General features: G+C 49.8%; 4 protein-coding genes and 1 pseudogene across 4 annotated transcripts; 2 read left to right on the top strand and 3 right to left on the bottom strand.

Annotated features, from left to right (window-relative positions):
• The first annotated feature begins 4,591 nt into the window (after nt 1-4,591).
• Nucleotides 4,592-10,728, top strand: LOC109744076 (eukaryotic translation initiation factor). Its single transcript, XM_020303172.4, has 9 exons — nt 4,592-4,944; nt 5,541-5,612; nt 6,534-6,629; nt 6,812-7,036; nt 7,636-7,733; nt 7,866-7,953; nt 8,040-8,390; nt 8,469-8,711; nt 9,272-10,728. The coding sequence occupies exons 1-9, from the start codon at nt 4,789-4,791 to the stop codon at nt 10,307-10,309; spliced, it is 2,367 nt and encodes a 788-aa protein (XP_020158761.1). The 5' UTR covers nt 4,592-4,788; the 3' UTR covers nt 10,310-10,728.
• A 3,070-nt stretch (nt 10,729-13,798) lies between these two features.
• LOC109744074 (enhancer of rudimentary homolog) lies at nt 13,799-21,005 on the top strand. Its single transcript, XM_020303171.4, has 5 exons — nt 13,799-13,942; nt 14,046-14,138; nt 15,290-15,383; nt 20,552-20,672; nt 20,756-21,005. Exons 2-5 carry the CDS (start codon nt 14,136-14,138, stop codon nt 20,847-20,849), a joined length of 312 nt encoding a protein of 103 aa, XP_020158760.1. The 5' UTR covers nt 13,799-13,942; nt 14,046-14,135; the 3' UTR covers nt 20,850-21,005.
• A 735-nt stretch (nt 21,006-21,740) lies between these two features.
• Nucleotides 21,741-24,773, bottom strand: LOC109744082 (probable folate-biopterin transporter 2). Its single transcript, XM_020303176.4, has 5 exons — nt 24,108-24,773; nt 23,754-24,013; nt 23,540-23,635; nt 23,284-23,454; nt 21,741-22,705 (listed from the first exon to the last, which is right to left on the bottom strand). The coding sequence occupies exons 1-5, from the start codon at nt 24,487-24,489 to the stop codon at nt 21,995-21,997; spliced, it is 1,620 nt and encodes a 539-aa protein (XP_020158765.1). The 5' UTR covers nt 24,490-24,773; the 3' UTR covers nt 21,741-21,994.
• A 24,212-nt stretch (nt 24,774-48,985) lies between these two features.
• LOC141041115 (uncharacterized) lies at nt 48,986-50,233 on the bottom strand. Its single transcript, XM_073507226.1, has 2 exons — nt 50,018-50,233; nt 48,986-49,615 (listed from the first exon to the last, which is right to left on the bottom strand). Exons 1-2 carry the CDS (start codon nt 50,231-50,233, stop codon nt 48,986-48,988), a joined length of 846 nt encoding a protein of 281 aa, XP_073363327.1.
• A 3,070-nt stretch (nt 50,234-53,303) lies between these two features.
• Nucleotides 53,304-58,401, bottom strand: LOC109744075 (probable folate-biopterin transporter 2; annotated as a pseudogene).
• Nucleotides 58,402-121,896: the final 63,495 nt, after the last annotated feature.

The raw sequence follows: 121,896 nt of genomic DNA, 5'->3' as shown, positions 1-121,896 counted from the left end.
GAGCACTTTGGAAAAAATGACCTTTTCCAGCCTTCGAAATGGCTAAGTCTGACCCGTGGCTGACTCCGTATTGAACCCATCCTTGCTCCTTTCATCGTGATTGGTCCTAGGTTGCTCCAATACACCTATAGACACAAGAAAAGAAGGAAACTAACAAAAAAATACACGAATGTGCAATGCTCACAATGAAAAGTGCAAAGCGGGTAATCATGCATAATGGACAATATTTGGTTCAATGGGACATAATATATGAAGAACACATGCAACATATGAGCTCTAAAATTGCGTAAAATACAGAGCCATCGGGATCTACTGACAAGACATCATATGGATCATGATAAGTGGGTATAAATATTTTGTAAACAATCTGAACACAAGAATCTTTCACCAATAAATCTCCTTTGCATCAACTAGAAGGTGTAATCAACACATACAAGTACTCCTAGTTACGAATATGAGGTTTGATACAGAGATTGAACAAAAGGGATAAACTAGGGTTTGGAGATGAGATGGTGTTGGTGAAGATGATGATCTCAACGATGAACAAAGTGTTGGTGATGATGGTGACTTTGATTTTCCCCTCCCGAAAGGAAGTTTTCCTAGCAGAATCACTCCACGGAGAGCAAAAGTGCTCCGCCTAGGTTCAGCCTCGCAGATGACGCCAAAAATTCCAGAGGATCTATTTTTCTAGGGCAAATGGGAATTTATGAACAAAGGGCATCAGAGGCGAGCCACTAGGGGCCCAAGCGTCCATGCACACGGCCTAAGGCACACCAGCGTGGGTTGCCCGCGCGGCGTCCTGGCCCTCTGGCCCATCTTTTGGCATGTGGCTTCATAGTTTTTATAAACAACTCGGTAAAATCCCCGCTGCTTTTGGATCTCCGAAAAATTGCTTTTTCTTATGTTGAATTTTGGTCCGAATTTCCAAATGTCCAGCAATCCCCTCTCTGTGTATACCTTGCATTTTAAGAGATGAAAGACATTAGAATTGCATTACAATGTAAAATATATCATGGAAATAAGATAAATTATAGTAGGGAATAGTGATACAGAATGGACTATCAAAGGTTCATCGTCTTCGGGTCGACTATGACTTACAAGTTTTGCTGGTGTTGACAGTGTTGGTCTTAGTGGATGTCTTACTCTGTTTTGGTGTGACCAGTTGAGCGTCAATGTCCAAGATTTGAATGAAAGATTAATGCACTCGTGCGTGTGTCTCCTTCTGTTCCCATGTGGCGTCTGACTTGTGTGTATGGCGAACCGCGTAGAGAGAATATGCATCTAATGTGGTCAAAGCTGCAAAACTTTAAAGTAGAATCAGATTTGCCTTGGTGTGTTATGGGAGATTGTAATGAAGCTCTTTGGTCTTTTGAGCATCTATCAGGCACTCCAATAAATGAAAATCAAATGATGGCTTTTCATGATGTTCTTGAAACTTGTTAGTTGGTGGATTTGGGATTTCAGGGGTGTCCATTTACATTTGATAATAAACAACGCGGTTGTCGAAATGTCAAAGTCCAGTTAGACCGGGCTATTGCGGATAACAGACGGAGGGATATTTTCACAATAGCAAAGTTGATACATGAAGTCTCGCCATGTTCTGACAATCTCCCCTTTGTGTTGACATGTGAAGTAGATGGGGAGAAGATATTCAAACCGAAAATAAGATGTTGTGAAATCCTATGGGAGCGGGATGCTAGTCTCCCTGAATGGATTGCCATGGAATGGGAAAAGGCAGGAGACCATTTCAGCTTGGGGGATATAAGAGCAGGACTACGCAACTTACTATGTGACCTGCACACATGGGAATGTAAGAGATTTGGCAACGTGAGTAGGGAACTTGAGAAGTCTAGAAGCCGCCTTGAGGAATTACTGAATATGAATGCAGGCCGAGGGATGAAGTGAAGTGCGTTACAGACCACACGAATGAATCGATTGGCTTAAGGAAGGAGACCGTAACACCAACATTTTCGCTAGTAAAGCTATTTGGTAGGCAAGGAAAAATAGAGTCAAATATTTGTTGGATGCATATGGGTTGGAATAGAGGAAACATGTAGCGATGGGTCAACTTGTGTAGATCTACTTCCAGGGAATTTTTACTGGTGACAATGGCATTGCTCGAACACTGTGGTAATTGTTTGAACCGTTTATTACTGATGATATAAACATGAAATTGTGTGCATTTTTCAGAGAAAGAAATACGGGATGCATTGTTTCAAATAGCCCCCCTAAAGGCACCTGGTACTAATGATGGATACCGACACGTTTCTTTTAGTGGAATTGGAGCATTTTTTAAGGAGAAAATTGTGAGGGTAGTAAGAATTTTTGTCCAAACCGGGGTAATGCATGAGGGAGTAAATGAGGCGATCATTGTTCTAATCCCAAAAGCGACGACCATAAGTTTATGCAATGTCATCTATAAGATTGTGGCAAAGTGTCTCGTTAACCGGCTTCGAAGAATCTTAGACGAGATTATATCACCTTTTTAGATTGCTTTTGTTCCAGGCCGCTTGATTACAGATAATGCTTTAGTGGCCTTTGAGTGAATACATGCCATGCATCACGAGAAGAAATAAGAAGATAGCTATTGTGACTATAAGCCGGACCTGTCCAAAGCATTTGATCGAGTCGATTGAGGATTCTTGAAGCAAGTGATAGAAAATTTGGGTTTCACTCACCGGTGGGTGCACTGGATTATGATGTGTGTCATCGCGGTGAGATATCCAGTCAAATTCAACAAGACCCTCTTGGATCTGTTCGCACCGTAGTGTGACCTCCGGCAAGGTGATCCCTTGTCTCCCTTTTTGTTTCTCTTTGTTGCCGATTGTCTTTCTATGCTACTTAAGCATGGTGTGAAATCACATGCTATTGAACCTCTGAAAATTTGTCGCAGTGCGCCGTGTATCTCAAACCTTTTTGTGGATGATGCACTTTTCTTCTTCCACGCAGATCAATAACAAGTAAAGACGGATAAGGAAATTATGAAGGTTCCATTGGGCAGTTAATAAATCCTACCGGGTGGTCGATTCTCTTTGTCCAAGCATGCCTCGTGCCCACCCCAAGACCAAGTCAGATCTGAACTTGGCCTGTAACGAGGAAAATTTGAGGATAAACACTTGGGTTTCCCACTCCGACTGGTCGCATGCACCAGGGAAAAATTTAAATTTTACAAGGAAGACTGATGAAGCACATATGTGTGTGGGGAGATGGTCATCTAGTGCAAAAGTGGAAAGAAAGTATTGATAAAGGCAATAGCGCAAGCCATCCTAACCTATGTTATGGGAGTCTTCAAGTTATTATGCTTGGTGTGCGAGGACCTGGCAAGGGTGGCTAAGAGTTGTTGGTGGGTTCACGGAAAGCACACCGGAAAGACGGGACCGAATTGTTCGGCCAAGGGCGAGAGGTGCCCTTGGATTCTGGGATTACCGCTTGTTTAACCAAGCCTTAACTCGCATGACAGGCATGGAGGCTGCTGCTTGCTTTCTCATAAGAGTGGTTGGGTGACCCCAAGTATAAGGGTGAAATAACCTAGCAATAAATATTTCCCTTGATTTGAGAACCAAGGTTTATCGATCAAGAAAGAGTTCTCACAGCAAACAAAGTCACAAGGTACACAATGCACACAAAAACAACACACTCTTCCCCCAACGTTTCAAGAAGGTTATCAAGCTTCCTGTCCAACTAGTTACAAATGTAAATTGCACGGTACGATAGGAATTGATAGATAAATAAAATAAAATAAATGATACAACAGAAAAAGTAGTTTTGTTGAAGTTTTCAATAATGGAAACAACTACTTACCATATGTATACCACAAATCTGCCAATTATACCGCAAAATGGACCTAATCAAGTAGTTGCAAGCTGTGCGGTTCCTCGGAGGCTAGAATGATTAGAAAACGCGAAAATTCCCGCAATGTTTAGAAATCAAAGTGAATCTCAAGGCAAACTAAGTTGCAAAAGTAGCTACTTCTCTATTTATTCAACGAAATTTGCATGGCTCACAACAACCTATTGGTGAATAAGGAACAAAACCAAAGTGAATCTTGTTGGTGTAAAACAAAAACATAAATATAGACATATGTACACATGCTAACGAGACACATATGTTCATTTTTCTTCATACCTGATTCGTGTATGATCTAATACCATGGTGTATTAACTTGACATGTCATCATACATAATGAGGTATATACACCATTGATCGTTGCATCCGATTTTGTAATGCGTTGCATCCAATTTTGTAACGACCATATTATACACATACTCTTACGTATTAAATATTAGAAGTATGTTCTATATATTGGAAAATACAAATGAAATACCCGTCCAAAGTCACATGTCCTGGGGGTCCATTACAGCCTGCGAGTGGCGAGATAGCATCGCGCTCCAGCAGGACCCCGGGCACCGCATCCGTAAATCCTCCAGCCTCTCCTGCCCAAAATCGTAACTATCCACCACCGTCACGCTGCAGGGCGTACCGACATGCGGGCCCCGAGCCCCGGACACCACGCACCTGCCCTTGTGAAAGTACGAGACTGCCCCGCGGTGGCAGCAGAAACAACGAGGATTTGCCCCACAGCCCTAATGCTCCCGGGATAAAACCCCACCTCCTCCCGTCACCGCGCCTCCACTAGGAGAGAGGTCGCAGACGGAACCCAACCCTCCCCTCCCCCCCAAAGAAGAAGAAAAAAGCTCGGATTCCTCCGCGATTTCCTCCTCGGCCGCCCGCCGATTCCCTGTCGATCGAGCTGTCGCGGTGCCTTGGTCGGATTCGGGACCCTCAGCCATGACGACAGACCAGCCAGTGATCAGCCTGCGCCCCGGCGGCGGCGGCGGCGGGCCCCGCGGCGGCCGCCTCTTCGCCCCCGCCTTCGCGGTCGCCGCCTCCGGCTCCGGCGACTTCCTCCGCCCGCACGGCGGCGGCGCCTCCGGCGTCTCCAGGGTGAGAGCTCCCGCCGCCCGATCTGGGGGGAGGTGTTACTGTTCGATGCGGGTTCGATTGGTTCGCGGATGGGCGGGAGGGGGGAGATCCAGAGGGGAAATATCGGATCTTGGCTCTAGGCCCTGCGCTAGTCTGGATGGAGCGTTTATTGGTTGAGGACGCTGTCTAATTAATCGATACGCCGGGATTTATTAGTCAGTACGCTGCTTAACGAGGTTTTAGACCGCGATAATGCGCAAGAAGGATGTGTTTAGCTGCGTGCGGATTGACGTTGGCTGCTTCTGTAGGCTACAATTTAGATTTCAGAGTATTCACTTCTGGGGTGACGGTGTGAGGGCTGTGCTCTCGACCGGGTTTCAGCTCTCATGGCTGAGCTTTTGTGTAGGATGAGGTGGGCTGTTGGCAGAACCAGTGACTTCAAGCAGATTCCTGGGTTTATCGCTACTTGTGCATATACCATGTTCGATACTCAACACAATACTTACATGCCTAGGCAGACCAAATAAGCTGTTATACATTGGCAGATTTTGGGTATATTCTGATTTAATTTATAGACCTATTTTCGCTATGCTGACATGGATGCTACTGTGGTGCAGATTGGTGACTTGCATTCTGAGTCACGTGAGCGTGTTCGTTATTCAAGAGATCAACTTCTTGACCTGCGCAAGGTACATCTCTGACACTTCCCACAAAGTCGGTTTCTTCATAGAATTTTTGTTGTAAATATCTTCCTTCAATATGCTATGGTTAGTATACCTTGTTATCTGATTTTGCTGAAAGATGCCAGTAGTGTGTGGTTCAACAGGTTTGAGATGTATCGGAGAAGAACTATCAAGTTTGAGTAACCCTGGATACTTTCGGCCAAGCCATGAATAGCGCATAGGCTGTGAAGTACCTTCCCCCACCCACCTGCCCACCCACTTAGTTCACTGATGTATGCTGTTGCCGTGTATACAGCCAAACTTAACCAATAATGAATTGTGTAGATTGTCAGTAGAAGACTCCTGTTTTGTATGTTTGAATGTGTGTGCTGGTATATTGGAAATAGTCTGTCACTGTGAAAGTTATATCTAGAAAGGCAGTGCTATTTTGTAAGTAGCATCATGAACTGGGGGAGTATGGCTCAAGGATGGAAGTAAATACCAGAGGCATTCCCATGAAACAGAGGTGGAAGTGCACCTGTCGTTGTCAATTTGAGGAGGCAGAATACTCTGTAGCGTGCTTAACTTATCCCTGAGCAGTAGCAGTTTGATTAGTCATGTTTTATTTTGAGCCTGCGGGAAAAAGGCTGAATTGGAAGCCAAGTTTCTAACCTATTAGGATGTTTCTCCTTTATAAGGGTGGAAACTGATAAGCAACATGCCAGCTATGATGTGGTAAAAATAGTTCTAGACAGGGATGGGCTATCTTTCTTTGTGGACATAATTGTGCTTTCATCTTTGGTCCAGCGAACTTAAGTAAATATGTGTTATAGTTCTATCTGCACAACCTAACCACCCCATGGGACATATGTTGAATGAAATATCTAATAAGTTGTTCCTGGCAATGCAGACGCATTATTTGCATGCACTGATATAATATCCTTGCAGATTACTGATGTAACCGAGCAAATCTTGAGGCTTCAGCAAGAAATTGAAGCAGAGCTTAATGGTGACGATCAGAGCTGGGTTCGCAACGATTCAAATGTGAGTTCTTCATTTCCATGTGCATTGTATGTAGTTTACCTATTTTTACAATCTGTACTATAATGTTTTGCATTCTTATTAAATGACCTTCATGCTACCATATCACTAAATTTATTACAGTTCTATGCTAATTTGCACATGTGGAAGATGGAACCCTTATTGTTGTCCTTTTTGTTATTTAGGTGCAATTGCAGACACAGGCACAGCCACAAGTACAAGCTCAAAACAGGTTTACTGAGACAGATAACCGTGACTGGCGTGCACGCACAGAGAAACCTCCAGCATCAGCAGTTCAGGAAGAGAAGTCTTGGGACAACATTCGTGAGGTTAAAGAACAGTACAATGCAAGTGGCAGGCAGCAAGAGCAGTTTAACAGGCAAGATCAATCGAGCTCCCAGAAAGCTCAGGTACCTTCAAGATGAGCATCAGTCGTTTACTCTTTTGCTCCCTTTGACCTTTTTGTAGTAAATTTTGAATAAGCTCGTGTTACCAATCATCTGTTTTGTTTGCTGGTTGCTTCCTTTTTGGATTGAATGCCGATTTGCATCGACTAATCAATGTTGATGTGACACGACTCCATTCATCAAATCTCAGTACAGTTGCTTGGTTCTACTGATCTGTCATACAGTCAATGTTGGGGTTGTTGATATAACTCAACAGTGTAGTCTGATCATGGTTCTGTTGAGCTATTATATAATTTGCTTAATTAAATATCATTCTATGCAACTATGAACATACCTTTCTAGCAACCTATAGGAAACTACATGAAGAAGTTGTGTGTTTGAATAGAAGTAAACAAGTAGTACTCCCTCCGTCCCAAAATAAGTGTCTCAACCTTAGTACAAAGTTGAGACACTTATTTTGGGACGGAGGGAGTAATATATTCGGCGGTGATTGATTTCATGTGTTGTTATGCTTTGTTCTATTTTTCATTACTTATTTTTCCCTACCAAGGTAGTGTTTGGCCGTATGTATATCCCTCCTTATTTTGTTCTCCAAATGTCAGGTTGGCCCCCCTCCTGCTCTTATCAAGGCTGATGTACCTTGGTCAGCCCGAAGAGGCAATCTCTCGGAGAAAGACAGAGTCCTGAAAACAGTGAAAGGGTAATATTATGTTTTTCTTCCTTCTTGTTTGTTCCTGTTGAAGTGGCAATTTTCATTCCTTGTTTACTAAGCATATATTACCTAGTTTGTATTTGTCGTCTGCATGCTGTTTATCTGCTCTTGCTTGTGCAGTATACTGAACAAACTGACGCCAGAGAAATTTGATCTACTCAAGGGCCAACTGCTAGATTCTGGAATTACCACTGCTGATATTTTGAAGGTTTGATTTGTTTCTAGCTGTGTATTATAATCCCATGTCATCTTGACTGTTCCTGGTGATTTATCTATCTTCTGCTTTTCATTCAGGATGTTATCTCTCTCATATTTGAGAAGGCTGTTTTTGAACCGACATTCTGTCCGATGTATGCCCAACTTTGTTCTGAACTCAATGACAACCTTCCGACATTCCCTTCTGAAGAACCAGGCGGTAAAGAGATTACCTTCAAACGTGTGCTGTTGAACAATTGTCAGGAAGCTTTTGAAGGTGCTGACAGCCTGAGGGTTGAGATTGCAAGTTTGACTGGCCCTGACCAAGAGATGGAGAAAAGAGACAAAGAAAGGATCTTCAAACTTAGAACACTTGGAAATATTCGTCTAATTGGTGAGCTACTCAAGCAAAAGATGGTTCCTGAGAAGATAGTTCATCACATTGTCAAGGTACACCTTGGGAAATCGACGGTACAATTATTATTCCATGAAAACGTGCCTAATCCGTTTGTTGTATGCACTATGTAGGAGCTACTGGGGTCTGATAAAAAGGCTTGCCCTGACGAGGAACACGTCGAAGCAATTTGCCAGTTCTTCAATACGATTGGTAAACAGCTTGATGAGAACCCAAAGTCTCGCCGAATCAATGATACCTACTTCGTTCAGATTAGGGAGCTAGTAGCGAACCCTCAGTTGACCCCACGTTCCAAGTTCATGGTCCGGGATTTGATTGATCTCCGTTCTAACAACTGGGTGCCTCGACGTGCTGAGGTAAATAAAATCAACCAAGTGCATGGACTGTTTACTCTACATGCAGTTGCTCATAGCGATTTAATGGATCGATATTACTGTTTTGCTGCTATTATGTTGAACTATATTACCTTTTTATGTATAACCAGTTAATGACTGTTGCTGGGTACTGGCTCATCTCATTTTAGTAGTTTGTTGCATATTGCCAGAAGAGGCATATCAACTTCATAGGAAAACTGTTAGTTCTAAGATCCTAAAGGTTAACGTATTAGAAGAACACACATGCATTGTGTGTACTGGCGAACCAAAAATGATTAGCATATTGAATCGCACATTTCTTGGAAATCAGTCAGACGTGCACTTTGCTTTGTACACTCAACATGCACATGCTTATAGTCAGTCAGTTAAAACCACCACATTACCTGATTATACTGAAGTGCGTATAGTCTGTTCTCAAAACTAGAATGACACTTAAGCCTTCAAACAGTTTTTCCCACTTCTTTGACTGTTCTTATAGCAACTGAGTCCAGCTGGATTTGTGAATCCATCCATTGTAAACTTTTTGTGCTTGTAACTTTCAGATCAAGGCGAAGACAATCAGCGAGATCCACACAGAGGCTGAAAAGAACCTTGGATTACGTCCAGGGGCCACAGCGAACATGAGGAATGGCCGTAATGCACCAGGTGGGCCTCTTTCGCCTGGAGGTTTTTCAGTGAACCGGCCAGGAACAGGAGGTATGATGCCTGGGATGCCTGGATCTAGAAAAATGCCTGGGATGCCTGGGTTAGATAATGATAACTGGGAAGTTCAGCGTTCTAGATCAATGCCAAGAGGCGATCCGCTTCGCAACCAGGGTCCGTTGATCAATAAGGTTCCAGCTATTAACAAGCCATCACCCATCAACCCCAGGCTTCTTCCTCAAGGCACTGGAGCACTGATTGGCAAGAGTGCACTCTTGGGCACCGGTGGTCCACCATCCCGCCCTTCCAGCCTTACGGCTAGCCCCACTCCTTTACCAGCTCAAACTACAGCATCACCAAAACCATCAAGTGCAACTCCAGCTTCTGTACCTATTCCTGACAAAGCAGCCAGTTCTGCCAAGGTGATCCCTGCAGGGCTTCAGAAGAAGACAGCATCTCTTCTTGAGGAGTATTTTGGTATTCGTATTTTGGATGAAGCACAACAATGTATTGAGGAGCTGCAGAGTCCTGATTACCACCCTGAGATTGTTAAAGAAGCTATCAATCTTGCTCTGGATAAAGGTGCCAGTTTTGTTGACCCTCTTGTTAAGCTTCTGGAGCATCTGTACACCAAGAAAACTTTCAAGACCGAAGATCTGGAAAATGGTTGCTTGTTATATGGGTCGCTGTTGGAAGATATTGGTATTGACCTTCCTAAAGCTCCAACGCAATTTGGTGAAGTGGTTGCTCGTTTGATTCTGTCGTGTGGCCTGAGATTTGAAGCCGCAGAGGGGATTCTAAAGGCAATGGAGGATACCTTCTTCCGCAAAGCAATATTCACCTCCGTGACGAAAACCCTAGGAGCAGACCCAGCAGGCCAGGCCATATTGAGCTCACATGCTGCCGTAGTCGACGCGTGCAACAGCCTCTCGATATAACAGCTCTTGGCAGCTCAACTTCTCAGGTGCTGTGTCTAGTGAAAAACAGCGTATGGTGTATTCTCTATAGCTTAGGTGTTTCACCGCAGAGGAACTGGGATGTGAGCAACAGCCAGTTTTGAGCTGTATATTTTTGCGAGGTCACATGAGTGTTGATTATTGTTTCGAGGAAAGGAAGAAGCCATGGATTTTGGTCTCTCGGCGACGGCGGCCTAACTCTCGCTGGAGCCTGGGAATGAACAAGGCTTTTTTGTTTTCAAAATGGGATGTTTTTGTGTCTCCTCCAATGTTATTATTTCTTTTCAGTTCTTACACAATTTGTAACAATGTACTGTGGTTTTGGAGTATTCTGTCGGTTACAATATATCGTGTCAGCATTGTAGGAGTCGAAAACTGAATCTAAGATTATTTTTGGCTTATTACTGTCAGCCTCAGTTCTTGGTTCTGATCGTTTGATTTTTTTTTCGTGTTGCTTTGATCATTAGATGCTCTTCGAATAGATTTTTGAATGCCCTTCGATGAGGTTTTGAATCTATTTGAAAGTTCGATGTGTGTGTGAATAGATCGTTAGATTTTTGAATGCCCTTCGAAGAAATTGTAAGGTTAGTTTGCTTCATGTTTCTCTGTTTGTATTCCATTTCCAGTAGCCAAAAACATCAACCAGACGTAAATTAAACCTGTTTGCTTGCCAAGTGCACACGAAATGTTTTTTTTGTTGTTTTTGATAAAGACGAATTGAACGTTACACATGAAGTTTTGAATCCCTTGTGGCAAAAATAACGCAAATGTAACAATCTGGTACGAAAGTAGTACTACCTCCATACCAAAATACACAAGACGTTTTTTTATTAAATTTTCCTAAAAAAGTCTTATATTTGGACGTGGCTAGCAGGCGCGCGAGCGCCCTTTGGTGGGATCGAGCGCTCTTTCAAATATGGAAAGACCTACTGGTGCGCCTGACGTAGCCCACTAAAAAAGGAATCTTGTCTCACATGCATTTATTTGGAGGTCCAAAAAGTTTAAAAAGCTATAACTTTTGATTTAAGCATCGAAATCTAATTTCGCTTTCACAGCTGGATTTCTCACGACGATTTCTTCAAAACTAGATCTCATATAGATAGGTTTCGTCGAACTTTTTTTTGAGGCAATTTCGGGTACGATAGAGGCAACTTTAGTGCTACAGGAAAGCAACTTCATTTTTTTGCCTAGAGGACTGTTTATTAGGTTTGTTTGTGTAAAAATGCTAAAATTATCACAACTGGCCTACCATGGTTGTTCAGTTGCCTACCATGGATATTCAGTTGCCTATCAGTGATGCCCACTTGCCTACAATACTATAAAATTGACCTACCATTGATGTCCAGTTACCTGCTATTGATAATTAGTTACCTATCATTACTGCTTAATTGTCTAACTTGGCAAATTAGTTGCCTACAATTATCTGCTTATCATTGTGTTTTTCCTAAGTTGCCTAAAACACTATGAAGTTACCTATCGGTGATGCTCAGATGACTGGCATTTTAAGATCGTTATGAAACCCGAGTATCACACAAAAAAGTTAGCTACTTTTGGGGTGTTTTTGTGCAACTTCAGTGCATTCAACAAGCAACTCATGTGTGTTTTCCATCATTATATCTGGAGATTTCAATAATTTTCACGAGCAACTCATGCAAAAATTATGAACAACTTGTGTAGGCTTGTGGGCAACTGTCTGATCCGCCCCCTATGAAACTTCTCATCACCCCCTATGCAACTTATCATCTGTCCCTACTTATGCAACCAGTCAACACCCATGACATTGCTAGCTAACACCCACGTGCTCGGTAGCGTTGGCCGATAGACTCCCCCAGAAAAGGAAAGAATAATGCTATCACACCATCCATCTTCACATAGTTTCGAAATTTGAAATCATGATAGACAACTTATATCCCACAAAAACTTTTCAGCATTGTAGGCAAGTTAGGTCCCTTGATGGACAACTTTCATACTATTTTAGGCAATTGGGGTGTGTAGGCAACTTCGTAGCAATATAGGCAACCTGGTTTCTGAGGCAGGCAACTTAGAAGCCGTGTTAGACAACTTTCCACTCTACGGTAAGCAACTTTCACAGTATCGTAGGCAACTAAACTATCGACAACTTAGTTTTTGATGTATGCAACTCAACAACCATGATAACCATCCATTAGACTATTGCACACAACTATTCGTAGGCTAGTAGGTGAATCACTAACACACACAATGCACTTCATCTAGCATTAAAGTTGCTCCAGTTTAGCACTAGAGTTGCCTCATCTAGCATCAAAGTTGCTTTAAAAAAGCATCAACATATTCATATGGGATCTAGTTTTGAAGAGTTCATCACGAGGAACCCAATGATGAAAACGGGTCATAATTCCAACACGCAGTTTGAAAGTTATATTTTGAAATTTTCTTGTACTGAAATTAATGCATGTTATGTCATCGTTGGGTTCATATGGTTGGTCAGACGAGTTTATGAAAGATCAACATACTATAGTAGATGAATCTTTCCATATATGGGCAACTTAGGATGATGTCAAGCTACTCGTTAGTCATGACACGTAAATATTGTGCCCTTGCTTATTATTGTTTTCCTAAGTTGCCTACAAACACTCTGAAGTTGCCTAACAGTGGTGCTTAGTTGCCTGACATTACTTTTTCAGTTGCCTACAATACATTGAAAAGTTGTCTATAAGTGTTACTAAGTTGCATATCTATGAAACTAAGTTGCTTAGCATACCAAAAAGTATTTTATGCAACTAAGGATGATGTTAAACTATTCGCTAGTCATGGCAGGCAGCTGATAAATATTAGCCTAGCTCGAAAACTAAGTTGCCTACAATACTATCGACTTAGAGGCAAAACTAAACTAGTTATGGTAGGTAACTTAGAGGTGAAGCTAGCTAACTTCAAAGGAATTTTCGATGATACTAAGTCATCCTACGCAGACTGGTAGTAAGTTGCTTTCCTATAGCACTGAAGTTGCTTCCGTTTCATCCGAAGTTGCTCATAAAAAAAGTTAGTGAAACCTAGCCGTGAAAACAAATTTGAGTTTCGATGATCGGTTCAAAAGTTATAGCTTTTTGAAATTTTGAAAACGCAAATTAAATGCATGCAACGTGGGATCTTGTTGGGAAATCACGATATGAATGGGCGCACTGAGACACGGTGGACCAGCTCCTTTTTCTGTGCGTTAGTTCCTTTCTGTGGGCTGTGTATTGGAACCACGTGCGAGAAAGAGGCGGGAGACAGGAGCATAGAATTTCTTATCGTGTAGCGCGTGCGCCCGCCATGACGAACGAGCGCAGCTGCGCGTTTAAGATTTCAGGCTTATATTTTGATATGGATATGGAGGTAGTACCTGGTAAAAATGGATCTCCTCCTCCTGGGGTATTTTTTAAAACAATTTCTGGGGTATTTTGGAAGGACTTATTTCGATCGGGCTTTCCCTAGTCTAGTGTTCCGAAAGGATTCCATTTTCGTTCGGAAGGATCTCTCACTCTCAGGGTCGGGCTTCTCTTCACTGCAACTTTTTCTTGGCAAGCCTTCCTCCTCGCAGGCTCGCCCACACCACACCATCCACCGGCTCCGCCTCCGCCTTCACCCGCCATTCCGGTAACAATTTTTTTTCTGGTCTCCTCTTCACTTTCCCCCTACCGGCGAGCAGTATTTCTTCTCGGCTCCACCCACGCAGTTCGCTTTCTCTCGTTTCCCACAGGAAAGGCGCGGCTGCTGGTCTCTCTAGGGTTCGTCGGCCCGGCGCGGGGGTGCGGCGGGGGACCCGTGCTTCTGCTTCCGCACCGAGAGTATGGTACGGCGATCTAACCCTACAGCTACATTATTCCCGCTTCCTCTGTTGATGCTTTGCCTCGCGTCGCGGCTCGCTGGCTGTTGTGGGGAATTTTGTTCCCCATTTCCTCCTGCCTTTGGCGGGGTTAACTAATTTCCCTGGCTCGAAGGACCCGTGGTGGTTTTGCCATTGGGCAGAGTCCAATGGCTCGTTTCTCTCATTTTTTAGAAGCAATCGATGGTGCTTACTCTTTCCAATGTCGCTGCAAATCTTGATGTGAAATTGATTGATCCTGGAAGTGAAACTGCCTTTGGGGGACATGTCACTTGTGCATGGTGTTCAGTCTGTAGACCCCTGTTTAGGGCGCATCGATCCCGAAGTGTCTTCTGTATATATGCTCTGAGTAGCTTGGATTTGCATGTGAGATGCCAATCGCGGCTTGATTGCTTTCGTAGGAACTTCGATTCATCTCATCTATGTTTGGAGTGTATGATACCTTGCTGGATGGTTATCTAGTGTTCTGATGTCCTGTGACCTGGTTGAACCTGACTATCTGAGTGTGCTCGCTGTGGCGCTTGGCAAATTTTGTTCAATTCGATTAGGAAGACTCTGGGTGGCTTTGCTGGTCGCAAGGCCCAAAGGCGCTTATATGTTACTCCCTCCGTCCCAAAATTCTTGTCTTGGATTTGTCTAGATACGGATGTATATAACACTAAAATGTCACTAGATACATCCGTATCTAGACAAATCTAAGACAAGAATTTGGGACGGAGGGAGTACTTGGAAGCAATTAACAGTGCTCTTTAGGGCTCACTCTTTCTTTCAACTGGAAATAATTTCTATCTGAGAACTGGTGGAAAATAAACAATAAAGTGGTACCTGCCATGATATTTGGTCTGTAAACCCTTTGTTGAAGTACATTGGTTCACAGGTGTTCTGGGTGCCTGGACAATAATTATGCTTATGCCGTTTCAAAACCAACTTGCTTACCAGCATTTCTTTATGCAAAGTTTAGCACACCCCAGATCTTACTTATGGGCTGTGTGCACTTAGCTATGCAGAGGCCAGCTGTCAACTCTTTCTGCTTTTATTGCCTTGATGCGGCATTTTGAGTCAATACAATCTCCCTTTATACTAGAAAATAAAAGATCTTATTTGTGACATTATCACAGGCTGGAAGGCACACCATTGTTCTCGTGCAACCATCTCCAAACAAAGCGTCCAGAACTTTTATGGACTTCAGTTCACTCAACCAAGCACTGGATGGTCAGTGTTTTCTCTCATGCTCAGCTCTTGAATTATTAATGCAGTTATATGAATAAATTTTACTTTGCTGTCTGATTGTGCATGTGTTGTTTACTATGAGGTTATCATGGGATTCTAAAGATATGCTACTGTTTTGCATATGTCTCATTAGTTCATCTATTCCTTGCTTCAACTCTATAGAAGTAGTCATCAGCCATCATCGTTTAGTAGAACTTGGACTGAACGTTCAGGAATTCAATTTCTAATGTTGTTTACTGTCTTAATTTTTTGGTACCAGTAACCTTCGTGGTTGGCTTCTTACAGTGTGCACTGTGCCAAATGTTTCAGAAAACTGAAGTGATATCTGTGTAATGTTTAGGCGAGACAGATCATTAGTATGCTTAAATGTTTAATGAGACAAGATCTCAGTGTTCAAAATGTTCAACAACAGTTGAAATGACCACTGATGTATGTAAATTATCACATGGTTTGGGAGTCACATAACAGCAAATCACAGGATTTTGCTGGTCCTTTTAGATAATTGTGGGGTTGTGTACCTATTCGGCTATTCGTGCATGCAGTGACCTGGATGGCAGTTTTTTTTAGACAAAAGACATCTCAATTATGATGCCCGGTCTATAGAAGACCAAAGGTTCAAAATCTTACAATCCAACAGAAAGGTAAAGGGCTGGGGTTACCAGCTTACAGAGACAAACACACTAGCAGAAGCACTAGAACAGGGCCTGAAAACCCAAGAACCAACACATCAGGAAACAAAAACCACTTCAGATCACATCTATCATGCCGCTTGGGTCCTGGTGAGGTGTCGATTCCTGCTTCAGCTTGGTAATCTGTGCCTGAATACACAACCCTGTCTTCTTGATCTCCTCCTGTGTCCTCCCCTTCCACAGAGGCATCCACTTCTGCAGGTGAATTATCGAAACAAACAAGTAGTCAGAAGGATGAATAGTAGACTTCTTCTCAAAGATAATCTTATTTCTCATTTTCCAGAGCGCCCAAAATTGGACAGGAAGAACGATCCAGATAATCCTAAAACTATCCCCTCCCCCTCAGTGAAGCTAATAAGCTCTCCTCTATTACTAGGCCACCACCAGTTAAACATCTCTTTCAAACAACTCCAGACAAACCCGCAGTAATGCACTGTAAAAACATGTGGTCTGCGTCCGCAGGTGCTCCAAAAGCGCGCACATCCCATTTCCTGGGCATCTCCTTTTTTGCAATTGGATCCTTGAAGGAAGTTTATCCAACAAAGAGTTTACGCATGAGATTTTCGTAGGAAGTTTTAACTTCCCCAAAACTCCTTTTGAAATTAATGTACCCCTTTTCCTGCAGGACAAGCTTTTGTGCATAGAACTAGTTGAATAATTTTGTGCAAATTAATGTACCCCTTTTCATAGGAAGTTTAACTCCCCAAAACTCCTTTTTGTGTAAGACACCAGCTAACCTCATCCTCTCCTCTGAAATCAGTACCAGCAATCTCAGCTAACAAAGTAAGCCATAGATTTGAGTTCACCTCATCCAAGTTAGTCCTAAAGGGGGCAAACTATTCCCCTGAGGCTTGAGCTTTAGATACCTTGAGATCTGGGTCACATCATTTGCTGAAAAGAGCTGGAAAATGTTTGCAGTAGGGGTCATTTTCTAACCACAGATCATTCCAAAAGGAAGTTCTCTCCCCATTTCTCACATGATTGTAGTTCCCATGTTTGGAAATAAGTTGGGGTAGGCTAGAGGTGAAACCCATAAGATCTTGCGACCAACTCATGGCTCTGGCACATGGATAGCAAGCCTCCACGCACCCCTGTCCATAGCTAGTTCTTTGGTGATACTCCAATCCTTCAGGTCTCTCTTAACGGACTCCTTCCATGTCAAATTCGGTCTACCCCGACCTCTCTTGACATTCTCCGCACGCTTTAGCCGTCCGCTATGCACTGGAGCTTCTGGTGGCCTGTGCTGAATATGCCCAAACCATCTCAGACATGCCCAAACCATCTCAGACGATGTTGGACAAGCTTCTCTTCAATTGGTGCTACCCCAACTCTATCTCGTATATCATCCTTCCGGACATGATCCTTCCTCGTGTGGCCACACATCCATCTCAACATACGCATCTCTGCCACACCTAATTGTTGAACATGTCGCCTTTTATTCGGCCAACACTCAGCGCCATACAACATTGCGGGTCGAACCACCGTCCTGCAGAACTTGCCTTTTAGCCTTTGCGGCACTCTTGTCACAGAGAATGCCAGAAGCTTGGCGCCACTTCATCCATCTGGCTTTGATTCCATGGTTCACATCTTCATCAATTACTCCCATCCTCCTGCAGCATTGACCCTAAATATCGAAAGGTGTCCTTCTGAGGCACCATCTGCCCATCAAGGCTAACCTCCTCCTCCTCACACCTAGTAGTACTGGAACCGCACATCATGTTCTCGGTTTTAGTTCTACTAAGCCTAAACCCTTCTAATTCCAAGGTTTGTCTCCATAACTCTAACTTCCTATTTACCCCCGTCCGACTATCGTCAACTAGCACCACATCATCCGCAAAGAGCATACACCATGGGATATCTCCTTCTATATCCCTTGTGACCTCATCCATCACCAAGGCAAAAAGATAAGGGCTCAAAGCTGACCCCTGATGCGGTCCATCGCTTGTTCGAACACTTGTCACAACATTATCGTACATGTCCTTGATGAGGGTAATGTACTTTGCTGGGACTTTGTGTTTCTCCAAGGCCCACCACATGACATTCTGTGGTATCTTATCATAGGCCTTCTCCAAGTCAATGAACACCATATGCTAGTCCTTCTTTTGCTCCCTATATCTCTCCATAAGTTGTCGTACCAAGAAAGTGGCTTCCATGGTTGACCTCCCAGGCATGAAACCAAACTGATTGTTGGTCTCTCTTGTCATTCTTCTTAAGCGGTGCTCAATGACTCTCTCCCATAGCTTCATTGTATGGCTCATCAGCTTAATTCCACGGTAATTAGTACAACTCCGAACACCCCCCTTGTTCTTGAAGATTGGTACTAATATACCCCGTCTCCATTCTTCTGGCATCTTGTTTGCCCGAAAAATGAGGTTGAAAAGCTTGGTTAGCCATACTATCGCTATGCCCCCGAGGCCTTTCCACACCTCAATGGGGATACAATTAGGGCCCATCGCCTTGCCTCCTTTCATCCTTTTTAAAGCCTCTTTGACCTCAGACTCCTGGATTTGCCACACAAAACGCATACTGGTCTCATCAAAGGAGTTATCCAGTTCAATGGTAGAACTCTCATTCTCCCCATTGAACAACTTGTCGAAGTACTCCCGCCATCTATGCTTAATCTCCTCGTCCTTCACCAGGAGTTGGTCTGCTCCGTCCTTGATGCATTTGACTTGGCCAATATCGCTCGTTGTCCTCTCTCGGATCTTGGCCATCTTATAGACGTCCCTTTCGCCTTCCTTCGTGCCTAACTGTTGGTAGAGGTCCTCATATGCCCGACTCCCGTGCTTCACTGACAGCTCGCTTTGCGGCCTCCTTCACCATCTTTGTACTTCTCTATGTTGTCTACACTCCTATTCAGGTATAGGTGTCTGAAACAATCTTTCTTCTCTTTAATCGCCTTCTGGACATCATCATCATTTTGGGAAAGTGTGAGTCCGCCTATGTTGTCTCAACATAGCCGGTCCCAAGCCCCGTAAAGGAGGAGGGTTGTGATAGGCTTGGCGAGCCAACGTAAAAACTCAGCCACTCTCATATTTTCTCCCCATGCATCGGCAGCCAATGACATGCTGCCTCTAGGTTCAGCCCCAAACTGTCTCTTGTAGAAGTCAGATATGCTCAGAGAGCTCCTGTTTAGCACTAATCACCTTTTCCCCATCAATGAATTAAAGAAAAGATAGAACACTTTCTTCTCCTTTCGTTAGCCACCGCATGAAAGTAAGCTGTCTTACAGTCACCCTGAGTTGAACAATCCATTTCCCTCTCCCCCTCTGCTGCCAATAAGCTTCTTCTGCTTTATAAATACCGATCAACTCCTGTTGCAAGCTGCCATTCCCCAGCAGTGCCCAGAACTATCAAGAACACTATCTTTCCTAACTCTTACTTCTCTCCCAAAATTAGCTTCCAATCCGTCAGAACTTTTCTAAGCTCAATAGAACAGAAGTTCCAGTCACCCAACGCATTACACCTCCTATGTTGCCAGATTTAGGAATTCTCCCCATTTATAAATAACTCGATCTTTAAATCCCTCCTCTGGTAGCCATTGTTTTTCAAAGAACATTTTGTGACCATCTAACTCAGAGGATAGAGGTAAAGGGAACCAATTCTGGTCACAGCTTGCAAGTTACAAAGGGTAAACATGGCTCCTAATCACAAGATATCAGCACTCTATTCAACACACATCTAACATAATCTAATTGCTTGTTAGTCCAAGTAAATCTAGCTTCTCCCCTAGATAACTATCAGATTCAAATTAGCAATAGAAGAGTTAAACAGATCAATCAATATCTGATTGATATTATCCGAGTTTTTTCATGCGCCCCCCTAATAAGATTGAACCCCCTCCTCACCCCAATAACAATGAGCACATTGGAACCTCTGATTTATTTTCAAGCCCCTCTACAAACTGATCAGCAGGACCATACACCACAATTAGCTCCCATTTTCTTCAGGCCCTGTTTGGATTACCGTTTTTCTTTTAAATACACCTGTAAAAAATACACGTCTGCTCCCACCGGTTTTGTTTCCAGCCGGAAAACACTTGTGTCCGGTAAGATACACTTATAAATTTAGTACTTCCGTATTAAATTACACCAATACCAAGCGCGGCCTCAGGTCCCTTTGGAATAGTTACATGCTAAGGAAATATCTCCGCTTTGAAATGTTACCTACTTCAAAAAGATCATCATTACCTCCAGCTAGGATTCCTCCCCGGATCACCCATGAACTAAGCACCACACAAACTGGTGGGTTCCTGGAATGCAGTAGGTACAGCAAAACCGTATCTGCACTGCAACTGCACTTATTTACGTTCATTTCTTTAGCTACCGTCATTGTAGATCTCCATATGGACAACCAGATGCTTTTCTTTGATTGAAGCAAGTCCCGCGTATTTGTTCATTTCTTCAGCCACTGTCTTTGTAGATCTTAATATGGTTAACAGGGCTCTTTTGTAAACGACAGGTATCTGTGCCCGTTATGAAAAGAAAATCATGGATATCAACCCGATGGCCAGGAACTTCACTTATGACATCACCGACCTCTACAATTTCATCGATGGCCTAGCGGACATCAGCGCGCTAGTGTGAGTACAACTTCACGTTAAACTTTCAAAGCATTGAATCACAAAAGCAAAACGACTAACCATGATGTGGCCTGCCCCTGCAGGTATGATCATCAACTCCAAGCTTTTTTGCCGTATGACAGGCAGTGGATAAAACAGAAGATGTTCCAGCACCTCAAGAACCAGGCACGGCAGTAGCCAGCCGCTGGTTCTGATTAACAAAAGCAAGTGTACAAGGTGGTATGTCTGTTGTCTGTAGTTTCAGATGGTGTGAGAGACCTAGGGTTCATGTGCTAATTGTAAGAGAAGATGATCGATTTGCTTGGCTATCTGCCATTTCTGATGCGACACCGACACACCGTAGTACTCCCTCCGTTCCTAAATACTTGTCTTTCTAGGCATTTCAACAAGTGACTACATACGGAGTAAAATGAGTGAATCTAAACTCTAAAATATGTCTACATACATCCGTATGTGATATTCATTTGAAATGTCTAGAAAGACAAGTATTTAGGAACGGAGGGAGTATAAATGAAAGGCTTCTGCCTGTGTGTGTCTGACCATGAATGGATGAGCAATTACTATGATAATAAATCGATCACTTTGTCTTCAAATTTGGCAACACTCGGTCCTCATTCAAATTTCAGTTATTCAATGAGCTTGGGAAATGAACTTATGTGTCAAGATAGAAGCTCTTATGCAAAGTCAATTCTTCCACATAACATACGCTAGATCTGTACTTCGTTTTTTTACCGTCAACTCTGCCATCCAAAAATGAGGTAAAGAGGAGACGGTTTTCACCACCAAATTCTGCCAGTGCCTGTGATATACAGGGTTGGTAAATGCACAGGCACCACGTCTACCTGTAGAGCACCACGTGTACTGAAATACTAGCACTTCACACCTACAAAGAACAATATTCTCAAAACGCCAAACTTTCAACCACAACCTTGGTGAAAGTTACAGGAAAAGAATATGCTAACCAGGGATGGTTCTGTGATAGAGAAGGAGATGAAGTTACTGTTTTAACTCAACTGAAGAGAGCAGGAAAGAAACAATGGATAGGAAAAAAAAAACTGCTCAATACAATAATTGAATGGACTGATATTTGTATTATTCTATCTTGTTTTACATTAAGAAAAGAAAGAAGAAGAATCTCGCAAAAAAGAAAGAAAGAAGAAAATGTATGCTTCACTTGCTACTCAGCTGCTTTTACCTATACAAAATACAGATAAACAGGCGGTAAGAAATTGTGTACATTCCTAGCAACAGCTACCGAAGCGTATAATCAGATGGTCGGGGCGTAAATGAATCATGAATCAACCCTCTTACGAAAAAGATGATCACCCAACTGTTCTGTTCGTGTTCATCAGTGGGATCAACTCTACATCCCCTCCTACATCATCAGTCACTTTGATTCTCTCATCTTGAACATCCTCAACGGAAGGATGACAACCTGAACCATCCGCAACAAGGACGGAAAACTCAACACTGCCTGATCCATCCTTGACAGCTTCTGTAGATTCGTCATCATGGAGCATCTCCGCAGGAAGGAGCGTCGAGTTCTGGTCGCTTTGAGGAACAAGAAACAGTAGCATCAGCGGAAGTAGCCTCGAGACGTTTCTGATCAATACAACTGCCCAAAGGTTAGTGAACTCCGATCGAGTCACATTCAGCGTGTGCAGCAGCAGGCCACCCCACCAGGCAGACATAAGCAGCCCCACATTTTGTATCGACATGAGCAGGGCATAGAAGGTTCCTTCGATGCCCGGAGGACAAAGCTTGGAGCAAAGCACGAGAACCGGCATCCACTGAAGCTTGCCGACCATTACAGAAACGCCGCAGTCGATCACCGCGAAAACGTAGTCTGGTATGCCGACCTTCGTGTTTAGTCGGGTCACCAGCGCTAGATCAAGCATCCCTGTCAGGCTTGACAGCACCTGACCCCATAAAAGCATGCTGCGGAAATCATAGTCCTTTAGAGCACTTTGGTATAGGACAACCCCGAGTAGTGAACCCACTGCACCGACTGCATAGATCACACCAATAAATTCCTGTCACAATGAAAATGTTCCGTAAGTTTCTTCGGCAACAAATGAGTATCGTAAATCTCAATGTAACCAATATAGCACATCCATGCACATTTTTACCATATACTATTACTCCCTCCGTTCCACAATACATGCCTTCCATTTGTCAAAATATAGATGTATCTAGACATGTTTTAGTATATAGGTACATCCATTTTTGAACAAATGGAAGTCAAGTATTTTGGAACAGAGGGAGTACACGATAAAGGGTTAGGATCTGATTGAGACTGCTATTTTGGAACATTTGAGCAGATTGGCAGATCATCTTCAGAAGCTTATTAGTCGGATTTGAACGTACATTGCTTTAGCTATATTAAGATAGTACACAAATACCATGTTCATCTACTTATGGAAGCTACATAAATCAATTAGGTTGCATCAAAGTGGTATCTGGTTGTCTTCCAGCCAGAGAGTTCTGGCCAGATAACCAGATTGGCTTCTAACTGAAACACCACCTGCTTATAGAGATTTAACCATTAGTATCATGCTATTCTTTTTCAGACTCCTAGTCTGTGACGATGATATCTAGGGTATGTGCACACCTCAGAAAATCCTGGTCCATTTAATCGATCTGTGTACCAGTAGAACATCCCTCCTTGGATGTCCAGGCTTAGATTGAGCGAAACATATATGTACAAACACGGCCGCCAGACTTCAGGGCACTTCAGTGTTGTCCCCGTTGACCGAATTGCTTTGTAGAACTTCTTATGAACCTGATTCAGCAGAGGCCTTAGTGTGCAAAGACTGCATTCAGCAATTCAACCCAACAAAAAGTGGAGTGTGCTGTCTGAGGCTGACCTGCTTGTAATTGAAGTTTGTCACTCTGCTCTCCTTCAGGAGAATCCCAGCTGAGAACACCAGTGCTGAGGGGATGCTCAACAAGCCAAGAGCCCCCTTCAAACAACAAGCACAAGACATATCATCCGCCGAGAACATCGAATTCGCATGTCGCGGCATGTGAGAAACAAGAATTGATAGCATATATATTAGCTTAACAGGGGGCTCAACGGACCTGAGCGCCCATGGAGTGGACAAGAAGGCCGCTGATGGAGTACCCAATCAATGACCCAAATGAGGAGCAAAACCCGCACAGGCTCTGCATGTCGGCGGCGAGCGGCGGATGTGTTATGCTGTTCTGCGCAACCAGCGCGTCCAGCGTCACGTCGGCTATCGCCGCGCCTGCGCTCTGCGCCGTGAGGGCTAGGACCGCCGGTATGAGCCCCAGATTGCTTTGCAGGGAGATCATAAGCATGGATGTGGCGCCAATCACGCCTGCATTAGCCTCAGAACACGGAGCATCAGGATACCAACCGTGAAATGATGTTCAGTGTGGTGGAATCAAGAAGAGATCCCCAAATATTTTCACCTGCGAGAAGGAAGTAGGGGCGGCGGCGGTACCCGGCGACGGGCACGACGTCGGTGAGCAGGCCCCAGATGGGCTTGACGACCCACGGCGAGTCGACGATGCCCTGGTAGAACTGTGCCGCGGACGGCTGGAGGCGCAGCACGTCCTTGCTGTAGTACGAGGCGGCGACCACCCCGACGGCGTTGCCCACGCCCTGGCAGGCCCCGTAGACGGCGAAGACGGCGAGCACGAAGCTCCAGTGCAGCTCGCGGGAGAGCCGCCGCAGCCAGCGGAAGGGGGAGGCGACGCCGCATTCGGCGCTGCCGTCGCAGGGACCACTCTCGGCGCCGGCGCCGCCAGCTTCTTCGAGTGGCCCGCCCTCCTTGGCGTCGGGATCCATCATAGGAACAGCAGCCCTCGAGGAACAATTTCTTCCGAGGCTTCTTGGGGATCTGCGGCGAAGCCACCGGAAACCGCGCGGCAGGAATGCGAGCCGCGGCGACCGGGCGGTTGGCCGCCGGGAGAGGCCGACGAGCACGAGAAGCGTATATTTTCTTGGTGAGCTGACTGGCTAGCGGTAGCTGAGCACGAGGCGTAGTGTTCGATGGGTTTACCCGAGTTCGCGGTGTTTGGTTTGACTTCGGCTCGCAACTAGTTTCTACACTAGAGAAGAAACGCTCGTGTCGTCGAAAAATCAGGGCGTTCTGCAGACACAGTCGCCGGAGTTCATCAGAGATTGGGAATCAACGAGAGGGAGAGGAAGTGAAAGACCGTGGTGATTTTTCTGATTTGATTTGCCGGCGGTTAGCGACGGTGATATTGAAAGGCATTCACTCGCTATCAACAGATGATCCAGGAAATGGAATCACACGTGATGTCACATTCTTTGCTATTGCTTTTTTTTTTCTTTTGCTAGGAAAAGGGAGTTTTATTCCAAAATAATAGGGTTATAATTCAGAGGTAACAATTTCTCGATACATGGAGGACCTCTGTTCATCCAAATAGCCGTGCAAGATTCAATACGACTGTAAACGTCCAATTGATCTGCTACCCTATTTTGCTCTTTTCTAATTTTCTGTGGAACAAACTCCTTGTTCGGGGAACGAAGCATGAAAATCAAAAATTTCCTACGAACAATCAAGATCTATCTAGGAGAAGCATAACAATGAGCAGGGAGAGTGTGTCTACGTACCCTCGTAGACCGAAAGCGAAACCGTATATAACGCGGTTGATGTAGTCGCACTCTTCGCGATCCGATCACGGTCCAACCGATCTAGTGCCGAACGAATGACACATCCGAGTTCAGCACACGTGCGGCTCGATGACGTCTCCTCTTTCTTGATCCAGTCAGAGAAGGCAAATAAGTAGATGGGATCACAACCAGCATGACGGCGTGGTGGTGATGGTGGCGGTGGAGTCGAAATACCGGTAGGGCTTCGCTAAGAGAAAAACCGTGGACGAGAACTATGCCGAGAGGGAGCAACGGGGCAGCACCAAGGCCAATGTATTGGGGTGCCTTGCTGCGCCCCCTCCTCTATATTTATATGCGTGGGAGGGCTGAGAGTCTAGCCCTACTCCTAGTAGGAGTTGGCGCCAAAGGGGGTGAGGACTTGGACTCCCAAGTCCAATTCTATTCTTGCTAGGACTCCCCTTCCCCCCCCCCTTCCCTAACCGCATGGGCTTTTGAGGACTTGGTGCGCCTGGCCCAACAAGGTCAGGGCGCCTCCCCTCAACCCATGCCAGCCCTTGGGGCGTGGTGGACCCATTTGTGGACTTCCGGACCCCTCCGGAATCCTTCGGAACCTTCTGTAAGCTTCCCAGTACAATACCGAAAAAACCACACCTTTTTTCGGAACCCAAAATATGACTTCTCATATATAAATCTTTACCTCTACACCATTCCGAGACACCTCGTGATGTCTGGATCTCATCCGGGACTCCGAACAACATTCGGTTACCAATCATCAAATATCCCAATACTACTCTAGCGTTAACGAACGTTAAGCGTGCGACCCTGCGTGTTCGGGAATCATGTAGTCATGACCGGGAAACCTCTCCGGTCAATAACCAATAGCGGGATCTGGATGCCCATATTGGTTCTTAAATATTCCACGAAGATCTTTTATCGGTTGAACCACGATGCCAAGGATTCGGTAATCCCGTATGCAATTCCCTTTGTCCGGCGATATGTTACTTGCCCGAGATTCGATCGTTGGTATCTCCTTACCTAGTTCAATCTCGTTACCGGCAAGTCTCTTTACTCGTTCCGTAATACAAGATCTTGTGACTAACTCATTAGGCACATTGCTTGCAAGCTCTTTACGATGTTGTATTACTGAGAGGGCCCAGAGATATCTCTCCGTCACACGGAGTGACAAATCCCAGTCTCGATCCGTGCCAACTCAACAAACACCTTCGGTGATACCTGTAGAGTACCTTTATGATCACCCAGTTACGAAGTGATGTTTGGATACACATTAAGTATTCCTCTGGTGTCAGGGAGTTGCACGTTCTCATGGTCTTACGAATAGATACTTGACATGAAAAAAGTTATAACAATAAACTGATACGATCAACTGCCACACTTACGGTTGGGTCTTGCCCATCACACCATTCTCCTAATGATGTGATCCCGTTATCAAATGACAACTCATGTCTATGGTTAGGAAACCTTAGCCATCTTTGATCAACGAGCTAGTCTAGTAGAGGCTCACTAGGGACATAGTGTTTGTTTATGTATTCACACATGTATTTAAGTTACACATGTATTTAAGTTTCTGGTCAATACAATTCTAGTATAAATAATAAACCTTTATCATGAATAAAGAAATATGATAATAACCAATTTATTATTGCCTCTAGGGCATATTTCCAACAGTCTCCCACTTGCACTAGAGTCAATAATCTAGTTCACATCGCTATGTGATTAACCCCCAATGAGTTCTGGGATTTGATCATGTTTTGCTTGTGAGAGAGGTTTTAGTCAACGGGTCCGCAACATTCAGATCCGTGTGTACTTTGTAAATCTCAATGTCTCCATCCTTGATCCAATCATGGATGGAGTTGAAAAGGGCATTAAATATGCACTTCATATGTAAATCCCGCCTCAACACTCGGTTTGGAACTACTTCAGACGTTTGCTCCACTTGACGTATCCGGTTCGAGACTCAGGGTCATTCAGATCGGCGTCAAAACTTGCATCAACGTAAACCTTTACGACGAACTCTTTGTTACCACCATAAACGAGAAACACGTCCTTAGTTCTTTTCAGGTACTTTAGGATATTCTTGACCGCTGTCCAGTGATCTACTCCTGGATCACTTTGGTACCTCCTTACCGGACTTATGGCAGGGCACACATTAGGTTTGGTACACATCATGACCTACATTATGGAGCCTATGGCTGAGATAGGGAATGACTTTCATCCTTTCTCTTTCTTCTGCGGTGGTCGGGCTTTGAGTCTTACTCAACTTCTCACCTTGCACTATAGGCAAGAACCCTTTCTTTGACTAATCCATTTTGAACTTCTTCAAAACTTTGTCAAGGTATGTGCTTTGTGAAAGTCCTATTAAGCGTCTTGATCTATCTCTATAGATTTTGATGCCCAATATGTAAGCAGCTTCACCGAGGTCTTTCATTGAAAAACTCTTGTTCAAATATACTTTTATCCTTTCTAGAAATTCTATATCATTTCCAATCAACAATATGTCATCCACATATAATATTAGAAATGCTACAGAGCTCCCACTCACTTTCTTGTAAATATAAGCTTCTCCGTAAGTTTGTATAAAACCAAAAGCTTTGATCACCTCATCAAAGCATATATTCCAACTCCGAGATGCTTGCACCAGTCCATAGATGGATCGCTGGAGCTTGCATACTTTGTTAGCATCCTTAGGATCGACAAAACCTTCTGGTTGCATCATATACAACTCTTCCTTAAGAAACCCATTAAGGAATGCCGTTTTGACGTCCATTTGCCAGATCTCATTATCATGAAATGCGGCAGTTGCTAACATAATTCTAACAGACTTAAGCATCACTACGGGTGAGAAAGTATCATCATAGTCAACCCCTTGAACTTGTCGAAAACCCTTTGCGACAAGTCGAGTTTTATAGACGGTGACATTACCATCAGCGTCGGTCTTCTTCTTAAAGATCCATTTATTCTCAATGGCTTGCCGATCATCGGGCAAGTCCACCAAAGTCCATACTTTTGTTCTCATACATGGATCCTATCTCGGATTTCATGGCCAGAAGGCATTTGTCGAAATCCGGGCTCATTATAGCTTCTTCATAGTTCGTAGGTTCGCCGTTGTCTAACAACATGACTTCTAGGACAGGATTACCGTACCACTCTAGTGCGGAACGTACCCTGTCGACCTATGAAGTGATGGAAATATGCCCTAGAGACAATAATAAAATAGTTATTATTATATTTCCTTAATCATGATAAAGGTTTATTATTCATGCTAGAATTGTATTGATCGGAAACCTAAATACATGTGTGAATACATAAACAAATAGCATGTCCCTAGTAAGTCTCTACTAGAATAGCTCGTTGATCAAAGATGGTTAAGGTTTCCTAACCATAGACATGTGTTGTCATTTGATAACGTGATCACATCATTAGGAGAATGATGTGATGGACAAGACCCATCCGTTAGCTTAGCATAATGATCGTTCAGTTTATTGCTATTGCTTTCTTCATGTCAAATACATATTCCTTCGACTATGAGATTATGCAACTCCCGGATACCGGAGGAATACCTTGTGTGCTATCAAACGTCACAACATAACTGGGTAATCATAAAAATGCTCTACAGGTATCTCCGAACGTGTTTTTTGAGTTGGCATAGATCGAGGTTAGGATTTGTCACTCCGAGTATCGGAGAGGTATCTCTGGGCCCTCTCGGTAATACACATCATAAGCTTGCAAGCAAATGACTAAGGAGTTAGTCACAAGGTGATGTATTACGGAACGAGTAAAGAGACTTGCCGGTAACGAGATTGAACTGGGTATGAAGATACCGACGATCGAATCTCGGGCAAGTAACATACCGATGGACAAAGGGAATTACGTATGTTGTCATAACAGTTCGACCGATAAAGATCTTCGTAGAATATGTAGGAGCCAATATGGGCATCCAGGTTCCGCTGTTGGTTATTGACCGGAGAGGTGTCTCGGTCATGTCTACATAGTTCTCGAAACCGTAGGGTCCGCACGCTTAACGTTCGTTGACGATATAGTGTTATATGAGTTGTATGTTTTGGTGACCGAATGTTGTTCGGAGTCCCGGATGAGATCACGAACATGACGAGGAGTCTCGAAATGGTCGAGAGGTAAATATTGATATATATAGGACGATGGTATTTGGACACTGGAAGTGTTTCGGGACGTATCGGGAAGGAATTGGGTCACCGGAAGGGGTTTCAGGCACCCCCCGACAAGTTATGGGCCTTATGGGCCAAAGGAGGGGATAGACAAGCCCACAAGGGGGCTGGTGCGCCCCCTCCCTTGTTGGCCGGCCCTAGGGAAGGAAAAGGGGGAGGGCTAGCCCCTCCTACCTTTCCCTCTCATGAGAGAAAGGAAGGGGGGGCGTCCTCTCCTGCCTTTCCCTGCACTCCAAATAAGGAAAGGAGGGGGCGCGGCTTGGGAGGGACCCCAAGTAGGATTCCTCCTACTTTGGCGCCTCCCCTTGGCCGCTACTCCCTCCCTCCCACCTATATATATGTGGGAGGGGGGCGCCTAGCACACAATAGACAATTGCCTAGCCGTGTGCGGCGCCCCCTCCACCGTTTACACCCCCGGTCATATTTTCGTAGTGTTTAGGCGAAGCCCTGCGGAGACCACTTCGCCATCACCGTCACCATGCCGTCGTGCTGCCGGAACTCATCTACTACCTTGTCGTCTTGCTGGATCAAGAAGGCGGGGGACGTCATCGAGCTGACCGTGTGCAGAACGAGGAGGTGCCGTGCGTTCGGTACTAGATCGGTTGGAGCGCGAAGAAAGTTCAACTACATCAACCGCATTGTGAAACGCTTCCGCTTACGGCCTACAAGGGTACGTAGACACACTCTCCCCTCTCATTGCTATGCATCTCCATGGATAGATCATTGCGTGTGCGTAGATTTTTTTTGTTTTCCCTGCAACGATTCCTAATAGTGGCATCTGAGCCAGGTCTATGTGTAGATGATATGCACGAGTAGAACACAAAGAGTTGTGGGCGGTGATAGTCATACTGCTTACCACCAACATCTTATTTTGATTCGGCGGTATTGTGGGATGAAGCGGTCCGGACCAACCTTACATGTCCATGCACGTGAGACTGGTTCCACCGACTGACATGCAACTAGTTTTGCATAAAGGTGGCTGGCGCGTGTCTGTTTCTCCTACTTTAGTTGAATCGAATTTGACTACGTCCGGTCCTTGAAGAAGGTTAAAACAGCAAACATGATGAATCACCGTTGTGGTTTTTGCGTAGTTAAGAACGGTTCTTTCTAGATGCCCGTAGCAACCACGTAAAACTTGCAACAACAAAGTAGAGGACGTCCAACTTGATTTTGCAGGGCATGTTGTGATGTGATATGGTCAAGATATGATGTGATATATGTTGATGTATGAGATGATCATGTTTTGTAATATTGATAACCCGCAGGAGCCTTAGGGTTGTCTCTTTGTATGAAATGTAAACGCCATGTAATTGCTTTACTTTATCACTATGCGTTAGCAAGAGTTGTAGACGCAATAGTTGGCGAGACGACCCGGACGCTACGATGGAGATCAAGGTGCCGAGCCGGTTACGATGGAGATCATGATGATGCTTTGGAGATGGAGATCAAAAGCACAAGATGATGATGGCCATATCATGTCTTATTTTGCTTAGAACGGAAGTAGCATTATAAGATGATCCCTTCACTTAATTTCGAGATAAAAGTGTTCTCCCTGAGTATGCACCGTTGCTACAGTTCGTCGTTCCAAGACACCACGTGATGATCGGGTGTGATAGACTCTTTGTTCACATACAACGGGTGTAAGACACTTTTGCACATGCAGAATACTTAGGTTAAACTTGACGAGCCTAGCATGTACATACATGGTCTCGGAACACTAGAGACCGAAAGGTCGAACATGAGTCATATAGTAGATATGATCAACATAGAGATGTTCACCATTGATGACTACCCCATCTCACATGATGATCGGACATGGGTTAGTTCATTTGGGTCATGTATCACTTAGATAACTTGAGGGATGTTTATTTAAGTGAGAGTTCATTAGTAATTTGATTAATTGAACTTAATTTATCATGAACTTAGTCTTGATAGTTTTGCATATCTATGTTGTAGATCAATAGCTCACGATATATACCTCCTATATATTTTTTGATATGTTCCTAGAGAAAAGTAAGTTGAAAGATGATAGTAGCAATGATGCGGACTGGGTTCGTGATCTGAGGATTACCCTCACTGCTGCATAGAAGAATTATGTCCTTGATGCACCGCTAGGTGACAAACCTGTTGCAGGAGCAGATGCAGACATTATGAACGTTTTGCAAGCTCGATATTTTGACTACTTGATAGTTTAGTGCGCCATGCTTTACGTCTTAGAACCGGGACTTCAAAAACGTTTTGAACGCCACAGAGCATATGAGATGTTCCAAGAGCTGAAAATTGGTATTTTAGATTCATGCCCGTGTCGTGAGGTACGAGACCTCTAACAGGAACTTTGCCTACAAGATGGAGGAGAATAGCTCAACCAGTGAGCATGTGCTCAGAATGTCTGGGGTACTACAATCGCTTGAATCAAGTGGGAGTTAATCTTCCAGATAAGACGGTGATTGACAGAGTTCTCCAGTCACTATGACCAAGCTACTAGAACTTCGTGATGAACTATAATATGCAAGGGATGACGAAAACGATTCCCGAGCTCTTCGCGACGCTAAAATCGGCGAAGGTAGAACTCAAGAAAGAGCATCAAAAGTGTTGATGGTTAACAAAACCACTAGTTTCAAGGGCGAAGGAAAGAAAGGGAACTTCAAGAAGAATGGCAAGCAAGTTGTCGCTCCCATGAAGAAGCCCAAAGCTGGACCCAAGCCTGAAACTGGGTGCTCCTACTGCAAAGGAAATGGTCACTAGAAGCGGAACTGCCCCAAATACTTGGCGGAAAAAAAGGGATGGCAAAGTGAACAAAAGTATATTTGATATACATGTTATTGATGTGTACCTTACTAGTGTTCGTAGTAGCACCTGGGTATTCGATACTGGTTCAGTTGCTAAGATTGGTAACTCGAAATAGGAGTTGCAGAATAAACAGAGACTAGTTAAGTGCGAGGTGACGATGTGTGTTGGAAGTGATTCCAGGGTTGATACGATCACCATCGCACACTCCCTCTACCTTCGGGATTAGTGTTGAACCTAAATAAATGTTATTTGGTGTTTGCGTTGAGTATGAATATGATTAGATCATGTTTATTGCAACGATTATTCATTTAAGTCAGAGAATAATTGTTGTTCTACTTACATGAATAAAACCTTCTATGGTCATACACCCAGTGTGAATGGTTTATTGAATCTCGATCGTAGTGATACACATATTCATAATATTGATGCCAAAAGATGCAAAGTTGATAGTAATAGTGCAACATACTTGTGGCATTGCCGTTTAGGTCATATTGGTGTAAAGCGCATGAAGAAACTCCATGCAGATGGAGTTTTGGAATCACTTGATTATGAACCATTTGATAGTTGCGAACCGTGCCTCATGGGCAAGTTGACTAAAACTCCGTTCTCCACAACAATGGAGCGAGCTAATGACTTATTGGAAATAATACATACTGATGTATGCGGTCCTATGAGTGTTGAAGCACGCGGCGGGCATCGTTATTTTCTGACCTTCACAGATGATTTGGGTAGGTATGGCTATATCTACTTGATGAAATACAAGTCTAAAACATTTGAAAAGTTCAAAGAATTTCAGAGTGAAGTGGAGAATCATCGTAACAAGAAAATAAACTTTCTACGATCTGATCGCAGAGGCGAATATTTGAGTTACGAGTTTGGCCTTCATTTAAAACGATGTGGAATTGTTTCACAAATCACGCCACCTGGAACACCACAACATAATGGTGTGTCCGAACGTCGTAACCATACTTTATTGGATATGGTGCGTTCTATGATGTCTCTTACTGATTTACCACTATCCTTATGGGGTTATGCATTAGAGACAGCCGCATTCACGTTAAATAGGGCACCATCTAAATCCGTTGAGACGACACCGTATGAACTATGTGTTGGGGAACGTAGTAATTTCAAAAATTTTCCTACGCACACGCAAGATCATGGTGATGCATAGCAACGAGAGGGGAGAGTGTTGTCCACGTACCCTCGTAGACCGACAGCGGAAGCGTTATCACAACGCGGTTGATGTAGTCGTACGTCTTCACGATCCGACCGATCAAGTACCGAACGCACGGCACCTCCGAGTTCTACACACGTTCAGCTCGATGACGTCCCTCGAACTCCGATCCAGCCGAGTGTTGAGGGAGAGTTTCGTCAGCACGACGGCGTGGTGACGATGATGATGTTCCACCGACGCAGGGCTTCGCCTAAGCTCCGCAACGGTATTATCGAGGTGTAATATGGTGGAGGGGGGCACCGCACACGGCTAAGAGATCTCAAGGATCAATTGTTGTGTCTCTGGGGTGCCCCCCTGCCCCCGTATATAAAGGAGCAAGGGGGAGGCAGCCGGCCAAGGGGAGAGGCGCGCCATAGGGGGGAGTCCTACTCCCACCGGGAGTAGGACTCCTCCTTTCCTTGTGGGAGTAGGAGAAGGGAAGGGGGAAGGAGAAAGAAGGAAGGGTGCGCCCCCCTTCCCTAGTCCAATTCGGACCAGACCATGGGAAGGGGTGCGGCCACCTTTTGAGGCCTTTCTCTCCTTTCCCGTATGGCCCATTAAGGCCCAATACGAATTCCCGTAACTCTCCGGTACTCCGAAAAATACCCGAATCACTTGGAACCTTTCCGAAGTCCGAATATAGTCGTCCAATATATCGATTTTTACGTCTCGACCATTTCGAGACTCCTCGTCATATTCCCGATCTCATCCGGGACTCCGAACTCCTTCGGTACATCAAAACTCAATAAAACTGTCATCGTAACGTTAAGCGTGCGGACCCTACGGGTTCGAGAACTATGTAGACATGACCGAGACAGGTCTCCGGTCAATAACCAATAGCGGGACCTGGATGCCCATATTGGCTCCCACATATTCTACGAAGATCTTTATCGGTCAGACCGCATAACAACATACGTTGTTCCCTTTGTCATCGGTATGTTACTTGCCCGAGATTCGATCGTCGGTATCTCGATACCTAGTTCAATCTCGTTACCGGCAAGTCTCTTTACTCATTCCGTAATACATCATCCCGCAACTAACTCATTAGTCATAATGCTTGCAAGGCTTATAGTGATGTGTATTACCGAGTGGGCCCAGAGATACCTCTCCGACAATTGGAGTGACAAATCCTAATCTCGAAATACGCCAACCCAACAAGTACCTTTGGAGACACCTGTAGAGCACCTTTATAATCACCCATTTACGTTGTGACGTTTGGTAGCACACAAAGTGTAACTCCGGTAAACGGGAGTTGCATAATCTCATAGTCATAGGAACATGTATAAGTCATGAAGAAAGCAATAGCAACATACTAAACGATCGGGTGCTAAGCTAACGGAATGGGTCATGTCAATCACGTCATTCTCCTAATGAGGTGATCTCGTTAATCAAATGACAACTCATGTCTATGGCTACGAAACAGAACCATCTTTGATTAACGAGCTAGTCAAGTAGAGGCATACTAGTGACACTCTGTTTGTCTATGTATTCACACATGTATTATGTTTCCGGTTAATACAATTCTAGCATGAATAATAAACATTTATCATGATATAAGGAAATATATAATACTTTATTATTGCCTCTAGGGCATATTTCCTTCACTATGGTTTGGTAAGAAACCTAAGCTGTCGTTTCTTAAAGTTTGGGTTTGCGACACTTATGTCAAAAGGCTTCAACCTGATAAGCTCGAACCCAAATCGGAGAAGTTCTTCTTCATAGGATACCCTAAGGAAACAATTGGGTACACCTTCTACCACAGATCCGAAGGCAAGATCTTTGTTGCAAAGAATTGAACATTTCTAGAGGAGTTTCTCTCGAAAGAAGTGAGTGGGAGGAAAGTAGAACTTGATGAGGTAATTGTACCTTCTCTCAATTTGGAAAGTAGCACATCAGAGAAATCCGTTCCCGTGATGCCTACACCGACTAGAGAGGAAGCTAATAATGATGATCAAAACTTCAGATCAAGTTACTACTAGACCTCATAGGTCGAACAGAGCACGTTCCACACCAGAGTGGTACGGTAATCCTGTCCTAGAAGTCATGTTACTAGACCATGGTGAACCTACGAACTATGAAGAAGCTATGATGAGCCCAGATTCCGATAAATGGCTTGAGGCCATGAAATCTGAGAAAGGATCCATGTATGAGAACAAAGTGTGGACTTTGGTGGACTTGCCCGATGATCGGCAAGCCATTGAGAATAAATGGATCTTCAAGAAGAAGACATACGCTGATGGTAATATCACCATCTACAAAGCTTGACTTGTCACAAAAGGTTTTCGACAAGTTCAAGGGGTTGACTACGATGAGACCTTCTCACCCGTAGCGATGCTTAAGTCAGTACGAATCATGTTAGCAATTGCCGCATTTTATAATTATGAAATCTGGCAAATGGACGTCAAAACTGCATTCTTAATGAATTTCTTAAAGAAGAGTTGTATATGATGCAACCAGAAGTTTTGTCGATCATAAAGGTGCTAACAAAGTGTGTAAACTCTAGCGATCCATCTATGGACTGGTGCAAGCATCTCGGAGTTGGAAGATACGCTTTGATGAGGTGAGCAAAGCATATGGTTTTATACGGACTTACGGTGAAGCCTGTATTTACAAGAAAGTGAGTGGGAGCTCTGTAGCATTTCTAATATTATATGTGGATGACATATTGTTGATTGGAAATGATATATGTCGGATTTCGGGTTCTGGCAAAACCCTCGAGGTTCGAACACTGGGGTGCGCACGAAGATCTCTCCCTCCCCCTAGCTCGCTCTCGCAATGATCGTCAGGCCTAATGTGTCGAACCCAAAGAGTAAGGAGACACAAGAGTTATACTGGTTCGGGCCACCGATGTGGTGTAATACCCTACTCCAGTGTGGTGTGGTGGATTGCCTCTTTAGCTGAGGGTGAAAAGTTACAAGGGAAGAACAGCCTCCTAAGGAGGGGTGTTCTTGTGCTTGGTGGACTTGTGTGAGGCTATGGACAGAATGGCTCCGATCCAAGATGAGCTGCCTCCTATGGTGGTGGCTAGTCCTATTTATAGAGGCCCTGGTCCTCTTCCCAAATATTGAGCGGGAAGGGATCCCACAACGGCCAAATTCGAAGGAAGACAACTAGTACATGTTATCCTGACTAAAGGTGGTCTTCGCCTGCCAAAGGCTCTAGTGGTGACGCCGTCTTGGGCTCCACGGTGACCTCCGTCCTGCCGTCCTGCTGGTCTCGGTCTCGTTGCACCGATATGGAAACCTTTGCCTGATGCCTCGGGACTCCTCGCCTGCGCTTGCCTCTTTAGCACCAAAGAGGAAACGAGGACACTGCACACGCTGGCGCCCGCCTGGTCATGGTCGTCATGGCTTGCGTCACGGGAACCTCGCGAGGTGTCCCTTGCCTTGATCTCTCTGCCCGCCCCTGAGGAGGTCTTGCGTCGTCCGCCTCGCGAGGTTTGACCCCTCGCGAGGGTCTTGAGTGTTTGCTAGTGAAGATGGGCCATACGGGGCCACTGGTGGAGCCACGCCATGGGCCGCAGGCAGGCAAGTCTAGGGACCCCTGTTCCCAGAACACCGACAGTAGCCCCCGGGCCCAAGGCGCGCTCGAACTTGGCTTCGAGGCGAAGCCAAGGGGCAAGTGCGGAGCGCCGCGGGCCCCAACAGCCTGCGACCCTGCTTGACGCGTGGTGATTGATTGGACGTGGGCGTCTCCGCTTCCCCACGCTGCCTCGGCAACTGCCCGACTTGACGAGTCCTTGCTGCATGCAGAGAAAAGTCATTATTACCTGTGATCGTGGGGATCGCCGGTTGGTCTTCTCCCGCTATAAATGAGGAGGGGGCAGAGCCCCCGTTGCTCATCTCTTCCTGCTCCGCTTGCTCCTCCTCCCTTGCCCCATTGCTAGAAGCGACACCCATGGCGCCGATTCAGAGGTTCTCGAGTGCGGAGAAGGAAAAAAAAACCCCGCTACAAGCCCGGACCACTTTCGCCGAAGAAGAGGCCGGTCCACCGCCGCGATGTAGTCGTGAGGCCGGAGGTGTCGAGGCCTTGGTGCGAGCGGCCTCCTCCCGGGTACCCGCTGCCCCTGTACGCCCAAGTTGAGGGCTCTGGAGGCAGAGGCGGCGAGCGCCGCGTTCCGCGCCATGGCCGTGGTCGCCGCGCAGCGGTGACGCACGCCGTTGCTCCAGGAGCCCACGCCGCGGACTCCTTGCGCGAACTCGTGATGTGGGCGGCGATGCCTCCGCGCACTTGGATTCTCTTCCCGCAGTTCTTCTTCGTCGAGATGTTGCCGAGGGGCCCCCTCGAGCTTTGGCTGCAGCACGCTGACTGCGACGCCCCGGCGACTGGAGCGGAGGTTGAAGCCGTTTTCCCAGGCAAGGTCTTCATGACCCGCGGCTGGGGCGAGGTGGCTCGAGTTCGCCGCGTGGAAGGCGCCCTCGCCATCCACTTTGAGTACGACGACGCCTCCACCATGTTCTTCAAGGTATTCGATGAGGAAGGCTGCCGCCTGGAGTGCTGCCCTGGAGGGGGTCGTCGGGACGGCGCAGCTACCAACGCCGAGCTTGCGGTCGGCTTCGGCAGCGGCTCTCCCAGCAACAGCGGCGATGCTTGGGAGTCCAGCGACTCTCCCGAGCCCTACGAGACCCCGGAGACGAGCGACGACAGCTACGTACCCCGAGCTCTCGCCGGGCTCGGAGCAAGGCCGCAGCATCTGGCCGCCGCCGTCGCTGATCTGGATGGGGTTGGCGTCGGCCTCCCGTGACCCACTATTGATGATGGCATCAGCCGCACCAGCGCGTGTAGATAGAACTCCTAGGAACTCCCTTCTTTTTGTTCCTCACGAGGAATCGAAATGGTCCCCATGGGGGCATGTAAAGGGTCTGTAATGTCTTCTGTTCATTTTATCCCTATTATGAAAATTTGCGAACGCATGTCTTGTTTTGGCCCGGTCTCCCCTTTCCAACCCCACGGCAGCTTGGTGCTCTACGCCGACAGGTCCCGGTCCCCAGGCAGGCTGCAGCCGTCGCTGGTATGCCAGGTCGCGATGCCGTGGTCAAGGCCAGGAGGTGAGCGGCCCGTGGTCCAGTAAGAGCTCCTGAGGCGCGATGCTCAAGAGGTCCCCTTTAGCGCTCAAGCAACTACCGAGAGGCAGGAAAGGGTGGCGATGTTTCCGTAACAAGGCTGCCACATGTGAGGATCCTATGCTGTAGTGCTTGGTCGACCCGGGCGTGAAAACTTATCTTGGCAGTCCGGAGCTGGTTCCGTGTGTTGCGCCAGACTTGTGCGTCGACTGATGTAGTGCAGCTAGGTTGGGCCCATGCAAGTCTCCTCCTCCCCTCCACGCTCTTCGGTGTGCTCTGCGTCCTCAAGTCCCGGCCCTCAAGCGAGCTCAGCCGCCGCTGGTATGCCAGGTCGTGATGCCGTGTTCAAGGCTAGGGGGTGAGGGCTGGAGAGCCAGTAAGAGCTCCTGAGGCGCGATGCTCAGGAGCCCCCCTTTCAACGCGCAAGCGAATCGCATGGGAGAAGAAGGAGCGCGTGGTACCGCCCGCTGTCGTCCTCAGGAGGTCCCTGCAGGTTAGCACGAGGAGGGACATAGATCGCCACAATGATTGTCGGTCTACCGCAGGTCCCTCTGCAAGAAGATGAGGGCACTTAGGGCCTGGTGAGGTGGCGTGCGCGAGGCGTGCCGCGAGCCAGAGCTCGACCGCTCAGATTTGTCGACATTGCAGGGACGGACCCGAGCACAAGCGCCGTGCCAGCATGTGTTGCTCCCGTGGTGGGTGACAACCAAGCAGGTGATAACCATAGATAGATTATGCATGAAAAGCAAACTAGCTTAGGTAAATGCAAGAACAATTCATGCCACCGGGACGGACCCGAGCAGCCTGGGGATAATGCAGCCCGAGGGGCGCCCCCAACAGAGTAAGCTAAAGATGCAAAGGATACATGCCGCAGGGACGGGCCCACGTGGCCTGAGAATGATGCAGCCCGAGGGGCGCTCCCAGCTAAATAAATTTGGAAAATGTCACCTAGTTTCGTTGTCGAAGGGATGTTGGGGTAGCTGAAGATGCGTGGCGAAGGGGTTGCTCGTCATGAGCTACCGGAGCCCTGAGCCTCGGGAGGCTCTGGGGTCCGGGTGGTTCCTTGAGGACCGTCTCCATCTCCTCCAGAACTGAGTGATGCCTGGCCTCCTGAGCTGCCAGGACGCTCCGCAGGTTGCGCTGATAGGCGTCCACCATGCTCGGCAGGCCGAATGGCATGCGAACATAGCTGTGAGGTGGGCCCTCACAATGTCCCACGCGCGAAGGCCAGAAGAGCTCCTGAGATGCGGCCCTGTTGAGCCCTGGGATGTCGATGTAGACGCACAGCCGCCATCCTCGCCTGGATGGGGAGCTGCGCCAGGTGGGCGGCGGTCGCCGCGCATGGCTCTTGCTTCTTGAAACTCTTGGGTAGTCTGGGTGATGAACTCCTGAGCACCAGGCGCTCCTCGCCCGGTGCCCTCCTGAGGGAAACGTGCCGCCAAGCACGCCTCCATGTGGTGCCCGAGCGCCTCCCTCGTGATGTTGGCCAGGTCTGAGGCCCTCCAGAAGAGAGCCCTCGAGCCCTGCTCGAGGAGGGCGCCGGGCACGCCTTCCTATGTGAGGGAGGGAGGCGCCCCAGGCGCGGGCGCCGATCCGGATGTGGCATCGCTAGAGGCGCCGCTCCCCTGAGGCCCTGTACGGAGTAGCTTCTTCTTCTTCTTGGGGATGGCCTCAGGAGGGTACGGTGCTCCATTGTTGTCTGGGTCTTCGATTGCTGCGGCCTGGAAGGTGCGCTCCAGGGCACATCGCATCTCTTTCTTCGCAAGGGACTGTGATGATCCCACCGCTCCCTGGCATCTTGAGGATGTTGTAGCAGTGGTGGGTCACTGCCATGAACTTTGCCAGTGCTGGGTACCCGAGGATAACATTGTACGGCAGACGGATGTGGGCAACATCGAAGTCGATGAGCTTGGTGCGGTAGTTGTCGCGCTGTCCGAAGGTGACAGGGAGGCGGACTTGCCCTATCGGGGTGGTGGAGCCGTCGGTCACTCATGAGAAGGGCTTGGTGGGCTGAAGCTGATCGTATGGCACTTGGAGGCTGTCGAATGTCTCGACGGACAGGATGTTAAGCCCTGCTCCACCATCGATGAGGGTCTTGGTGACTTGTACGTTGCTGATGACGGGTGAACAAAGCATCGGGAGGGCGCTAGCGGTGGCCGCGCACTTGAGCTGGTCCGCCGAGCTGAAAGTGATGGCGCACTTGGACCACCTGAGCGAGCGTGCAACCTCAAGCCTGGGATGGGCTGCGTTCACCTCGCGAGCGAACTGCTTGAAGATACGCTGAGAGGCTGGGGCCTGAGCTCCGCCCAAGATGCAGGCGATGGCGCGCGGTTCCTGGAAGCCCCCAGCCCCCTCGTCCTGAAGGTGGTCGTCATTCCTTCTTGGTGGTGGCGGCAGCGGAGGAAGACCGGCGTTGCCCTGAGGGCGATCCTCGCGAGGCTGATCCCTCCAGGCGCCCTCACGAGGCTGGTCCTGCCAGCGGTCCTCGCGAGGCCGGTCGCGCCACTCCTGACAAGGGCCGCAATCGTCCCAGTAGCCCCGGTCGTTGCACTCGGGGTGTCGACCGAAGCGTCCATCTCGAATGGCCCTGATCTCTTGACAGTCGTTGGTGTTGTGGCGGTGTACGTTGTGGAAGGCGCAGAACGGCCGGCTGCTCTTGGACAACTCGGGATGGTCCCGGCCGCGCTTCGTATCTGGCTCCGCCGCGAGCACGGCCACTCCGTTGCGCTTCACGTCCTTGGCCTTGGCTTTCTTCTCCTCCCGGGTCGGTAGCTGGGAGCTCGAGGAGGGAGAGGCGCTCCTCCTCAGCTCTTGCACACTTGGTTGCTAGGTTGAACAGCTCCAAAGCCGTGCATAGCTCCTCGTGGATGGCGAGCTCCTCCTTCATCTTGACGTCGCGGACGCCATCAGAAAACACTGAAATGATGGCCTCGTCCGTGACCTTGGGGATCTTGAGGCGAACGTTGTTGAAGCGCCAGATGTACTTTTGTAGGGTCTCTCCTAGCTGCTGCCTGACGCGGCGTAGGTCGCCCACGGCTGGGGGGCGGTCGCGAGTGCCCTGGAAGTTGGCGATGAAGCGGCCGCGCATCTCGTCCTAGGAGGAGATCGAGCCCGGGGGCAGGTTTAGGAGCCACGAGCGAGCGCCATCCTTGAGAGCCATGGGGAACCAGTTCGCCATGACTTTTTCGTCACCGTTGGCCGCCTCGATGCTCAGCTCGTAGAGCTGCAGGAACTTCGCAGGGTCGGGGGTGCCGTCGTAGCGAGGAGGCAGGTCTGGCTTGAACTTGCCCGGCCAGGCGATGCTACGCAGCTCCGGAGTGAAGGCACGACAGCCTGCCGTGGCCACCGGGGCCCTTTGCAGAGGTGGGGCCTGCCCTTGGTGCCCGCGCACCGCCACAATAGGCGGAACGCGGTCTTGTCGTGGTGGCGCTGGGAGCGCGGGAGCATTCTCTTGCGGCCAGGGAACTTCTTGGCAGCTTCCTTCTTCTCGCGCGGGCGCCCGACGCGGTGGGTCACGCCTGGGGGCCGCGCGCCTTGGCGCCAGGGCGCCGTCTTGGTGTGGAGACGGTGGAGGCGCTCCATGAGCCACGTCGCCTGCGGCTGGCGGCGGGCGAGGCAGCGAGGGGGATGGCGCGGGGAAGCCCCCTGCGGCGCTGACGAGCTCGGCGGTGCGGTCCAACCAGTCCTCGTAGAGGTCGTCGACTGGGCGATAGCGCAAGAGCTCTCGTGCCATGAGCAGCGCGGCCTGCGCGTCTGTGGGAGCGCGACGAGCGTGAGACGATGAGCCGGCTGGGGTTAGCGACGAAGTTGTGGTGCGGCCGTCCCGCCGCACCGAGGGGTGCAACGAGGACGCTTACTGCTCATTTCCAGCCGGGCCGGTGGCGGCGTTGGCGGCGGGTGCGGAGAATTACGGGGAGGCCCGCCGATGGGGGCAGTCTGAGTGACACGGGCGGCGAGGGCGGCCCGGTGATCAGCGCGGGCTCGGCGCGCGTCTGACATGGTCGTGGTGGAACGGTGGAACACGGATTGGCGGAAGGAAAGCTTCGGCGTACCCCTACCTGGCGCGCCAAATGTCGGATTTCGGGTTCCGGCAAAACCCTTGAGGTTCGAACACTGGGGTGCGCACGAAGATCTCTCCCTCCCCCTAGCTCGCTCTCGCAACGATCGTCAGGCCTAACGCGTCGAACCCAAAGAGTAAGGAGACACAAGAGTTATACTGGTTCGGGCCACCGATGTGGTGTAATACCCTACTCCAGTGTGGTATGGTGGATTGCCTCTTGGGCTGAGGGTGAACAGTTACAAGGGAAGAACAGCCTCCTGAGGAGAGGTGTTCTTGTGCTTGGTGGACTTGTGTGAGGCTATAGATGGAATGGCTCCGATCCAAGATGAGCTGCCTCCTATGGTGGTGGCTAGTCCTATTTATAGAGGCCCTGGTCCTCTTCCCAAATATTGAGTGGGAAGGGATCCCACAACGGCCAAATTCGAAGGGAGAGAACTAGTACAAGTTATCCTGACTAAAGGTGGTCTTCGCCTGCCAAAGGCTCTGGTGGTGACGCCGTCTTGGGCTCCTCTGTGACCTCCGTCCTGCCGTCCTGCTGGTCTCGGTCTCGTTGCACCGATATGGAAACCTTTGCCTGATGCCTCGGGACTCCTCGCCTGCGCTTGCCTCTTTAGCACCAAAGAGGAAACGAGGACACTGCGCACGCTGGCGCCCGCCTGGTCATGGTCATCATGGCTTGCGTCATGGGAACCTCGCGAGGTGTCCCTTGCCTTGATCTCTCCGCCCCTCGCGAGCCAGCCTGGTGAGGCCGCCCCTGAGGAGGTCTTGCGTCGTCCGCCTCGCGAGGCTTGGCCCCTCGCGAGGGTCTTGAGTGTTTGCTGGTGAAGATGGGCCATATGGGGCCGCATGCAGGCAAGTCTGAGGACCCCCGTTCCCAGAACGCCGACAATATAAAATTTCTGTATAGCATAAATGGATACTTGAATAAGAATTTTTCAATAAAAGACGTCAGTGAAGCTACTTACATATTAGGCACCAAGATCTATAGAGATAGATCAAGATGCTAGATAAGATTTTCAATGAGTACATATCTTGACAAGATTTTGAAGGAGTTCAAAATGGATTAGTCAAAGAAGGAGTTCTAGCCTGTATTGTAAGGTGTGAAGTTTGAGTAAGACTCAAAACCTGACCACAGCAGAAGATAGAGAGAGAATGAAAGTCATTCCCTATGCCTCAGCCATAGGTTCTATAAAGTATGCCATGCTATGTACCAGACCTATTGTGTACCTTGCCATGAGTTTGGCAAGGGGGTACAATAGTGATCCTGGAGTAGATCACTTGACAGCGATCAAAATTATACTTAGAGGACTAAGAAAATATTTCTCGGTTATGGAGGTGATAATGAGTTTGTTGTAAAGAGTTACGTCGATGCAAGCTTTGACACCGATTCATATGACTATGAGTCTCAATTTGGATACATATTGAAAGTGGGAGCAATTAGCTAAAGTAGCTCCATGCATAGCATTGTAGACATAGAAATTTGCAAAATACATACAGATCTGAATGTGATAGACCCGTTGACCAAACCTCTCTCACAAGCAAAACATGATCACACCTTAGTACTCTTTGGGTGTTAATTACATGGCGATGTGAAATAGATTATTGACTCTAGTAAATTCTTTGGGTGTTGGTCACATAGCGATGTGAACTATGGGTTTTAATCACATGGCGATGTGAATTAGATTATTGACTCTAGTACAAGTGGGATACTGATGGAAATATGCCCTAGAGGCAACAATAAAATAGTTATTATTATATTTCCTTAATCATGATAAAGGATTATTATTCATGCTAGAATTATATTGATTGGAAACTTAAATACATGTGTGAATACATAAACAAATACCATGTCCCTAGTAAGCCTCTACTAGACTAGCTCGTTGATCAAAGATGGTTAAGGTTTCCTAACCATAGACATGTGTTATCATTTGATAACGGGATCACATCATTAGGAGAATGATGTGATGGACAAGACCCATCCGTTAGCTTAGCATAATGATCGTCAGTTTATTGCTATTGCTTTCTCCATGTCAAATACATATTCCTTCGACTATGAGATTATGCAACTCCCGGATACCGGAGGAATACCTTGTGTGCTATCAAACATCACAATGTAACTGGGTGATCATAAAAATGCTCTAAAGGTATCTCTGAAGGTGTTTGTTGAGTTGGCATAGATCGAGATTAGGATTTGTCACTCCGAGTATCGGAGAGGTATCCCTGGGCCCTCTCGATAATACACATCATAAGCTTGCAAGAAAATGACTAAGGAGTTAGTGACAAGGTGATGTATTATGGAACGAGTAAAGAGACTTGCCGGTAACGAGATTGAACTAGGTATGAAGATACCGATGATCGAATCTCGGCCAAGTAACATACCGATGGACAAAGGGAATTACGTATGTTGTCATAACGGTTCGACCAATAAAGATCTTCGTAGAATATGTAGGAGCCAATATGGGAATCTAGGTTCTGCTATTGGTTATTGACCGAAGAGGTGTCTCGGTCATGTCTACATAGTTCTCGAACCCGTAGGGTCCGCACGCTTAATGTTCGTTGACGATATAGTGTTATATGAGTTATATGTTTTGGTGACAGAATATTGTTCGGAGTCCCGAATGAGATCACAGACATGACGAGGAGTCTTGAAATGGTCGAGAGGTAAAGATTGATATATAGGACGACGGTATTTGGACACCAAAAGTGTTTCGGGACGTACCGGGAAGGAATCGGGTCACCGGATGGGGTTCCGGGCACCCCCCGGGAAGTTATGGGTCTTATGGGGCAAAGGAGGTGACAGACCAGCCCACGAGGGGGCTGGTGCGCCCCTCCCTTGTTTGGCCAGCCCTAGGGAAGAATAAGGGGGAGGGCTAGCCCCTCCTACCTTTCCCTCTCATGGGAGAAAGGAAGGGGGGGGGGCGCTACCCTCCCCTGCCTTTCCCCGCACTCCAAATAAGGAAAGGACGAGGCGCGGCTTGGGAGGGACCCCAAGTAGGATTCCTCCTACTTGGGCGCCTCCTTTGGCTGCTCCTCCCTCTCTCCCACGTATATATATGTGCGAGGGGGGCGCCTAGCACACAACAGACAATTGCCTAGCCGTGTGTGGCGCCCCCTCCACCCTTTACACCCCCGGTCATATTTTCGTAGTGCTTAGGCGAAGCCCTGCGGAGATCATTTCACCATCACTGTCACCACGCCGTCGTGCTGCCGGAACTCATCTACTACCTTGCTGTCTTGCTGGATCAAGAAGGCGGAGGACGTCACCGAGCTGAATGTGTGCAGAACACGGAGGTGCCATGCGTTCGGTACTAGATCGGTTGGAGCGCGAAGAAAGTTCAACTACATCAACCACGTTGTGAAACGCTTCCGCTTACGGTCTATGAGGGTACGTAGACGCACTCTCCCCTCTCGTTGCTATGCATCTCCAAGGATAGATCATTGCGTGTGCGTAGAATTTTTTTCCATGCAACGATTCCCAACATGAAGTTCAGTAGTAACTTGATCCGAAGTTTTACGATCATCATCATTAGCTTCCTCTTCGGTTGGTCTAGGCATCATGGGAACTGATTTCTATGATGTGCTACATTCCAATTCGAGAGAAGGCACAATTACCTCATCAAGTTCTACTTTCCTCCCACTCACTTCTTTCGAGAGAAACTTCTTCTCTAGAAAGGACCCATTCTTGGCAACAAAGATCTTGCCCTCGGATCTGTGTTAGAAGGTATACCCAATGGTCTGTTTAGGGTATCATATGAAGACACACTTCTCCGCTTTGGGTTCGAGCTTATTAGGCTGAAGCCTTTTGACCTAAGCGTCGCATCCCCAAACCTTAAGAAACGACAGCTTAGGTTTCTTGCCAAACCATAGCTCATACGGTGTCGTCTCAACGGATTTAGACGGTGCCCTATTTAAATTGAATGCGTCTGTCTCTAATGCATAACCCCAAAACGATAGTGGCAAATCGTAAGAGACATCATAGAACGCACCATATCTAATAGAGTACGATTACGACGTTCGGACACACCATTACGCTGTGGTGTCCCAGGTGGCGTGAGCTGTGAAACAATTCCACATTGTCTTAAATGCATACCAAACTCGTAACTCATATATTCACCTCCACGATCAGGTCGTAGAAACTTTATTTTCTTGTTACGATGATTCTCCACTTCACTCTGAAATTCCTTGAACTTTTCAATGTTTCAGACTTGTGTTTTATAAAATACATATACCCATATCTACTCAAATCATCTGTGAAAGTAAGAAAATAACGATATCCACCGCGTGCTTCAATACTCAATGGACCGCATAAATCGGTATGTATTATTTCCAGTAAGTCACTAGCTCACTCCAGTGTTCCGGAGAATGGAGTTTTAGTCATCTTGCCCATAAGGCATGGTTCACATGTCTCAAATGATTCATAATCAAGAGATTCCAAAAGTCCATTAGTATGGAGTTTCTTTATGCGCTTTATACCAATATGACCTAAGCGGTAGTGCCACAAAATATGTGGTATTACCTTTATTAACTTTGCATCTTTTGACAATAATATTATGAATATGTGTATCACTATGATCGAGATTTAATAAGAATAAACCATTCACAAGGGGTGCATGACCATAAAAGATATTACTTATATAAATAGAACAACCATTATTCTTTGACTTAAATGAATAACCGTCTCGCAATAAACAAGAACCGGATATAATATTCATGCTCAATGTAGGCACCAAATAACAATTATTTAGGTTTAAAACTAATCCTGAAGGTTGATGTATAGGTAGCATGCCGACGGCGATCACATCAACCTTGGAAACATTTCCGACGCGCATCGTCACCTTGTCCTTAGACAATCTTCGTTTATTCCGCAACTCCTGTTTTGAGTTACAAATATTAGCAACCGAACCAGTATCAAATACCCAGACGCTACTACGAGCACTAGTAAGGTACACATCAATAACATGTATATGAGTATATCACATATACCTTTGTTGACGTTGCCAGCCTTCTTATCTGCCAAGTACTTGGGGCAGTTCTGTTTCCAGTGACCATTCCCCTTGCAGTAGAAACACTCAGTCTCAGGTTTAGGTCCAGCCTTGGGTTTCTTCACGGGAGCGGCAACACTTTGTCCTGATTCAAATTTCAGTTATTCAATGAACTTGGAATGGAACTTATGTGTCAAGAGAGTGCAAAGTCAATTGTTCCACATATAACATACGCTAGATCTGTACTTCGTTTTTTCACTATCAACTTACCATCCAAAAACGAGTTAAACAAAAGACAGTTTTCACCACCAAATTCTTTTTTTCTCTCGAATACGCTACGGTTAGCGTATCATTGCATTGATAGAAAGGGAAGAAACGTACAGGTTAGGCATCAGGGGCACGTACACTACAAGGCGTGCCCGAGATGCACAATGAGCTTGGAGTGGGTTGCTCAGCCCAGATATTAGTCTATGTTACAGGGATGATACTACTCAGTCCTTTGGCTCCTGCGTAGGTCCAGGAGCGGGCGTCATCCTGGATCGCAGCCAGGAGGGAGGCGGGGGAGGGTATGATCTTGTCGAAGATGATCGCATTGCGGTGGCGCCAGACGGACCAAACCGTCAGGGCGGCAATGGTGGAGAGCCCTCGACGCTTTTCCTGGATCACTGTAGTAAGGGCTGCGCTGAGCCAGTCTAGGAAGCCAAGGGAGCCATCAGGTATGGTGATATCGGGGCAACACCAAGAGAGGATGCCATGCCAATCATGTGGGAGAATACACACTCCACCAGGAGATGGTGTAAGGTCTCGGCATGCTGAGAACACAACACACATGCAGGCTCATGCGGGAGGCCACGCCGCTCCAGTCGGTCGGCCGTCCAACACCGGTTGACGGAGGCGAGGTAGATGAAGAACTTGACTGAGAGGGGGGCACCCGATTTCCACACGAGGCGCCAGTGCTCGGACATTGTAGATCCGGTGAATAGGGCATTATAGCAGGAAGAGGCGGAGTAAACCCCGTTTTCAGTCCACTTCCATAGAATGGTATCGGGTTCCTGGGATAGAGTGATAGCCTGCAGCCGACACCAAAGGTCAAAATACTCAAGCGCAGCCGCCGGGCCAAGGTGGCCATGGATGTCACCGATCCACGCTCGATCCTGAAGGGCAGCAACGACTGTACGTGATTGGCGGGGCCGGCTTGGGACAAGAGCAATAACTCTCAGGGCGAAGTCACTGATAGAGCAGCCCTGGAGCCATTTGTCAGTCCAAAAGCGACAAGATGTGTGATTGCCAATGGACCAGGTCGTCGAGGCATGGAAGAACTGGAGAGCCTCGGGTTCAGAGGGCGGCTGGAGATGTGACCATGGGCGAGAGTCATTAGAAGCACGAAGCCAAAGCCATCAGACGCGAAGGGAGATGCCGGTGCGGTGGAGATCACGAATTCCGAGCCCGCCAAGCTCGATAGGATGGCAAACTATTGCCCAGCTAACAAGACAAGATCCAGCACGGGCATCTCTGCGGCCGTGCCATAGGAAGTCGCGGATGATCCGGTTCGCCTTCTTGAGGATGGGTGGGGATAGCAACATGGCCAGAAGGATGTGCATGGGCATAGCCATAAGAACTTGCCAGACCAAGGCGAGGCGTTCCCCTCGCGAGAGAAGCGCGGCCTTCCAGGTTGCCAACTTGCGGAGTAGCTTGTCGATGAGGGGAAGCAGGTGAGAGGCAGGCACCTTGCGGAGGGAGAGGGGGAGGCCTAGGTATTGGATGGGGAAGGCCACTACCGGACAGGTCAGAGAAGAGCCAACCGCGTCAGAGACCTCGGGGGTGCACTGGATTGGCGCCGCCGAGCACTTGGCGACATTGGTGCGTAGCCCTGACACAGCCCCAAAGTAGTCGAGGAGCCCGCTAACGACGGCGAGCTCGGAGGGATCGGGGTGGCAGAAAATGACCACGTCATCTGCAAAGAGGGAGATGCTGGAAGCAGCCAGGCGGTCGGTGAGTCGCCGGATGATGCCCTTGGTCACCGCAAACTGTAGGAGCGAGTTCAGCGCACCAATGACTAGGGTGAAGAGCATTGGTGAAACAGGGTCACCCTACCGAAGGCCTTGATGATGAGCAATGGGAGGGCCCGGAGTGCCATTGATCATCACCCGAGTAGATGCCGTGGATATGAGTATGGATACCCACTCGCGCTATCTAGGTACGAACCCTATATGCTTGAGGATCTGAAGGAGAAACGGCCAAGATACTGAGTCAAAGGCGCGGGCTATATCCAGCTTGAGCAGAACGCGAGGTAGTCAGAGCCGGTGAAGTTGCCATGTCGTTTGTTGGACAAGAATGAAGTTGTCGTGTACGCTCCTGCCCACAATGAAGGCACTTTGATTGGAGGAGACCAACTCGCCGAGTCTAGGCGCCAACCGCAAGGAGAGAACCTTGGCGAAGAGTTTAGCGACGATGTGAATGAGGCTGATGGGGCGGTAATCGAACAAGGTGGCGGCGTCCGGCCTCTTGGGGATTAGAGTGACCAGGGCCTCGTTGAGCCTCTGGAAAGCTTGCCCGTTGAGAGCGTATAACTTGTCGAAGCACAGCACAGAGGTCGTTCTTGATGACGTCCCAGCATGATCGAAGGAAATCGGCGGTGAACCCATCCGGGCCTGGTGCCTTGCCGGAAGGGAGCTTTTTGATAGCATCCCAAATCTCGTCTGAGGTGAATGGAACTTCAAGCTCAGAAAGGTCAAAGGATCGGTGCTCAATGGCCTGGAGATCCATCGTGATAGCGCGCCCATCTTGGGACCCAAGGATGGTGGTGAAGTGATTGAACGCAGCACGGGCAAGGTCGGCCTCTCGAGAAACTCGCTGGCCACTGACGGTGAGGTCAATGATCTTGTTCTTCTGCGCCCGGTGAGAAGCATGAATCTTAGAGAAGGCCGAGGAGGCCTCGCCCTCCTTGAGCCACCGAAGACGGAGGCGCCGGCGTGTAATGGAGTGCTGGAGGGACGTGAGGCCTAGATACTTTTGTTTAAGCTCTCGTCAGAGCCACGCTTCGGCAGTGGAAAGGGGTCTCATGTCTTGGGCAGCGTCAAATCACGCAATGAGCTCGCGGGCGACGCCGAGTTGGGTGCTGATGCTGTTGGTAACTCACGCGCTCCACCGCTGGAGACCCTTGGCTGTGGCTTTCAGGCGCGCAAAGAAGCGCCGAAAGGCGTCCGGATCAGGAGCCACAGAATTCCAGGCCTTCGCCACCGTATGTTGAAAACCATCAAGACTCGGCCAGTACTTTTGGAAGTGGAAACGTCGGCCTCCAGGAGAGTGGGCGGCGCAATCGATGAGCAATGGACAGTGATCAGAAGCCACAGAAGAAAGGCATCGCAAGAGGCACTCAGGGTGTGACGTCTCCTAGGAGGGGGTGCAGAGGACGCGGTCGTTCCGAACAAGGGTGGGGTTCGCTTGCTCGTTGGACCAAGTATAGCACCGGCCATGCATGTAAATGTCGTAAAGGCCATGATCGGAGATGAAGCGGCGAAAACGGTTCATCGTGTGACGAGAAACGCGATCATTATTCTTGTCGGCCAACGAGGTGATCATGTTAAAATCGCCTCCTAGAAGCCAGGGGCCCGAGACGCTGGATCGGAGGTCTTGGAGCTCATTTAGGAAAGCAAGCTTTGCGTCATCGCCCTGAGGGCCGTAGACGCCGGTGAGCCACCAGTGAGGTCCGCCCGTGGTGGGGCTCACAACCGCGGAGACATGATGATCGCCAATCATGGGATTAGATAGGGAGATCTGGCAGCTTTGCCATGCGAGGATGATGCCTCCCCGGGTGTCGATTGCCGGGAGGAAGAAGAACCCATCGAAGGTGCTACCAAGAGTCTCGGATACCAGAGCTGGCGTAACCGACGAGAGTTTGGTTTCTTGCAAGCACACCACCAAATTCTAGCTCGTGCCTGTGATACACACTTACACATGAGGCACTGGGAGTGGGGTGTCTACAATATGCAGAGCACCACGTGCACTAAGATACTAGCACTTCAAACCCACAAAGAACAGTCTTCTCAAAATGCAAACATCTCAACCATAACCTTGGTGGAAGTCACAGGTTTCATTCTCCTCCCCCCTTGACCTCCTCCCCCCGTGCGGCGGCGCCGCGCCGCACCGGGGCCTCTCCGCCGGGCCTCCCTCTCCTCCCCACCGGGCCTCCCTCTCCTCCCGCCGCCGCCGCCGAGGGCATCGCAGGCTAAGCCTGCGGGCCGCAGCGGCGGCGGCGGCAATCTTCCTCGGCCGGTGATCGGATCTGGGTGGCGGCGACCCACTCCGGCCGATCCAAGGGCGATGGCGCAGGCCGGTGGCGACCAGGGTTGTCGTGCTGGTGGCGGCGACGAAGAGATCACGTCGGCGGCTAGGGTGTCCGATTTGGATCCCATTCGGATCTTGATGGTGGTTCCTCGAGCCGTCGTGCGCATCCTTTGTTCCGGCGCGGCAAGCGGCCTCTGGACTAGGCATGCGACACGAGGACGTCAGGGGCTCTGGCCCTCGGCGTGGAGGTGGTGGCCATCTTCTTCGCCGGAGGTGGTTGGCTAGATGGTTGTGGATTCTCGCATCCAGTCTCGGCGTACAGTGGGGAGACGGGGCTGCCGGTGAAAACCATGCTATGACTCGGGTCATGGCGGGCGATGGCGGCGCTTTTCGCGTCGTTATCTTGTTGAAGACATCGCCTCTGCAGCTTCTGTCGACTTGCTTGCGCTGCTCTGGGTGAAAACCTTGATCCGGAGTTTCCGGATCAGACGATGGCGGTGCTTTTGGGGCGCCGTTTTCCCTCATGGGGGCATCATTTTTTTGAGCAGCGGCTGGATGCAGGACCAGAGGACGGATTCTTTGGTGGAGCGGTGCGGCATCTCACTCATTGATGGCGGCGGGTCTCGGTGGCATGGCGCTGTGGTGACTCTGCGTCCGATGCGCGGAGATGGACTCGCGCAGGAGGGTGACGCGGTCTGGCGTCGTGGTGGCATCGACGGCAGCTAGACCGGGCAAGGTAGATGCAGCAGTACAGCTCTGAAGATGGATTGGTGGCAGGTGGCTGCGGCGGCCTCAGACCCGGCAGGCGTCCTGGTTGAGGAGTGCGCCGGACTGGTAGGTGACCCATACCCTGCAGGCGTCCTGGATGGGACCTCAGGTCTTAGATGTTAGGTTTGGCTGCGAGGTCTGTTTGGTACTAGGCCCAGACTATCAGCATCCCTTCATCACTTGGATAGGAGTAGCGACACTTTTGTTGCCTAGACGATGGCTTCAGTCTTACTGTTGTATGACTTTGTAAGGTTTTGTGTGAATAATTAATAAAGTGGTTGCATGCATCGTCCAGATGCAGAGGCCGGGGGTCCTCCTCCATTTCTAAAAAAAAGGAAAAGACTATGCTAACCAGGGACGATTCTCTGATACAGAAGGAAATGAAATCACTGCTTCAACTCAACTGAGAACAGGAAATGAGAACTGCTCAATACAATGGCTGAGTGGACTGATATTTGTATTATTCTATCTTGTTTTACATTAAGAAAAGAAAGAAGAAAACGTATGCTTCACTTGCTACTCAGCTGCTTTTACCTATGCAAAATACAGATAAACATGCGGTAAGAAATTGTGTGCGTTCCTAGCAACAGCTGCCGAAGCGTATAATCAGAAGGTCGTGCGTAAATGGATCATGAATCAACCCTCTTATGAATGAGATGATCACCCAACTGTTCTGTTCTTGTTCATCAGTGGGATCAGCTCTACATCATCAGTCACTTTGATTCTCTCATCTTGAACATCCTCAATGCAAGGATGACAACTTGAATCATCTGTAACAAGGACGGAAAACTGGGCACTGCCCGATCCATCCTTGACAGCTTCTGTAGACTCGTCATCGTGGAGCATCTCCGCAGGAAGGAGCGTCGAGTTCTGGTCGCTTTGAGGAACAAGAAACAGTAGCGTCAGCGGAAGCAGCCTTGAGACGTTTCTGATCAACACAACTGCCCAAAGGTTACTGAACTCCGATCGAGTCACATTCAGCGTGTGCAGCAGTAGGCCACCCCACCACGCAGACATAAGCGCCCCCACATTTTGTATAGACATGAGCAGCGCATAGAAGGTTCCTTCGATGCCCGGAGGACAAAGCTTGGAGCAAAGTACTAGAACCGGCATCCACAGAAACGCCGCAGTCGATCACCGCGAAAACGTAGTCCGGCATGCCGACCTTCGTGTTTAGTCGGGTCACCAGCGCTAGATCAAGCATCCCTGTCAGGCTTGACAGCACCTGACCCCATAAAAGCATGCTGCGGAAATCATAGTCCTTTAGAGCACTTTGGTATAGGACAACCCCGAGTAGTGAACCCACTGCACCGACCGCATAGATCACACCGATAAATTCCTGTCACAATGCAAATGTTCCGTAAGTTTCTTCGGCAACAAATGAGTATCATAAATGTCAATGTAACCTATAGCACACCATGCAAATTTGTACTATATATCACACGATAAAGGGTTAAGATCTGACTGAGACTGCTATTTTGGAACATTTGAGCAGACTGGCAGGCCATCTTCAGAAGCTTATTAGTCGGATTTGAATGTAGATTGCTTTAGCTATATTAAGACAGTACACAAAACCATGTTCATCTACTTATGGTTATGGAAGCTACATATATACATAAATAAATTATGTTGCATCAAAGTGGCATGCATCTAGCTGTCTTCCAGCCAGAGAGTTCTGGCCAGATAACCAGATTGGCTTCTAACTGAAATACCAGCTCCCTATGCAGATTTAACCATTAACGGCATGTATATTTTTTCAGACTCCTAGTCTGTGATGATGATATCTAGGCATGTGCACACCTCAGAAAACCCTGGTCCAGTTAGTTGATCTGTGTACCAGTAGAACATTCCTCCTTGGATGTTCAGGCTTAGATTGAGGGAAACAAATATGTACAAACACGGCCGCCAGACTTCAGGGCACTTGAGTGTTGTCCCCATTGACTGAATTGCTTTGTAGAACTTCTTATGAACCTGATTCAGCAAAGGCTTTAAATGGCATCAGTGTGCAAAGACTGCATTCAGTAATTCAACCCGACAAAAAAAAGGGGAGTGTGCCGTCTGACCTGCTTGTAATCGAAGTCTGTCACTCTGCTCTCCTTCAGGAGAATCCCAGCTGAGAACACCAGTGCCGAGGGGATGCTCAACAAGCCAATAGCCACCTTCAAACAGCAAGCACAAGGCATATCATTCGCCCAGAACATCGAATTCACATGTCGCGGCATGTGAGGGAAAGAATTGATAGCTTAACAGGAGACTCAACGGACCTGGGCGCCCATGGAGTGGACAAGAAGGCCGCTCATGGAGAACCCGATCAATGACCCAAATGAGGAGCAAAACCCACACAGGCTTTGCATGTCGGCGGCGAGTGACGGGTGTGTTATGCTGTTCTGCGCAACCAGGGCGTCCAGCGTCACGTCGGCTATCGCCGCGCCTGCGCTCTGCGCCGTCAAGGCTAGGACCGCCGGTATGAGCCCCAGATTGCTTTGCACGGAAACCATAAGCATAGATGTTGCGCCAATCACGCCTGCATTAACCTCAGAGCACAGAGCATCAGGATACCAACCGTGAAATGATGTTCAGTGTGGTGGAATCAAGAAGAAGTCCCCAAATATTTTCACCAGCGAGAAGGAAGTAGGGGCGGCGGCGGTACCCGGCGACGGGCACGACGTCGGCGAGCAGGCCCCAGATGGGCTTGACGACCCACGGCGAGTCCACGATGCCCTGGTAGAGCTGCGCCGCGGACGGCTGCAGGCGCAGCACGTCCTTGCTGTAGTACGAGGCGGCGACCACCCCGATGGCGCTGCCCACGCCCTGGCAGGCCCCGTAGACGGCGAAGACGGCGAGCATGTTGGTGTTAACCATTGTTGTTTACTAGTTCATCTAGTTTATTTCTGTTTGGGTCTGTTTAGTCTAAGTCTAGTACAGCAATGCATGGCATCATGGTAAAGTGGACTGATGGATCGGTAATGGTGCGAGCTGGTCATCGGTCAAGTGAAGCCAGGAGTTGTGAGTACATGCATAAGTACTAGGTAGATTTGATCGGTACATGCATGCAGCCGAGAGCGAGATGGATCTATACGTTGCCGTGCCAAGAGACTAGCTCAAAGTGAGCTGAGTTAGTTGAGGCAAAGATGTTGAGTTGATCCATCAGAGTGACTGGATGTGCATGCACTTGTTTAGTGGAGTACGTGTGTGTGGAGCGTGAGTTTAGGATCAGGCCGGTGTGTAACTTGGCCTCTGCGTTTGCTTCTTTTTTAAATACCCTGTAATCACTTTGGTTAATCAAGAGAAAGAGAGTCAGAAAAGGCACAAGTTGTGCGGTGCCAAAACTCCTGTGTGCTCTTCTTCTATCTTGTGTGCGTGAGTTCATCTCCTACCCTGGGCAGAGACAACACTTGGTATTCAGAGCCATGGTGACTGAAGGTTCGCGCACTCCGTCGCCGGGTCGCCGCCGTGTCTCGGCCTCGCCGGTGGTGCGCCGAGGCCGGAGCCCGACACGGCGTGGCTGCCGTGAGGTGGTGGTGCAGCAGGAGGTCGTCCACTAGGCCAGCAGCACCGTCGTCTACCCGCCGCTGACGGCGACGAACTACTTCGAGTGGTCGCTGATCATGAAGGTGAACATGGAGGCCCAACGCGTGTGGGACGCCATCGAGGGAGGCGGGAGCTTCAGCCAGGACAGGGCGGCGCTTGCGGCAATTCTGCGAGCCGTGCCGGAGGAGATGCACTCCACGCTTGCCGTGAAGGCGACGGCAAAGGAGGCATGGGATGCCATCAAGATCATGCGGGTCGGCGATGCCCGCGTCCGTGAGGCCAAGGCGCAGACTCTCCTCAAGGAGTTTGATGCCGTCCGCATGAGGAGCGGCGAGACCCTCGATGAGCTCGCCATGCGCATGAACGGGATCGCCAACAAGCTGCGCACGCTCGGCGAGAACCTCGACGAGGTGAAGGTCGTGAAGAAGCTTCTCCGCATCGTGCCGTCCAAGTATACCCAGGTAGCTATTGCCATTGAGCAGCTTCTTGATCTTAAAACCATGTCCATGGAAGAGCTTGTGGGAAGGCTCAAAACGGCGGAGGACCGGAGCGACTTGGACGAGGGCGCCAACAACTACGACCAGGGTGGTGGGAGTCGCCTGCTCCTCACGGAGGAGGAGTGGCTTGCTCGCTACCGCAGCCGCGCCGGCAAGAAGAAGAGAAACTTCGACATACGGAAGGTCCGCTGCTACACTTGCCAAGAGTATGGGCATTACTCGAGGGACTGCACCGAGCCGAAGAAGGAGCGGGCGCTTCTCGCCGACGCGACCGCCGACAACAACCTGGGGCTGTACTGAAGGTCTCCATGGAGTTCTCACTAAAGCACAACAAGGTTAAGGGGGTGATTGTTGGTGTTAACCATTGTTGTTTAGTAGTTCATCTAGTTTATTTCTGTTTGGGTCTGTTTAGTCTAAGTCTAGTACAGCGATGCATGGCATCATGGTAAAGTGGACTGATGGATCGGCAATGGTGCGAGCTGGTCATCGGTCAAGTGAAGCCAGGAGTTGTGAGTACATGCATAAGTACTAGGTAGATTTGATCGGTACATGCATACAGCCGAGAGCGAGATGGATCTATACGTTGCCGTGCCAAGAGACTAGCTCAAAGTGAGCTGAGTTAGTTGAGGCAAAGACGTTGAGTTGATCCATCAGAGTGGCTGGATGTGCATGCACTTGTTTAGTGGAGTACGTGTGTGTGTGGAGCGTGAGTTTATGATCAGGCCGGTGTGTGACTTGGCCTGTGCGTTTGCTTCTTTTTTAAATACCCCGTAATCACTTTGGTTAATCAAGAGAAAGAGAGTCAGAAAAGGCACAAGTTGTGCGGTGCCAAAACTCCTGTGTGCTCTTCTTCTATCTTGTGTGCGTGAGTTCATCTCCTACCCTGGGCAGAGATAACAAAGCACAAAGCTCCAGTGCAGCTCGCGGGAGAGCCGCCGCAGCCAACGGAAGGGGGAGGCGACGCCGCATTCGGCGCTGCCGTTGCGGCCAGCTTCTTGTAGTGGCCCGCCCTCCTTGGCGTCGGGATCCATCATAGATAGCAGCCCGCGAGGAACAATTTCTTCTGAGGCTTCTTGGGGATCTGCAGCGAAGCCACCGGAAACCGCGCAGCAGGAATGCGAGCTGCGACGACAGGGCGATTGTCTGACGAGCACAAGATGCGTCGTATATTTTCTTGATGAGCTGACTGGCTAGCAGTACTGCAGTGGCTGAGCACGAGGTGAAGTTTTCGATGAGTTTACCTGAGGTCGGTCGGCGTCGGTGTTTCGTTTGACTTCGACTCGTAGAGAATCTCCGAATCATGGTGGTTCGGTTATCAGTCGTCAAAAATTATGGAGGGACATGATCAATGCCCACAATAGATTGATGAGGTACTATTTTGTGAAGGATCTCATATATCACGAGTCCTACTTTCGGCATTGTTTTAGGATGAGCATCGAGTTGTTCAAACACATTGCGGAGAAACTGACGAGTCATGATCGGTTTTTTCAGTAAAGGAGGAATGCCGCCGGAAAACTCGGACATATCACCTTTCAAATGGTGACAGCCGCTTTGAGTATGTTAGCATACGGTATTCCGACGGACCTAGTTGATGATCATTTGTCCATGGGTGAGAGTCAAGCCATCATGTGTGTCAAGCACTTCGCAGTTGGAAATGTACAAGCGTTTGATCCGGAATATTTGAGAGCTCCCAATGCTGAAGACACCGCAAGGCTTTTGAAGATAAACAAAGCTCGCCGGTTCCCAGGTATGCTTGGCTCAATAGATTACCTGCATTGGAGTTGGAAGAACTGTCCTTACTAATAGAAAACAAGGCTTTGGTCCAGGCCTGGCCAACCCATTAGTCCCGGTTCAGTCACGAACCGGGACCCATGGGGGCATAGGTCCCGGTTCGTGAGTCCAAGGGGCCGGCCGCGCCTCGTGGGGCATTGGTCCCGGTTCGTCTGGCCCCTTTGGTCCCGGTTCCAGACACGAACCGGGACCAATGGGCCTCGCTCCTGGCCCACAACAATTGGTCCCGGTTCGTGGCTGGAACCGGGACCAAAGGGCCTTTAGTCCCGGTTCCAGCCACGAATGGGACCAATGAGATGCCTATATATACCCCCTCGCCAGCGAGCAGAGCACTTCACTGCTTTGTTTTTCTGGCCGGCGAGGGGAGAGCTTTGTGGTGCTCTAGCTCACCTCCTATGCACATGAGGTGTTCGACGAAATGCCCGAGCCACACTTAAGCTTTCTCCTCTCAAAGCTCCTTGTCCAAACTCCATTTTCCTCGAGATTTGTCTAGGTTTGGCGGTCTGTCCTGTCCCGTCCCCGTCCTCACCGCCGTCGATCGCCCGTGCCGATCTCGTCACCGGCACCACCGTGGTGAACCTCTTGATCTTATCTTCTTTCTAAAAGAAAAAAAGTTCTTATGTGTATGATTTAGATAGATACTTGTGTAATTTTCTTACTTTTATTATTGTTTGTTATTATATAGTGCGATGGTTTTGGTATCCGCCTCCGTCGGCCCTCGTACTGTCTATGATTCGGATGTGGTATATATTATCTTTTATAACTATTTGGTTCATTTATTGTTTATGAAAATTATGCCGACCAACGTGACATAGATTTTTTTATCTAGGAGGTATGTGAACCGGAAATTCCAACTGACCCTATTGTCGAGAGGTCAAATTTAGTTGAAAAACAAAACAATTACTTGAAGAAAAAATTAAAAAAAATTGAGGAGAAGAAGATGATATTGGAGTTGCATGTTGCGGATGTCGTCGATGATCACAAGATCAAGATGGTTGCAATGCGCTTGAAGATTAGAAAGATTAGAAAATATGACACTCATACTGAGGCCTGGTATCATTATGCCGTTGGATCAATTGTTACCTTGGTTGCGATTATGATCGCATTTGTTGTTGCATTGAAATGTTTTACATAGTTTCAATGTATGGTTTAATTAGATGCTCTGGAGAGCTATATGTTGTTCAATGAGAACTATGTATGTACTTTGGTTTTAATGTGATAATGAACTTCTATTAATTTGGTCACTTATCTATTCATGATGTTCTGTAATAGTTTTTGACACACTTAATTATATATAATGCACGCAGATGAACCGACAATGGATGTACGGTGACAGACGCACCTCCGAGTACATTGAGGGCCTGCATAATTTTCTCGCTGTGGCTGAGGCAAACAAGTAGAATGGTTTTATGTGTTGTCCATGCCCTAGCTGTGGGAATACGAGGTCTTACTCTGACATGAAAACCCTTCACACCCACCTGCTTTATAAGGGTTTCATGCCACACTATAATGTTTGGACAAAGTATGGAGAAATAGAGGTTATGATGGAAGACAGCGAAGAAGAAGAGGATGATGACAACTATGTGCCCCTTGAATACGGTGATGCTGCAACAGGGGAAGCTGAAGATCAAGAGGAACCAGACGATGTGCCCGATGATGATCTCCGCCGGGTCATTGTTGATGCAAAGAGACAGTGCGAAAGTGAAAAGGAGAAGCTGAAGTTCGATCGCATGTTAGAGGATCACAAAAAATGGTTGTACCCCAATTGCGAAGATGGCAACACAAAGCTCGGTAACGTACTGAAATTGCTGCAGTGAAGACAGAGAATGGCGTGCCTGCCAAAGGATTTGAGAAGCTACTGAAAATATTGAAGAAGCTTCTTCCAAAGGATAACGAATTGCCTGATAGTACGTACGCAACAAAGAAGGTTGTATGCCCTCTAGGATTGGAGGTGCAGAAGGTACATGCATGCCCTAATGACTGCATCCTCTACCGTGGTGCGTACAAGGATTTGAACGCATGCATGGTATGCGGTGCATTGCGGTATAAGATCAGACGAGATGACCCTGGTGATGTTAACAGCGAGCGCCCCAGGAAGAGGGTTCCTGCCAAGGTGATGTGGTATGCTCCTATACTACCACGGTTGAAACGTCTGTTCAGAAACAAAGAGCATGCCAAGTTGATGCGATGGCACAAAGAGGACCGTAAGAAAGACGGGAAGTTGAGAGCACCCACTGATGGGTCGCAGTGGAGAAAAATCAAGAGAAAGCACTGGGAGGAGTTTGCAGGTGACACAAGGAACATATGGTTTGGTTTAAGCGCGGATGACATTAATCCTTTTGGGGAGCAGAGCAGCAATCACAGCACCTGCCCGTGACTCTATGTATCTATAACCTTCCTCCTTGGCTGTGCATGAAGCGAAAGTTCATTATGATGCCAGTTCTCATCCAAGGCCCTAAGCAACCCGGCAACGACATTGATGTGTACCTAAGGCCATCAGTTGAAGAACTTTTACAACTATGGAATGGAAACAGTGTACGTGTGTGGGATGAGCACAAACAAGAGGAATTTGACCTACATGCGTTGTTGTTTGTAACCATCAATGATTGGCCTGCTCTCAGTAACCTTTCAGGACAGACAAACAAGGGATACCACGCATGCACACACTGTTTAGATGACACCGAAAGTATATACCTGGACAAATGCAGGAAGAATGTGTACCTGGGGCATCGTCGATTTCTTCTGACCAACCATCAATGTCGAAAGAAAGGCAAGCATTTCAAAGGCGAGGCAGATCACCGGAAGAAGCCCGCCATGCGTACTGGTGATCACGTACTTGCTATGGTCAATGAATTACAAGTAATCTTTGGAAAGGGTCCCGGCGGACTATCTGTTCCGAAGACGCTGAGGGACGTGCACCCATGTGGAAGAAGAAATCTATATTTTGGGACCTACCCTACTGGAAAGACCTAGAGGTCCGCTCTTCAATCAATGTGATGCACGTGACGAAGAACCTTTGCGTGAACCTGCTAGGCTTCTTGGGCGTGTATGGGAAGACAAAAGATACACCGAAGGCACGGGAGGACCTGCAACGTTTGCACGAAAAAGACGGCATGCCTCCAAAGCAATATGTAGGTCCTGCTAGCTATGCTCTTACCAAAGAAGAGAAGGAAATCTTCTTTGAATGCTTGCTCAGTATGAAGGTCCCGTCTGGCTTCTCGTCGAATATAAAGGGAATAATAAATATGGCAGAGAAAAAGTTCCAGAACCTAAAGTCTCATGACTGCCACGTGATTATGACGCAAGTGCTTCCGGTTGCATTGAGGGGGCTTCTATCAGAAAATGTTCGATTAGCCATTGTGAAGCTATGTGCATCCCTCAATGCAATCTCTCAGAAGGTGATCGATCCAAAAACCCTACCAAGGTTAAGGAGTGATGTGGCGCAATGTCTTGTCAGTTTCGAGCTAGTGTTCCCACCATCCACCTTCAATATCATGACGCACGTCGTAGTTCATCTAGTCGACGAGATTGTCGTTCTGGGCCCTGTATTTCTACACAATATGTTCCCCTTCGAGAGGTTCATGGGAGTCCTAAAGAAATATGTCCGTAACCGTGCCAGGCCAGAAGGAAGCATCTCCATGGGCCATCAAATAGAGGACGTCATTGGGTTTTGTGTTGACTTCATTCCTGACCTTAAGAAGATTGGTCTCCCTCAATAGCGGTATGAGGGGAGACTGACTGGAAAAGGCATGCTAGGAGGGGACTCAATAATATGTAGGGACGGGCATTCTTGGTCTCAAGCACACTACATAGTTCTACAGAACTCTACCTTGGTGACCGTGTATGTCGATGAACACAAGAACATTCTGTCAGGACCGGAATTTTTGGGATAATAATTTCCCAGAAAAACGGCCTTTGTGCTCACCAGCCCCAGGATTACTGTTAGCTGATGAGGCACCAACTTGATACAAGAATTCCAAGCAAGGTACAAAAATATGTAGTACAAGACCATTGAGGCCTAGGAGTACAACACTTGGTTTCTAATGGTTGAGGGCGGAAGCGGTTGGGTACATCTGCGTCTATGGGACTCCATTTCCCACAAGAACAGCTGACCAAGATAACTCCTATCTTCGCGAGGCTGCTATCGTCAACACGTAGGCTCCGAGGTTGTCACCGCGATGCTTATCTCCATGCGCGAAAATCTGGCCAAGACAATAGCCAGGGACAAGCCAGTGAGTACGTTTGAATGTACTCGCAAACATTAAGAACACGGGTATAATATAATAAGGGATAATCCTGCTCCGAAATAATTATGATCACAACGTCTGCCCCGAAAGTCTGCGTTGCTTGCATGCAGAGATAATATGAACATGCAGTACATGGGTGAGTACCATGAAAGTACTCGCAAGATAGTTCGAACATAAGATATAACAAATGTAAACACGATGCATGAGAACAGATTAACAAGTGCAATCAGACATAGAGAAAATGATGCATGGGAAACAAAAGAGAAGTCGGGCGGTAGTCCTCCCGAAATCCCAAAGTAAAATACTGAGGGCCAAGCGAGTGTCTGAATGACTCCTCGAGAGGAAAATGCAAGAGTGGCCATGCCGCAGTCGGGCGTCTGAGCGACACCACATAAAGGGCTTATAAAAGATAAATAAAAAAACAAGCATGCCGCAGTCGGGCGTCTGAGCGACACCACATAAAGGGCTTATAAAAGATAAATAAAACAACAAGCATGCCGCAGTCGGGCGTCTGAGCGACACCACATAAAGGGCTTATAAAAGAATAATCACAGTGAGTATCCAGGAGGTAGAACCATCCCAGGGATACTCAATAAAATACATAATGTAAATGGTTAGTCCACAATAATAACAAAATTAAAACACGATCCCCAGATGTCACAGGTCATAAACACAAATCTAGTCTAGCCGTTTCTCCATCCGAATACCGTCACTGAGTTCTAGCTAATTCGTTCTCCATCCGAATACCGTTACTAGATTCAACTCAGACTGTGGTCCTTACTCAAGAACATGGTTATCCAACAGGATATATCCTCTGCAGAGGGAGCACTATTTTCCCACGAGTAACGGATTTACTTAGTCCATCGGGACTAATCCGCCTACGGCCTTTTAATTGAAAACACGCCTGACCTGCACACACCAGCTTAACTCACCGATGTCTGGAATCACCCACGACACCTGCCAAGCAAAACTCTAAGTGGGGAGGCTACAACCTCGACGTAGCATGGGATCAAATTTCTATATGCGCGCTCTAAGGGGTGCCCCCCTCTCGGTCCCAACCGGAAACACCCATGCCCCGGACCAAGTGGCATGCCTACCGGAGGCCTCCGGTATCTTCCACTACGGCCTCTCTGTACGGTGTGTGCTTTGGTAAGGGGTTGACAACTTACTGAACCATACCCCGTCTGCGACAGGGACAAGTGGTGGTACCAACAAATAAGGAAGTTACTGATCAAGACTCGATCTACGACCGACTCAGGTGGTACAAGTATCCTCCAACAATATTACCATTAGTGGAATAATCCACCACTCATCAAGCCTCTCCATGCCATACCGGACATACTCGTCTCGACGAGGGACTAGGGACAAGCTCGTGTCTACCCAAGACCACGACTTTCCCGGCTTCCTTCCGGTATGCATGAGGAGCTTACGAGGATGATCCAAATCACTAGTGTATCCATTGCTGACCACAAAATATCTCCAAAAAGCACTCATGCACGAGACTTTATCGTTACATAAAGATAACACATACTCCAAGCCAAATGGTGTTGTAATCGTATCAAAACACCACAACAAAATATTATGCCAGAGTTCAGAAATGCTTGCCTTCAAGAGTATGCAAGGGATGCACTTTTTGAAAGCTTTCTCTTCTCTCCATTATCCCTATTTTGCAAAATATCCAAATAACAAATATTTCAAACACAGTACAAAAATTTGTCTCAAATATTTTTGAAATAAATCTTAAAATAAACTAGATGAAATTTGAAAGAGGTAGGAAAAAGAATCAACTCATTTGGAGTTTTATTTTAAAAGTTATAGCCAGTCAAAGATCAGTCAAAGTTCTGTTTTATAAAAATCAGAAAAAGGAAAACGCTTCGGGGGAGAATACGCTTTCGAAGAAGAGACGACGTACTCGGGACTCTGCGCTTTCACTTAAACAGAGAGAACGGCCGCGCGGGTCACTGACAGTGGGTCCGGGGGGCCCACTGGTCAGGTTTGACCGTTCTTCCTCTCCTTCCTTTTTCTCTGCCCGAACAGGGCGGGGCTCCGGCGATCGCCGTCGGCGAACGGCAGCTCCCCACGGGGTCCTGAGGGCAGGGATGGATCCGTCAGACCGAGGCGGTTCTCCTGGTGGGTGCTAGGCAGGCAGGGACGGAGGAGGTCACCGGCGGCGAGCTTCGCGGCGGACGATGGTTCGGGGGCAGAGTGGGTTTTGGGCTCCAGGGGTCCTTGGTCGAGGCCGAGGCGCTAGGCAGCTCCGCACGACTATGGGGAAACTCTTGGTGGCGTTGGATTGGCGGGGGAAGCTCCGGTTGCGACGAATGGCACTGGATTGCGGCGGCGACCGAGCTGGCCGGAGACGAGGAAGAAAGGTCTTTCCCCGACGATTGCTGGCTGCGGGAGCACTACGGGGGTGGACTGGGGTTGCCTGAGTGCTCGGAGGATCACGGGGCCTCCTTTTATAGCACGACGGGGCTGGCTCCGCGGCGGTGGATAAGATCGACGACGGGTCTCCGTTGCTGTAGCTGCAGGGCGTTGTGGCGGCAACGAACGCGTGTCGACGAGCATGAGGATAAGCACGGGCTGTTCCCTGGGGCAGCTGGCGTGCGCGGGTGGCTTGGGCGGCGCCGTCCACGGCAGAGCCCGCTGCCGACGCCGGCGTGCCGCCAAGGGAGCTCTGGCGGCGGCGCTGTAGGGCGCTAGTGCGGCTTGGAGCGTACTGGTGAGAGGGCGAGTGTGTGGCGCGGTTCTGCAGGCGAGCTGGGTCCAGTGACGGGACGCGTCGACCCGAGCGCACGCACGTGCAAAACGCGCGCTCTGGCCGCGCCCAGAGCACGCACAGCAGGTGTTCGACGAAATGCCAGTGCGCGCTAGGGAGCTTGGGTGAGGCTGGCAGTCAACAAGCCAGGGTTAGGGACATCTGGGAGGTTAGTGGACATGCTGGATGGGTGAGGGGCTCAAGTCCACAATGCAAACCAGAGGACATGCCAAACTTGTTCCTGCACACAGGGTGTTCGACAGAATGCCATGGGCAACTAGGCAATTCTTGGGGTGGCCAAACTCTCCAGATCCTAGTCTCTTTAGGAGCTAAAGAAGGTGGTAAGGCTAGTTTGGCAAAAACAGAAACTTGATAGTGCAAGATTTTGAGAAAACCAGTTTTGGGCAGAAACTAAAGGCTGACATTGCATGCACCCAAAAATACTCCAATGGGTCCAATCTCCTGGACTTAAGAGTTTGGTAGGGAGGACTATAGGTAGGAAAAAGCTCAAAGGTACTAGAGCAAAATAAAATGGGGTTGCAGTACAAATCACCAAACTGGACCAGAATAGAAATGAAGATGATTCACTCGAATTTTTCAAAGAACATCACTGGGTTTTTGCATGAAGATGAATTGTATGCATCCACTGACATCTTCAAACACTTGGAAGAATTTTTAAAGAAACATTTAAATGGGTTGTAGTGCAAAAGTGCCTACTGGACCAGATTGGAGAAGTTAGTGTAGAGCTCAAAATCTCCAATGGCCAGAAGGTATTTTTGCATAAAAGTGATGTGGAAACATCACATGACATCCCCAAATTTTGGTGGAAATTTTAAATGCATTTGTCAAATGGTTGTAGTGCAAAACAGGCTCCAAGTTCAAAAGAAATCATTTTAAAAGGATAAGGCTCTGAGAAAACAAATCTAGCAAATTTAAATCCATTGATGAAGAATTGTTTTATCATAGAGAGTATTCAAGTCCAACAATACCTTTTGAAAGTTTTCCACTTGAAGTAAAAATCCACAATAACAAAAGGGTAAATCTTGACAAATGGAAAAGTTTTATTTCCTGGAAAAATTTTAAATCAATAAAACAAGGCCAAAATTTTGGGGTGTCACAACACTACCCCCCTTAAGAAGAATCTCGTCCTCGAGATTTGTTAAAAGCTGTTTTGAAAAAAAAAACTGTTTTTATCAAAAGAAAACATTCAATTGCACAAAAACAAAACGGCTACAGTGAGAGGGCAATAAGTGGTGTAAAACCATAGTGTGGTACACTCGCGTAGTGTGGAAAAATCCACGGTTAGGGAAAATGAGATATTTCTACGCAGATACAGTAATTTAGAATAAATTCTAAATTACCAAAATACGCTGGTCGCACCCGAGAGCACAGTGCTCTCTTTGGCTGACAGGTGGACCCAGGGCCCACTGTCGGCCTCTTCTCCTATCTCTGGCTCTCTCTTCTCTCTTGCGCGCTCTCCCGCGCTTCCTCCATCGGTGATGCCTAGCTTGTAGGTCATCAAGGCCGTACCGCGGTAGTGCGCGACGTGCTAGCTGCCGGTGCAGCGTGCACTCACCTCGCGGGCCAGTGCGCTGTCGGCACTGCTCGCGGACTCGCCTCCGAACACCGACGGTCGAGCGACGAGTGGCGCTGGTGGACCTCGCCCACCGTACACCGATCTCGAGCTATAAAATGATCGCGGTGCTCCTCTCTTCTTCTTCACACCTGGCCTCGCTTCTACTTCTCCTCTCCCCTCTCCACCATTGCTGTTAGTTGGAGCTCGAGGCGAGGCTCTAATGGCGGAGGCGATGCCGGACTGGTACGTGGTCCTGGTGTGTGGAGGCTAGGCGGTGCTGCTGGGGTTCTCCATGCTCCTGTGCGCGATGATCCTGGATGATCGTCGTGATGCTGCCGCTCGAGTGTTAGCTCTTCGCGGTGGCGGCGATCACGTGGATTAGGCGCGGCCTCGAGGGCTAACTGCTGTCGGTGTGCTGGGGCAACTCGTGCCTGAATGATCACTTACAAATCTCTCTCACTGAGACTGTGGTGTCCTCGGGTGTGATCAGCTAGGCGCAAAAAGGTGCTCAAGGATTTGTAATAGTGCTCGAGGTCGAGTGGTTGCTGCTGTGAGTCTGCTGTTACGGTGCTGCGCGAATAAAATCTATGTCGAAGAGATACATACGCTGTAGTAACTCGGGGAAAGAAAACATCGCGAGTGAAAATTTGTTAAAACAAAAATAACAGCAGTAAAACTGCACAAATGATATCGCAATCGGATCCATCGCACAAATTACAGTACGTAAATTAAGTACTGGGATAATAAATACAGCGGATATGTTTACAAGGAAAACGGCAAAAAGACAGGGTCCTGAGAAAACGCCTCTGGTACTGGGGCACACTCCTCTTCTATCGGGGGAAGCGGGTTGACCAGCCGATGAATGCGCCCTTCTTGGTCAGCCCTCAGTGGTCTTCCAATAGCGATCCGAGGATTTAAATCAGCGAGGCTCTGGAGATAACCCATTACTCGCTGAGTTAAACGCTCCTGGGCAATAACGTACTGGGCAAGGTTGGCCAGTACTGGATCTCTCTCAATACGTCCACCGGGGAAAGATGCAACTTCTCCGGGTGCTGCACGACTCGGAAAATAATAATATCCTCGCTCGCTGGCATAGGGTACCGCAAATCGAAGACGAGTGAGCGCCTCGTATGCAGCAGCTTCTATGGCCATATGCGGAGTCGGCATGGATTTCCCCACGAAGGAGACTTCCGTTGGGTCTTGGTTTGGGTATGCGGGAGGGATGTGCACCACTGCCCAATATTTTGAGGTGGAAGGGGTGATCCTCGATTTGAGCAACTCGTATTGGGGTGGACGGGTGGCACTCATGGTACTGCAGGTAAAGTCCCACAATAATTTAACAAAACTGCCTGGGGTTGCGTCTGGGGTCCTCAGATAAATACTGGGGGTCGGCATGGCAAGGAATGGCTGTGAGTGCTGCGCACAAAGGCGAGGGGCACTCGGCAAGGTCACGAGGTGGCCTTTATATAGCACCGGGGCTGGGTTATCTACCGGGGTGAAGGGCAACTGGTTGTCGATCCTGTTCTCGGGTCAAGGCCACAGATATGCATATCACATAAATGTGACGCATTACTGTGGGTGCCGTCGAGGTTGGTCTTGGTAGCTGCGCCCGAAATTTAAAAATGCAACTGTACGCTAACGTACACATGCATAGTTACTACTCCAAAAATAGGAGCGTTCAAGCAGACATCAATTAATAAAAGCGATACAAGATCACACCATTACAAAGCGTGGGAAAACTAAGGCTCGATACAATTCGAGCGACTTAGTCTACTTCGTTAATGTCTAGGTGGGCTGGCCTGGCGGATGCCGAGGTTTCTCCACGGGTTTCGCCGTCGGGATTTGCCGGCTGAGGTTGAGGGGCTGCAGGGTCGGGGTAGTGGTGATGACCATCGCGGGGGTTGTTGGCCACAATCCCGTTGGAATGGGTTCCCAAAAGGCGACGAAGCGCTTCTGGGGTCACGAAAGCACTCTGGTTGATGGCTGGGGCGGACCTCAAGGGATCGATCGGGTGTCCGAACAGCACGACTGGGTTGTCGGTGTCGGGCTCCGCGTCTCTTCTCGCCGGGGCTTGGCGAACTAGTTCTCCACGAGCTGCGATCAGATCAAGGGTGACCTGATCGAACAGTTGCTCTAGTGCGCTTACATAGCGCACCAGATGTAACAGTGCCGGATCCGTCTCGTGATCTCCGTTGGCAACCTGGGGCGGCCTACCATACCCGTCACGACTGGGGTAGTAGTAGAACGAGCAACAGTTAACTCTGGGCGACAAGTGCCGGAGTTGAACTATAGCTTCTCGGGCTGCCAGTTGGATGGCCTGTGGCTCAAAGGAAGTTGTCCTTCCAGTGAACCTGTAGGGGCGTTCTGGCGACAGACCCCTACCGTAGATGTGTACAGTGGCCCAGTACTGACGGCTCTCACCGTACATGGGTCCCTGGTACACAACATACTCAGGAGGCTCTTCTAACGCATAGGCACGGCGGGTGAGGTTTGCGAGCACGGTCACAAAACCTCCCAGGTTGGTCGCTGTGGTCTCATTGTGAACAATGGGACCAGGCATCGTGGCTTGGTTTTGGGGGAAAGAGGCTGTGCTTTGCTCTGGCTGGCGTGCCCTTTTTATAGGAAAAGGAGACGGAGTCTTCCTCCGCACGCTTGCGATAGAGACGGGTTGGGTGTCGGTCACTGGCGCGTGATCAACGGGCTAGGCTGATAGGTTGGGCACCGTCCGCCGAAAGGCGTCGGGTCACTGTGGAGCTATCTTACGCGGGAAGCTTGACCGGGGTTTTGGCTAAGGTCTGGTGGTTTGGTTGACTTAAGTTTATTGACCTGGCTAAGATAGGATTAGCCAATGGTCAGCCTGGCTCTGATACCAAGTCTGTCAGGACCGGAATTTTTGGGATAATAATTTCCAAGAAAAACGGCCTTTGTGCTCACCAGCCCCAGGATTACTGTTAGCTGATGAGGCACCAACTTGATACAAGAATTCCAAGCAAGGTGCAAAAATATGTAGTACAAGACCATTGAGGCCTAGGAGTACAACACTTGGTTTCAAATGGTTGAGGGCGGAAGCGGTTGGGTACATCTGCGTCTATGGGACTCCATTTCCCACAAGAACAGCTGACCAGGATAACTCCTATCTTCGCGAGGCTGCTATCGTCAACACGTAGGCTCCGAGGTTGTCACCGCGATGCGTATCTCCATGCGCGAAAATCTGGCCAAGACAATAGCCGGGGACAAGCCAGTGAGTACGTTTGAATGTACTCGCAACCATTAAGAACACGGGTATAATATAATAAGGGATAATCCTGCTCCGAAATAATTATGATCACAACGTCTGCCCCGAAAGTCTGCGTTGCTTGCATGTAGAGATAATATGAACATGCAGTACATGGGTGAGTACCATGAAAGTACTCGCAAGATAGTTCGAACATAAGATATAACAAATGTAAACACGATGCATGAGAACAGATTAACAAGTGCAATCAGACATAGAGAAAATGATGCATGGGAAACAAAAGAGAAGTCGGGCGGTAGTCCTCCCGAAATCCCAAAGTAAAATACTGAGGGCCAAGCGAGTGTCTGAATGACTCCTCGAGAGGAAAATGCAAGAGTGGCCATGCCGCAGTCGGGCGTCTGAGCGACACCACATAAAGGGCTTATAAAAGATAAATAAAACAACAAGCATGCCGCAGTCGGGCGTCTGAGCGACACCACATAAAGGGCTTATAAAAGATAAATAAAACAACAAGCATGCCGCAGTCGGGCGTCTGAGCGACACCACATAAAGGGCTTATAAAAGAATAATCACAGTGAGTATCCAGGAGGTAGAACCATCCCAGGGATACTCAATAAAATACATAATGTAAATGGTTAGTCCACAATAATAACAAAATTAAAACACGATCCCCAGATGTCACAGGTCATAAACACAAATCTAGTCTAGCCGTTTCTCCATCCGAAGACCGTCACTGAGTTCTAGCTAATTCGTTCTCCATCCGAATACCGTTACTAGATTCAACTCAGACTGTGGTCCTTACTCAAGAACATGGTTATCCAACAGGATATATCCTCTGCAGAGGGAGCACTATTTTCCCACGAGTAACGGATTTACTTAGTCCATCGAGACTAATTCCGCCTACGGCCTTTTAATTGAAAACACGCCTGACCTGCACACACCAGCTTAACTCACCGATGTCTGGAATCACCCACGACACCTGCCAAGCAAAACTCTAAGTGGGGAGGCTACAACCTCGACGTAGCATGGGATCAAATTTCTATATGCGCGCTCAAAGGGGTGCCCCCCTCTCGGTCCCAACCGGAAACACCCATGCCCCCGGACCAAGTGGCATGCCTACCGGAGGCCTCTGGTATCTTCCACTATGGCCTCTCTATACGGTGTGTGCTTTGGTAAGGGGTTGACAACTTACTGAACCATACCCCGTCTGCGACAGGGACAAGTGGTGGTACCAACAAATAAGGAAGTTACTGATCAAGACTCGATCTACGACCGACTCAGGTGGTACAAGTATCCTCCAACAATATTACCATTAGTGGAATAATCCACCACTCATCAAGCCTCTCCATGCCATACCGGACATACTCGTCTCGACGAGGGACTAGGGACAAGCTCGTGTCTACCCAAGACCACGACTTTCCCGGCTTCCTTCCGGTATGCATGAGGAGCTAACGAGGATGATCCAAAACACTAGTGTATCCATTGCTGACCACAAAATATCTCCAAAAAGCACTCATGCACGAGACTTTCTCGTTACATAAAGATAACGCATACTCCAAGCCAAATGTTGTTGTAATCGTATCAAAACACCACAACAAAATATTATGCCAGAGTTCAGAAATGCTTGCCTTCAAGAGTATGCAAGGGATGCACTTTTTGAAAGCTTTCTCTTCTCTCCATTATCCCTATTTTGCAAAATATCCAAATAACAAATATTTCAAACACAGTACAAAAAGTTGTCTCAAATATTTTTGAAATAAATCTTAAAATAAACTAGATGAAATTTGAAAGAGGTAGGAAAAAGAATCAACTCATTTGGAGTTTTATTTTAAAAGTTATAGCCAGTCAAAGATCAGTCAAAGTTCTGTTTTATAAAAATCAGAAAAAGGAAAATGCTTCGGGGGAGAATACGCTTTCGAAGCAGAGAAGACGTACTCGGGACTCTGCGCTTTCACTTAAACAGAGAGAACGGCCGCGCGGGTCACTGACAGTGGGTCCGGGGGGCCCACTGGTCAGGTTTGACCGTTCTTCCTCTCCCTCGTTTCTCTCTGCCCGAACAGGGCGGGGCTCCGGCGATCGCCGTCGGCGAACGGCAGCTCCCCACGGGGTCCCGAGGGCAGGGATGGATCTGTCAGACCGAGGCGGTTCTCCCGGTGGGTGCTAGGCAGGCGGGGACGGAGGAGGTCACCGGCGGCGAGCTTCGCGGCGGACGATGGTTCGGGGGCAGAGTGGGTTTTGGGCTCCAGGGGTCCTTGGTCGAGGCCGAGGCGCTAGGCAGCTCCGCACGACTATGGGGAAACTCTTGGTGGCGTTGGATTGGCGGGGGAAGCTCCGGTTGCGACGAATGGCACTGGATTGCGGCGGCGACCGAGCTGGCCGGAGACGAGGAAGAAAGGTCTTTCCCCGACGATTGCTAGCTGCGGGAGCACTACGGGGGTGGACTGGGGTTGCCTGAGTGCTCGGAGGAGCACGGGGCCTCCTTTTATAGCACGACGGGGCTGGCTCCGCGGCGGTGGATAAGATCGACGACGGGTCGCCGTTGCTGTAGCTGCAGGGCGTTGTGGCGGCGACGAACGCGTGCCGACGAGCATGAGGATAAGCACGGGCTGTTCCCTGGGGCAGCTGGCGTGCGCGGGTGGCTTGGGCGGCGCCGTCCACGGCAGAGCCCGCTGCCAACGCCGGCGTGCCGCCAAGGGAGCTCTGGCGGCGGCGCTGTAGGGCGCCAGTGCGGCTTGGAGCGTACTGGTGAGAGGGCGAGTGTGTGGCGCGGTTCTGCAGGCGAGCTGAGTCTAGTGACGGGACGCGTCGACCCGAGCGCACGCACGTGCAAAACGCGTGCTCTGGCCGCGCCCAGAGCACACACAGCAGGTGTTCGACGAAATGCTAGTGCACGCTAGGGAGCTTGGGTGAGGCTGGCAGTCAACAGGCCAGGGTTAGGGACATCTGGGAGGTTAGTGGACATGCTGGATGGGTGAGGGGCTCAAGTCCACAATGCAAACCAGAGGACATGCCAAACTTGTTCCTGCACACAGGGTGTTCGACAGAATGCCATGGGCAACTAGGCAATTCTTGGGGTGGCCAAACTCTCCAGATCCTAGTCTCTTTAGGAGCTAAAGAAGGTGGTAAGGCTAGTTTGGCAAAAACAGAAACTTGATAGTGCAAGATTTTGAGAAAACCAGTTTTGGGCAGAAACTAAAGGCTGACATTGCATGCACCCAAAAATACTCCAATGGGTCCAATCTCCTGGACTTAAGAGTTTTGTAGGGAGGACTATAGGTAGGAAAAAGCTCAAAGGTACTAGAGCAAAATAAAATGGGGTTGCAGTACAAATCACCAAACTGGACCAGAATAGAAATGAAGATGATTCACTCGAATTTTTCAAAGAACATCACTGGGTTTTTGCATGAAGATGAATTGTATGCATCCACTGACATCTCCAAAGACTTGGAAGAATTTTTAAAGAAACATTTAAATGGGTTGTAGTGCAAAAGTGCCTACTGGACCAGATTGGAAAAGTTAGTGTAGAGCTCAAAATCTCCAATGGCTAGAAGGTATTTTTGCATAAAAGTGATGTGGAAACATCACATGACATCCCCAAATTTTGGTGGAAATTTTAAATGCATTTTTCAAATGGTTGTAGTGCAAAACAGGCTCCAAGTTCAAAAGAAATCATTTTAAAAGGATAAGGCTCTGAGAAAACAAATCTAGCAAATTTAAATCCACTGATGAAGAATTGTTTTATCGTAGAGAGTATTCAAGTCCAACAATACCTTTTGAAAGTTTTCCACTTGAAGTAAAAATCCACAATAACAAAAGGGTAAATCTTGACAAATGGAAAAGTTTTATTTCCTGGAAATTTTTTAAATCAATAAAACAAGGCCAAAATTTTGGGGTGTCACACATTCTGCACTCCAAACACCCGGAGCAGTGTGACGACTGGATTACATGTGAACACATCAGGACTTTCGGCAGTTTGTTGGAAACACGTCTTAGAGGTGACAACACTGTTTCTGATGAGCTGTACTCGTTGGCCAGGGGACCATCTTCAACTGTATTTGTCGGCGTTCTGGGAACGGGGGTCCCCAGACTTGCCTGCCTGCGGCCCACGGCGTGGCTCTGCGAGCGGGCCCGTACGACCCATCTTCACCAACAAGCTTTCAAGACCCTCGCGAGGCGGAGGACACAAGATTTCCTCGGGAGCGGCCTCACCAGGCTGGCTCACGAGGGGCGGAGAGATCAAGGCAAGGCAAACCTCGCGAGGTTCTCGTGACGTGAGCCATGACGATCGAGACCAGGTGGGCGCTAGGCGGGCGCCAGCACGCGCAGTGTCCTTGTTTCCTCTTTGGTGCTAAGGGGGCAAGTGCAGGCGAGGAGTACCGAGGCGGCAAGCAAAGGTTTCCCTATCGATGCAACGAGACCAAGACCGGCAGGACGGCAGGACGGAGGTCACCGTGGAGCCCAAGGCGGCATCACCACCAGAGCCTTTGGCAGGCGAAGACTACTTTTGTCAGGATAAGTTGTATTAGCTGTCCCCTTTCAAATTGGCCGTTGTGGGATCCCTTCCCGCTCAATATTTGGGAAGAGGACCCGGGCCTCTATAAATAGGACTAGCCACCACAGTAGGAGGGGACGGGAAGAGAGCAATCCCCACACCCCCTCAAGTTTACCAAGCACAAGAGCACCTCCCCTCAGGAGGCTGTTCTTCCCATTGTACTGTTCATCCTCAGCCCAAGAGGCAATCCACCACCACCACACTGGAGTAGGGTATTACACCACAGCGGTGGCCCGAACCAGTATAAATCTTGTGTCCCTTGTGTTGCAAGTTCGTCGAGCTAGCCTAGAGATCGCGAAGCGCGTGAGGGCGTAACTTGTGAGGGAGAGATCTTCGCGTGCACCCCAGAGTTCGAACCTTAAGGGTTTTGCCGGAACCCGAGATCCGACATTTGGCGCGCCAGGTAGGGGTGTGCTGGAGTTTTCCTTCCGTGATCCGCGTCCCATCGCTTCGTCGCATCGATGGCGGACGCCCGCCGAGCCCGCGCTAAGCGCGGGGCCACCCGCATCGCCCAGATGGCTCCCGTCGGCGGGCCACCCCGTCGTTCTCCGTCGCCTGCCGTCAACGCCGCCACCGGCCCGGCGGGGAACGAGCAGCAAGCCTCCTTGCTGCACCCCATGGTGCGGCGGGACAGCCGCACCGCCACTCCATCGCTGACCCCGGCCGGCTTGCCATCTCATGCCCGTCGCGCTCCCGTGGATGCGCAAGCCGCGCTGTGCATGGCGCGTGAACTCCTGCGCTACCGCCCCATCAACGACCTCTATGAGGACTCGCTGGACCGCATCGCCGAGCTTGTCAGCGCCGTAGGGGGCTCCCCCGCGCCGTCCCTCTCGCTGCCTCGTCCGCCGCCAGCTACGGGCGACGTAGCTCTCAGAGCACCTCCACCACCTCTGCACCAAGACGGCGCCCTGGCGCCAAGGCGCGCGGCTCCGCGGCGCGACCCACCGCGTCCGGTGCCCGTGCGCGAAGAAGGAAGCTGCCAAGAAGTCCCTCGCCCGCGAGAGAACGCTCCAACGCTCCCCGCACCGCCATGTCAGGATCGCTTGCTGCGACAGGGCCCTGCGCCGCTTGCCGTGGCGGCATGCGGGCGCCAAGACCAAGCTCCACCTCCAAGACGGGCCCCGGTGACCACGGCCGGTTGCCGCGCCTTCACCCCTGAGCTGTGTAGCGTCACCTGGCCGAGAAAGTTCAAGCCAGACCTGCCTCCGCACTACGACGGCACCCCCGACCCCGCGGAGTTCCTGCAGCTCTACGAGCTGAGCATCGAAGCGGCCAACGGCGATGAGAAAGTCATGGTGAACTGGTTCCCCATGGCGCTCAAAGACGGCGCTCGTTCGTGGCTCCTGAACCTGCCTCCAGGCTCGATCTTCTCCTGGGACGAGATGCGCGACCGCTTCGTCGCCAACTTCCAGGGCACTCGCGACCGCCCTCGTCCGCGGGTGATCTGCGCCGCGTCAAGCAACAACCAGGAGAGACCCTTCAGAAGTACATCCAACGCTTCGACAACGTTCGTCTCAAGATCCCCAAGGTGACGGACGAGGCCATCATCTTGGCGTTCTCCGACGGCGTCCGTGACGTCAAGATGAAGGAGGAGCTCGCCATCCACGAGGAGCTGTGCACATCCCTAGAGCTGTTCAACCTGGCGACCAAGTGCGCAAGGGCTGAGGAAGGGTGCCTTTCCCTTCTCGAGCTCCCAGCTGCCGACTTGGAGGAGAAGAAAGCCAAGACCAAGGACGTGAAGCGCAAGGGAGCAGCCGTGCTCGCGGCAGAGCCAGACTCGAAGCGCGGCAGGGACTAACCCGAGTCATCCAAGAGCAGTCGACCATTCTGCGCCTTCCACAACGTGCACGGCCACAACACCAACGATTGTCAGGAGCTCAGGGCCATTCTCGATGGACGCTTCGGTCGACGCCCCGAGCGCAACTACCGGGGCTACGGCCGAGGAGGAGGACGTGGCGGAGAACGCTGGGACGACCATGGCCCACGCCAGGAGTGGCGCGATCGGCCTCGTGAGGACCGCTGGCAGGATCAGCCTCGCGAGGGCACCTAGAGGGATCAGCCTCGCGAGGGCACCTGGAGGGATCAGCCTCGCGAGGACCGTCCTCAGGGCAATGCTGGGCTTCCTCCGCTGCCGCCACCGCCAAGAAGGAATGACGACCACCATCAAGATGAGGGAGCTGGGGGATTCAAGGAGCCATGTGCTATCGCCTGCATCTTGGGTAGGGCTCAAGCCCCACCCTCACAGCGAATCTTCAAGCAGTTTGCCCGCGAGGTGAACGCAGTCCTCCCCAAGCTCGAGGCCACACGCCCGCTCAGGTGGTCCAAGTGCACCATCACTTTCAGTTCGGCAGATCAGCTTAAGTGTGCGGCCACTGCTGGTGTTCTCCTGATGCTTTGTTCGCCCGTCATCAGCAACATACAAGTCACCAAGACCCTCATCGACGGCGGCGCAGGACTCAACGTCTTGTCCGTCGACACATTCGACAACCTGCAAGTCCCCTACGACCAGCTTCAGCCTACCAAGCCTTTCTCAGGAGTGACCGACGGTTCCACCACACCGATAGGGCAGGTCCGCCTCCCTGTCACCTTCGGAGAACGCAACAACTACCGCACTGAGCTCATCGACTTCGACGTCGTGCACATCCGTCTGCCATACAATGCCATCCTCGGGTATCTAGCCCTGGCAAAGTTCGTGGCGGTGACGCACCACGGCTACAACGTCCTCAAGATGCTAGGGAGCGGCGGGATCATCATAGTCCTCTGCGAAGAAAGAGATGCGGTGTGCTCCCTCGAGTGCGCCTTCCAAGCTGCGTCAATCGAAGACCCCGACAACAACGCAGCTCGATACCCTCCTGAGGCTGTCCCCAAGAGGAAGAATCAACTACTCCGTGCAGGACCTCAGGAGGGTGGCTTCGCGAAAGGTACCTCGTCAGGATCAGCGCCCGCGCCTGGGGCGCCTCCCTCCCTTGCATAGGAAGGCGCGCCCAACGCCCTCCTTGGGCAGGGCTCGGGGGCTCTCTTCTGGAGGGCCTCAGACCTCGCCAACGCCACGAGGGAGGCGCTCGGGCACCACTTGGAGGCGTGCTTCGCGGCACGTCTCCCTCAGGTGGACACCAGGCGAGGAGCGCCCACTGCTCAGGATTTCATTACCAAGACCACTCAGGAACTGCAGGATGCAAGAGCCATGCGCGGCGACCGCCGCTCACCGGGCGCAACTCCCCATCCAGGCGAGGATGCTGGGCTGCGTCTGCATCGACGTCCCAGGGCTCAACCGGGCCGCGTCTCAGGAGCTCTTCTGGCCTTCGCACGTGGGACGCTACGAGGGCCCACCGCACAACTATGTTCGCATGCCCTTCGGCCTGCCGAGCGTGGCATCCGCTTATCAGCGCAACCTGCGGCGTGTCCTGGCATCCCAGGAGGCCAGGCACCACGCCGTCCTGACGGAGACGGTCCTCAAGGAACCGCCTGGACCCCCAGAGCCTCCCGAGGCTCAGGGCCCCGGCGGCTCGTGAGGAGCAACCCCTTCGCCGCGTACCTTCAGCTGCCTCAGCATCCCTTCATCAACAGAACCAGGTGACATTTTCCATGTTTATTTAGCTGGGAGCGCCCCTCGGTCTGCATCATTCCCAGGCCGCGTGGGTCCGTCCCTGTGGCATGTATCCATTTTTACGTCTTTAGCTTACCTTGTTGGGGGCGCCCCTCGGGCTGCATCATCCCCAAGCCGCTCGGGCCTGACCCAGTGGCATGTATCTTCCCTGCATTCACTTGAGCCAGTTTGTTTCCATGCTTAATCTATCTATGACTATCACCTGCTTGATTGTCACCCACCACGGGAGCTGCTCACGCTGGCACGACGCTTGTGCTCGGGTCCGTCCCTGCAACGTCGACAAACCTGAGCGGTCGAGCTCTGGCTCGCGGCACGCCCCGCGCACGTCACCTCACCAGGCCCTCAGTGCCTTCGTCTCCTCGCGGAGCAACCGGTAGCAGACCGGCAACCATAATGGTGAGCTGTGTTTCTCCTTGTGCTGGCTTGCAGGAATTCCCTGAGGACGACGGCAGGCGGCACCGCGAGCTCCCTCTTCTCCCATGCAATCTGCTTGCGTGTTAAAAGGGGGGCTCCTGAGCATCGCGACTCAGGAGCTCTTACTGGCACTCCAGCCCTCACCCCCTGGCCTTGACCACGGCATCGCGACCTGGCATACCAGTGGCGGCTGAGCTCGCTCGAGGGCCGGGACCTGAGGACATAGAGCACAGAGGTGAACATGGAGAAGAGGAGGCTCGTATGGGCCCAGGCTAGCTGTGCTACAGACACCTACGCACGAATCTGGCGCATCGCGAGGAATCGACCCCGGACCGTCAAGATAAGTCTCGCGCCCGGGTTGGCTAAAACCGCTAAGGCCTAGGAATCACACTAGCCGCAGCCCTGCCGCGGTAACATCACCCCCCTTTCTTACCTCCTGATGTCTGCTTGAGCACTAAAGGGGACCTCCTGAGCATCGCGCCTCAGGAACTCTTACTGGACCTCGGGCCGCTCACCTCCTGGCCTTGACCACGGCACGCAACCTAGCATACCAGCGACGGCTGCAGCCTGCCTGGGGACCGGGACCTGTCACCGTAGAGCACCAAGTCATCACGAGGATAGAAAGGGGAGACCAAGCCGAACCAGGACTCGCGCCCGCGCAAGTTCATAATAAGGATGATATCGACAAAAGACATTACATACCCTTTACACGCCCCCACGGGGTACCTCTCGATTCTTCGCAGGAAACAAAAGGGAAAAGCTTCAAGGAGTCATATCTACACGCGCCCCTGCAGCTGACGCCATCATCAACAGTGGGCCACCAGAGGCCGGCGCCAACCTGATCCAGATCAGCGGCGGCGGCCGGCCGCTGCAGCCCTCCTTCGGGCTCGGCGAGAGCTTGGAGGCACGTAGCTGTCGTCGCTCGTCTCCAGAGTCTCGTAGAGCTCGGGAGAATCGCTGGACTCCCAAGCGTCGCTGCGGCCTCCGGAGGAGCCGCTGGAGACGGGGACAGTAGGCCCTGCCCCTGCTGCAGCGTCAACCTGCCGACCCCTCCCAGAGCAGCACTCCAGACGACGGCCTTCTGCGTCAAAGACCCTGAAGAGCAGCGTGGAAGCGCCGTCATACTCGAAGTGGATCGCGAGGGCGCCCTCCGCACGGCACACTCGGGCGACCTCACCCCAGCCTCGGGTCATGAAGATCTTGCCCGAGGAGATGGCTTCAACCTCCGCTCCAGTCGTTGGCGCGTCGCAGTCGGCGTGCTGCAGCCAAAGCGCGAGGGGCCCCCTCGGCGACATCTCGGCAGAGAAGAAGGAGGGGAAGCGGATCCAGGTGCTCAGGGGCATCGCTGCCCACAGGACCAGCTCGTGCGAAGAGTCCGCAGCATGGACTCCAGGGGCAGCAATGCGCGCCACCGCGGTACGACGACCATGGCCGCGGGACGCGCGCCGCCGCTCGCCGCTTCTTCCTCCTGAGCCTTCGGCTTGGGTGTACAAGGGCAACGGGTACCCAGGAGGAGGCCTCTCGCACCAAGGCCTCGTCACCACCTGCATCGCCGCTGTGTCGCTGCGGTGGACCGGCCTCTTCTTCGGCGGGAGTGGCCCCACCCGTCGAGGGGGGTCTTTCCTTTCTCCGCAGCAGAAAACCTTCGGATGGGCACCATTGGTGTCACTGCTGGCAATGGAGCAAGGGGGAGAAGCGAGCGGAATGGGAAGAGATGGGCGACGGGGGCTCTGCCCCCTTCCCCATTTATAGCAGGAGAAGGCCAACCAGCGCCCCCATGATCACAGGCAATGATGGTTTTTCCTTACATGTCGCAGGGACTTGTCAAGTCAGGCAGTTGCCGAGGCAGCGTGGGGAAGCGGAGACGCCCACGTCCAATCAACCGCCACGCGTCGACCAAGGCCGCAGGCTATTGGGGCCCGCAGCGCTCCGCACTTGCCCGTTGGTTTTGCCTCGAAGCCAAGTCCGAGCGCGCCTTGGGCCCGGGGGCTACTGTCGGCGTTCTGGGAACGGGGGTCCCCAGACTTGCCTGCCTACGGCCCACGGCGTGGCTCTGCGAGCGGGCCCCTACGACCCATCTTCACCAACAAGCTTTCAAGGGCCCCTCGCGAGGCGGACGACACAAGACCTCCTCGGGAGCGGTCTCACCAGGCTGGCTCGCGAGGGGCGGAGAGATCAAGGCAAGGCAAACCTCGCGAGGTTCTCGTGACGTGAGCCATGACGATCGAGACCAGGCGGTCGCTAGGCGGGCGCCAGCACGCGCAGTGTCCTTGTTTCCTCTTTGGTGTTAAGGGGGCAAGCGCAGGCGAGGAGTACCGAGGCGCCAAGCAAAGGTTTCCCTATCGGTGCAACGAGACCAAGACCGGCAGGACGGCAGGACGGAGGTCACCGTGGAGCCCAAGGCGGCGTCACCACCAGAGCCTTTGGCAGGTGAAGACTACTTTTGTCAGGACAAGCTGTACTAGCTGTCCCCTTTCAAATTGGCCGTTGTGGGATCCCTTGGGATCCCTTTCCACTCAATATTTGGGAAGAGGACCGGGGCCTCTATAAATAGGACTAGCCACCACAGTAGGAGGGGACGGGAAGAGAGCAATCCCCACACACCCTCAAGTTTACCAAGCACAAGAGCACCTCCCCTCAGGAGGCTGTTCTTCCCATTGTACTGTTCATCCTCAGCCCAAGAGGCAATCCACCACCACCACACTGGAGTAGGGTATTACACCACAACGGTGGCCCGAACCAGTATAAATCTTGTGTCCCTTGTGTTGCAAGTTCGTCGAGCTAGCCCAGAGACCGCGAAGCGTGTGAGGGCGTAACTTGTGAGGGAGAGATCTTTGCGTGCACCCCAGAGTTCGAACCTTAAGGGTTTTGCCGGAACCCGAGATCCGACAGTATTGACTTACAAAGGGTACGAGATAAAGGGGAATACATTTTACATGATCGCCCAAGATCAAAAGAGCACCAACCAAAAGCGGTGTCCGCTTTGATGCAGCAACCAAGAGGGGAAATGACACATATTATGGTTACATAGTGGACATATGGGAACTTGACTACGGACATGATTTTAAGGGCCCTTTGTTTCAGTGCAAATGGGTCAATCTGTCAGGAGGCGGGGTACAGGTAGACCCACAGTACGGAATGGCAACAATGGATCTGAACAATCTTGGATACACAGACGAACCATTCATCCTAGCCAATGATGTGGCGCATGTTTTCTATGTGAAGGACATGTCTACTAAACCGAGAAAAAGAAAAGATAAGGAAGCGAATACATCATACGATGAGCCAAAGCGCCACATAGTTCTTTCAGGAAAAAGAGACATCATGGGATTGGAGGGCAAGACAGACATGTCTAAAGATTATGAAAAGTTTCATGAAATTTCTCCCTTCAAAGTCAAGGCTAACCCAAGCACCCTGTTAAAAGATGAAGATTATCCATGGTTACGAATGAGTTTTCGTCCGAAAACCCTGATACTTCGAAAGAGATTGTCCATTTTGTACATGAAGTGCATCCAGTTTTTGCCGTAACCCTCTCAACTTTTTAGCACATGCTATGTGGGTGAAATAATGATACCATGCCAACTTTCAACCTTGCAGAGTTCATTTGTAGCGCTTTTCAATTTCAGGGTCATATAGCTAAAAAATCAGTAAATGCATGAAAATAAACAAATGAAGTCAGAAAGGGTTGAAAATTGATGATGTGGCTTTGAATGGTGCATTTTGAACACACAAAAAGTCTGGAGTTCAAATAAGTTCAAAAAAATGAAACCCCTTTGTAAGAGATGAGTTTTTGTTCGAAACCCTGATACTTCAAAAGAGATTGTCCATTTTGTACACGAAGTGCATCCAGTTTTTGCCGTAACCCTCTCAACTTTTCAGCACATGCTATGTGGGTGAAATGATGATACCATGCCAACTTTCAACCTTTTCATAGTTCATTTGAAGTGCTTTTCAATTTCAGGGTCATTTAGCTCCAAGAATGAACTAATAGCAAAAAGAATGAACTAGAAAACTTTTATGAAACTCTAATAGCAAAAAGAATGAATTAAAAATAATCAATTAAAATATTCTGTTATGATCAACTAAAACAAAACTATAATACTCTTCAATAGCAAAAAGAATCAACTAAAAAGCTTTTATAAAACTCTAATAGTAAAAGGAATCAACTAAAGAGATTTTATAAACCTCTCGTACTTTTTAAACTATTTTTTTATAAAATTTATGCAACTTAAATTATCAAAGTATTTTTTAAAACATTAATAGCAAAAAGAATTTTCATAAAGATTTTTTTGTTAGAAACTTTAATAGCAAACTAAAATAACAAAATCTGTTTTTGATTAGAACAGACATTTAAAATAACCTAAAAATTATCTAAAGCAAAGTGAATCACTCAAAAACTCTATAAATTTAAGTAAAGCATAAAACAAAAAAAGTACAGAAAAAAATAAAAAATGCCGCCTACAGGGCCACCACGGCCTGCATACGACTAGAAACCCAACTAGCATGTTGGGCCAGGATGCAGGCCCGCAGCGGGCCTAGTAGGCCCATATGCATAGTAGTGTTGGATTAGGCCCGTAGGCCTGCAGTTCATAGGAGTTCGAGAGGGATGAGGCATCAGAGCTTATAAACCGGTGCGGGGCTCTCTCAAGTAGCGAGGTGGGAGTAAACTCCCACCACGCCGCTGTGCAAGGCAATTGGTCCCGGTTCGTGGCACGAACCGGGACCAATGCCCCCCTTTGGTCCCGGTTCATGCCACCAACCGAGACCAAAGGGTTGTGCTTCCGCCCTTTCACCTGGCCAAAAGAGACCTTTGGTAGCGGTTGGTGGCACGAACCGGGACCAAAGGGGGGTATTGGTCGCGGTTGGTGCCACCAACCGGGACTAAGGCCTTTGCTATATAAGCCAAGACTTAGCAGTTTCTCCTCATTCTCTCCCCCGACGCCAAAACGCACTCGACGCCGCCAGGCTGCTGCCCTCGACGCCGACGCCCTCGCCCTCATCGGGCCTCCTCGCCGTCGCTGCCCGTGATCCGGCGCCGTCGTCGTCGCCGCCAAGCTGCCCCGACGCCGTCCCCGCTCCCACTATGAGCCACCGCGCCGTTCCTCTCCTCTTCCCCCCTGCCCTGCGCTACCGCCGCGCGCCGCCCCTGCCCTGCGCTGCCGCCCCTGCCCTTTGCTGCTGCTGCGCGCCGCCTCTGCCCTGCGCGGCCGCCATGCCGCCGCCCCTGCCCTGCGCTGCCGCCGCGCGCCGCCCCTGCAAATTTGACAAAAAATACATAAAAGTTAGAATTTTTTCTGTGTGTGTATGTTATATGCATATATGTATGTGTGTCTATGTATATATGTATGTGTATATATGTGTGTATATGTTCATAGCATTTTTTTTCATATATGTATTTTTTTGTCAATTTATGTATATGTTCATATATATGTGCATATTTAGAAAAAAATTGTGTATGTATAGGAAAATTGTGTATGTATAGGAAAATTGTGTATGTATAGGAAAATTGTGTATGATCAAAGTCATTTATGTATATGTTCATATTTAGAAGAAAAAGAAGGAGAGGAAAAAGGAAAAAAAGAAGAGGAAGAAGGAGATGAAGAGGAGAGGAAGAAGAGGAGAAATAAATAAGAAGAGGAAACAAAAGAAAAACAAAAGAGGAGAAGAAGAAGGAATAGAGGAGAAGAAGAAAAAATAGAATAATATTATTCTATTTTTTTCTTTTTCTCCTCTATTCCTTCTCCCTCTCCTCTTTTTTTCCTTATTCTCCTCTATTCCTTCTTCTTCTCCTCTTTTTTCTTCTTCTTCTTCCTCTGTCGAGGATTTAACTGACATGCTCGACTATGCCTCCGAAGACATCTGTGGTATGGACGACGATGCCGGAGACGAGCAAGGCCAAAACCCACCATTCACCGGACGCTGGACGGCCACCTCCACATATGATGTGTATATGGTGGACACACCCAAAGAGGACGACGACGACGGCGAGAAGGATCCGGTTGAGGACAAGCCCGCTGAAGCACCTCCGAAGCGTCAACGTCAGCGGCGCCGCTCAAAATCACGTCGCGACAAAGATGGAAATGCTGGCACCGGAGACAATAATTCTCCGGAGATTGCCGAAGACCCTGAAGCCCCTGTCGAACCAACATCCGAACCGGATGATTGGGAGGATGGGCAAGTTAACCCCGAAGATCCTGCCGGGAACGAGGGCTCGGAGGACAGTAACTACCTACCGATTTCCGAAGGCGATGTGAGCCTCGGCGACGAAGATTTCATCGCGCCGGAGGAACCCCTCGAACAGGAGCTCTTTAAGCACCGGCTAATCGTCACAGCAAGAAGCCTGAAAAAGAAGCAGCAGCAGCTTCAAGCTGATCAGGATTTACTCAATGACAGATGGACTAATGTCCTGGCAGCCGAGGAATACGGCCTCGAACACCTAGCCAAGAGTTACCCGAAGCGCAAGCTACTACCACAATTTGACGACGAAGCCCGAGAGCCCATACCGCCAACGCGTGATGCTGCTAACAGACCTGACCGACCACCACGTGGCCGGGACAAAGCGACAACTCAAGCCGAACACCAGCCCGCACCACCTCGCTGTAGAGGCAGAGAAACAACGGCTCCAGGATACACCTACGACCTACGACAGGACCTGGACAATAGAGCCGGCCAGACTAGATCAATCTACGGATCAAGGGGCGTGCCCCAGCACGAGAAGACGGCCATCAGGCCTGGCGCGACAAGCACAACCTAACCCGGGCAGAAAATCGCATACAGACTTCATCCGAACTGCGTCGAGACATTGCCCGGTACAGAAGCACCACACACCCCCTATGCTTCACCGATGAAGTAATGGAGCACCAGTTCCCAGAAGGGTTTAAACCCGTGAACATCGAATCATACGATGGTACGACGGATCCCGTAGTCTGGATTGAAGATTTTCTTCTCCACATTCACATGGCTCGCGGCGACGATCTACATGCCATCAAATATCTCCCCCTTAAACTTAAGGGACCAGCACAACACTGGCTAAATAGCCTTCCAGAAAACTCCATTGGCAGCTGGGAAGATTTGGAAGATGCCTTTAGGGACAACTTCCAGGGTACCTATGTACGGCCCCCAGATGCCGATGACCTCAGTAACATAGTCCAGTAACCCGGAGAGTCATCCCGAAAACTCCGGACCAGGTTCTTAATTAAAAAGAACCAAATTGTAGATTGTCCGGACGCCGAAGCCCTCGCGGCCTTTAAACACAGCGTCTGCGACGAATGGCTCGCCAGACACCTCGGCCAAGAAAAGCCGAAGTCCATGGCAGCCCTTACCGCACTCATGACCCGCTTTTGCGCGGGAGAAGACAGCTAGCTTGCCCGTAGAAGCAATAGCACCAGCGACCCCGGCACCTCCGAAGCCAGGGACGGCAATGGCAAGCCATGACGCAACAAGCACAAGCGTCGAATCAATAATGACGGTACCGAAGATACGGCGGTCAACGCCGGATTCAGTGGCCCTAAATCCGGCCAACGGAAGAAGCCTTTCAAAGGAAACAGAGATGGTCCATCCAGTTTGGACAGAATACTCGATCGGCCTTGCCAGATTCACGGCACCCCCGATAAGCCTGCCAATCATACCAACAGAAATTGTTGGATTTTTAAACAGGCCGGCAAACTCAATGCCGAACACAAGGGGAAAGGGCCGCCCAGCAAGGATGACGACGAAGAGCCTCGTCAACCGAACACAGGGGGACAAAAGAAATTTCCCCCCGAGGTGAAAATGGTGAATATGATATATGTCACACATATCCCTAAGCGGGAGCGCAAGCGCGCATTACGGGACGTCTACGCCATCGAGCCGGTCGCCGCAAAATTCAATCCATGGTCGGCTTGTCCGATCACCTTCGATCGAAAGGACCACCCAACCAGTATCCATCATGGAGGTTCGGAAACTTTGGTCCTCGATCCAATCATCGACGGATTCCACTTACGCGAGTCCTTATGGACGGTAGCAGCAGTCTCAATTTGCTTTACCAGGACACTGTCCGCAAATTGGGCATTGATCTGTTAAGAATCAAGCCCACTAAAACTACCTTTAAAGGAGTAATACCTGGTGTAGAGGCCCATTGCATGGGCTCAATAACATTGGAAGTCGTCTTCGGTTCGCCAGACAAGTTCTAAAGCGAAGACTTGATCTTCGACATCGTCCCCTTCCGCAGTGGCTATCACGCACAGCTCGGACGCACCGCTTTTGCCCGTTTTAATGCAGTCCCACACTATGCCTATCTAAAGCTCAAGATGCCCGGTCCACATGGCGTCATTACAATCAATGGAAACATGGAACGCTCCCTCCATACTGAGGAGCATACCGCAACCATCACGACTGAAGTACAGAGCGGCCCTGTCAAGGCGCACACCTCATCGGCTATCAAGCTGCCAGACTTTATTACACAAGTCCGGTCAATTCCGCACGCTGACAGCTCGGCAATTCTAGAGCTGGCTTAGCAGTTTCGCCTCCATCGATCGCCACGTACGTCCGCGAAATTCGTACCACGTGTGCATAATTATGCACTCAAAATACCTCGGGCATCAGCGGAGGCACAATACGGACAGGCCTACAGTACGGTTCAACCCTATATGGCCTTCCCCTTTTCTTTAAATTTTTTTTCTCTTTTACCACAGGTGAATCAAAACCTATTCATCCTAAGGACCTACAAGGACTCTCTCCGAGCCCGGTTTCGTACAAATAGTCGAAGACCAATCCTCTCAAGGAATGTTTCTCTCTAAGGCGAAAGCGGCACAGATGTGCGGCAGGAGGTCCAAAGGATTTTGTAGACCAAAACCTTATGCAAGAACCTGTATAGAGCTTTTCCCCTTAGTCTTAGACCCCCAGCATGTAAAATGGCCTTGGTGATTATGGTACCCTCTGTAAGATTACGTTTTGACGTATCAATCAGATTCTAGTGAACACAATTTTTATTCGGTATCGCTTTTATTCATAGACTGAAACCGTCTCTTCAGTTGTGTCACGCACACACCTCGGCACAAATTGCCAGGGGCTCTATATGGCAACATATGTGTTGCCAAACAAAAGCCCGAACAGCTTTATAGCACAATTCGGCGTCCCGAGCTTGGCATTATATGCATCGGCTCTGAATCACGTCTTTGGTCAATAGTTGGGTTGCCCGGCTCCTGTGTTTGCTATCTTATGTTCCGTCTGACCGGCTAGGGTAGTAAAGGGAGAACTACTGTGATTGTGTTTCCGGTTCGTCCGGTTAAGCACCTCAGTAGAGAAAGCTCAAAACTGATTGTCATGATGCGGCGAGAGCTGGTCAGCCACTCGGCGACTTATTAAAATCTTTAGCAATTTTTTCCGTATTACACGAAGGACTATTTTCCAGTCACATATGTAACGCATCTGCATCCGGATAGCCGCGTACATACTAGGGGTACCTCGTAGACCCATCGTCAAACTCCTATGGCTAAGTGAGAATGGTAAAGCCTCATAGTCCGATTACCTGGTTCGCCGCACTGACACCTCCTTTACGGACCAAGACGTTGGATCAAGTGTGATCATGTGCTATTCTGAACACCCCCGTAGTATCTACGTGGGGGCTAAAGCCGACGACTAGAAAACTCAGGAATAGAAAAATGGCCGCACAGGAGGATAGAACTTTCCGATAAAGGCACAAATATATCGCAAAGCCTTAATACATAATGAAAACATCCAGGCAGATCAGGTACATCCATTGGAACATAATGTCCTTTGAGCACTGACCCTCTATCAAGCGGGCACCCTCTAGGACGTCGTCTAAGTAGCGCTCCAGCGTGCAGTGGTCCTTGCCTCTGGGAGGGCCCTTAATTGCAACATCGGTGGCCTTCATCTTCGCCTAGTACATCTTGACGCGGGCGAAGGCCATCCACGCACCTTCTATGCACACTGACCGCTTGACTGCGTCAATTCGCGGCACTGCATCGACAAATCGCCGCATCAAGCCGAAATAGCTGCTCGGAAGGGGTTCGGTTGGCCATAGCCAAACTATGACGTCCTTCATGGCCGCTCCGGACATCTTATGCAGCTCGGCCCACTGCGCCATTTGGTCGTTCAGCAGCGCCGGGCGCTCCTGCGCTGCGAACTGTGACCAGAACAACTTCTCCATCGCATGTCCCTCCTGAGCCTGGAAGAATTGCGCGGCGTCGGCGACACTCTTCGAAAGATCCGCAAAAGCATCTGGAGAACTCCAAAGTTGATTAAGCAAGGCATATCTCTGATCGCCAATTTTAGTTTGTAAAAGAAAGGGTTTACCAGCCGCTATCTGTCCGGCCTGCCGGATCTCCTCGCGAGCCGCTCTGGATTCGGACTGCGCGTCTTAGGCCTCCTGAAGGGCTTTGTCGAGTTCGGTTGCCTTGGCTTTATTCTCCTTCTCGAGGGACTCACACTTGCAGGCGGCATCCTTGAGCTCTTGCTCTATGATGGATATCTGCTCCTCGAACTGGCGCCGGGTGGCCTGTTCGGCCTTCAAATATGTAGCCGCTTTATCAGCGGCCGCATTGCTTACCTTGGCCTTCTCCTTGGCCCAGGCAAGTTCACCCCTGAGGGTCTCGACCTCGGCAGCGCCATCTGCAATTATGCAAATAACGATGTCTGATTTTCAACCTAGTGTTCGCACATTCATATAGGCACAAAAGGGATGTTCGAAGCATACCTTGCGCCTCGTCGAGTCACTTGTTAATGAGGACAATATCCTCATTGGCCAGCTTCAGTTTCTGCTTTAGTTCGGAAACCTCCGCGGCCTGGGCGGTTGCCGCTAACTGTGAAGCCTGTTTTTCCAATCAAATAAGTATGTTACTTCCCGCAGATATCTATAGATCCTCTGTTCGCCCTTCTTCATGGGCCGACCAGAGTCTCAGGGGCTACTATCTATATACAGGCGTATAGTTCATATGGAAAGCGGCTAAAGACATTACATCGCATACCTCGAAGCCTGTTAGTAGGCTCGTGAAGGGTTCATTCAGCCCACTTTTGGCGGACTGAATCTTCTCAACCACCGTACCCATCAAAGGTACGGTGCTCCTCCAAGACGGACGCACTCTGCAGTACGTCCATCAGGGTGTTCGGCACCTCCGGGTTCATGGAGGTCACCGCAGTATTAGGCGCTCCCCCTCCCTTGAAGGGGGCCGCTCACCCGACTCCGGATCCGTCTCCGGAGCGGTATTCGGCTGGGGGCCGAACAACCCAGGGCCCCCATCGTTGGTCTTCACGGGGACCGCACCCCCTATGCCCTCGACGACCGAGGTATTGCCCTCTGGTGCCGTGTTGATGGTCCCCTGTACCTCTTGGTGATTTGGAGAAGTCCTCTGGGATGATACCTCGATATCATCCACCCTAGGGGGCAAGGAAGCTTGTGGTGGCGTCTCACTCTCCATCATCTCCGGCGGTAGATCCCCCAATGACGATGACACTTGAGGGAGATCGTGGGCCGGACTGAAACACGTAATTTAACATGATTATCTCAATTCACAAAGGATTGGAAGTATGTGAAGCATCCTTAGGTACTTACGATGCGGCAATAGTCTTGGTCCGGGGGCGGTTCTTGGGGATTGCTTTGGTGTCCGAATCTGAGTCGTCCGAAAAGGATATCCTTCCCCTCTTGGACGCTCCCTCCTCCGGATCTGCGGAGGCCTCCCTCTTTTTTCCTTTGAGAGGAGGGTTCTCTTCTTCCTCCTCCCCCTCCTCCTCGTCTTTGTCTTGGGAGGAAGGAGCCTCGGTCCCTCCGAACGTAGCGCCCGGAGTACCTTTGTGGTGGAGGCCATCTTCGGCCTCCTTGCCCTTCTTCTTCTTGTCTTTCTTTGCCGGCGCCTGATAGGGCGCCGGGACTAGCATCCTCATTAACAGAGGTTCGACTGAGGCTTCGGGGAGCGGAGCCGGACATCTGATCCGTTCCGCCTTCTTTATCCAGCCCTGTTCAAGGGGTGGAATTTCAGTACCCCTCCCTAAATATTGACGAACTAGGTAATGTTCAGAAATTTAACACTTACTAGGGAGGCCGGATTGTTGCAGTCGAGGCCGGTGTCGTCAGACGTCCTTGGCCACGTCTTCTGACTCTTGAAAATCAGCTTCGAGATCCCTTTGTGCGTCGTGCCAAAGAATCACTGCAGGGTCCGTGGCCCTTCCGGATTAAACTCCCACATGTTGAGAGGCCGTCGTTGGCAGGGAAGAGCTCGGCGGATAAGCATCACTTGGACCACGTCGGCAAGGGTGATGTCCTTTTCTATCATACTCTTGATGCGCTTTTGCAGCATCAACACCTCGTCAGAGGATCCCTAGTCTAGACCTTTATTGGTCCAAGATGCGAGCCGCAGCGGAGGACCGGATCTGAAAGCAGGAGCGGCCACCCACTTGGTGCCGCGGGGTTCGGTGATGTAGAACCACTCCTGCTGCCATACCTTTAAAGTGTCCACAAATGTCCCTTTAGCCAGGTAACATGGCGGAGCTTGCTCACCATAGCGCCGCCGCACTCGGCGTGTTGACCGTCGACCACCTTTGGCTTCACATTGAAGACCTTGAGCCACAAGCCGAAGCGTGGGGGGATGCGGAGGAATGCCTCACACACGACGATGAACGCCGAGATGTGAAGGAAGGAATTCGGGGCCAGATCGTGGAAGTTCAGCCCATAGTAAAACATGAGACCTCGGACGAAGGGATGGAGGGCAAACCCGAGTCCTCGGAGGAAGCGGGGGATAAATACCACCCTTTCGCCGGGCTTTGGGGTAGGAATGACTTGCCCGGGATAGGAAGCTTGTGTGTAATCTCCGCTGTCAAGTACCTCGCTTCCCGTAGATCCTTGATGTCCTTCTCCGTTACGGAGGAGGCCATCCACTTGCCCTGGGAACCGGATCCAGCCATGGCTGGAGGAGTGGGGGTGAAGGGAAAGATTGGGATTGGGGCGCTTGAGCTCGAGGATGTAGAGGCAAGAAGGAGGAAGGTGCGGGGAAGAGGGATAGATCCTTATCCTTTTATAAAGGCAGTGAATGTCAAGCGCCCCCTCCCCGGCCTTAAAATTTTCCTACTCCCAAGGGGTCGTGCGGATGGCACGGTTGGATTACCCAAGCCCTCATTTATGTGAATCCCGTAATAAGGGGGCCCGATCTCTGCTTTGACAAGACGTGTGTCGGATGTGGGGTTCCGGCAAACCCTTAAGGTTCGAACACTAGGGTGCGCGCGGAGTCTTTTCCTCCTACCGATCTGTGCCCTAGCTCGCTAAGATCTCGTGGACGAACTCGACGAACTCGCAACACAGAAAGACACGAGATTTATACTAGTTTGGGCCACCGTTGTGGTGTAATACCCTACTCCAGTGTGGTGGTGGTGGATTGCCTCTTGGGCTGGTGATGAATAGTACAGAGGGAAGAACAGCCTCCTGAGGTTGAGGTGTTCTTGTGCTTGGTGTCTTAGCGGGTGAGAGCTGGGTGAACTGCTCGATCGGATCAGATGGGATCCAGCCGAGATGAGGTGTGATCAGATGCCCCTACTGTGGCGGCTAGCTCTACTTATATAGGCCCTGGTCCTCTTCCCAAATATTGAGCAGGAAGGGAGCCAACAACGGCGGGCAAATTTGAGGGGGACAGCTAGTACAAGCTATCCTGACAAAAGTGGTCTTCGCCTGCAAAAGGCTCTGGTGGTGACGCCGTCTTGGGCTCCACGATGACCTCCGTCTTGCCGTCCTCCTGGTCTTGGTCTCGTTGCACCGATATAGCAACCTTTGCCTGATGCCTCCGTACTCCTCGCCTGCGCTGGCCTTGTTAGCACCAAAGAGGAAACAAGGATGCTGCGCGCGCTGGCGCCCACCTGGTGTCGATCGTCACGGCTCACGTCACGAGGGCCTTGTGAGGTTTGCCCCGCCTTGATATCTCCGCTCCTCGTGAGCCTGCCTGACTAGGCCACTCTTGAGGAGGTCTTGTGTTGTCCGCCTCACGAGGCTTGGCCCCTCGTGAGGGTCTTGGATGCCTTGTTGATGAAGATGGGCCGTACGACCTGCTGGCTTAGCCACGCCGCGGGCCGCAGGCAGGCAAGTCTGGGGACCCCCGTTCCCAGAACGCCGACAGTAGCTCCCGGGCCCAAGGTGCGCTCGGGCTTGGCTTCGCGGCGAAGCCAAGGGTCAAATACAGAGCACCGCGGGCCCCAAAAGCCGGCGGCCCCGGTTGACGCATGGCGGTTGATTGGACGTGGGCGTCTCCGCTTCCCCATGCTGCCTCGGCAACTGCACGACTTGACAAGTCCCCGCGACATGCATGGAAATCCATCATTACCTGCGATCGTGGGAGGCGCCGGTTGGCCTTCTTCCGCTATAAATGGGGAGGGTGGCGGAGCCCCCGTCGCCCATCTCTTCCTCGCTTGCTTGCTTCTTCCTCCTTGCTCCACTGCTAACAACAATGGCGCCTATCAGAAGGTTTTCTGCCGAAGAGAAGGGAAAGGCTCCCCGGGACGACCCGGGGCCACTTCCGCCGAAGAAGAGGTCGGTCCACCGTCGTGATGAAGAGGCGATGCAGGTGGTGACGAGGCCTTGGTGCGAGCGGCCTCCTCCGGGATACCCGCTACCCTTGTACGCCCAAGCCGAGGGCTCAGGAGGACGGAGCGACGAGCAGCGCCACCCACACCGCATCCGGGGTCACCACGCCTCAGCGACGCGCGTCGTCACCCCCGCAATCCATGCCACGAACTCCTCGCGCGAGCTGGTGCTGTGGGCGCCGATGCCTCCAAGCTCCTGGATCCGCTTCCCGCGGTTCTTCTCCGACGTGATGCCATCGAGGGGGCCGCTCGAGCTTTGGTTGCAGCACGCTAACTGCAGCGCTCCGGCGACCGGAGGAGATATCAAAGCGGTCCCCACCGGCAAGATCTTCATGACTCGCGGCTGGGGCGAGATCGCGCGGGTCTACCGTGCGAGGGGTGCCCTCGCGATCCACTTTGAGTTCGATGGTGTCTCCCGCTCTTCTTCAAGGTCTTCAATGTTGAGGGCCACCGCCTGGAGTGCTGCTCCGGAGAGGGGCGTCAAGCTGACGCGCGCTTCGCTCGCGGCCACTCCAGCAGCAGCATCCCTTGGGAGTCCAGCAGCTCTCCTGAGCTCTATGAGACTCCGGAGATGAGCGATGATAGCTACGTGCCCCCGAGCTCTCGCCGCGCTCGAAGCAGAGCCGCAGCGTCTGGCCGTCGCCGCCGCTGATCTAGATGGGGTTGGCGCCGGCCTCCCGTGGCCCACTGTTGATGATGGCGTCTGCCACGGGAGGGTGTAGATAGGATCCCCCTTAGTTTTAGCTTTTGTTCCCTGCGAAGAATCATGAAGTGCCCCGTGGGGGCATGTAAGGGTCTGTAATGTCTTTTGTGCCTATCTTCCCTGTTATGGGAATTTGGTGAAGGCATGTCCCGTTAAGGCTCGGTCCCCCCTTTCTTTCCTCGCGATGGCTTGTTGCTCTATGTTGATAGGTCCCGGTCCCCAGGAAGGCTACAGCCGTCGCTGGTATGCCAGGTCGCGTGCCGTGGTCAAGGCCAGGAGGTGTGCGGCCTGAGGTCCAGTAAGAGCCCCTGAGGCGCGATGCTCAGGAGGTCCCCCTTAGCGCTTAAGCAGCCATGGTAAGGCGATAAAGGGGGTTGACGTGGGCGCAACGGGGTTGTGGCAAGGCGTGAATGACCATTAGGCCCGAACATTTAGCCGATCCGAGGGCGGGACTTATCTTGTTGACTTCGTGGCGACTCCTGACGTTGCGCTAGGGCTGCGCGCCTACTTGTGCGGCATAGCTAGGCCGGCCCATACGAGTTTCCCTCCCCCCATGCTCTCCTTAGTGCTCTACGTCCTCAGGTCCCGGCCCTCAAGCGAGCTCAGCCGCCACTGGTATGCCAGGTCGCGATGCCATGGTCAAGGCCAGGGGGTGAGGGCTGGAGAGCCAGTAAGAGCTCCTGAGTCGTGATGCTAAGGAGCCCCCCTTTTAACGCGTAAGCGAATTGCACGAGAGAAAAGGAGACTCGCGGTGCCGCCTGCTATCCTTCCCATGGGATCCCTATGAACAGGCACAAGAAGAAACATGGTTTGTTGTTATAACTACCAGCCTGCCGCTGGTTGCTCTGGATGAAGTGAAGGCACTGAGGGCCTGGTGAGGTGACGTGCGCGGGGCGTGCCGCGAGCCAGAGCTCGGCCGCTCAGATTTGTCGACGTGGCAGGGACAGACCCATGCACCAGCGCCGTGCCTGTGAGGAGGCCCCCGTGGGAGGCGATGGTCGAGCAGGTGATAGCAGTTGGCAGGTTAAGTATCGAAAGCAGATCAGCTTAGGTAAATGCAGGAAGATACATGCCACTGGGTCCGGCCCGAGCGGCTTGGGGATGATGCAGCCCGAGGGGCGCCCCCAGCAAGGTAAGCTAAAGAGATAAGCAAAGGGATACATGCCACAGGGACGAACCCATGTGGCCTGGGAATGATGCAGCCCGAGGGGTGCTCACAGCTAAACGAGCTTGGAAGATGTCACATGGTTCTGTAGACGAAGTAGAATTGGTGCAGCTGAAGACGTGCGTCGAAGGAGTGACTCTTCATGAGCCACCGGAGCCCTGAGCCTCGGGAGGTTCCCTGAAGACCATCTCCATTTCCTCCAGGACGGCGTGGTACCTGGCCTCCCAAGCCGCCAGGACACGCCGCATGTTGCGGAGATAGGCTGACGCCACGCTCGGTAAGCCGAAGGGCATGCGAACATAGCTGTGTGGCGGGCCCTCGCAGCGGCCCACACGCGAAGGCCAGAAGCGCTCCTGAGATGCAGCCCTATTGAACCCTGGGACGTCGATGCAGGCACGCAGCCCAGCATCCTCGCCAGGATGGGGAGCTGCGCCTTGTGAGCGGCTGTCGCCTCGCATGGCTCTTGCATCTTGCAGTTCCTGAGTGGTCTTGGCGATGAACTCCTGAGTGGTGGGCACTCCTTGCCCTGTGCTCTCCTGAAGGAAACGTGCTGCAAAACACGCCTCCAAGTGGTGCCCAAGCGCTTCCCTCATGAGGTTGGCGAGGTCCGAGGCCCTCCAGAAGAGAGCCCCCGGGCCCTGCCCGAGGAGGGCGCTGGGCGCGCCTTCCTATGCGATGGAGGGAGGCACCCCTCGGACGGACGCTGATCCTGATGAGGCTCCTGCCACGACGCCATCCTCCTGAGGTCCTGCGCGGCGCAACTGCTTCTTCTTGGGGATGGCCTCTGGAGGGCCCTCACTTCTGCTGTCGGGATCGTTGATTGCTGCAGCTCGGAAGGCGCCCTCGAGGGAGCACACCGCATCTCTCTCTTCACATGGGACCGTGATGATTCCTCCTCTTCCCGGCATCTTGAGGACGTTGTAGCCGTGGTGGGTGACTGCCATGAACTTGGCCAAGGCCGGATACCCGAGGATGGAGTTGTACGACAGGCGGATGTGCACGACGTCGAAGTCGATGAGCTCGGTGCGGTAGTTCTTGCGCTCCCCGAAGGTGACAGGCAGGCGGACCTGCCCTATCGGTGTGGTGGAACCGTCGGTCACTCCTGAGAAGGGTTTGGTTGGCTGGAGCTGCTCATACAGCACTTGGAGGTTGTCAAACGTGTTGACGGACATGACGTTGAGCCCTGCGCCGCAGTCGATGAGGGTCTTGGTAACCTGCACATTGCTGATGATTGGGGAACACAACATCGGGAGGGCGCTGGCGGTGGCCGCGCACTTCAGCTGATCTGCCGAGTTGAAAGTGATGGCGCATTGGGACCACTTGAGCGGGCGCGTTGCTTCGAGCTTGGGGAGCACCGCGTTCACCTCGCGAGCGAACTGTTTGAAGATGCGCTGAGAGGCTGGGGCCTGGGCGCCGCCCAAGATGCATGCAATTGCACGCGGCTCCTGGAAGCCCCCAGCCCCCTCGTTCTGATGGTGGTCGTCGTTCCTTCTTGGTGGCGGCAGCGGGGGAAGACCGGTGTTGCCTTGGGGGCGATCCTCACGAGGCTGGTCCCTCCAGGCCCCCTCGCGAGGATGGTCCTGCCAGCGGTCCTCACGAGGCCTGTCGCGCCACTCCTGGCACGGGCCACGGTCGTCCCAGCGTCCGCCTCCACGTCCTCCTCCACGGCCGTAGCCCCGGTCGCTACGCTTGGGGCGTCGACCAAAGCGTCCTTCTCGTATGGCTCTGAGCTCTTGACAGTCGCTGGTGTTGTGGGTGTTCAGGTTGTGGAAGGCGCAGAACGGTCGGCTGTTCTTGGATGACTCGGGCTAATCTCTACCCCGCTTGGTGTCGGGCTCTGCTGCTAGCACTGCTGCTTCCTTGCGCTTCACATCCTTGGCCTTGGCTTTCTTCTCCTCTGTGCCCGCAGCTGGCAGCTCGACGAGGGAGAGGCGCCCCTCCTCAGCTCTTGCACACTTGGTCGCCAGGTTGAACAGCTCCTGGGATGTGCACAGCTCCTCATGGATAGCGAGCTCTTCCTTCATCTTGACATCGCGGACGCCGTCAGAGAACGCGGAGATGATGGCCTCGTCCGTGACCTTGGGGATCTTGAGGCGGGTGTTGTTGAAGCGCTGGATGTACTTCTGGAGGGTCTGTCCTGGTTGTTGCTTGACGCGGCGCAGGTCACCCGCGGCCGGAGGGCGGTCGCGAGTGCCCTGGAAGTTAGCGATGATGCGGTCGCGCATCTCGTCCCAGGAGGAGATCGAGCCGTGCTGCAGGTTCAGGAGCCAGGAGCGGGCTCCATCCTTGAGAGCCATGGGAAACCAGTTCGCCATGACTTTCTCATCACCGTTGGCTGCTTCGATGCTCAGCTCGTAGAGCTGCAGGAACTCCGCGGGGTCGGCGGTGCCGTCGTAGCGAGGAGGCAGATCCGGCTTGAACTTGCCTGGCCAGGCGATGCTACGCAGCTCGGGGGTGAAGGCGCGACAGCCAGCCGTGGTTGCTGGGGCCCGCTTTGGAGGTGGAGCTTGGCCTTGGCGAGGTCCGTGCGGCGCTGCTGCGGGCGGCCTGCGGTCTTGACGAGGCGGCGCGGGGAGCGCAGGTGTAGCTTCTCGCAGCCACGGGATTTCTTGGCAGCTTCTCTCTTCACGCGCGGGCACCGGGCGTGGTGGATCGCGCCGCAGAACCGCGCGCCTTGGTGCCAAGGCACCGTCTTGTGGCAGTGGTGGTGGAGGCGCGCCATGGGTCTCGTTGCCCATGGCTGGCTGAGGGTGAGGCAGAGAGAGGGACGACGCCGGGGAGCCCCCTGCGGCGCGGACGAGCTCGGCGACGCGATCGAGCCACTCCTCGTAGAGGTCGTCGACTGGGTGGTAGCGTAGCAGTTCGTTCGCCGCGAGGAGCGTGGCCCGCGCCTCCATGGGAACACGGCGCGCGTGCGACGAAGAACCGGCCGGGGTCAGCGATGGAGTGGCGGTGTGGCCGTCCTGCCGTACCGATGGATGCAGCGAGGACGCCTGCTGCTCGTTCCCCGCCGGGCCGGTGGCTGCGTTGGCGGCGGGAGACGGAGAACGACGAGGTGGCCCGCCGACGGGAGCCGTCTGAGCAACACGGGCGGTGAGGGCAGCCCGACGCTCAACTCGAGCACGGCGAGCGTTTGCCATGGAGACGACGGAGCGACTGATCGACGAGAGGGAGGCTACGGCGCACCCCTACCTGGCGCGCCAAATGTCGGATGTGGGGTTCCGGCAAACCCTTAAGGTTCGAACACTGGGGTGCGCGCGAAGTCTTTTCCTCCTACCGATCTGCGCCCTAGCTCGCTAAGATCTCGTGAACGAACTCGACGAACTCGCAACACAGAAAGACACGAGATTTATACTAGTTCGGGCCACCGTTGTGGTGTAATACCCTACTCCAGTGTGGTGGTGGTGGATTGCCTCTTGGGCTGGTGATGAACAATACAGAGGGAAGAACAGCCTCCTGAGGTTTAGGTGTTCTTGTGCTTGGTGTCTTAGCGGGTGAGAGCTGGGTGAACTGCTCGATCGGATCAGATGGGATCCAGCCGAGATGAGGTGTGATCAGATGCCCCTACTGTGGCGGCTAGCTCTACTTATATAGGCCCTGGTCCTCTTCCCAAATATTGAGCGGGAAGGGAGCCAACAACGGCGGGCAAATTTGAAGGGGGACATCTAGTACAAGCTATCCTGACAAAAGTGGTCTTCGCCTGAGAAAGGCTCTGGTGGTGACGCTATCTTGGGCTCCACGATGACCTCCATCTTGCCGTCCTCCTGGTCTTGGTCTCGTTGCACCGATATAGCAACCTTTGCCTGATGCCTCGGTACTCCTCGCCTGCGCTGGCCTTCTTAGCACCAAAGAGGAAACAAGGACGATGCGCACACTGGCGCCCGCCTGGCGCCCGCCTGGTGTCGATCGTCACGGCTCACATCACGAGGGCCTCATGAGGTTTGCCCCGCCTTGATATCTCCGCTCCTCGTGAGCCTTCCTGACTAGGCCACTCTTGAGGAGGTCTTGCGGTGTCCGCCTCGCGAGGCTTGGCCCCTCGCGAGGGTCTTGGATGGCTTGTTGATGAAGATGGGCCGTACGGCCTGCTGGCTTAGCCACGCCGCGGGCCGCAGGCAGGCAAGTCTGGGGACCCCCGTTCCCAGAACGCCAATAACGTGTCACCGAAGGTTGCATCTCGAAATGCGAAGCGAGAGGACAAAAAGCAATTCGAAACAATGAAGTGGCCAGACATAACGTCTCGCCAGTAAAACTGTCAGGAAAGACATATCGTGTTCTTTGATTTAGTATTATGCCCTTGCGATAGTGGGTTGTAACTGTTAAACAGAGCCAGATATAGTTCTTGATTGATCAACTACTTTGAAGTGTTCGGAGGAGGAACCCGCCTTGCAATGCCGAAGACAATCTGCGCGCCGGACGTATCGTCATTGAAGCCTGGTTCAGGGGCTACTGAGGGAGTCCTGGATTAGGGGGTCCCCGGATGTCTGGGCTATGAGACGTGGGCCGGACTCGTGGGCCGTGAAGATACAAGATGGAAGCCTTTCCCCCGTGTTCGGATGGGACTCTCCTTGGCGTGGAAGGCAAGCTTGGCATTCGGATATGAAGATCCCTTTCTCTGTAAACCGAGTCTGTATAACCCTAGCCCCCTCCGGTGTCTATATAAACCGAAGGGTTTAGTCCATAGAGGCAATCATAATCATACAGGCTAGGCATCTAGGGTTTAGCCATTACGATCTCGAGGTAGATCAACTCTTGTAACCCCTATACTCATCAAAGTCAATCAAGCAGGAAGTAGGGTATTACCTCCATTAAGAGGGCCCGAACCTGGGTAAACATCGTGTCCCTGTTTCCTATTACCCTCGATCCTCAAACGCATAGTTCGGGACCCCCTACCCGAGATCTGCCGGTTTTGACACCGACAATCGCCAACCGATTGAACCCAGGCGGACCAAGGAAGCATTTTTTGCTCAGTGCGGGGCTATTGTTAGGGACATGATCCCGATCAGCATCCAGCAATGGAATAAGCCTAAGAACAAAGACCCTCAAGTTCCTTATGTCAAGGATAGATAGAAAGATGATCTTTGGGCCGCGCTGAAGGAAAATTTCAGCCTACCACCAGAGGAGGATCCGGATAAGCCAGTTATAGAGCCATTGGTCAAGGCTCATGCTCTTAAGAAGATGGCAGATCTATTCAGGAGGTGGAAGAATGAGTTGAAATCAATGTATGTCGACAAAGGGAAGACTCCAGAATTCACTTGCCAATTTGAGAAGATAAGAGATCACTGGCCCGCATTTGTGGCCTACAAGACATCGGAAAGGAGTAAGAAGATGTCAGAGACAAACAAGAACAATGTTGCAAAGAAGTTGTATCACCATCGCACGAGGTCAGGTGGCTACCTCAAAGCCCGGCCGTTGTGGGACATGGCCGAGAATGACCTGCTTGCTAAAGGGGTCGAACCAGAGACATTGAACTGGCCAGACCGTTCAAGGACTTGGTTCTTCGGGGTTGGGGGAACCTTGGACCCTGCAACAGGGAAGTGCGTTTGGACGAATGAGCAACTTGAAATACCCGTCAAGAAGCTTCAGAATGTATTGCCGCAATGCAGCAAGGGACGTTCGTTCCCAACAGAGAGAATGACAAGCTCACCGAGGCCCTCGGGAATCCTGAGCACACTGGATGAACACGAGGCACGCCAGGCTCCGTTGCATGGAAGGTTGGGTTTCCCGACGTAGGCGGTTACAAAACCCGGGAGAGGAGGAGGAAACTGGAGCAGTGTGAACTGCAGAAGCTGAATGCAAGAGTACGAAAGCTAGAGGAACAAGTTGAGAGCCAGCGAGGTGTCGGAGCTACCCCAGAAGGTACCCCGCCATCTCAACGGAGAAGCAGCGGGCTTCCACCCAACTCGTTCAGCAGCCTAACTTCACGGATCCTAGCTACCCCGTGGATGCGATCACGGAGGCTCAACATTGCCAGCTTATGACGCAATGGCAGAACCTCAAAGTCAAGGCGGCTGTCGGCTCTGTTGCACCTCCTGAACCCGACGCAACTTTTCACTGTCGTCCGATTACACAAGGCTATGTTGTTGTGATGGTGGATGAAGTAACAGAGGGATTTGAGGAGCTCGAGCTTGACCACCCTATAGGTGAAGGGGAGACTTAGCTGGGTCTTGCTCTTAAGACTCCATGTCTATGGCGGAAGGAGCACATCAAGCTTCCGAACTGGATGCCTCCGCCTCTCCTCCTCCTCCGGCGAGTCAGGGCACTCCGCCTCCTCCTCCGCGAGTGATCAGGGCACTCCGCCTCCTTCTCTGGTTGCTCCGGCGCGTGAGGGAGGCACTCCGCCTCCTTCTCCGCCTGCTTCGGCGCGTCCGAGCAGCCCGCCTCCTCCTCCGACTCGTCATCAACGGCGGAAGACAGAAGCCGCCACTCCGGCTGCTCCGACGCGTCGGAGCACTCGGCCTCCTTCTACTACTCGTCAGCAGCAACGGAAGAGAGACGCTGCCGCTCCGTCGTCTAGCAGTACAGCCAGAGGCGGGAGGCAATACAGATTCGGTCCATCTCTCAAGCCTCTAGAGAAGTTACCATACGAGATGACCATGGAGGAAAACGCGAAGATCTGTGAAGCCCAAGTGAAGGACTTCTTTGAAACGCGAAGAGCTATGAAACATCCACCTCCGGAGGAGAAGATAGATCCGGTGAAAGCGAAGCACACTATCAATGCCTTGAAGCGATCACCACCGCCTTCGCCGGATGACAACCATGTCCGCTGTCTTATTAAGACACTTCGAGATGCGCGGGACTTGGGAACTACTTCAAGTGATAAAATGTTAGCAGAACAAAGAAGTGGGAAAAAATTCCCCAACTCGGAGAACATGAGAACCAATCATGCCCCCCGCTCAAGGTGTCTAGCGATATCGTCGCAAATCTGCCACGGATGCTGCCGAGTACCAATCATGGTGATTACCTGCCCAACGATGTACATTTTGATACAATGGAGGTGGATGAATTCAGATACCAATACGGGAAGCCTCTCGTCAAAGATGGAAGTCCTCCTCTAACAACGATGATGCGAAGATTCCATCAATGGTACATGAAAACCTGCAGCGAGTCTGGGAAGGATGCTTTGACGATGAGAATTAAAGAGGACCATGACTTCATTGGACAAGAACTATTAACTGTCGATTTCCATGATTTTTTCCAGTTCTACAATCAAAAGGCCCTCGACAAATCATTCGTGGCTTGCTACTGTCTGTAAGTACTACTTTCTGTAATCAAGTCTCTACTAGCACAAATGCCCGTGCGTTGCAACGGGAAAAAATTTCTGTTCTTATAAACCATGTCTGGTCGGGTCGAGGAACTATATCACGGGATAAGTTGCTTATGATAAAAAAATGTATAATTTGAGGATCACGAGTTCATGACATGGAGCTTAGGACATGGGTGCGATTCAGAGTAAATTGATCTGCTGACAACATTTTCTTTTCGTAAAACTTTTGATCTATTCTTAACATCATGGTAACATAAAGAACATCAAAAATAATAAAATGTAGTAAGTAATAACAATTACGTCGAGCATTTCAATGGAAAATAAAATTGTTGCAAATTTATTTCTAATATTAATGCCCATGACAACGTCTGGGAAAGAAATCTAGTTCCTATGAACTTGGGGTACGATTCGAGTAAATTGATCTGATTAACAATATTTTCTTATGGAAAAAGTTCTGTTTTATTCATAGCATCATTGTGATAATATAAAGCACATTAAAAGTAATTAAATTTAATGAGTATTCGAAACTACATCATATGTTTCAACGAAAAATAAAATTAACACAAATTTAGTAAGGAATATTAATGCCGATGGCAACGTCCTCCTCTACCATGCATTATAAACCAATGTGCAACATCCTCTCCAATCATTGTGCAATGTCTTCCTTTCATTATTTTGTTGTTACTTGTGCGCCCAATCCCAATGGATGGTACTTTCTTTCTACCTTGCATGTATGTGAAGCCCCATAATTACCCCACAATTCTGGGAATTATTTCCTACCCAATCGATGATGCATCTTTTTTTTAGATGCATGGCAAGCCCCCATGGTTGCGATGGTCAAGACTCGAGACTGCACTTGGTAATTCTACACAAATATGGCAGTGGAAAAGAAAGATAAGGGTACCTGTCCACGTAATTGAAGCTTGGTAGTGGTCATGGCATGCTGGTTCAATTAGCTTGGAGCAATCCCAGGTCAAGGTCACAACAACGGTGATTTGGATGCATGCATGGTTGTAAAGCTACATCGACAGCACTCGGTCCTTCAGCCTCTGCCGCTTTTTTTATCTGATGAATTTTGCTGCTCTACTCCTGCTGCTATTGTATCACACAACATAATTTGATCGAAAGACGAAATCTGCGTCCACTGCGACCACAAGGCTGGGTACGAATCCTTTTATGACTGTGATTGAGACGTGTGTTCTCAACGAGTTCATTTTAACTGCGTCACCTGCATAAGAGAACTCGGCAAGGATGGTCCTTGTCGTCGGCAGCGGCGAGGCCGCAAACAGAGGAGTTGAGCCGGAGAAGCTGCAAGACGCTCTTGTAGAATGCTGGCTCAGGTATGCGGCTCGACGACTGCTTTCGGAGACGCCGAGTACAAACGCCACGCTTGAACGATTCTCTTTGGAGAGATACACGTACAAGGCCGAGATACACGTACAAGGCCAATGCTAGCTAGCCAACGCTAGCGCCTTGATTAGAACATATAAGTTGAGCGGATCGATTTCGCCGGCTACGGACGCACACACGATGAGATGGTAGTCGACGATAACAGGCTTGCCGACGGCGCGCGGTGATCAGTACGTGCGCCAACGCTGAGGACGTGGAGGCGGAGCAGAACTGATTTCTTCCAGCGGAGGTATCCATCCTCTCCGTCCAGAGCAAAGGCAACGGCGGCGACGATATTGATCCCTTCACATCTGCCGTGTTGTGATTCTTCCTACAATCTCACGATTTGAGCAACGACTTCGATCCCGATCTAGCATCGAGGTGAGAAGCGGCGGCGGTGGCGGCTTCGTGCGTGTGGAGGACGAAGGGATTGTGTTCGTGATGTCTTTGTTTGCTCGTAATATGTAACCTGGTGGAGGCCCTATGCTTTCAGGAGGAGTCATGCCCGTGCTCTCTCCTTCGAGGCCCAATACAATCCTGGTGGCCCAATCGATCGAATCGTCATCTTTCTGCGACACTTATTATTATTATTAGAACCACCTCACGTATTAGTACCACCTCACGTATATGTTTTAAATTCAAACTGAAAGCGTAAATTCATAAAAAGAAAGCGTATTGTGACGGTGAACCCAAGGATTCAATCCGTGCTTTATTATATTATTTATATATATATATATATATATATATATATATATATATATATATATATATATATATATATATAATATCACATGTCCTCTTTCTGTGATGTCTCAAGACCCCTCTTCTCTCTCACACACATACACACACATGCATGTGCCTTGTATTTTGACATGACACCTGAACCCACATCGGCCGTTCATCACCTGATCACAATGTATCCGGACATGGTCGATACCAAGGCGACGAGCTCATCCACGACAGCTGCTAGGTTCAGGTGTCACAATGTATCCGGACATGGCTTTAATCTCTTTAGTGACCGGTCCAACAGCTGCTAGGTTCTTCTCCCTAGCATTCAGCGTGCCCACCACCGTTCTATTATCCAGCTCAACATGCAGCTTCTGCACATGCGACTCCGCAGCTAGTTGAACTCTCATTCTGCATGCAAGGATTTCTGAAAACTCTGACTGGAAACGGTGGCAGACCGCCCCTCTGAATGCACCTGTGCGATCCCTGAGCAGCTTGCAATTTGCACGTACATGCATGACATATCTCAGTAATTTGAAATGAGCCCAGTTTCATTGAACCGATGCTTGGCGCAAGGGACGCAGGAAGCAACGAATACCGATACGACTTCCCTACTTCCAGATCAAGAGAACACGCAAGAACATAAAAAATAGCACGAAGTTCATGGCATATAGAAAATTAACAGGTCGATATGGAGGAGGCGGAGCTTGGCCTGGCACTATGCTCGAGCTAGCAGGGATGGCCGAGCCGCCGAGGTCAAACCACCATGGCACCACCGTCGTGGGCATCCTTTTGCAGCCTTAGCTGACGCTCCACCCCTGCCTCTCGTCCGCTCCTTTCTCTCCTTCCTCACATCTCTCCCTGTCCAAACTCTCTCTTCTCTCCCTCGACAGGAACCGGAGAACGCCGCCGCCATGGGCGACCATGGAGCTCAGTGCCCCGCCTTCCTCCACCTCGCTCGTGACCCCCTCTACACCGGATCCACCTAGAGCCAAGCCTTGTGTCGCGTCTTCCCCGCTGAAACTGGCGTTATCCGGATGAGAACTCCAGCGCCGCCCGCTTCGATCCCGAGCACCGTCGTCTTCGATCCCTGCACCGAGCGAGACGACCTCCGCGTTGACCACGCCCTCGATCTGGCAGCCCAGCCGCTCGCCCGCGTCTGAGCCGCGCCACCCCCCAACCAGCTCTTGCAGCGCCCAGCCGGCCCACACCAAAAAAAGTCAGTTCTATGCAGGCCCAAGCCCAGCAACGAAACTAACGAATCTAGGAGCTACGTAAGTGATTTTTGTGCGATGTAACGACAGAACGACCGCGGAGCAATAGTACCACCTCGGATGTAGAAAATAATATAGGTGAAAAAACTGAAAGCGTAAATTCACGGGAAGAAGCGTATTGTGACGGTGAACCCGACAAAGTCAATCCGTGATTTATTATTAGGGATATATATATATATATATATATATATATATATATATATATATATATATATATATATATATATATATATATATATATATATAGGGATAGATATATAGCTCAGCTCTTTCATTACATGTATATATAATTATCCTCACTATATTATGCAGATTGAAGATCGTCGAATGGAGAAAAGCACAAATTTATGACATTGGGTTCATTAACCCAAATGTCATACATGAATATACGGTTAAACACAGCATCTCAGAAACCGAGGACAACTTGCTCAAACCGTTGCTCAAAAATCAAAGCAAAGATAAAATACTCTTTCCTTAGAACTTCAAGTGAGTGTTACTATCTCGTCCACATTCGGTACTCGAGGTTATAGTAATGTAACTGATGAGTTATGCATGCGTGCACAATTTCCACTTTATTCTCCTAGCGGTTAAGCTTGCGCGGGGAGAAGTAACCGTCTTACACTCCAGACGAAAAGATCGCGAGGAGTATGCGAACATGACTCGAATGCTCGAGAAGTAAGTTCAATCGATCATTATACCACCATATCGGCAACTTTGTTCATTTCCTGATATCAAGTAATTATTTTCTTTGCCTGGCAGGGTTTGGAAAGAGATCACCACAATTTCTCCGGGACAGCCGACCGAGCTGCAATTTAAACACCCGAAAGTAAGTACTACTACCTAGTTCCACGCATCTCCCATTGATTCTAGCTAGTTTCATCAATACCATTTAGCATGCTTGCTTATTAGTTTGATTGACCTCTATTTCTCGTAAAGTGCTTGTGGCAGGAAGCCGGGAATGATTTCTGTGGATAGTATGTTTGTGAGTTCATCTACAACGTGGCGGCCTCTAATAAGCGGGGCTACTCTGAAAAACAATATGAAGTGCGTAAGAAAAAATATTCACAATTTTATTTTATTACCTTCATTTGTGTTGAGTTTCATTCATACACATGTACTGACCCTCTTCTTCAATTTAGATCTGGCAGATGCGGGATGAACTCCTATCACATGATCGCATAAAAGCAATTCAAGAGGAAAATCACGGGATTCTTTCTTGACCACGTCATCAATAAATCCGGAGAATACCATGTGGCACTTGACTTCAGATGTTAGGGATTGTAAGAGATCCTATATTGTATATATGTAGCTATTAGCATCGGATAGATATACGAAAACTTGTTGTTCGATCAATCTCTCGGAGAAGGAGGAGGTCGATCACTTCTCTCTGTATATGTTCATGACGATCTTGTGTACTTAATAGTTTCCTTCATTTGCTTACTAGCTAGCATGTCGCGAGTTCTCTCTCTATGTATAGTACGTCGCATCGACCAAGCATGGAGATAAGAGAGGTCACTTCACTCTATTAGCTAGCTAACACAATATATGAAACCCCTAATTAACCCTCCAAACCCCCCAACCCCCCCTTTCAAAAAGAAACAAAAACCCCAGTCCCTGAGCTGCTGACGCGTGGATGCTTTTTGGTCTCGGTTGGTGTTACCAACCGGAACCAAAGGCCCTCCTACCTGGGCTCGCCGCAGCGGCCACGTGGAGCCCCACCTGTCCCGGTTTGTAAGAGAACTGGGACTAAAGGTCATGGGCTTTAGTCCCGACCCTTTAGTCCCGGTTCCAGAACCGGGACAAATGGGCCTCTGGAACCGGGACAAATGGGCGTTTTTCTACTAGTGCCTAAGGCATGACATGGACAATTCCACGACTAGAAAAAGGGTTCCACTATAATCTTTGAAGCGGTGGCCGATCAGGAGACTTGGATTTGGCATGCTTTTTTCAGAATGGTTGGATCTTGCAATGACATCAATGTTCTTCAATGGTAGTCACCACTCATGGATAGGATTGCAAATGGTGAAATTCCATCGGTGGAGTTTGTAGCAAATTGTCATACATACAACTATGGCTACTATCTTGTGGATGGCATCTACCCAAGGTGGCAAACATTTGTGAAGCGTTGACAAAACCACAAGGTAAGAAAAATCTTGATTTCCACAATGCTCAGGCGGCGGCTAGGAAAGATGTGGAGAGAGCTTTTGGGGTTTTGCAATCCCAATTTGCTATTGTGAGAGGACCGGCTAGATTTTGGGATCAAAATATCCTTTGGTACATCATGAACGCTTGTGTGATCATGCATAACATGACCATTGAGAATGTGCATGGGCGAGATTTAGACTATTCTCAGTATGAGTTATTGGGACATCCCGTGCGAGTCCGGAGGAGGGTTGCGAGGGTGGCCCACTTTATTGCCTCCTATCATGCCATTCGACGTGCCGAAACACATGATGACCTTCAAAAGGATCTAGTCGAGGAGTGGTGGTCATGGGCTGGGCGACAAAACTAGTTTGATGTTGTATGTTTGTTGTACTGTTGACTATTTGTTGCATTGTTCATGAACTATTTGTTTTATTGGAAAATAAACTATTTGTTTGGGTTGTAATAATAATGCAACTATTTATTGTTGATTTATTTTATGTGTGTTTGATCTTGTTGGTTCTATGTTGAATGGGAAATGTTGTTTGTGCTAGGCGCGCGCTGTAATTTAGCGCCCCTGTTGGACGCTTCCTGCGGCGCGCAATATATAGCGCCTCTGCTAAAGCAAAACACCTGCCGAGCGCGCTAAAAGCTATTTCGGTGCTGCAAAAAAGTTTAGCGCGCCGCGCGACCGCGCGTCTATTAGAGATGCTCTTAGGGCATCTCCAAAGTGAACCCTCAAACCTTTCCTAAGAGCAACTTCAACCGGGCGATTCAAACGGACACGCGCTTTGCCCACTTCTCGTCTGTTTGGGCGGCTTAGCAGATGCCCATGCCTGGTTTCGCGTTTGGGTTGACGCTTGCGCCCAACACTGATCCGGCCCTTTTTTTGCGCACGTGAAAATAAAAAAAATAAAAATATTTTGAAACTAAAAATGTTAATTAAACATAATGCCAGCCATAAAGGCCGGCGAGAGTCCACATTACATTAAACATTAATAAACAAAACAAAAAACGAGGCGCGCTGCCCTAGGCGTCCTCATTGGCGTCGGGCCGGTGAGTTCGATGAGCGTCGGCGGCAGGCCGACCCAGGGGAACACCGTCTCCCATACTTTGGCGACGTCCTCCGCTGCTGGCTGGATGAAAGTGCAACTAATCCCTGGGTGGTTTTGGTAATTCTTCACAACATATAGCTCATTGAACGAATATCCATTCAATATAATCTTTTCAGAAAGTTCAATGATTGACATGGCATGGACTAGAGACGTGGACCCCTCAAAATGCCAAGGACACATATTGGCTCAAGCTCAAGACTCTACATTTTAATTTTACTGATCCAAAATCACATTGAGTCCATAGGAAAAGCCAATACTATTAAAAGGGGATGAGGTGTTGCTTAATGGCTTGCTTGCTCAAAATGCTTAGTGATATGCTCCAAAAGCCCTCAACCACTTTCTCATATCCACATATGTCCAAAACCAAAAGTCAAACGCGGCCCCACCGATTTGATCTATCCGGCGCCACCGAGTTCATTTGACATAGCCACTGCCAAAAACCCTAATCAGTTCGGTCTCACCGATAGGGATATCGGTCTCACCGAGATGGGATTGCAAACTCTCTGTTTTCCTTTGTAACATTTTGGTCTAACCAAAATGAGCGATCGATCCCACCGAGTTCGCAATGCAAACTCTCTGTTTCCTTTTCGTAACATTTCGGACTCACCGAAATGAGCAATCGGTCCCACCGAGTTTTCCTGACCAACTCTCTGTTTTCCTACTACAGAAATCGGTCTCACCGAGTTCATGTGATCGGTCTCACCGAGATTACATTATGCCCTAACCCTAACACAATCGGTTCCACCGAGTTGACATGTCGGTCCCACCGAAAAGCCTAAGGTTCAGATTTTGAACTAAATCGGTTTGACCGAGTTTCACTATTCGGTCCCACCTAGTTTGGTAAATTGTGTGTAACGGTTAGATTTTGTGTGGAGGCTATATATACCCCTCCACCCTTCCTCCATTCGTGGAGAGAGCCATCAGAACGTGCCTACACTTCCAGCATTCATTTTCTGAAAGAGAACCACCTACTCATGTGTTGAGACCAAGATATTCCAATCCAACCACAAGAATCTTGATCTCTAGCCTTCCCCAAGTTGCTTTCCACTCAAATCATCTTTCCACCAAATCCAAATCTGTGAGAGAGAGAGAGTTGAGTGTTGGGGAGACTATCATTTGAAGCACAAGAGCAAGGAGTTCATCATCAACACACCATCTATTACCTTTTGGAGAGTGGTGTCTCCTAGATTGGTTAGGTGTTACTTGGGAGCCTCCGTCAAGATTGTGGAGTTGAACCAAGGAGTTTGTACGGGCAAGGAGATCGCCTACTTCGTGAAGATCTACCCTAGTGAGGCAAGTCCTTCATGGGCGATGGCCATGGTGGGATAGACAAGGTTGCTTCTTCGTGGACCCTTCATTGGGTGGAGCCCTCCGTGGACTCGCGCAACCGTTACCCTTCGTGGGTTTTGAAGTATCCATCAACGTGGATGTACGATAGCACCACCTATCGAAACCACGCCAAAAATCTCCGTGTCTACATTACGTTTGCTCCCTCTAAACTCCTTCCCTTTACCTTCATATGCAATGATTTACATTCCGCTGCTATACTCTTAGAATTGCATGTGTAGGTTGATTTCTTGACTTGTGATAAGTTGCTAAAATCTGCCAAGACTTAAAATTGGGAAAAGGCAAGATTTTTATTTGGTCAAGTAGTCTAATCACCCCCTTCTAGACATACTTTCGATCCTACAAGTGGTATCTGAGCTTTGGTCTCCATTTGCCTTGATTTCCATAGCTTTGTTGATCATAGCCTTGGTTTCACAACCTAGGAGAGTATGGCGTCTAGCGAGGGAAATTACCACCGTAGAGGTCCTTACTTCGATGGTACTAATTTTGCTAGTTGGAAGCATAAGATGAAAATGCATATTCCTGGACATAACACTGCCGTTTGGGCTATTGCGTGTATTGGCTTGCAAGGTGAATTCTTTGATGGGACAGAACCAAATCGTGAAGCTACCGCGGAAGAATTGAAGATGCTGCAATACAATGCTAAAGCTTGCGATATCCTCTTCAACGGATTGTGCCCCGAAGAATTCAACAAAATCAGCCGTCTTGAGAATGCAAAGGAAATTTGGGATACTTTGATTGATATGCACGAAGGTACCGACTCCATCAAGGAATCCAAATTGGATGTGCTTCAAAGTCAGCTTGACAAGTTCAAAATGAGGGATGGTGAATGTGTCGCTGAAATGTACTCTAGGCTTGCTCTCATCACAAATGAGATTGCCGGCTGATACGTCTCCAACGTATCTACTTTTTCTCACGCTTTTCCTCTTGTTTTGGACTCTAATTTGCATGATTTGAATGAAACTAACCCCGGACTGACGTTGTTTTCAGCAAAACTACCATGGTGTTGTTTTTTGTGCAGAAATAAAAGTTCTCGGAATGGAACAAAACATTGCGAGGATTTTTTATATCAATAATAAGAATTTCTGAGCCAAGACCTACCGGAGAGGGGCACCTGGGTGGGCACAACCCACCAGGGTACGCCCCCCTCTCCTGGCGCATCCAGGTGGGTTGTACCAACCTGGTGGCCCCACAGACGACCCCCCTGATACTATAAAATCACATTATTCCAGAAAAATCAAGGAGAAAGAATTATCGCGTTCCGCGAGACGGAGCCGCCGCCAAGCCCCGTTCTTCCTCGGGAGGGCAGATCTGGAGTCCGTTTGGGGCTTCGGAGAGGGGGATCTTCGTTCTTCGTCATCAACAACCCATGTCCATCGCCAAATCCATGATGCTCCCCACCGGGAGTGAGTAGTTCCTTCGTAGGCTCGCTAGTCAGTGAGGAGTTGGATGAGATACATCATGTAATCGAGTTAGTTTTGTTAGGGCTTGATCCCTAGTATCCACTATGTTCTTAGATTGATGTTGCTATGACTTTGCTATGCTTAATGCTTGTCACTTTGCACCCGGGTGCCATGAACTCAGATTTGAACCATTTATGAATTCATCATTATATCCATGTGTTAGATCCGATCTTGCAAGTTATAGTCACCTACAACGTGTTATGATCCGGTAACCCCGGAGTGACAGAAACCGGGACTTCTTCCAGTGATTACCGTAGTTTGAGGAGTTCATGTATTCACTATGTGTTAATGGTTTGTTCCAGTTCTCTATTAAAAGGAGGCCTTAATATCCCTTAGTTTCCAATATGGACCCCGCTGCCACGGGAGGGTAGGACAAAAGATGTCATGCAAGGTCTTTTAATAAAGCACATATGACTATTTACGGAATACATGCCTACATTATATCGATGAACTGGAGCTAGTGCCGTATCGCCCTAGGTTATAACTGTATCATGATGAATATCATCCAACAAGTCACCGATCCAATGCCTACGAGTTTATCTTATATTGTTTCTGCTAAGTTACTACTACTATCATCACTGTTACACTTGCTACAAAATTACTGTTATCACTGTTACTGTTGCCGTTGCTGCTGTTACTATTATCAAAACTATCAAACTACTTTGCTACTGATTACTTGCTGCAGATAATTAATCTCCAGGTGTGGTTGAATTGACAACTCAGCTACTAATATCAAATATTCTTTGGCTCCCCTTGTGTCGAATCTATAAATTTGGGTTGAATACTCTACCCTCGAAAACTGTTGCGATCCCCTATACTTGTGGGTTATCAAGACCTTTTTCTGGCGCTGTAGCCGGGGAGCATAGCAATATTTGTTGAGTCACTTGGGATTATTATCATATTATCACTATGAAGAATCTGAAGGATCCAAAGACTAAGATATTTCCCTCAAAGACGAGGGGAGGTAAGGAACTGCCATCCAGTTCTGCTTTAGATTCACCTTCTGTTTTGAGTAAACTTGCAACACCACCACATGCTATCAATTCTAATATGTCGCAAGTTATTGATGATGCTACTTCTGCATGAATGATGCTTATGATGATGCTAGTACCACTACAAAAAAAAGACACATTCGTGACATTTTGGGCCGAACGAAAATCTTTTCTGTCATACTTATGACACTTCTATGATGATAATTGTGACAAAACCCGGTATCATCATAGATGTGGTGGGGTCCTACTTCTATGACAAAAAATCATGACAGAAAATGGGCTTTTCGTCCTGGGCGGGCCGGAGACGCAGCTGCATGACATTCTTTGGGCCGTCCATGACAGAAAAAACCGTGGTAGAAGCGAGGGCGCGGAAAATATCGGGGAGTCCCCGGTTACGGTGGGTGGTCGGGGGCCGAGCGATGCGCGTTTCTCTCGTACATACGCGCGTGTGTGCGAGGCGTTGGGGTCTAACTGAACCCGAGCGATTGCACTGCAGGCTACGTGTTACTGAACCCGAGCGATCGATCGATGGCTGTTAACTGAACCTGATCGAGCGATTCCTTCGCTACTGCTGCTAACTGAAGCCGATCGATGCTGCCTCTGGATGAACAGTGAGCGTTGCACGGGGGGGGGGGGGTGGATGAACAGTTCCCGGTGGGGGTGGATGAACAGGACCCCGTGGCGTTGCCCCTGGATGAACAGTGAGCGTTGCTGGGGGGTTTGGATGAACAGTTCCCGATGGGGGTGGGTGAATAGGACCCCGATCGTTCGAGCCGGTTGGGGCTGGATGAACAGGACCCCGTGGAGGGCAGGATGAACAGGACCACCCTGTGGAGGGCAGGATGAACAGTAGACGGTGGAGGGCAGGATGAACAGTAGCCTGTGAAGGGGTGGTTGAACAGGAGCCCGTGGAGAGGGCTGCTTGAACAGTAGCCGGTGGAGTAGCGCGCGGTGGAGGCTGGTTGAACAGGAGCCCGTGGATGAACAGTCGCAGGTGGAGGCTGGAGGAGGTCGACGGTGGATGAACAATAGCCTGTGGAGGCTAGAGGGGGTCGACGGTGGAGATGAATAGTATCCCGTGGAGTCCCGTTTTGCGGTACGCCACACCCCTCCTGATGAACAAGACCCCCGTTTCGACCGTAGGAGGTCCGTTTCCTCCGTTTTGCAGTACGCCAGACCCCTCCCGATGAACAGGATCCCATTTCGAACGTGGCCGGTCAAACACAAGGCCGTTTCCTCTGTTCTGCAGTACGCCAGGCCTCGTTTCCATCGGCTGTTCCATCCAAGCCCTCCCGATGAACACGACGATGCATTCCGTTCTGACCCAGCCGGTTGGCTCCCCATGAACACGACGACGATGTTGTTTCTCCGTTCCGACTTAGCCATGTACACGAGCCCTGGCCGTACGTATGCGCGAGTAGGCGTTCGAGACCCTGCCCGTATGTACGTACGTGGCCGTATTTTCTTTCTTGCACACTGGCCGCTGTACGTACCTGTACATGCTACGTGCGCGCCTCTACATCGACCAGTATGTACGTACACGTTCGTGACCAGAATGACAACGCTATGTACGCTTCGACTAGGTGGGTCCCGACTGTCAGGCACTTCCTTGCCTGCGAAGATGTAGCTAGTGGGTCCCAGCAGTCAGGGGGTGAATCAATTTTTTTGCCGGATGCACTTCCTTGCGTGCGAAGATGTAGCTGGTGGGTCCCAGCAGTCAGGGGGAAACGTTTTTTTCACGACATACGGTGGCCCGTCTGGTGGGTCCCCGCTGTCAGGTGGAGGAATAATTATTTTGCATGTAATAAGGAGGCACTTCCTTGCTGCGGCCGTGGACCCAGCTGTCAGCCTCTCCACGTATAGTCCACGTCCGATGGAAGCCGTTCCTTGACCACGTTGACCACGCCGCGCAGAGAGCACCAGGGCGGTGGACGACGGCGAGGCCTAGGAAGGGGACGACGTGGAGCCGGGGAAGACGCGGCAGTGGATGCCCACGCGTAGAGGAGTACGAGGGTTCACTGGTTCGCTGCGGTGTGAGGCTGCCGTCGCCGGAGAATAACAGGGGGTGTGGGTGAGTAGAGGGATGGCCTGGCCAGCGGTAGGAATAGTAGGGGGCGGTGAGGCCTCCGCGGCAGCACAGTCGACCACAGGAGATAGGAGCATGCGGCACGACCGGCGCTGCTTTGGGCGGCTGGAGCAACAAGACCAGAGGTTGAAGAAGCACTACGGCCGTTGGATGGACATCGTACGGTCACTGGAGCTAGAATCGTTCATATTGACTAAGTTGACAAATCACTCCGTCCCCGTCAACTTAGTAGGCCCACAAGTCAGCCTCCCACCAAGGTGGGTCCCAACTAGCAGGGGGAGTATTCATTTTTTTGTGCGTAATAAGGAGGCACCTCTGGTGGGTTCGAGCTGACAGCGGGGGGAACGTTTTTTTCGCGAAATATGTTGGCCCGTCCGGTGGGTCCCAGTAGTCACGGGGGAAACAATTTTTTCGCCAAATATGGTGGCCCGTCCGGTGGGTCCCTGCTGTCAGGTGGAGGAATAATTTTTTTCCGCGTAATAAGGAGGCACTTCCTTGCGGCTGCCGTGGACCCAGCTGTCAGCCTCTCCACGTACAGTACTCTTTCGGTGGAAGTCGTTCCTTGACCACGTTGACCATGCCGCGCCGAGAGCGCCAGGGCGGTGGACGACGGCGAGGCCTTGGAAGGGAACGACACAGAGGCAGGGAAGACTCGGCAGTTGTTTCCCACGCGAAGGGGAGTACGACTGTACGAGGGTTTACTGGTTCGTCTGCTGGCGCCGGAGAATAATAGCAGGTGTGGGTGAGTAGAGGGATGGCTAGGCCAGCGATGGGAGTACGATGGGGCGGTGAGGCCTGCGCGGCAGCACAGCCGGCCGCAGGGAGGAGGGAGCAGGCAGTCCCGCCGACGCTTGTTTGAGCGGCTGGAGCAGGAAGAGCAGAGATTGAAGAAGCATGATGGCCATTGGATGGACATCCAACAGTCACTGCTTGTGCGTCAACCTTTTTTTAAGGAAAGCCTCAAATCTGTGGAAAACAGCATACAACCCATCTGCCATTATTTCTTATAATTTACAGTCCATTTGCTAATTCTTAAGGTTTTTTCGGAGCCCATATTCTTTTTGTTAGCATTACAACCCATATTGTGGCCGCAGTTAAAAAATTATACAAAATTTTGCATATTTCGGTGCAGTCCGAACTATTTTTAATCCCGAAATTTCGAGTCACATTCAAACTGATTTTAAAAATAAATGTATATCAATATAAAATCCAACAAATTGTCCACGCGTAAAAATTAATGCAATTTAAAATCTCGAAATGAAAAAAAGAAATTTGAAACTAATTGCCGGTTTGATGTGTTTTAAAAATGTACAGCCCATTTCTCATTACTGATAGGCCATTTTCTCGGCCAGCTGAATGAAGCTCTCCTCGTCTTGAAAGATTTGCAGCCCAACAGGCCTGACAAAGCGACTTACTTGGCAAATCACAAAAAGACTGGGCCGTGGCCGTGGACCCAGCAGCGGCCGTGGACCCAGCTGTCAGCCTCTCCACGTACAGTTCTCTTCTGATAGAAGTCAGTCGTTGACCACATTGACCACGCCGCGCCGAGAGCACCAAGGCGGTGGACAACGGCGAGGCCTAGGAAGGGGACGACGCAGAGCCGGGGAAGACGCGGCAGTGGATGCCTAGGCGGAGAGGAGTACGAGGGTTCACTGGTTCGGCTGCGGTGTGAGGCTACCGTCGCCGCAGAATAACAGGGGGTGTGGGTGAGTAGAAGGATGGCCTGGCGAGCGGTGGGAGTAGTAGGGGGCGGTGAGGCCTCCGCGGCATCACAGCCGGCCACGGGAGGCAGGAGCACGCGGCACGACCGGCGCTGGTTTGGGCGGCTGGAGCAAGAAGACCAGAGGCTGAAGAAGCACTACTGCCGTTGGATGAACATCGTACGGTAACTGGAGCTAGAATCGTTCATATTGACTAAGTTGACAAAGCCCTCCATCCCCATCAACTTGGTAGGCCCACAAGTCAGCCTCCCATGATGCTGGGTTCCAGCTGGCAGGGGGAGTACTCATTTTTTTGTGCGTAATAAGGAGGCACTTCCTTGCGTGCGAAGATAGCTGGTGGGTCCGACCTGTCAGCGGGGGGCATGTTTTTTCGCGAAATACAGAGACCCTTCCGGTGGGTCCCAGATGTCAGGTGGAGGAATCAAAGACTTGAGAAGGCGTACAGAACAAGCTAGTGTACCAGTAAAGAGACGTTGCCGAGTTTTAGAAAAAAGAGAGACGTGCTCCTGTAGCTGGTTCGAATCCAAACCTAGACTATGACTATATATGGTGCTATGCTACTCTGCAAGTAATGAAACTGACATGTCCGCTGGCTGCTCGTCCACCTGCTCTTCAGCAGGCAACAATCAAATATGCGCCAAGTCCCCACCCGTACCATCGCCTGTGGGTCTCATCACACCCCCGCCGGCACGCGCACCGCAGCCGGTTGCTCATCGCAACCCGCTGCCGTTGGTGTGGTGCCACTGCTGCAAATCACGCAGAGTCATCCGTCGCGTCTCAACCACAATCCTCAACCCTGGCCGAGTCTTCTACAAATGCCCGAATCATGGGGTAATAATATGTTTAAGTGTTGTTCTGCTGCTTTCAGTTGCTAATTTTTTTAATAGTTTGGTTGATGATCTTCCAATTTGATTCGTGCATAAAAGGGAAGATTCGTATGATTTGTATTTCTGGGAAGTTGCTGATGTGGGGGACTGCAACTACGCTGATTATTTGGTTAGCCGAGGAATCCCAATACCAGCAGGTTGGGGTGTTGGACAAGTAACTGAAGGAACGGTAGAAGAGGAAGATGCAGAGCAGAAGGTTAAAGATGCAGTTCCTCTGATCATGGCCAAGCAACAGCTGTTGAACGGCCTTCACAGCAATGAGGAGATGAAAGAGCTTGTGAAGATAATGGGAAAAATCGATGTGCTCTGTAGGATGATTGTCTCTTTATTTGCAGTGTATGTAGCACTCGTGATGTATTCAGTGGCTATGACATGAGCACTTTGCTGAAACTAGTAATGAATGAAACCTGTGTAGCAGGCTGGGCGTCGTGTTGTGAGCATCTAATGATTTCTATTAACGGAAATCAGGGGGTATCCCCTTTTGCTCATAAATAAATAAATAACAGAGCCCCTTTTGGTAATAAATAAATAAATTAGCAGAGGACCTGTCGGGTCAGCTTTGTTCTCATTCGAAGACGTCGAGCAAATTGCAGTCCAACCGCAAACTATGTCATCAAATTCAAGTTTCACAGCCAAATATGAGTACAACTAAACAACAATGTCATCATGTTTTAGTCGTCATACAATCACCAAACAGAAATCAGCATACATAACAAGTGATGTTCTCACAAGAAAAATACTAAACAACATGTTCATCAGGTTTCAGTTGTCATAGCAAACACAATTTCACATAGTACATAAAAAAAGTCTTCTGACAGGCAAATACGACAAAAGCAATGTAATCATCATCCGCAGCAGCAGCGTCAACATCTTCGCCATGTGTATCAGTCTGAATCGTAATTCCCCATGGTGTCATCTTCTTCTTTGTCCTCAACGTCCTCGAACGTTGGCTTCTTCTTGATCAACTCTTGTATGTCCACAGCATGATAGGCAATCTTTTCGCCGGCGTCATTAACGTGATGGTTCTCAAAGATATTAGGAACATCTGTGTTATCTTGTACATCAGGAGCAGTGTAAGCATCATCTTGTTGTGCAACTTCATTAAACGAATTCCTCTGCTCAAACCTTTGCACTACTCTCCAGTCATCGCTATGTGCAAATGTGTCTTCCAAGAAAAATATCTGTGTTGCTTGATTTTCCAAAATAAAAGGCTCGTTGGTCTGGTACGCCGCCTTGACATTGATGGATTTGAAATAATCATCAGCTCTGGGTTTTGCGATCCTGGAAAACATGTTATACCAACGACAGCACAACAGAACCACACACCGATGATCCTCGAAACTGGAGATATACTGCAACTGAACAATGTCTGTTATGTTAGCATACATTTCAGTTGTCTCTTTGTCATACGTATCCGTGCTCATGATGGCACTGTTTTGTGTCTTCCTGCCTTCGTCTCGTGCAAGGGTGTTGTAGCGCACATCTCCAACAATGCAAGATTCATAATGTCTTACCCGAGTATCAGGACCCATTGCTAGTGAGTAAAGGGCATCATCAACTGCCTGCCCATCCTCCCGCATCTTCTTAACCTATGGTTAGAAAATAGACAAGCTGATCATCTTATGTACTCAATATATTAAAAAACTGACAGTGCAATTCAAAAGCTTACATGGCTCTTGAACCATTTCGCAAATCCTGCCATAACCAGTTTGTCAATGTTTCTTGGATTTTGCGGCAGTAACTCCTTTTTGTAGATGCTGCACAACATAGTGATCGCATCAAACATCTAAATATATAAGAACAAGCATTAGTATTTTTGAACTGCCCGTGATGGAGCACCTGGCCGTCAACAGCATCACGGGCTGTAGCTTGGCACTGCTCCCTCGGCCCGGCTGCATAGCACTTGGGCGGAACAGTTAGTAGGCAAATAAACAGAGCAGAGAATCATATGCTTATGAACTTCTGTTTTAACTAACAACGTGAGAGATGGTGAATAATTTAAGACCAAAAAAACCTAGGACAACAGCAGCAACTAATCAATTACAAAAAGAGAAGCACTAGTAGCTCCGCATGGGATGTGCTGCAAGTTTAGTAGATTACGATGTATAAGCTGCAGTACTTAGCACTTACTTGATATAAGGTAGTATCTCAGGACAGTTATTCAACACATACCAAACCATTTTGTCCAAATCTTTAGGTTTGTCCTCTTGTCAACTCTTCCCTGTAACTCAAACAGAATAATCGAAAACATTGAGCCCAGGATTGTCTTCATCCATGTCTTTGCTAAGCTGATAAGCTATTTCAATGTATTTTGAGCAGAATGTCAACGCTTCTGTAGCAATATAGGCCTCTGCAATGGAACCCTCGGGTCTAGCTCTATTCCTAACACATCCCTTGAAAGTGCCTAGCCGCCTTTCAATAGGGTACATCCAACCATACTGTACTGGACCTCTAAGTAGTGCCTCATCAGGTAGATGAACAACCAAATGCACCATCACATCAAAGAAGGCTGGAGGATATATCTTCTCAAGGTCGCATAGGATAGTTGGTATCTTGTCTCTAAGATGCTCCAAAGCATCTATCCTGATATTTCTACTGCAGAGTTCCCTGAAGAATTGTCCCAACTCTGCAACTGCTCTGTATAAGTCAGGGCGGGCCAATCCTCTAAGGATAACAGGTAAAACCCTTTGAAGTAGGACTTGTCAGTCATGAGTTTTCAACCCTTGTAACTTGTCTCCATCTACACCGACTCTCCTTTCAGGGTTGGAAGCAAATCCATGTGGGAATCTCACACGTGACAGGACCTTGCAGAATTCTTTTCTTTTTACCTTGTCCAAGACGTACACAGCTGGTGCAATATCCCGTGGTTTACCTTCATCTTGCACCTGCAAATCCTTTCCGATACCCAGGTGTGTCAAATCAATCCTAGATTTTAAGGTATCTTTTGTCTTTCGTTCAATATTAAGAAGTGTGCCAATAATGCTGTCACATATATTTTTCTCGATGTGCATCACATCAAGATTATGCCGCAGATCCAAATCTTTGCAATACTCCAAGTCCCACAAAGTGGACCTGCGGGTAAACAATAATCTCTCTTCTGCCCTGCCACGCTTCCTTTTCCCGCTACCATTATCAGGATGGTTTCCTGGTGTAATATGCCTGACCTTCTCTAATTCCACTTGCAACTCATCGGCGGTGAGCCTCTTTGGCGCATCACGGTTTTCATGCTTTGCATTGAACACATGTCTTCGGTATTTTCTAGGATGCGGCTTGTCCTTGGCAAGGAAACGACGGTGTCCAATGTAACAGATCTTGCTAAGTATTGCGTATGACAGTGGATTCCTATCACAGCGAACACATGCATTGTAACCATGTGTCGTTCGCCCTGACATAGTGCCCAAAGCCGGATAATCATGGATGCACCAAATTATTACAGCACGCAGAAAGAAATCAGCTGGTGGGCTTCTATATAGGTCTCGAGTGAGAACACCCCTCCATAGCTGTTGAAGTTCCTCCACAAGAGGCTCCATGAACAAATCAAAATCCTTTCCAGTACTTTTTGGACCTGGGATGAGCAAGGCCATCATGTAGTTTGATTCTTTGGTGCAGACATTTGGAGGCATGCTGTAAGGGATAACAAGCACTGGCCACATGCTATATGTGGCACTCTGGTGGCCAAATGGGTTAAATCCATCTGAAGCTAAGCCAAGTCTAATGTTTCTCGGGTCAGCAGCAAACATTTTGTGCTTCTGATTGAAGCTTTTCCACTCACTACCATGAGATGTATGGCTCATTACATTTTGATCTCTGAAATCCTGGTTCCTAGAATGCCACAGTACATCCTCTCTTGTTTCAGCATCATGAAACAACCTCTGCAATCTTGGTGTAATTGGAAAAATGTCTCAGAACATTATGAGGAATCCTCTTCACAGCATCGCCATCTTTCCATCTTGATGATTTGCATTTCGGGCATTCACTTAAGTTGGCATAATCCTTCCGGAACAGAACACAATTATTCTTACAAACATGGATCATATCATATCCAATTCCAACTGCACGAAGGAAAATCTTCATTTTACTGTAGGTGTGTGGCAGCTCAGACACATCTGGGAAAGCTTTGTGGAAAGCAGCCAACATTGCATCGAATGATTTGTTGGTCATCCGCTCAGATGTCTTAACCTGAAGAAAGGTGGTCATAGCTGAGAATACTGA

The sequence above is a fragment of the Aegilops tauschii genome, chromosome 2 (assembly GCF_002575655.3).
Source record: "Aegilops tauschii subsp. strangulata cultivar AL8/78 chromosome 2, Aet v6.0, whole genome shotgun sequence".
Classification (NCBI taxonomy): Eukaryota; Viridiplantae; Streptophyta; class Magnoliopsida; order Poales; family Poaceae; genus Aegilops; species Aegilops tauschii.
This window is presented reverse-complemented; position numbering and strand designations above follow the sequence as displayed.

Coding starts and splice junctions, on each gene's coding strand:
- LOC109744076 (XM_020303172.4), top strand. CDS start 4,789: ATGACGACAGACCAGCCAGTGATCAGCCTGCGCCCCGGCGGCGGCGGC. Junction 5,613..6,533: donor AACTTCTTGACCTGCGCAAG/GTACATCTCTGA, acceptor ATATCCTTGCAG/ATTACTGATGTAACCGAGCA. Junction 6,630..6,811: donor GGGTTCGCAACGATTCAAAT/GTGAGTTCTTCA, acceptor TTTGTTATTTAG/GTGCAATTGCAGACACAGGC.
- LOC109744074 (XM_020303171.4), top strand. Junction 15,384..20,551: donor ACTCAACCAAGCACTGGATG/GTCAGTGTTTTC, acceptor TGTAAACGACAG/GTATCTGTGCCCGTTATGAA. Junction 20,673..20,755: donor GCGGACATCAGCGCGCTAGT/GTGAGTACAACT, acceptor CTGCCCCTGCAG/GTATGATCATCAACTCCAAG.
- LOC109744082 (XM_020303176.4), bottom strand. CDS start 24,489: ATGATGGATCCCGACGCCAAGGAGGGCGGGCCACTCGAAGAAGCTGGC. Junction 24,014..24,107: donor CCCCTACTTCCTTCTCGCAG/GTGAAAATATTT, acceptor AGGCTAATGCAG/GCGTGATTGGCGCCACATCC. Junction 23,455..23,539: donor CAAACTTCAATTACAAGCAG/GTCAGCCTCAGA, acceptor CTGCTGAATCAG/GTTCATAAGAAGTTCTACAA.
- LOC141041115 (XM_073507226.1), bottom strand. CDS start 50,233: ATGGGTTCACCGCCGATTTCCTTCGATCATGCTGGGACGTCATCAAGA. Junction 49,616..50,017: donor TCGCTAAACTCTTCGCCAAG/GTTCTCTCCTTG, acceptor TCGCTCCTACAG/TTTGCGGTGACCAAGGGCAT.